We start from the raw sequence: 144,179 nt of genomic DNA, 5'->3' as shown, positions 1-144,179 counted from the left end.
CTGTGTAATCTGCTCATCAATTGCCTAATTACACTCTAATAGAGTGATTAGCAGATTGCACAGCTAATGTCTGCAATACCCAGTACCCAGCAGAGAGGAGTATGCATGTCTAAAAGGAAACCAAGGATGTGTTTTTTTAATATAATATAAGGGCTCAGAATAGAACATGGCTTCCTCCCAAAGGAAAACTAGAGAGAGAGTGGCAATGCTGAAGATGGAGGATCGGCTGAAATAGCATGACTAATCTGAATAAGGAAGAAGAGGAAAATGACAGAATCAGCCGGGTATTTACATTGTTACATAATTGGTAAGGTTGAATAAAGACACCAGTCCATCCAATTCAACCTGTGTGGGTGTGTATGTGCTCATAGATCATATCCCATATCCCTGTATATTGTGTGCACTAAGATGCCCATCTAAGAGTTTTTTGAAACTATCAATATTATCAATTATACTATCAATACTTATACTATTACTATACATAATATTGTGACATACTTATCTATTATACTATCAATACTTCCCGCTGGCAACCTATCAATAGTTTGTCTATTGACTCTGACTCTCTAAGACTAGAGTAATGAAAGAAATGTTGAGCGTACAGAAAGAGCAATTCATCTTAGAGCCAATGATGCAAAAAATACATTTGGGTTTATTGACACTTTACCTCATTTTTAAATCTGACAATCATTATTGGTATTTAATACTACAATTTATAACTATAATTAAATAATAATTCATGTTAAAAAAAAATTGTATGATCATTTATAAAAATGTATAAGAACTCACCCAAGACTTTTGACATGTGTGTGACCTCGCTGTCATAGAGGGAGTCGTTGACGTTGGTGACGTTGAGCCTCCCCCTGGTCTTGGAGTGATACAATATGGCAAAGGAACATTGTGAGACCCGGACCTTGAACTCCGAGGAGTTGTAGTTGGTGATAAAGAATGGAACCACCTTTCCTGTAGTTCTGAGCACGTCCGACAACCAGGTATAGTCCACCTCTGAGCTCCGGGAGAAGATTCCGATGACCAGAGACTGCACAGCCAGAGCGAATGGCGAGAAGAATGTGACATATCACTTAAAGGAGCACACCAACCAATGTTTATTTTTTTTTCCAGTTTTAAATAGAGTGTGGAAGGGTTAGAACCCCTGTCAGATTTTTATTTTCCCACTATGACTTTACTGGATAGATTCACCCACCATGTTAGTCTTGGTCACCCTTATCACCGTGAAAGAATTTTATGACAATCCAAAATGTTAAAGTTGTTACCATAACCGGAGGTAGGAGAAAGATGGGTGACAACTATATGAAGGAGGATTTCCCCTCAAATTAGGGCAATGTCCTCTTACTTTCTGCTGTTTTATAGGGATAGGAAGGGAATTTCCACGGTGGGTCACAGACAAAAACTGCCATTGGGTTTGTTATGACTATGCTAACCAAAGCTGGCTAGAGATAAACTGAAACGCAGCAAATTATTGAGAATGGCGCAGGCAGGGATAGAGTTAGTCTACAACATCATCATACACATCAATGTGCTGTGGGTGTGTAGGACTATACTAAAAAGTCCCTAGGTCCAAATAGATCCATGGAAGCTCCTCAGTAGGACTGAAATAATCTCAGAAATATTATTATTTTACAGGATTTATGGCGCCAACAATTTTGCTCAGCACCTTACAAAATAAAGGGAGACAATACAGCAACAATACAGTTCAATACAAGAGGGTTAGGAGGGACTGACCCTGGGAGCTTGCAATCTAAGAGGGAGGGGCTGGTGGTACAAAAGGTAATAACTGTGGATGATGAACTAGTAGAAGGAATAGAAGAATCCATTATTAGCTGAAGGCAGGATAGACTTCCCTGAAGAGTTAGGTTTTCAGAGATCGCCTAAAAGTGGGCAGAGTAAGCAATAGTCTGATAAATTGGGGAAGAGAGTTCCAGAGGATGGGGGAGGCTCTGGAGAAGTCCTGGAGAAGAGCATGGGAGGAAGAGACAAATATATAAAGGAAACAGCAGAGGACGCCAGGAAGCAGATGCCGCTGTTAGGAGCCGTGTAGGACACCAGAAACAAAACTGGAAGTCCTGGAGCCACCCTGCAGTGCATCAGTTGCATAGGACTCAAGATTGCACTTGGGAAGGCGGCAGTGTTGGGGGGCGGGGGGGGCTACATGTTTCAGAGTGTAACTGCTGAGGCTTGAAAAAGGAGCAGTTACAGTCTGGTCCTACGCAGCCCATGCACTCCAGGGTGGCTCCAGGATTTATGGTTTTGTTTCTGGTGTTCAAAACAGCTTCTGATAGCTGCATCTGCTTCCTGTCTCCTGAAGACACACTGAGGTTTAACCCCAAACCACACTGAGTGGATGACATGTTCTTATCCCTGTGCACCTTGTGAATTGCTCCTTGTTATTTATAATAAAGTCTATTCCTATATCCTGCACTTAGTTGGTGCCCTTTGCTGTTTCCCTTAAAGATAAACTGTATCTTCTTGACTGGACTTCCTTTATAATCCTCATTCTGCTCGAAGACGTACTATTCTCCATGTAGTGCACTCAGTTCATTTCTCATTTGTATTTGCCATGCGGTGTACTCACACTGCTCCTGGTGTCCAGCGGTAATAGGAAGATGCCAGTAATGGTGGATAATAAAACCAGAAAAACCTTCAGGATGAGATATAAGAGAACAGCATTATATTACTAGATAGTCCTCATGACAGAACACCCTGTACATGGCCAACAGGTCCTCACCAAGGGGAAGGTCGAGATGTAGAGATCTTCACCGATGATGTATTTTGGCAGTATTATCACACCGGACCCAAGTATTACCCACAGCAGGCGCGATGTCTACAATACAACAACGGTATAACTGTATCATTGACATTCCATTTCCTGGTGCATCAAAAAAAGACTAAACAAGGGGCAGTCTATCTCCTCCTACAATACTACAGCTTTTAATGCCATCCCTCAAGTCTGTGCTGCTTCTCCTTTAACTGTTCAATCCCAAATCAGGGGAGGGCTCAAACCTGCAATTGTTACTGAACCGCACCAAGGATAAATAAGGTTCCCTGCCCTGCCAGACAGAGCTGTGCCATTTGTCAGAGCTGTGTAAATCTCAGGACTGGATGACAAGAAATACAAATCCATTGGCAGGTTCAATAGGTCTTCTACACTCACTAACCACTTTATTAGGTCCACCTGTTCAATTTATTGGTAACACAAACTGCTAATCAGCCAAGCATCTTCTACAATTTATGCTGGATCTCAAATGGTGACCTTTGAACTTGATATTCATTTTCGGGAAGAGGGCAAAGTCCGCAGGAGCCAAATCTGGCAAGTAGGGTGGATGTGGAAATAAGATCATGTTCATTCTGGTGAGAAATTCACATATGAGGAGAGCTCGTTGATAGGGTACATTGTCCTTGTGGAGCATCCAATTTTGCACACCACAGATCCACTGAAGGTACTCCCTCAGATGCCTTAAAACCTGGCATCTGAGGATGGTCTGGCTCCTGAGGATGAATTCTCCATGCACAACGCCATGAATGTTGAGAAAGACAATGGGCATGCACTTGGTCGAGCTGTGTACCTGCCTTGCCTTTTTTGGTTGTGGAGATGTTGGGCTCTTCGATTGTGAAGACTGTTGCTTCATCTCAGGGTTGTACCCATACACCCGGGTTTCATCACTGGTAATGATCCTCTACATGAAGAATAGGTCATCTATGGCACACTGAGAGAGTTCTTAGCAGACTATGATGTGGTATTCCTTCTGCTCCTGGGTCGGCATCCTGGGGACGGACTTGGTAGTGACATGGGGCATGTTCAAATCACACCTGAGGATTGCCTGAACCGTTCTGTATGACACACCGACAATGGCAGCAAGGTTGTGGATTGTTCTCCAACCATCATCATGCACAAGTTGCCGAACCGTTTTGACATTTTCAGGGGTTGAGCTCATTGACGTTTATCCTGATCTCTTGTCTTCCAGTGATGTTCTTTCGGTTTTAAAGCAAACGTGCCACTCAAAACACCTCGAACGACCCATTGCAGCATCGCCATAATTGTGGTGACTCACGTCAAATGTCTCGGTGGCAGATTTGCCCAGTTTCACACAGAATTTCACTTTTGCTCTTTGTTCTAACTTTGTATTCACAAAGCGCCCTGCAACCATGTGCTGTACAGCCACTAAGGGGTTAAAGCAGGTGGTGAGGAAATGCTGCATCCCACACTAGCCCACTGCAACTGCATGCATTGTGTGCGGTAGCAGGGTTCTTGCAGAGTGGCCCAACTCACCTGAATTGTTCATGGTTGGTGGATGGTAGCACCCTGCGAAAGCCACAGGGGATACAGTGGGGCAAAAAAGTATTTAGTCAGCCACCAATTGTGCAAGTTCTCCCACTTACAAAGATGAGAGAGGCCTGTAATTGGCATCATAGGGAGACCTCAACTATGAGAGACAAAATGAGAAAACAAATCCAGACAATCACATTGGCTGATCTGGAAAGAATTTATTTGCAAATTATGGTGGAAAATAAGTATTTGGTCAATATCAAAGTTCATGTCAATACTTTGTTATATATCCTTTCTTGGCAATGACAGAGGTCAGACGTTTCCTGGAAGTCTTCACAAGGTTGGCACACACTGTTGCTGGGATGTTGGCCCATCCTCCAAGCAGATCCCCTCTAGAGCAGTGATGTTTTGGGGCTGTCGCTGGGCAACACGGATTTTCAACTCCCTCCAAAGGTTTTCTATGGGATTGAGATCTGGAGACTGGCTAGGCCACTCCAGGACCTTGAAATGCTTCTTACAAAGCCACTCCTTTGTTGCCCGGGTGGTATGTTTGGAATCATTGTCATGTTGGAAGACCCAGCCACGTTTCATCTTCAATGCCCTTGCTGATGGAAGGAGGTTTGCACTCACAATCTCACGATAAATGGCCCCATTCATTCTGTCCTGTACATGGATCAGTCGTCCTGGTCCCTTTGCGGAGAAACATCCCCAAAGCATGATGTTGCCACCCCCATGCTTCACAGTAGGTATGGTGTTCTTTGGATGCAACTCAGCATTCTCTCTCCTCCAAACACGACGAGTTGTGTTTCTACCAAACAGATCTATTTTGGTTTCATCTGATCATATGACATTCTCCCAATCCTCTTCTGGATCATCCAAATGCTCTCTAGCAAACATCAGACGGGCCGGGACATGTACTGGCTTAAGCCAGGGGACACGTCTGGCACTGCAGGATCTGAGTTCCTGGTGGCGTAGTGTGTTACTGATGGTAGCCTTTGTTACGTTGGTCTCAGCTCTCTGCAGGTCATTTACTAGGTCCCCCGTGTGGTCCTGGGATTTTTGCCCACCATTCTTGTGATCATTTTGACCCCACAGGGTGAGATCTTGCGTGGAGCCCCAGATCGAGGGAGATTATCAGTGGTCTTGTATGTCTTCCATTTTGTAAATATTGCTCCCACAGTTGATTTGTTCACACCAAGCTGCTTGCCTATTGCAGGTTCAGTCTTCCCAGCCTGGTGCAGGTCTACAATTTTGTTTCTGGTGTCCTTCGACAGCTCTTTGGTCTTCACCATAGTGGAGTTTGCTTTGGTCTTCACCATAGTGGAGTTTGCTTTGGTCTTCACCATAGTGGAGTTTGGAGTGTGACTGTTTGAGGTTGTGGACAGGTGTCTTTTATACTGATAACAAGTTCAAACAGGTGCCATTGATACAGGTAATGAGTGCAGGACAGAGGAGCCTCTTAAAGAAGAAGGTACAGGTCTGTGAGAGCCAGAAATCTTGCTTGTTTGTAGGTGATCAAATACTTATTTTCCACCATAATTTGCAAATAAATTCTTTCCAGATCAGCCAATGTGATTGTCTGGATTTGTTTTCTCATTTTGTCTCTCATAGTTGAGGTCTACCTATGATGCCAATTACAGGCCTCTCTCATCTTTTTAAGTGGTAGAACTTGCACAATTGGTGGCTGACTAAATACTTTTTTGCCCCACTGTATATAACTCCTCCTTCCACATTTACACCCTTGGCTGCTGCCTCTGCAGCTAAAGGGCGTAGGGACTGAGGATGGTAAAACATGGCTCAACTACAGGTTCTTTTGTCATATGAACAGGTCCTTGGTACGTAAAAGAAGCTTCCATAGCTTTCCAAATTCGTTTAAAGCCCATCGTATCTCAGAAAACCACCAAAATCCACACTAATGATTTGCCAACCATACTACGGCCGAAAGACAGCTACAGTGCGTCCGTCTAGTTCTGGGAGGGTGTTTATAGACCTCCTCCCAGAACCCCGCCCCCTCATGCGCAAGCCTGGGGAACACACTGGGCTTGCTCTGTAACCAATGTGTCACTAAACTCAATTTTTTTAACTTCAATTGTTCTAAATCCCAGATCCCAGTGAATGGCCAATCACAGTATCCCTGGTATTGAAAGGGTTAATTTTACTTTTCATTGGCTCCAATGCATTTCCCCCCACAGTATATGGCAGAAGACTGCAGAGAAAACTCGATTTTCACAGATAAACTCTCCATTTCGCTCACCCCTAGCCATGGATCAGCAGGATGATACCAGGGAGATGAGAGAGCCTTCTATTGTATGGGGGAAGGTTTTGTCGATTTCACACAATTTTTTGCTTCCCTGAATTCCGGATTCCCACCCAGAGAATATTGGTGCCACCACCATCCTGGAGACATACTCACACATCTGAAGATCATCAAACGGGACATCAGGGACCCTTTCAGGAGGATTGTAATTATCACAGAGAGCTGTGAGGAAGAGGAGATGTAGATTAGACATTCTGGAGGGATCACACCGACCAGCATCATGGCGACTCCTTTTGTTATCTTTAACCGCTTCTGAGCAGAAATACTGCTACAAGGCGGCACGGGTTCGCAAAATCATGTTCCGTTTTACTCTATGCTTTTATATGCAATTCTGTTTTATTCTATTCTTTTCAAAAATCGAATTTTGAAAGACAGTTATATTCTTTCCATTTTATTCCCTTCTATTCTATTTTTCTTCTATTCTTTTCTATTATATTCTTTTATTTTCTAATTTATTTTATTCTATTCTTTTATTTTCTATTCTATTATGTTTTATTCTATTCTTCTCAAAATTCAAATTTTGGAAGATGGCTATATTCATGCTATTCTATTCTATTCAAGTTGATTCTATTTTTTCTTTTCTATTATTTTCTATTCCTTTATTTTCTATTCTATTCTTTTCTATTTTTTTCTATTCCTTTATTTTCTATACTATTTTATTCCATTATTTTATTTTCTATTCTGTCTATACTCTTCTGTTTTACTCTATTATTTTCTATTATATTCTGTTGTATTATATTCTATTTAAATTTTAGAATACGGCTTTATTATTTCTAGTCTTTTTTATTTTTCTGTTCTTTTCTATTCATTTATTTTCTATTCTATTATTTTATATTCTATTCAAATCTATTCTTTTTTATTCTATTATTTTATATTCTATTTTTTCTATTCTATTCCATTCCATTCTGATCTATATTTCTATTCTTTTATTTTCTATTACATTCTTTTCTGTTTTACTCTATTCTTTTCGAAATTCGAATTTGGGAAAACAGCTATATTCATTCTATTCAAATCTATTTTATTTTTTTCTGATATATTATTTTCTATTCCTTTTATTTTCAATTCTATTCTTTTCTAACACTAATGCACATAGTCTTTAAAGAATCAGCAATAGTCGGCAATATGTTTATATTTAAAATTTGTTTTCAAATTAGATTTAATTTTTTAATTGAATTCAAATTCAATTTGGAGTTGGATTCGAATTTAGGACAACATTTTGTTTTGCTATTCCAGGTTTATTTCATTCGGAAACATCTAAATCTCTAAATAACGAAGCTGCACATGTCTAATGCTGATCATCAGATGATGCATGGGGGCATCTTTAATGACATCATTTATGGAATTTGGTGGATGTTTTTATTCCTTATTGCCATATTCCAGCGGAGGTGCCATTGTTTATAAGTGAACAGAAGGATAGCAAACAAACTGGGATTTTAAAGGCACCAGAAAACATCAGACAAAATTTAAAAATTAAATATCTATTATAATTCTTTCTAAAAGCACAGCGCATAAAAACAGAATAGAGACTGGCCATAGCCATGTATGAAAACCAGAGTGAAACACATGAGCCTAATAGTGCACATGAAAACCCGACACGTTTCAATTCTTGATACAAATCTTCTTTAGGGGGATGTACCATGATAGTTGCATGGGACCAATGGTTACATAATCGTCATACTTCCTGAGAGGGTTCAGGCTATTGCAGCACAAAGGTCACCATGGAGGCTCCCACTAATTTTAAGTGCAAAAAAGTATAAGGCTTTAGGGTCCATTCAAAGTAGATGACAGGAATGCTCCGTAGTATGAATATTCAGCCACAAATGAAAAAAAAATAGTTGGTGGCTGCCAAGATGAAAAAAAGAGAAGACAAGACATCTCCCCAGCAAAATGGGAACAACATATGGACACACCAATCACGTGACCAGTCTGTCAAAAATCAGCATGCAGCACTATGCGGCTCCATTTGTAATCAGATTTGGCTATATATAGTTTCCATTCTTTAGAACACAACCAATGTTCTATTTGTTGGCCATCACCAAAAGTTCATCTATCTCACTTGGCAAATCAATGACTTCTTGATGTTGCAGTGTGTGTTGAGCTGTTTGAGCTACAGATCTTCTTTTGCTCACAATTGTTTTAAAAGCCTACTGCTGGAAATATAATTTTAGATACTTACAGAATACAGGAGAGAGTTTTCACCAATAGAAAAGAAGATCCACAAAGAAAACAAGAATATGACGAGTACCTGCAGAATAAAACATACAGTTTATGTAAAAGATAGTGAATGTGTCCTCCATGTCCCTCCACCCCAAATGTCTCCCATGTCCCTCTATCCATCATGTCTCTTAGGCTCCTCTACCCCTCATGTCCCTTATGTTCCTTCACTCCTTATGTTTTCCCACCTCGCATGTCCCCCAAGTCCCTCCATCCACCATGTCTCTTATATTCCTTCATCGCTCATGTTCCTTATGTTACTTCACCTCTTATGTCTTTACACTTCGCAATCCCATGTCCCCCAAGTCCCTCCATCTATCATGTCTCTTAGGTTCCTCTACCCCTCCTGTTCCTTATGTTCCTTCACTCCTTTTGTCTCTCCACCTTGCATGTCCCACAAGTCCCTCCATCCACCATGTCTCTTATATTCCTTCATCGCTCATGCTCCTTATGTTACTTCACCCCTTATGTCTCTTCACCTTGTATGTCCCCCAAGTCCCTCCATCCCTCATGTCTCTTATGTTCCTCTACCACATATATCTCTTAGGTTCATCTACCCCTCTTATTCCTTAAGATCCTTCATCCCTTATGTCCCTCCACCTTGCATGCCCCCCATGTCCAACCCTCGGTCTTTTTAATGTTCTTCTACCCCTCATGTCCCTTACCTTCCTCCACCCTTTATGTCTCTCCACCTCAAATGTCCCCCATGTTCCTCCACTCCTCAGGTTTCTTATGTTCCTCTACCCCCATGACCCTTATGTTCCTCTACCCCTTATGTCTCTCCACCTCACATGTCCCTCATGTCCCTCCACCCCTCAGGTCTCTTATGTTCCTCTACTCTCCATGCCCCATAGGTTCCTCCACCCCTTATGTGTTTCCACCTCACATGTCCCTCCACCCTTCAGGTCTCTTATGTTCCTCTACCCCTTATGTCTTTCCACCTCACATGCCCTTTCCACCTTAAATCCCTCCATTTATCATGTCTCTTATGTTCCTCCACTCTACATGTCCCTTATGTTCCTTTACCTCTTATGTCTCTCCTCTCCACATGCCACCTATTTCACCGCATTTAATTTGCATGTGGGACACCCAACAAACAAGGTCATTTGGGAATGGGGGAATTAATTTAAGGAATGAATATGTATTAATTAAATATGTTAAAGCTAATATAGCCAATCTTCAGATATAACAAAAGAATAACAGAACTTCTGAAAATATGAATTGATTCCGAACAACGAATATACACTTTCCTGAAATAACGAATCGTTTCCAAAAGGAATCGTTCCAACATAACGATTATGATGAAACTAAATTATTTACTTATCAAATGGAATAGAAACAAAATTAATTTTTCTGTCATGAACATCTTTAACAAGAATTAAGGCAGCAGTGAAGTAGGGAAGAGCAAAAAATGTCAGCAAGAGTGCCTGCTGGGGCAATTTTATCTCACTTCCTGTGCTAAGGAAGACGCTGAACTTTTACGTAGTCTGATCCCTAATCCCATAGCTGCAAGTTGATTGTCTGGCACTATGCCTTTCCTGGGTGTAAATGTACAAACAGGTACTTACATAGTGACGTGGGATGGGCCCCAATTTAGCTAGAATGGAAATATAACAATAAAAAAGTCATAATGCAACTGAAGGAACAAAAGAAAACAGGAACAAAAACTGGAGCAGAAACATTGCAGTGTGTGTTTGTATATTATTATTATTATTATTATTATTATTATACAGGATTTATGGCGCCAACAGTTTGCTCAGGACTTTACAATATAACGGTAGACAATACAGCAACAATACAGATCAATACAAGAGGGTTAGGAGGGCCTGATCCTGGGAGCTTATAATCTAGGAGATTTGATATGTCTCTGTATTCATTCAAGCCTGACTACTATTATGAGTTCCTTTTCTCTCTCTCCCTCTTCTTCCATCTCTCTCCCTCTTCTTTCATCTCTCTCTCTCCCTCTTCTTCCATCTCTCTCTCTCCATTTTCTTCCCTCTCTCTCCCTCTTCTTCCCTCTCTCTTTCTCCCTCTCTTTTTCTCTTCTCCCCCCCCCTCTCTCTCTCTCCCTCTTGTTCCCTAGCTCTATATCTCCCCCTCTTCTTTCCTCTCTCTCCCTCTTCTTCCCTTTCTTTCCCTCTTCTCCCCTCTCTTTCCCTCTTCTTCCCCCCCTCTCTCTCTCCCTCTTCTTCCCTCTCTCTCTGCTTCTCTCTCCTCTCTCCCTCTCTCTCTATTTTTCCCTCTCTCTCCCTCTTCTTCCCTCTCTCTTTCTCCCTCTTATTTCCTCTCTTTCCCTCTTCTTCCCTCTCCCTATTTTCCACTTCTCCCCCCCCCCCCCTCTCTCTCTCTCTCCTCTCTCTTCCCTCTCTCTTTCTATTCTCTCTCTATTTGTCATCACTCTCCCCCCCCCTCTCTCTCTCTCTCTCTCTCTCTCTCTCTTTCTCCCTCCCTCCCTCTTCTTCCCTCTTCTCCCCTCTCTTTCCCTCTTCTCCCCCCCCCTCTCCCTCTTCTTCCCTCTCTCTCTTCTTCTCTCTCCTCTCTCCCTCTCTCTCTATTTTTCCCTCTCTCTCCCTCTTCTTCCCTCTCTCTTTCTCCCTCTTATTTCCTCTCTTTCCCTCTTCTTCCCTCTCCCTCTTTTCCACGTCTCCCCCCCCCCTCTCTCTCTCCTCACTCTTCCCTCTCTCTTTCTCTTCTCTCTCTATTTATCTTCACTCTTTCCCCCCCCCCTCTCTCTCTCTCTTTCTCCCTCCCTCCCTCTTCTTCCCTCTCTTTCCCTCTTCTTCCCCCTCTCTTTTCCTCTTCCTCACACTCTCTCTATTTCCATGACAAGTGTAGAATAGATGCCCTCCAACCCATCCCCAGGCCGTCCCCCCCAAACCCAAATATACAATAAAGGAACAGAACCAGATTTGGAGTCAAAATTACCATTGCAGACTTTTATTCACAAATAAATTAATTCACTTTAAATAATATAACAGTCCTTGAAATAGAAACAGAAATAAAGCTTGGTGGTGTTTGACGGCAACAAACACAACCTATATTCCCCGTGGAAAACCTTTTGCTTAAAGGATACGTTCACCTTTCATAACATGTTACATATTGCACACATATTCAAGTTGTAACATGTTATGATCAGACCGGCCTCCACTCCACTCCCCGCTTTGACATCTAACGGGGGATCTTCTCCCCCCACACAGCAGCCTCACACATTCACAGTCCTCTGTGAATGATAGACTAAGTCCTGAAAGCCTTAGCGGCTGTAGAGTGCAGTGGTAGTTCATTGAATCTTCCTGTCAGTGTATCTGCTTGCTCATATATCCCGTACATTTTATACTCCCCATACATCCTGTACATCTCATTCACCCCCTACACTCTGTACATCCTGTATATCCCATACATCCCGTACATCCCGTACATCTCATACACCCCGTACACCCCGTACACCCCGTACATCCCGTACATCCCATACACCCCGTACATCCTGTACATCCTGTACACCCTGCACATTCTGTACACCCCGTACATCTCATACATCCTGTACATCCTGTATGGGCGAGCAAATATACTGACAGGTCTGCAGTCTGCCCATTTAAAGACATTATGGCCACCAAAGAGCACATGTCAAGTTCTCCTGCTGAAGAACGGAGATAGAAGAGGTGGAGGAGCTTGAGAGGGTTGAAGAAAGTCTGGAGACAGAAAGAGTGACCAGAAGAAGAGGGAAGAAAGCCATCAACATGACTTTTGAGGAGATGATCGACATGGTTCCTATTCTCCAGAAGATTGTCGGGAGCAAGTCTACAAAAATATGATTATCACGTAAGATGCTGTTTTAGAGAAGGCCATATGGGAAGGCTGTCCAGAAGGTTTAGGAGGGTGTCTATGGGAAGGTTTGACCATTCTTCTAGAAGCACATTTGTGAGGTCAGGCACTGATGTCAGAAAGCCTGGCTCGCAGTCTCCACTTTAATTCATCCCAAAGGTGTTCTGTTGGGTTGAGGTCAGGACTCTGTGTGGGCCAGTCATGTTCCTCCACCCCAAACTCGCTCATTCATGTCTTTATGGAGCTTGCTTTGTGCACCGGTGTGCAATCATGTTGGAACAGGAAGGGGCCATCCCCAAACTCTTCCCACAAAGTTGGGAGCATGAAATTGTCCAAAATGTCTTGGTATGCTGACGACTTAAGAGTTCCCTTCACTGGAACTAGGGGGCCAAACCCAACCCCTGAAAAACAACCCCACACTATAATCCCCCCCAAACCAAACTTTACACTTGGCACAATGCAGTCAGGCAAGTACCATTCTCCTGGCAACCGCCAAACTCAGACATGTCCATCGGATTGCCAGACAGAGAAGCATGATTGGTCACTCCAGAGAACATGTCTACATTGCTCTGGAGTCCAGTGGTGGCATGCTTTAAACCACAGCAGCCACGCTTTGCATTGCACTTGGTGATGAAAGGCTTGGATGCAGTTGCTCGACCATGGAAACCCATTCCATGAAACTCTCTACGCACTGTTGTTGTGCTAATATGAAGGCCAAACCAAGTTTGGAGGTCTTTAGTTATTGACTTCTGCACACTATGCGCTGACCCCGCGGTCCTGTGACATGGCCTACCACTTGGTGGCCGAGTTGCTGTTGTTCCCAGTTGCTTCCATTTTGTTATAATCCCACTAACAGTTGAGCGTGGAATATTTAGTAGCCAGGAAATGTCACGGATGGACTTATTGCCCAGGTGACCACCTATCACGGGACCACACTTGGAGTCACTGAGGTCCTAAGAGCGACCCATGTATTGTAATGCACAAAAAACACAACATAACACCCAATTATTTGGTAAAATATAAAAGATGATGTTACACCGTGTAAATAGATACCAATCATATCACACGTTAAAATTGTGTATGCCCGTGGAACTTCGCCCAACTGTGGTACCTCACAATCTCCATAGGCAATGCCTTAAAAGCCTTTACAGGTTACCAGCTTAGAGTTACACAGGAGGTCTGGTGCTGGAATTATTGTTCCAATGTTCACGGTGATACCTCACATGTGTGGTTTCGACTGCCGTTTACATATGGATGTGGGGTTGCGACATGCATTCACCTTTGCGCATGAGCACGGTTGACGAAGGCACTTTAAATTTTTTTATTATTATTATTTATTTAATTGTTTTTATCAACTTTATTGCTATCACAAGGGATGAACAACATTCCTTGTGATAGCACGTGTCCTGTTCATGACAGGTCCTCTTTATGGAGAGGTATGGGGTCTATGAGACCTCAGATCTCTCCTCTGGCCTCAAAAGCATTGGATCCAACCAAGATAGGGAATGTTTCCCTTCACTTCCTCTCCTGCAACAGTAAAATGGCGGAAATCCCTAAAATGTGAAGGTAAATGCCGTCTAACCCTAGGTTCACATGTTTTCCGCAGCGTTTTGCAAAAACGCACAGGATTCCATTTAACACAATTTCCTATGGGATACGTTCACATGTCTGCGTTTTCACCCGTTGCTTTTTGTGTACTTTAGACTTCAATGGAAATGCTGCAGAAAAGCATGTAGTGCATTTTTGCTGTGTTTTTGATGCATTTTGCATTTTAATCTGCCTAGCAACAATAAAATAAATAATAATAAAAAATGCATCAAAAACATGTCAAAAATTATGTGCAAAAATGGATCAAATGCAAACTGCATAGGTGTGAACCTAGCCTTAGACAGTTGTTACCAGAACCTGTGTCACCATTGGGAGATTTATGCTTTCCTCCTGCAGTGGTGACAACTGTAAAATTTTGGATTTCCTATGACTTTCAGTGACAATGGTGACTTGGACAAATAAAGAGAGTGAATCTACCCAATGGGGACACAGAAACGGGCAGGAGTTTTACACTTCATCATCTTCATCCAAAACGTAAAAAAAAGACAGCTATACATGCAAGGTATGCAAGGTATCCGTGGGGCCGCATATATGCAGACCCGTCTTTGTGCTGGAAGTGCGCCGCACAGTGCGCTCCCAACACAAAGATCAGGCTCTTACCGAGAGCCCCAAGTCTGGCACTAACGATCGGGACTGGGGACTCCTGGTTCCAGGTCACCTGATCACTGTGATAGCGTCTGATTGGCCATCACAGTGATCAGTCTATCCCTGTTGTTTTTTCTCCTCTTAATGGAGAGATAGATACACTGTATATGTGTTTCCTTGCAGGAGAAAAAGATGTAAATAAACAGAAGGGTTATGGTTAGTGATAGGGTCAAGGTAAGGGTCAAAGATCAGGGTCAGTATATTTTGGATTGGATTTTAAAAAACTATTTTTTAATTATTATCAGTGTCAGTTAGTGTCAGTGTCAGTGTGTTTTAGGTAGGATAAAAATACCAAAATGGCCGCTATTGTTTCTGGGCCGCAGTATAGATACTAATAACAAATAGCATACACACAGGTGGTATCACTGCGGGTGTCAGGAACAGGAGAATTTATTTTGGGTTGTTCTATGATGGTAAGACTGTCCATAGGGCGCACTGGGCATTTGCCAGGTGGGCCGGGGCCACAAAATCCGGGGCCTGTTAATGATCAGGCCGCACAGTTGGAGGTAAGCGGCGACCACGGTCCAACCAGGTCTATCACGGAGTGCGGCCACTGCTCACCATGTCTGTGTCTCCTCTCCCGGCTCTCCCTCCTCACCAACTATATCATTCTATCAGCAGGGCAGAAAGACGTGGACAGGGACACACACAGGAAGGGGAGGGGGAGGGTCAGGCTCTGCGTTCTCTCGATCTGACTCCCCCTTTACTAACCCATGTCAAAGTTGAAAAATTTTGTTCAGGCATTAATATTTGCTTTCCTCTCCGTCACTAAGGGGTTAAAGTGGAGTTTTACATGACATATAAAAATGAGTGAGCAGGCAGTTTTTTTTGTATTGCAGAAGAGACATACTATTTTTCGATTGCAATAAAAAAGTTTTACCTGCCTGTTTATCCAAAAAAGTACAGTACACGGCGCATGCGTGGGAGTTATATCACATTGGCACGGCCACTCAAGATGGCTGAGGATCCCTAACCCAGAAGAAGACCAGGTGAAGGCATCAGCACCAGCATGGGAGCTCACTGACATCTTTTCACTGATGGGGGAGGAGAGTAAAGCTCCACTTTAAGACCTGCTGATATCCATTGAAAGGCAACTTTCACAACTGTGCCCACTTTCTGCATAAATGAGTATATTTGTGGATTTTTAGTACCTTGTTCTGGTTCATGGCTGATCTTAGGCTGATCAATGCGTTGTGGAACCCTTAACGTACCCCTTTGGATCAGGTCAATTATCGGCCGCACTTTCTCTCTCAGTTTTTGCTTGTTTTGCTTCTCTGTTTTGGTGAACAGGAAAATGTCACGAGTCTTGTTCTTAAGGGTGGGCTGACTGTTCAGGATTCTTTGCTTTACTTCCTCACTGCTGTCCTCCAGATCATCAATGACTGTTATGACTTTATTTTGTCCTGTAATACAAAGGGAAGGGGTCAGGTCTATCATTTATCTACAGTGCCTTGAAATGTATGCACCCCCTTTGATATGCTCCACATTTGGTCATGTTACAACCAAAACCGTCAATGTATTTTATTGGGATTGGATGTGATGGACCAACACATAACACACAGTAACACATAATTGTGAAGTGGAAGGAAAATGAGAAATGGTTTTCAACATTTTTTACAAATAAATCTGTGAAAAGTGTGGCGGCATTTGTATTCAGCCCCACCCTCCCCCAGAGTCAATACTTTGTAGAACCCCCTTTCACTGCAATTCCAGCTGCAAGTCTTTTTGGGGATGTCTCTCCCAGCTTTGCACATCTAGAGAGGGACATTTCTGCCCATTGTTTGCAGAATCACTCAAGCTCTGTCAGATTGGATGGAGAGCCTCCCTGAACAGCAATTTTCAGGTCTGGCCACAGATTCTCCATTGGATTTAGGTCTGGACTGTGACTGGGCCATTATCACACATGAATATACTTTGATCTAAACCATTCCATTGTAGCTCTAGCTGGATGTTTCGGGTCGTTGTCCTGCTAGAAGGTGAACCTCCGCCCCGGTCTCAAGTCTTTAGCACACTCTAACAGGTTTTCTTCTAAAATTGCCTTGTATTTGGCTCCATCCATCTTCCCATCAACTCTGACCAGCCTCCCTGTCCCTGCCAAAGAAAAGCATCCCCATAACATGATGCTGCCACCACCACGTTTCATGGTGGGGATGGTGTGCTCAGAGTAATGTGCATTGTTAGTTTTCCACCACACATAGTGTTTTGCTTTTAGGCCAAAAAGTTCAATTTTGTTCTCATCTGACTAGAGCCCCTTCTTCCACATGTTTGCTGTGTCCCCCACATGGCTTCTCACAAACTGAAAATGGGACTTCTTATGGCTTTCTTGCAACAATGGCTTTCTTCTTGCCACTCTTCCATAAAGCCCAGATTTGTGGAGTGCACGACTAATAGTTGCCCTAAGGACAGACTCTCCCACCTGAGCTGTGGATCTCTGCAGCTCTTCCAGAGTTCCCATGGGCTTCCTGGCTGCTTCTCTGATGAATGCTCTCTTCTCCTGTCAGTTTAGGTGGACGGCCATGTCTTGGTAGGTTGGCAATTCTGGCATACTCTTTCCATTTTCAGATGATGAGTTGAACAGTGCTCTGTGAGATGTTCAGAGCTTGGGATATTTTTTAAATCCTTACCCTGCATTAAATGTCTCAACAACTTTATCCCTGACCTGTCTGGTGTGTTCCTTGGCCTTCATGATGCTGTTTGTTCACTAATGTTCTCTAACAAACCTCTGAGGGCTTCACAGAACAGCTGGATTTATACAGAGATTAAATTACACACAAGTGGACTCTGTTTACTAGTTAGATAACTTCTGAAGGCAATGGGTCCTCTAGATTTTAGTTAGGGGTATCAGCGTAAAGGCTGCTGAATACAAATGCACACCACATTTTCAGATATTTATTTGTAAAACATTTTGAAAACCAGTTATCTTTTTCCTTCCATTGCACAATTATGTGCCACTTTGTGTTGGTCTATCACAAAAAGTCCCAATAAAATACATTTACATTATTGGTTGTAACATGACAATATGTGGAAATTTCAAGGGGGATAATTTGTGTAAGGGACCGCCCGGCGGTACTACTAGCACTCCACTGAATAGGCGTCCCCAGCGCACGGAGTCTAAGTCCCAGGGTGCTTGTTCACCAGGGCCCCTGATGGTGGGGATGGACTTGGAGCTCCCTGAGACCAGGTCGCGACTACCGGGTGCGTCCGTCAGTGGTAGTAGTATGCGCAAGGGGCTCCCACGGGGAAGAGTCTGATGTGAGGAGGTCAGAAGACCCCACTGCACGGGATGGATGGATGAGCAGGGTCAGACGAGCCGGGTCGGTAACAGAGAGGGCGGCAAGGTACAAGGCAGCGGGCATAGAATGGTCGGGTCACACGCCAGGTCAGCAACAGCAGGTCAAATCCAATAGGGGGCATTCAGGAGAGAGGTCAGGCAAAGCAAGGGCCAGAACAGGCGAAAACAGCAAGGTCAGGTACAATCCGGGTCAATAACTTACAGGGTACAGGTTCACAGGATTCAGAATGCAGGAAAGACCAGAAGGCACTGAATGACAGCTCAGGGCCGTTTAAATATCCCGCCCTGCGCTGCCATTGGTGCCCAGCGGGCGGCCGCGGCTTCTACTGCGCATGCGCGAACTCGAACGCCGCGGCCGGCCCGGAACCAGTGCTCGAGTCCCTGCGCCGGGCGGCATACTGCGCCTGCGCCGGGACCAACGCGGCGGGGATCGAGGGGATCCCTGACATTGCCCCCCCCTACGGGCAACCTCCGGATGCCCACCCGATCTCTCCACCACGGGTGATCGCGAAAGAACCTCCGGACAAGTCTGGGTGCATGGACATTATGGGCTGGTTCCCAAGAATTGTCCTCAGGACCATAGCCCTTCCATTTGATAAGGAATTGGGTCTGGCCTCCCCTCCTTCGACACTTCAGGATTGTTTCAACCTCAAATTCTTCTTCTCCTTCGACCGTTACCGCTTCCGGGGGTCTAGATTCCCGGTCAGGGAAGGCATCTGGGACCACAGGCTTCAGAAGGGACACATGAAAGACCGGGTGGATCTTGAGCGTGTCAGGGAGGGCGAGTTCATAGGCTACTTCGTTAACCATCCGTTTAATGCAGAAGGGGCCTATAAATTTGGGTCCCAATTTCTTTGACGGGCAAAGCATCTTCAGATTGGACGTCGCCAGCCAAACCTTCTCCCCAGGCCGCAATACCAGATCTCCTCTCTGTTTCCTGTTGAATGCTTTCCTGTAGTCTTCCTGGGCCCGACTGATGGCCACTTGAAGCTTCTTATTGTTCGCAGCGAAGAACGTTACCACATCTTGTGTTGCTGGTACTGGGCATTCCGACACCAAATCCGGGAGGAAGACTGGGTGAAAGCCATAGTTGGCGAAGAACGGGGACTGCCCTGTTGCTGAGTGGCGGGCGTTGTTATACGCAAATTCCGCTAAAGGAAGAAGTGGCAGCCAGTCATCTTGAGTAAACGAGGTATAGCATCTTAAATATTGCTCTAAGGTCTGATTGGTCCTTTCGGTTTGACCGTTAGTTTGAGGGTGGAACGCAGAAGAGAGAGATAATTTGATGTCCAGGGCTTTGCACAGTGCTCTCCAGAATCTGGACGTGAACTGGACCCCTCGGTCCTAGACAATGTCTTCGGGGACCCCATGCAACCTGACTACCTCACGAATGAAGACTCGCGCGGTCTCGGCCGCCGAGGGGGTCTTCTTCAACGGGATGAAGTGGGCCATCTTGGACAAGCGGTCCACGACTACCAGGATTGCCGTGTGGTCTCGGGATGGCGGAAGCTCGACTATAAAGTCCAGTGAGATCTTTTGCCAAGGCCGTTCAGGAATAGGTAAGGGTCGCAGCAGACCCCAAACCTTGTTTCTTGAGGGCTTGTTCTTCTGGCAGGTGACACAGGACCTGACATAGCCCTTACAATCTTTAGCCATGTCTGGCCACCAGAATGAGCGTCGGAGAAGTTCCAGGGTCTTTTCTGGGCCAAAGTGCCCCGCCATTGGGTGGTCGTGGCAATGCCCCAAGACCAGGGTTCGAGCTTCTTCCGGCACCACAATTCTTCTTCCCTCCATAGGAGTCCCCCCTTGTTCTGGAGCGGCCCTCCGCCTGGGGTAGAGAAGTTTGTGGATGCCTCCATTAGCCTGGAACGAAGGTCCGACTGAAGGACCAAGAAGTTACCCGAGGACAGGATGGTGTCAGGTACTGGGGTCTCCTTGGCGTCTTCGTACATCCGTGATAACGCATCCGGCTTAGTGTTCTTTGATCCCGGCCGGTACGTAATATGGAAGTTGAATCTTGAAAAGAATAGTGCCCATCTCGCCTGTCGCGGGCGTAGACGCTTGGCAGTTCTCAGATACTCTAAGTTCTTATGGTCAGTAAATATTAAGATGGGGTGCACCGCACCTTCCAGCAGGTACCTCCATTCCTCTAACGCCGTTTTGATCGCTAGTAGCTCACGGTCACCGATATCATAGTTCCTCTCCGCTGGGGTCAGCTTCCGTGAGAAGAACGCTACCGGGTGGAGCAGTTCCTTGGTGCCTTTTTGTTGGGAGAGGATGGAGCCTACCGCATTCTCCGATGCATCTACCTCCAAGATGTAGGGCAGAGCGGCGTCTGGGTGACCCAAAATGGGTGCCGAAGTGAACAGCTTCTTTAAGGCTTCGAAAGCTCCCTGCGCTTCTGGTGTCCATCTGAATCGGGTTCCCAGCTTGGTTAGCTGAGTAATGGGGGAGACCAGACCCGAGAAGTTCTTGATGAACTTCCGGTAAAAATTTGCAAAGCCGATGAATCGCTGGACGCCTTTCCTGTCTGTGGGTTCAGGCCAATCCAGTATTGCAGCGACCTTCTGGGGATCCATCGCGACCCCCGCGGTGGAGATAATCAGGCCCAAGAAGGCAATGCTGGATTGTTCAAAACAACATTTTTCTGCCTTGGCGTACAACCCATGCTGCCGCAACCGCCCCAATACTTTTGCTACATGTATTCTGTGTTCCCCCAGAGACGGGGAAAAAATCAGAATGTCGTCTAAATAAACGATCACAAAGACATCCAGAAAGTCCCTAAAAATATCATTTACAAAATGTTGAAACGTGGCCGGAGCATTACACAACCCGAACGGCATGACCAGATATTCAAAATGACCGAAGCGGGTGCGGAAGGCCGTCTTCCACTCGTCCCCCTCCCTTATGCAAATCAAGTTGTACGCCCCCCTCAGATCCAGCTTGGTAAAAACTACTGCTGACTTTAAACTTTGGAACAGCTCAGGTACTAACGGTAGTGGGTAACGTTTTTTTATCGTGACCCTGTTCAATTCCCTGTAATCGATACATGGCCTTAAGGTTTTGTCCTTCTTTTCAACAAAGAAGATTCCCGCCCCCGCCGGTGAAGTGGAGTGGCGGATGAACCCCTTCTGGAGGCTGTCCTCGATATATTCCTTTAGGGCCCCCAATTCGGGCTCTGAAAGGGGGAAGATTCGCCCAAAAGGAATTTCTGAGCCGGGTAACAGGTCAATGGGGCAGTCATAAGGGCGGTGGGGGGGTAGAGTATCAGCTCCCCGTTTGCTGAACACATCTAGAAACCCATGGTAGGCTGCAGGGATTACTTGTTTTAATTCAGCTTCCCCCTCAGAGCACAGGAGGATTTGGGGGGTCCCCGGGCCCGAAGTGCGGCAGTATATCCGACAGTATGGGGAAGGGAACGTGATTACTCCGGTCTCCCAGTCAATCTGGGGGTTATGGGCCCGTAACCATGGGAGCCCCAGAATGACTGGGAAGAGGGGTGAAGCTATAGCATCCAGGCGGAGGAGTTCCTGGTGCTGGCCGGCAATGACAGTGGTGATGGAGGGGGTTTCCTGGTTCACTACCCCCGATTTTATTCGGGAACCGTCGGCCAAATAAATATTGAACCCCTTCTGTTTCAATTGAAGGGGAATACCCTGCTGGTGAGCAAAATTAATATCCACGAAGCAGCTGCATGCCCCAGAGTCAATTATGGCCGATACTTCCACGGTCCTTTCTGGAAGCTGAAAGGAAAGGGGCACCACTAAGTATTGGGATGGACCAACATTGCCAAGGGATAAGGGAGAAGAGGTGCACTTACTCAGTTTCTGCGGGCAGGAACGCGCCATATGACCAGCTTCTCCACAATAGAGGCACAGGTTCTGGGATCGTCTGCGCAGATGTTCCTCTGGGGATAGTTTAGGCCGTGCCAGGCCGAGCTGCATGGGTTCGGGGTTGTCTCCAGGTGGCCGGTTTTGGATGACTGGCCTAAGTGTTTGACTGGGACCCTGAAATGATCCCCAGGGATTTCCGTGACCCTGGCCGGACCTCTCAAACCTGCGTTCCCGCAGTCTACGGTCAATTTTAATGGTCAGTGCTATTAGGTCCTCTAAAGTCTCAGGTACCTCCACCCGGGCGAGCTCGTCTTTCAGGCCGTCTGATAGGCCAACACGGAACTGATGCAGGAGTGCGAACTCGTTCCAGCGAGTATCCCCCATCCACCGCCTAAATTCAGATGCGTACTCCTCCGCCGCTCGGCGGCCTTGCCGGAGTGTGTACAGAGTAGCTTCAGCAGAAGCTGCCCGCTGCGGGTCATCATAAAGGATGGCCATAGCATCAAAAAAACTGTCAACCGAACCAAGGTGAGGGTCATTTTTTCCCCGTAACCGATGGGCCCAGTCTTGGGGTTCACCCTGCAGGAGGGATATGACGAACCCCACCTTCACGGATTCAGTCACGAAGGTTCGGGGTTGTAGCTCAAAATAGAGGAGGCAGGACTCGCGGAATGATCTGAACCGAGTGCGGTCCCCGTGGAAACGTTCTGGTAAGGGTACTCGGGGGTCGGCCGCCGGGAGTGGTGCGGATGCCCCAGACACCAGCACAGGGGCTGCTACAGCTGGAGGTGTGGGGACCGCGGCCTGTGGGGCAGGAACGGATATAGTGCAGGCCTGGAATTGAGTTTCAATCTGCTGACATCTATCCTGCAGGGCCGATACGGCCTGTGTCAAATTGGATAGGTGCCTGCAGATCTCCTCCAGCGGCGAGGGACCTCCTCTAGACTCAGTCATGGCCTTCTGGTACTGTAAGGGACCGCCCGGCGGTACTACTAGCACTCCACTGAATAGGCGTCCCCAGCGCACGGAGTCTAAGTCCCAGGGTGCTTGTTCACCAGGGCCCCTGATGGTGGGGATGGACTTGGAGCTCCCTGAGACCAGGTCGCGACTACCGGGTGCGTCCGTCAGTGGTAGTAGTATGCGCAAGGGGCTCCCACGGGGAAGAGTCTGATGTGAGGAGGTCAGAAGACCCCACTGCACGGGATGGATGGATGGATGAGCAGGGTCAGACGGGCCGGGTCGGTAACAGAGAGGGCGGCAAGGTACAAGGCAGCGGGCATAGAATGGTCGGGTCACACGCCAGGTCAGCAACAGCAGGTCAAATCCAATAGGGGGCATTCAGGAGAGAGGTCAGGCAAAGCAAGGGTCAGAACAGGCGAAAACAGCAAGGTCAGGTACAATCCGGGTCAATAACTTACAGGGTACAGGTTCACAGGATTCAGAATGCAGGAAAGACCAGAAGGCACTGAATGACAGCTCAGGGCCGTTTAAATATCCCGCCCTGCGCTGCCATTGGTGCCCAGCGGGCGGCCGCGGCTTCTACTGCGCATGCGCGAACTCGAACGCCGCGGCCGGCCCGGAACCAGTGCTCGAGTCCCTGCGCCGGGCGGCATACTGCGCCTGCGCCGGGACCAACGCGGCGGGGATCGAGGGGATCCCTGACAATTTGTTTGTAGAGGCACTGTAATTCCATACTGACCACAATACATATACAGCATGAAGGGACATCCTTCTTTCTGCCTCATTGTAGGTCAGTGTTGGTCAATGCAACTGAATTGCACATTTGTGGCTTATCATCACAATGAATAGTGGGAGGCCTATGTATCCAGCACCATTGAGTACATATCCTGGCTATGTGATGAATAGTGGGGGCAGGGGCGGACTGATAACTCATGGGGCCCCCGGGCAATAGGGGATCATGGGGCTCCTGTGTCCTTGCCCAAACTCAAAAAATCCTATGAAAAACTTACCAGGGGCATCTCATGGGGCCTCCTACTGACCCTGGGCCCTCGGGCAGTGCCCGAATTTCCAAATGGTCAGTCCGCCCCTGGTGGGGGGCCTATGTAGCCAGCACCATTGAGTGCACATCCTGGTTATGTCATGAATAGTGGGGGGGCTATGTAGCCAGTACCGTTGAGTGCATATCCTGGCTATGTGATGAATAGTGGGGGGCCTATGTAGACAGCACCGTTGAGTGCACATCCTGGCTATGTGATGAATGGTGGGGGGCCTATGTAGACAGCACCGCTGAGTGCATATCCTGGCTATGTGATGAATAGTGGGAGGCCTATGTAGACAGCACCATTGAGTGCACATCCTGGCTATGTGAGCAAGGTGACACCAAGACAAGGGAGGATTGAAAATCCTTGACCTTGACCAAGTGGCCTTTTCATGGTAGAAACACACTTCTGTGAGATAAATAAAGTTTGCCTTGGTGCCATGGTGCATCATAAACAATTTATATATTTATTTTCTTTTATAGAATAACACTTTTGCTTTTATGTTTCTCTTTTCATTCTATTTGTTGATCTCCTCCCTCTGTCACCCACTTTTCCACCTGCACTCACTGTAATGTCATCTGCACATCATTCCTCTTGGCTGACTTTCTAACTGATGGCAAGTTTGGTCCATGCCTGTGCAACGTGTATCTGGACAACAGCTTGTAGTCTCCACCAGAGGAGCATGTGATGGGGTGACAGTATAGAACCAGAATTTGGATATAGTGATCACCCCACAACTGGAAGTGCACAAAGCGCTTACCGGTAGTATTATTTTATAAAAGGTACGGACTTAAAAATATTGAAAACAATTTTTGGAATTGAAATTTGGACCACTGGTGTTACAAGTTCAACGCTCACAAACACTTTACAAAAGCACCTCATGTTTTTTTGTAAACGTGCGTGACCCCCCTTGGGTCAGGAAGCTGGAAGTTTCTGCCGCACTTAGCATTTTTTTTTACACTACAATGCTGCCACGTCTATGGGTTCTGTACCTATCAATTGCATTGTGCCCCACGATAAATGCTTAGTAGTCCCTGTTCAGGCTAACAAAGTCCAATTAATTGAATGCCGCTGACTAGTGAGGGTGATGGCTGGGGAAAGGTTTGTCTGGACCCAAAGCACACTGTAGAAATATGGAGAGATAGTCCTGCCACTGCACACCGTGCTCGATCCAAATGATTAGCAGGTAAAAGCAACCTCGGCTCAATTCCTCCTAGCCATGCTCCCCACGTGTTTCGCCCCTCTCCTGGGACTTAATCATGGAGGTGTACGGTGGCCAGGTGTATGGTGACCAGGCTATACCTTCCCATTTCTATCAGTTGCATTGTTACAGTTGTATGAGGTGGTTTGGGACATTTTAGGAGAGGAAAAACTGCCTCCAAAATATCCTGTTTGCTAACTGCGGAGACTAACCCTAACATTGTAAATCTTATATGGGATTTCAGTGATTAGGTTTAGAAGGGATCAAAAGACTGTCGGACAGTTTAGGCCTGAAGATGGCTTTTTGACTTACCAAGTTTGTCAGACAGCAGGTCTATCTCGTCATCGTAGAGGGAATCGGTGACATCGGTGATATTAATTCGGCCTCTGTTTTTGCTGTGATACAATACGGCGAATTGGCATTGGTTGAGGGATTTTATCAGGTCATAGCGATTGTTATTAGATATGTAGAATGGAAGAACCTTACAGCATTCGTTTAGCTGGTCCATTAACCAGGAATAGTCAGATTCAGCAGACCTGGAGAATATTCCAACGTTTTGTGTCATTCTTAGATGTTCTAGGAAACACAAGTCTGCGTAAAAAAAAAATAGAAAAATACCAACTGAGTTTGTAATATAAATTGGCCATTTTCTGTTTTCCTGACCTCTTTCTAAGGTGCCTTCGGAAAACCTCAAGCTTTTTTACCAAGCAGGACATCAGAAAATAAAATGGAACTTAGGGCAAGTGGGCAAAATCGAATTCTGGGCAAAAATTACAATTATGATGTGTCCCCCAGTAGTGTTATAACTTGTCGATCCTGCCAGCTGATTTGTTATTTTTCAATTTTCGGTAATAGAGTGACAATGCTGTCAGTCTGCCTTTCTCCCTGTAGATAGGGTAGTGTTAGGGGGGCGTGTAGTTTTAAAATCCAACTTGGGGCACCAAGCGAGGCCTCCCCATAATGCAAAGCCTTTTCTATGCTCCCACAGCCTTCCTTCATGATATGTGACTGGTCCCCAGCTACCTCCTCTATAAATCTGGCATTGTACATATACAGCCTTTCCTTTACCCTAGAAATAATATGCATTTGACCCCTGCATTGCAAGGGTGATGGGGGGAGGGCATGCAGGGGTGGGATTTTTTTGGTAAGTCCCAGAGTTCAACTTTAAATTGGTTATGCTACTTTATTCCCTTAACAAAATCATATGAACAATATATATGAGACCTATTTACCTAATAGCCAACAGTATCATTTTAAAAGCACACATGGAACACATAGCTGAATGACAGCTCCCTGAGCTGTCATTGGCTATATACAGGAAGGGGCCGGGATGGTGGTGACATCATCAACCAGATATGGACATGGCCAGTCACCGTAATTGGGCAATGAGTTCAGTGCCATTCCTGCCCCTATGTTTAACATGGACAGGATTCCTGGTCACATCATTGGTTCCTAGGAACGGGGCAACACCCGCGGCATTCTTAGGAACCAATGATAGTGGGAAACTGTTATATATAGAAGGTGGTAGAAATATTGCTTCTACATATGATGCTCAGCTCCCACAGCACATGGATCCAAACAGACAGTAGTATCAGCGTTCATCTGAACATCCAAAGATTGGTCTGAACCTAGCTTCAGACCAAACTGTCATCTCATCCCTAATCCCAGCCTATGTTGTATACATCAAACTGAAAGCAAAAGAGAAGAGATGGCATTTAGGGAACCCAACACAGTCCAAATAACAAAATCTATTCACTTTTATTGGTAACATAATAAAAACGATCTATTGTATATTGTTGTATCTGCTTTATTAAGTATCTGTTGTATATGATCATATCTGCTTTATAATGTATCTGTTGTACTGTATATTGTTGTATCTACTTTATAATGTATCTGCTGTATATTTTTGTATCTTTTTTATAATGTATCTGTTGTAAATTGTTGTATCTTCTTTATAATGTATCTGTTGTAAATTGTTGTATCTTCTTTATAATGTATCTGTTGTAAATTGTTGTATCTTCTTTATAATGTATCTGTTGTAAATTGTATCTTCTTTATCATATATCTGTTGTGTATTGTTGTATCTTCTTTATAAAGTTTCTATCGTATATTGTAGTATCTGCTTTATTATGTATCTGCTGAATATGAACATATCTGCTTTATAATGTATCTGTTGTACTGTATATTGTTGTATCTTCTTTATAATGTATCTGTTGTGTATTGTTGTATCTTCTTTATAATGTATCTGTTGTGCTGTATATTGTTGTATCTTCTTTATAATGTATCTGTTGTGCTGTATATTGTTGTATCTTCTTTATAATGTATCTGTTGTACTGTATATTGTTGTATCTTCTTTATAATGTATCTGTTGTGTATTGTTGTATCTTCTTTATAATGTATCTGTTGTAAATTGTATCTTTTTTATAATCTATCTGTTGTGTATTGTTGTATCTTCTTTATAATGTATCTGTTGTAAATTGTATCTTCTTTATCATATATCTGTTGTGTATTGTTGTATCTTCTTTATAAAGTTTCTATTGTATATTGTTGTATCTGCTTTATTATGTATCTGCTGAATATGATCATATCTGCTTTATAATGTATCTGTTGTACTGTATATTGTTGTATCTTCTTTATAATGTATCTGTTGTGCTGTATATTGTTGTATCTTCTTTATAATGTATCTGTTGTGTATTGTTGTATCTTCTTTATAAAGTATCTGTTGTATTGTATTGTTGTACCTTGTTTTGGCTTCATGCACACTGTATTCTATTGATGCCTTTTCTACTACAGGAGTTTAGCAGCAGCTAACACATTTTTGCATGTATGTTAATGACGTTTATGCGCATTTATGTGCATTCCTGTGCCTAGAGTTATCACACTCTATTGACCAGAATTCTGGCAGAGTTGAATGCATTACCAATAGAGCGCACATAAACGCACCTAGCATTAAAGTGTGTTTATGCGTATCTATGCCCATTACGTATGTTTAGGCACTTTTGAGCAATTTTTTATGTTCAAAAGCTCTTCTCCTGAATGAAACTTTGGTAAGTTTTTTTTCTTCTGCCCCTACCACTAAACTCCCCAAAATGTGCATTGACACATAGGATAACATGGAGGGGTGTTTTGAGGCAGAAACATTTCAAAAGTCTGTAAAAGCAGCATTTTGAGCTCAAGTGTGCAAGAAGTCTTATAATGACTCTCATGTATATTGTTGTATTTTCTTTATCATGTATCTGACGCATATTGTTGTATCTGATGTATAATGTATCTTTTGTATTTTCTTGCATCTGATGTATATTGTTGTATCTGTTGTATGATGATGTATCTTTTGTTTCCTCCCAGACTCCCCCCACCTGTCTCTCTTCCTCTTTCTATCTGATTTTGTATCTATTGTATGATGACCTTTCTGTTTTATATCGTTGTATCTGTTTTATAATGTATGTGTTGTATATTATTGTACCTGTTGTATATTGTTGTAGTTTATTTACAGTTTATCTGATGCATATTGTTGTATCTGTTGCATAATAATGTATCTGTATAATTATTATTATTTATTATAGGTACTTATATAGCGCCGTCAATTTATGCAGCACTTTACATATACTGTACACTGCTCCAAAAAATGAAAGGAACACTTTGAATCAGATCTCAATGGGGACAAATCTCCTGCTGGATCTCTATACTGACATGGACGGGGTGATGTGTGAGGAATGTAAGGACGTCCCATCGTTTGATGGAAATAAAATTATCGATCTACAGAGGACTGAATTCAAAGACGCCCCGAAAATCAAAGTGAAAAAATGATGCAGCAGGCGAGTCCATTTTGGTGAAATGTCATTGCAGCAACTCAGAATGGTCTTCATTATGTATGGCCCCCACGTGCTTGTATGCATGCCTGACAACATCGGGGGAGGCTCCTAATGAGACCACAAATGGTGTCCTGGGGAATTTCCTCCCAGATCTGGTCCAGGGCATCACTGAGCTCTTGGACAGTCTGAGGTGCAACCTCTTGGTGGTGCATGGACCGAAACATGACATCCCAGAGGTGTTCTATTGGATTTAGGTCAGGTGAGTGTGGGGGCCATTCAATTGTATCAATTCCTTCATCCTCCAGGAACTGCCTGCATATTCTCCTCACATGAGGCCGGGCATTGTAGTGCACCAGGAGAAACCCAGGACCCACCGCACCAGGAGGAACCCAGGACCCACTGCACCAGGAGGAACCCAGGACCCACTGCACCAGGAGGAACCCAGGACCCACCGCACCAGGAGGAACCAAGGACCCACTGCACTAGGAGGAACCCAGGACCCACTGCACCAGCGTAGGGTCTGACAATGGGTCCAAGGATTTCATCCCAATGCTTAACCTCCCTAGCGGTCTGATTATTTCAGATTTTTTGTGCTGAAAGCGGTACATTTTTTTGCATGGAAATATGTAGTTTTTTTATTGTCGGCCTGTAATATTTAGGAATAACTCACTGAAATCTGTCTGAACAAGAATCTAGTAAACATCCCGGGGAGGATAAAATTTGAAACACAAAATCATAAATTATAATTTAATAAATAATCATAAAAAATAATAATATAATAATAATAAATTTAATTCAATAATATAATCAAACCGAAAACACTGAAATGTGAAATAGAGCGCCAAGTTCGCACATCGCTGAGCAAAGTCGCAGAATCGTTTTCAGTGTCTGATGAGGAATTTCCCCCACGAATCATTATCACTCAATTCTGCAAGTGGTTCTGATTTACTATCGCTGTTCTCTAGCCGCTCTAAAACCGCGTCTGACCTAAAGGGACGCTTTTTGGACGCCATGGACGTTTCTCAGTTTCCAGGCAGAAAGAGCAGACAAAACGCAGGCAGGGCGCCGGACAAAGCACTCGGGACAAAATGTATGTGAAATGGGTTGAAACAGCAATGTTTTACTATGAAAAATGTGTTTAGAAAAAAATGACATTTTTTTACATTTTCAAATTTCCCGACGTCACAGGGACTGGAACACAGAAGCCGGATGCCGGCATCGGCCGGAGGAGATGGCCGGGGACGCTGCAGGGGACACATCGTGGGAGCGAAGGACAAGGTAAGTGCTGCAGGGAATCCCTATGCAGCGCCGCATGGTAAGCCTGAGTGTAGCTCGGGGTTACCGCTTTTGGTACTGACATTTTACCCCGAGCTACACTCGGGAATACCGTTAGGGAGGTTAATGGCAGTCAGGGTGCCATTGTCTAGCCTGTAGAGGTCTGTGTGTCCCTCCATGGATATGCCTCCCCAGACCATCACTGACCCACCACCAAAACGGTCATGCTGAACCATGTTACAGGCAGCAGAACGTTCTCCACGGCTTCTCCAGACCCTTTCACATCTGTCACATGTGCTCAGGGTGAACCTGCTCTCATCTGTGAAAAGCACAGGGCGCCAGTGGTGGACCTGCCAATTCTGGTGTTCAATGGCAAATGCCAATTGAGCTCTGTGGTGTCGGGCAGTGAGCACAGGGCCCACTAGAGGATGTTGGGCCTTCAGGCCACCCTCATGAAGTCTGTTTCTGATTGTTTGGTCAGAGACATTCACACCAGTGGCCTGCTGGAGGTCATTTTGTAGGGCTATGGCAATGCTCATCCTGTTCCTCCTTGCACAAAGGAGCAGATACCGGTCCTGCTGATGGGTTAAGGACCTTCTACGGCCCTGTCCAGCTTTCCTAGAGGAACTGCCTGTCTCCTGGAATCTCCTCCATGCTCTTGAGACTGTGCTGGGGGACACAGCAAACCTTCTGGCAATGGCACAAATTGATGTGCATCCTGGAGGAGTTGGACTGCCTGTGTAACCTCTGTGGGGTCCAGGTACAGTCAGAAAAGATGAGTAGGGAAAAAAATGTCAGTGGCCCCCACCTGTAAAACAATTCCTGTTTTGGGGGTCATCTCACTGTTGCCCATCTAGTCCACCTGTTGTTCATTTCATTAACACCAAAGCATCTGAAATTGATTAACAACCCCCTCTGCTACTTACCTGACCAGATCAATATCCCAGGAGTTCCATTGACTTGATGCTAGACTCTGATTACAAAGTATCCCTTTTGTTTTTTTTGAGCAGTGTATATCGTACATTCACATCAGTCCCTAACCCTCAAGGGGCGTACAATCTCAGCTCCCTAACTCACATTCATACATACACATACTAGGGACAATTCAGACAGGAGCCAATTAACCTACCAGCATGTTTTTGGAGTGTGGGAGGAAACACAGGCACAGAGAGAACATGCAAACTCCAGGCAGGTGGTGCTGTGGTTGGGATTTGAACCAATGACCCGTGTACTGCCAGGTGGAAGTGCTGACCACTTAGCCAATGTATAATAATATATCTCTTGTTCCCTCCCAGACTCCCCCACCTGTCTCTCCTCTTCCTATCTGTCTTGTATCTGTTGTATAATAATATTTCTGTTGCAGATCGTTGTATAATATTGTGTCTGTTGCATATTGTTGTACCTGTTGTATGAAGATATATCTGTTTCCTCCCAGCCTGTTTCTTTGCGTCTCCCTGTCTGATCTGTTATCTTACCCCTCCCCCACCCCTGTTACCCCTTTGCAGGATCTCTGAACTTACTGTGAATGTTGGGGTTCCGTCTTCTCCTGATAACAAAAGAAAAGATTCTGGTGAAAGTGAAACTAACTGCAAGAGGAGGAGGAGGAAGAGAGGGAGGGAGGACATGCCGTATAAAGAGCATACCACAATGTGAATATTTAACTCTTACAGACGACCGTGTGTTTAGCGCGCATTCAGGCATTTTTTGAGTGTTTTTGCACATTCTTTTATGGGGGCTAGGAAAATGCACAAAAATGCATGTTACACTATTTTTCAGGCACTTCCAGTGAGGTCTATTGGGGCCAAAACATGTCACTTTGCCCCAAAGGAGCTCATGTACTTTTTCGGGCATATTCAAGGGCATATTTAAATATAAAAAAAAAATCTTCGGGGTAGATTTATTGAAACTGGAGCTGTCAGAATCTGGTGCAGCTGTACATGGGAGCCAATCAGCTTCCATCTTCAACATGTTCAATTCATTTCAGGTACTTATATAGCACTGTCAGTTTACGCAGCGCTTCACATATATATTATACTGTACAGTCACATCAGTCCCTAACCCTCAAGGGGTGTACAATCTAAGGTCCCTAACTCACATTCATACATACACATACTAGGGACAATTTAGACAGGAGCCAATTAACCTATCAGCATGTCTTTGGAGTGTGGGAGGAAACTGGAGTATCTGGAGAAAACCCACACAGACACAGTGAGAACATACAAACTCCAGGCAGGTGGTGCTGTGGTTGGGATTTAAACCAATGACCTTAGCACTGCCAGGCAGAAGTGCTAACCATTCAGCCATTGTGCTGACCAATGAAGCTTTGACTGTAAAACCTGGAAGCTGATTGGTTTCCATGCAGAGCTGAACCAGATTTTGTCCCACTGAAGTTTTAGTAAATCAACTCCATAGCATTGAGTGCGACTTTCAAGAATGTTGTAAAATGAATATTAGTAAATAAGGTGAAGCAAAGTTACCACATGTCAAGAACATTTTAAAAAAAGAGAAAGAAAATAAAAAAAATAGATTTTTGCTGGAACATGATTGGTTGAGTGAAATCAGCTTTACCCTATTCTCTAGGTTCAGGGAGCAGTCCCAAGTAATCAGCCTCTACTCATTTAGGACTCATTAAGGACCAGTTCCCACCAGACGCGGTGCTGGAAACCTGCATTCTGTGCGCTTCTTTCCTTTACCGCATTCAAAATGCACTGCAGTTGCGATCTGCATCAGGTGCCAATATTAAGTTAATGACACCCCAAATGCAGTCCTTCCTAAAGCGGTGCTGGACGCTGCACCTGCCCCTCCTGAAACAGTGCTGGACGCTGCACCTGCCCCTCCTGAAACAGTGCTGGACGCTGCACCTGCCCCTCCTGAAACTGTGCTGGACGCTGCACGTGTCCCTCCTGAAACTGTGCTGGACGCTGCACCTGCCCCCCCTGAAACAAGGCTGGACGCTGAACCTGTCCCTTCTGAAACAGTGCTGGACGCTGCACCTGCCCCTCCTGAAACTGTGCTGGACGCTGCACGTGTCCCTCCTGAAACTGTGCTGGACGCTGCACCTGTCCCTCCTGAAACTGTGCTGGATGCTGCACCTGTCGCTCTTGAAGTGGGCTGGACACTGAACCTGTCCCTCCTGAAGTGGGGCTGGACACTGCACCTGTCCCTCCTGAAACGGGGCTGGACACTGCACCTGTCCCTCCTGAAACGGGGCTGGACACTGAACCTGTCCCTCCTGAAGCGGGGCTGGACACTGCACCTGTCCCTCCAGAAGTGGGGCCGGACATTGCACCTGTCCCTCCAGAAGTGGGGCCGGACATTGCACCTGTCCCTCCAGAAGTGGGGCTGGATGTTGCACCTGTCCCTCCTGAAGTGGACTGGACACTGCACCTGTCCCTCCTGAAGTGGGGCTGGATGCTGCACCTGTCCCTCCTGGGTGCACTAAAGCATGGGGGGGACGTACTGCAGCTAGACGGCTCTCCCAGCTCTCTTCCTACTCATAGCCTCAAACACAGCTGCAGGATCCATTGGCTTCCACTGTTGTTAATGACAGCCAGTAAGGAGGGAGTGGGGGCAGGGTCGAACCACATCTGTGTGTCTTCTATGGAGCCAGCTCAGGAGAGAGCACACACAAGTTCCCCCATAGCAAGTGAACCTGTCCCTCCTGAAGCGTGGCCGGACGCTGCACCTGTACCACCTGAAGCAGTGCTGGACACTGAACCTGTCCCTCCTGAAGCGGGGCTGAACACTGCACCTGTCCCTCCTAAAGTGGGTCTGGACTCTGCACCTGTCTCTCCTGAAGCGAGGCTGGACACTGCACCTGTCCCTCCTAAAGTGGGGCTGGATGCTGCACCTGTCCCTCCTGAAGTGGGTGTGGAGGCTGCACCTGTCCCTCCTGAAGTGGGTGTGGAGGCTGCACCTGTCCCTCCTGAAGTGGGTGTGGAGGCTGCACCTGTCCCTCCTGAAGCGGGGCCGGACATTGCACCTGTCCCTCCTGAAACTGCGCCGGACATTGCACCTGTCCCTCCTAAAGCGGGGCTGGACGCTGCGCCTGTCCCTCCTAAAGCGGGGCTGGGCGCTGCACCTGTCCCTCCTGAAGCGAGGCTGGATGCTGCACCTGTCCCTCCTGAAGCGAGGCTGGACACTGCACCTGTCCCTCCTGAAGTGGGGCTGGATGCTGCACCTTTCTCTCCTGAAGTGGGTGTGGACGCTGCACCTGTCCCTCCTGAAGTGGGTGTGGATGCTGCACCTGTCCCTCCTGAAGTGGGGCTAGACACTGCACCTGTCCCTCCTGAAGTGGGTGTGGAGGCTGCACCTGTCCCTCCTGAAGTGGGTGTGGAGGCTGCACCTGTCCCTCCTGAAACGGGGCCGGACATTGCACCTGTCCCTCCTGAAGCGAGGCCAGACATTGCACCTGTCCCTCCTGAAGTGGGGTCGGATGTTGCACCTGTCCCTCCTGAAGTGGGGCTGGACGCTGCGCCTGTCCCTCCTGCAGCGTGGCCGGACGCTGCACCTGTCCCTCCTGAAGTGGGCTAGACACTGCACCTGTCCCTCCTGATGTGGGGCTGGATGCTGCACCTGTCCATCCCGAAGCAGGGCTGGACACTGCACCTGTCCCTCCTGAAGTGGGGCTGGACGCTACACCTGTCCCTCCTGAAGTGGGGCTGGATGCTGCACCTGTCCCTCCTGAAGTGGAGATGGATGCTGCACCTGTCCTTCCTGGGTGCACTAAAGCATGGGGAGGGACATACTGCAGCTAGACAGCTCTCACAGCTCTCTTCCTACTCATAGCCTCAAACACAGCTGCAGGATCCATTGGCTTCCACTGTTGTTAATGACAGCCAATAAGGAGGGAGCGGGGGCAGGGTCGAACCACATCTGTGTGTCTTCTATGGAGCCAGCTCAGGAGAGAGCACACACAAGTTCCCCCATAGCAAGTGGTTTGCTATGGGGGCACTTGGTGGGGAGCCATAAGCACCAGCAGGGGACCTGAGAACAGGAGGATAGGGCCTGCTCTGTGCAAAACCATTAAACAGAGCAGATGAGTATAAGTGCTTATAAGTATTACCTCTGTTCCCCTTTTAACTGTAATAAAACTAACAATGTATGTAGATAGAATGAAAGGAAATTCATGAGATGCTGAGAGATTTTAAAATGATACATTGTGTAAATCTCTCTACAAAAGGATGTTGCTGGATTGTTTACTTCCCCTCATTGTATAATATGGGATGAAGCTTTATAGAATTGCAGACACTGCTTAGAATAAATGCATCCTATTATATAAAGAACAGGCCTATTGTGGACACCTTGAATGAAGGAGAAACACACACTTGTGGTTGTACCTTTGTTTTTTGTGTTGTAAAAGTGAAACTCCAGGCACCCAAAATACTTTAAATATATATTTATTTTAGCCACTAAGGGTTTAAATCCACTTTGTGTGTACAAATGTCTTTGTAAACTCAGATATCACCTTGTAAAAATAGCAGTGACATCATGACTGTGCTGTACATAGTCTGTGCAGAAGGCAGCACTGTTGGAGCGACCCAGCAGGCCCCACCTATTGCTGACTGCCTGAAGAAAACTACAGGAGGAGGCAGAGATAAGAACAATCATCTGAAAATTGAACATCATAAAATAAAAATAGCCTAAGAACATTCAATCTTGAGAGTTAACATTCACCATTAGAAAATATAGCCAGGACACTGTAGGCTGTGAATATTCGACCAGTGGGAGACCTCTGCACTGTGTATAGTTTATGGATCCTCCTGTGCAAAAGGCTGAATGAATCTCCATCTGCACTGTGAGTCATATTAGCACTGCTATTTGTGACAGCTTCCTCCTGGTTGTTAGGGAACTGGCACCTGCCAGTGTCCTAACAACTAGTGACTCATTCGCACTTTGCAAATTCAGCCAGGGATTGTAAGCTCTAACAAGCAGTGCCCTCTGTATCCTCTTGTACCAAATTGTATTGTAACTGTCTACCTTCATTTTGTAAAGCGCTGCGCAAACTGTTGGCGCTATATAAATCCTGTATAATAAAATAATAATAAATTGCTGATGGAAAGGTGAATATGTACAAACAGTGGGGATAACATAAACTAAAAAAATGCATCTCCCCTTTAGATTCATACTAAACCCTTTAGGTCTGATATCGATTTTAAGAGCCACCTCACGAAAAAACAAGGTGTAGAATTCCACCCTAAATTCCATAGCAGGCCTTTCCAGTCTGGAATAGAGTTTAAAGTGGTATACCATCCAAAAAAAACAAGAAAAAAGTATAGGTTTCCCCCAAATTATTGTTATTATTCAAGATTTATATAGCGCCAATAGTTTGCCCAGCACTTTACAACATGAGGGCAGACAGTACAGTTACAATACAATTCAATACAAGAGGAATCAGCTCATTAGAGCTTACAATCTAAAAGGGAGGACCTGTATCCAAGCTTGCAGCCTGGGTGGCCAGGAAAGGGGGAGCAGAACAAGTGTGTACCCCCCTCCCTCAATATGGGGGCTACCTTGCCGGGGGTGAGTCCAAAACAAAACACCTTGACCCTAAATTGATGAGGACAAGGGCTTCTTCCCCAACATCCTGGCCCCGTGTTTGTAGTGATTTGCAGGCAGGGGGCTTTTAGGTATTTTCAAACTTCTTCTAAAATTAAGGGGACCCTCAGATACCAACCCCCAAGTCAATTAAAAGGAATGCTTCCAAAGAGCATGGCAGCAAGTGTATATTGGTGTGAACCAATCCTTGATGAGAGGGGCATAGGACCTAGATGCAGGAACCTCAGCTGAAAGTTTAAAGCTAGCCATAGATGGATCAAAATTTGGTTCAGCAGGGAATGGCTGAATTTTAATCCATGTGTGGTCGTCCCTGCTTGACAAAAGTCAAACGCTAGATTCTCATCTCTGCTCCAGACAAAATCAAAATATGTAGGAGAGAAAGTATTCCATAAGCTGCACATCTCTGCAAATCCAGTGTGAATGGATGTAACATTCTCAGCCCAGGCTCCAGCCAGGCCATGCCCCTAAAACTTTTGTCATTCAGTGGCTGCAGCCAATCAGCAGCAGCTGTTGATCAGTGTGTTCTGACAGCAAAGACTCCTGTTTTCAGAATACAATGTCCAGATGGAGAGTATTTCTCCATCTGCTGCACTTGCTTAGATGGAGGAATCTGGGTGACCGAAAGCCAATGACCCATCTATGGTCAACTATACATGGGTCACCCACCATGGATTGGCACCATAGGGGACTTTGCTTTTTGCTAGTAGCTAAGATCTTCAGGATATACCTGGATTGAAACTCCTCATGAGTTGGGCTTGTTTCATAGATCATTTTCTGATTCGATCTATATCCTAAAGGAACCATGGAAATGATAAGACTTCACACAGATTACATTGATTTTTATAGTTAAATTAGGGGAAGTTCTCATTACACAATGACTGCCATTTAAACAGTCATTCGCTCTGGCTGTTCACATCACCATGCAAGAAAATGTTGTAAAACACAGTTATTTTTTATTATACATCTTCAATCTGCTTTGTGTCATATACAAAAATAAACTCACAAGCGGAATATATAAGTTATTCCCTTTATAGAGCAGCGTAGGAAAAAAAAAAAAAAGGTCTGGGAAGAGAGGGAATATTATTTGGGAGTGGGGAGGGGGGTGGAATCATGGATATAAGCCCTTGTGGATTAATAAATGATATAATAATAACAAAATAAGCCCTTGTGGACACATTGTGGGATAGGGAGGATTGATTAATTCAGGGTGTACTATGATAAAGTGGAGCTCTTGGCGGGAGGGAGAGAAAAATCAAATGGGGAAGGGAAGGGATGGGAAGGGAAAGCAAGGGAAAGAGAAGGGGAAAGGGAAAGGAAGGGAGACAGATCAGTATATTAGGTGTATATAGGCCCTTTTAAAGCACCAAGAGTCAGAGGAAGCCATCACCCAGGACTTCATCATTGGTTTTACACCAGAGTGGATTCTGGAGTCTGCTCCTGTTCTGGCCTCTTATACGATGCTCATATTGTCCTCTTCACTGCCTCCAGTATTAGGGTGCTGCCTAGAAAAAGAGTTGTGAAGTTAAAGTATTAAGGACATCAGCATTGTATCTCTACCAGCACACAAAAGAAGAGAACCTGTCAAACATGGTGAAGACACTAAACAGTACACCCTGTGTTGGAAGCTCAGATAGTTTAGGACGGCATTTGTCAGAGGAGCCTTGACCTGACAGACCCGGCTGAGTGGTTTGAAGTGTATTTGCAGATCCTTGGAATAAAAACCTCCGTCACTGTTCATAAAGTGTAAGTAGGTTTTCTCTGCTGATTAGCTGGACTGAGTGCTGGAGAATATTTATATTGCTTGGTGGATTGTCCTGCTCATGTTCCCCTTTCCTGTACTGGTTCTAAATGTAATCTGAGATCCTCCCTTTGGCAGATCTGAAAACATCTGAATATTGGCAAAGCTTTTCCACTCTATTAGATAGATGAGTTCACTTGCAGGTAAAGGTATTGATTGCACACTTTACCTGTTAATACAAAGATCCCCAACATGCTTTCCAGCAGAATAAATACATACATACATACCAGTACATACATACATACATACCAGTACATACATACATACAAACATACATATATACCAGTACATACATACATACCAGTATATACATACATACCAGTACATATATACATACATATACACCAGTACATACATACATACATACCAGTACATACATACATACATACATACATACCAGTACATACATACATACCAGTACATACATACATACAAACAGAAAAAGTAGCTCTTTTAAATGCCCAGGTTAAAAACATAAAAATAGAGCACCAACATCACTTCCGGTCCGCTTCCTGATGCATTCTAATCCGGAACATAAACTGCGGCTCAGGGAATAGCTCCAGATCATTTGGACGCCCTCTTGGAGAGACCCAGGGAAGCTGTATGCTCGGTGAGAAGATCGAAGTTTCTGGGTACCTTATAGTGTTATTTGATAACCTGATTACATATAGTTATTTTTATACAGGCTGTCTGCTTGTGTTTCTCCTTGCAGGCTCAGGCGTCTATATCGGTTCCCTATACATCTTATGAGGACTTATGAAACTTTCTTTGGGAGTCCAAATTCTTATATGTCTGCTCTGAATGGTACATTTAATGGTAAGCTCTGTTTGTACTCTGGGGCAGGGGGTATAGCCCTGGCCATGTAGATCTGTGAGGACAAATGATTTTTTTCTTATTTAATGGGTTTATTTTGGAATACCTTCTCCTATTTCCAGTGACATACATGCACCAGACACGCCACCCCCCCCCCCACCCCCGGTTTCCTGTGTGTCTCCCATTCTCTTTTATCATACGAGATGGATATCTTTTTTGGAATATTAGCAGATAAATATGAATCTTATTGAACTTTAATACATTTGTAAAGGTATGGAAGTGATATCATGTATACTATATACTTGAATATACAGTATATGCATTGTCACACATTGGGGAACTGGAGAAAGTACAGAGAAGAGCAACCAAACTGATACGAGGCATGGAGGAGATCAGCTATGAGGAGAGATTAGAGGAACTAAATGTATTCTCTCTTGAGAAGAGGACATTAAGGGGGATATGATCTCCATGTATAATACATAAGGGGGGGGGATATGATCTCCATGTATAATACATAAGGGGGATATGATCTCCATGTATAATACATAAGGGGGGATATGATTTCCATGTATAATACATAAGGGGGGATATGATCTCCATGTATAATACATAAGGGGGATATGATCTCCATGTATAATACATAAGGGGGGATATGATCACCATGTATAATACATATGGGGGGATATGATCTCCATGTATAATACATAAGGGGGGGATATGATCTCCATGTATAATACATAAGGGGGGGATATGATCTCCATCTATAATACATGAGGGGGATATGATCTCAATGTATAATACATAAGGGGGGATATGACCTCCATGCAAATACATAAGGGGGGGGATATGATCTCCATGTATAATACATAAGGGGGGATATGATCTCCATGTATAATACATAAGGGGTGATATGATCTCCATGTATAATACATAAGGGGGATATGATCTCCATGTATAATACATAAGGGGGGATATGATCTCCATGTATAATACATAAGGGGGGGATATGATCTCCATGTATAATACATAAGGGGGGGATATGATCTCCATGTATAATACATAAGGGGGGATATGATCTCCATGTATAATACATAAGGGGGGATATGATCTCCAGGTATAATACATAAGGGGGGATATGATCTCCAGGTATAATACATAAGGGGGGATATGATCTCCATGTATAATACATAAGGGGGGATATGATCTCCATGTATAATACATAAGGGGGGATATGATCTCCATGTATAATACATAAGGGGGGATATGATCTCCATGTATAATACATAAGGGGGGATATGATCTCCATGTATAATACATAAGGGGGATATGATCTCCATGTATAATACATCAGTGGTTCATATAGTGAACTCGGTGTAGTTATTCCCCCTGAGGTCATCACAGAGGACAAGGGGGCGCTCTGTGCGTCTGGTAGAAAATAAATGTAATCTCCAAACACGGAAAGGTTTCTTCACAGTAAGAGCTGTGAGAATGTGGAATAGACTCCCTCAAGAGTTGGTTGTGGCCAGCTCAGTGGATTGCTATAGGAAAGTCCTGGATTCTTTCTTGGATACACAGAATATAACTGGATATAACATTTATAGGTAAATTTGATCCAGGGAACATCCGACTGCCTCTCTGAGGATCAGGAAATAATTTTTCCCCTGCAGGAGCAAATTGGATCGTGCTTTGCTGGGTTTTTGCCTTCCTCTGGATCAACTGTGGGTGTAGGATTATAACTATTTTGTTTGTGGTTGAACTGGATGGAATTTTGTCTTTTTTCAGCCAGACTAACTATGTAACTTTGTATAGATATGTGGGAATTTGCATATGCATGTGGTAACACACATGTGATTGAATGTTAGTAGTCGTATATACATACATATATATTTATTAAGGGTTGAGATTTTCAACTATCTCATTGATTATAAACATTATAATAGGTGGTTGGATATTTAAACAACTGTATTATTAGTTATATGTAATTACTGGTGTTAGGGTACAAAAGATCTTGTATAGGTTTGTGCATAATGTTTAATATGTAATAATTTGAGACCATTATAGTGACTTATCTATTGGTGTAGATCTGAGGTCCTGGGGAAGTTGGTTTCTCATGAAACGCATCAACCTGAAATCAATAGTCTCCAGGGACTTTACAATCCAAGTCACCATTGTTCATACAATCCACTGGTGTCTTTTCTTGGTGTTTTTAAAGATTTTGTTTGTTATATTTGTAATGTATAAAAATGACAGTGTATACATTTTTAAAGATAGTTGCTTTTGTTTGTTTTATCCACTGGCGATATATTTGAAGTCCCTTCTAAATAAACAGTTTTAGTAGTAATTTTTACAGGGATGACGTTCTCCAATGGGAGGTTGTACTATATCACTCACTTTCCCATTTACATTTATTACAGGACACCATAAGAGATCACATCAATAATTGGTAAACCTCAAATATATAATCTCTGCAAAACAGCCAGCAGGGCTGGAAAGTTCACTTATTACTTGTGCCATCATTTTGCCCCTTTTATGGTGATTTACTTACACTCGTGGTTTTTTATGCGTACAGCAATGAGGAAACCAACTGCGCAATAAAAAAGACCTTTTATATGAGAAAGATAAAAAAGAGAAATTGTTACTGAGAGAATGAAAAGTATATTTAATAAATGACGCAGAGATATCCCACACTTACATATTGCACGACTGGCTGATACCAATTCACATCCAATAATTCCAACACCATCACCAACAGAAGAGCGAGGAGGCCTGTCTTTGAGAAGTCCTGAAAGACAATTGTTATTCATTTTATTATTTTTTTTTCTCAATATTGATATATGTTTTCATTTGGATCTAAAGATTTTCTTCTTGTAACAACTGATAAACTCTCTCACTAACACCAGTTCTACCATTTGATACGATAGACCTTGTCTATCCGAGTCTTCAAAGTAAAGACTGTCCATATTGCCTCAGAGCGGCCAATGAGAGTAAACTTTACTGGGAAATTAAAGCTTGAATCCAATTGGCTGTCGTGGGGAAAAACAGTAATTTCTAACTTCAGAGGCCCCTCCCCTAATCCCCTCCCTAGCGCTGACTTTAAAGAGCAGCTCAGCTGATTGAGATGTGTTTGTTGAACCCAAGAGATGACACTGAGAATAATATGGAGGTTGCCAACACCGATCTCCTAGATGCGTGACTGTCGGGTTTACCCGTTGGTCTTACCTTTTTCATGAATCCATTTGCAGATAAAGAGTTCTGATTCACTGCCTACAGACTTGTTCCATGCCAGCAGCACCAGATACAGCTTTTTTCTCCAAGGGGTTCAAAGGGGGAAGGGTGCCACACTACAAGCCATAAGCCAGGAAGTAACGTCCATTTTATTGACCATGTCCAATAGTGTTCCCTTCAGGATGCCCTTCCTAATTATTTTAAGATGTTGCCAACCGTGCTGTTATGGGGTGACACCTACAGTATCTCCTAATTGTGATCCTGCATTGTCACCCTGTCACATGCTCCTCTGGTGAAAACTAAAAGTGGCCAAACTAGTACAAATTGCCCAAGGAAGCTAGGCTATAGTAATGCTGTGCAGCTGAAACTGTGGCGAGTGCATGTAGACAGGAAGTGGCTGAAGGAGGTTGGAGGAGATCAGATACAAAGATGGGAAAAGGGATGAATAAAAAAGGTGAAAAACGGATGTTACGTGGAAAAAAATCTCCGTATTGGTTTAAGATACATGGTGCACAGAGAAAATGACCTTTTATTCAGGTTTACATCTACTTTAACTCTGTAGCTTTACTGATTTCAAGCAGGGCTGGGAGAAGGTCATCTACAGACCAGGGTGAAGGTGCTAGATTGTTAAATGCCCCCCCCCCCAGATGTATGAGCCCCCCCCCACCTTTTTCCTAGCTTGAATCCACTCTCTCCAGTCCAAATCTAATAAAAAATCTCCCTCCTAGCACAATCCTCAATCCTAGCACAACCCCCCCCCCATTTCCCCTCGAAATCCTCAGTCCTAGCACAAATCCCCCCGATCGTCCCTAGTAGCACAAATCCCCCTCCCCCCCAAAAAAAGAATAAATTAACTACAATTATGTACATCCAATCTGACTGTATATGTTCAATACACTCGATTCTGGTCATTCGGGAACAATTTATATTATTATATTTACTCACCAATCTGGAGGGATGCCGGAAGTCAGAGAGCAGCAATGAACCACCAATATTAGATAATATCAAGGTAGCGCCCTATACACAGAGAAACAAAACAATATATTTACATTGTATCAGTATGGGTTTATTTACTGTATATACAATATTTATTGTATTTAAAGGGCTACCATGCCTAGAAGTGAAAACTCTGCATCTGGTGGATGATAAAGAAGTAGTCCAGGATCTTACATCTCTTGATGACTCTGGCAGGGAGATATCTCCATTTAAAGTGGTACTAAAGTTTTTGCTTTTAAAAAAAATTAATAAACGTCATACTTACCTGCTCTGTGTAATAGTTTTCTACAGAGCAGCTCTGATCCTTTTCTTTTTGGGTCCACCTGGCTCCACTCCTGGCTCCTCCCCCTTGACCAGTGCCCCCAATAGCAAGCAACTTGCTATTGGGGCACTGGTGCGTGCTTGCTCTCAAGCCAAGCTCTATGCGCCCATAATACACATAGAGCTATGGCTCGGCCCCATCCCCTGCTTTCTTCTCATTGGCTCACTGGCTGTGATTGACAGCAATGGGAGCCAATGGCTACCACTGCTGTCTTAGCCAATGAGAAGCCATGGTTCTTGTGCAGATCGCTGAACTGAGAGGGGGCGCAGCTGAGTATTAGGGAGGGCTGCTGCATACAGGTTTTTTACCTTCCTGCATAGAATGCAATGTCATACAAAGACATGGCAGAAAATTGTGCTATTCCATCCTTTCAGTAACAGTTTGGTGAAGACCCTTTTCTGTTCCAGGTGACTGTACTTCTGTGTACAAAGCCAGCTCCATAAAGACATGGTGTGACCAACCCCACTGAGACCTTTGGAAGGAATTGGAATGCTGATTGTGAGCCAGGTCTTCATATCCAACATCAGCACATGACCTCAAAAATGGACACACATTCCCAAAGACACCCTCCAAAATCTGGCGTAAAGTCTTCCCAGAAGAATGGAGACTGGTAAAGATTTAAGATGCAAAGGGAGGCAATTCCATATTAAAGGCCAAGCTCATAGAGGTATGATGGTCAGGTCAGGGGTCAACTGACTCATGGCCATCCTGTGTATATTTTTTCCTTTAGAGGAGAGTAGTGGACAAAACTGCTAAGATTAGTAACACAGAAATGGATTTGATACAGTGTAAGCAGATTTCTGATTGGTTGCTGTCAGTTCAGTACTTTGGAACCATGGAACTGTATGAACCCAGCTGTGTAGCAGATACAAAACTGAAACATTTACTCACGTGATAAACAGTGATGTAATAACGAATCCATGGCACATACAGGATGAGAATCCCTACCTGTAGAATAGGAAACAAAATTACATTACATTACATTGAGTTTATATAGCGCCAAAGGGTTTGCTCAGCGCTGTACAATAGAGGGGGGGACAATACATGAAACAGTAGAGCAACTACAAACAGCAGGCGAGGGGTTAGAGGGCCCTACTGTTTCGAGCTTACAATCTAGGAGGGAGGGGGTAGTGGTACAGGAGGAAGTGGCTGTGGGGGATGGAGTGGTAGGAGGAATGAAGGAGAGCGACAGTTAGGTGAGGGTGGGGTAGGCTTCCCTGAAGAGGTGGGTTTTCAGGGAGCAAAATTAATTGAAAAATGGACATGGAGAGAAAGATGTCCAAGATGCCCCTTTTCAGGAAATCTCTACATATTGAGTTACTCCACCCAAAATGGTTGTTTGATTCAATTAAATCAGGACAAGGCATGAGCTTTCCAGCACCACTGGAGTCTAATCTCTCCCTAACCTCAGGACAGAGCTGTAACAAACCGAACCCTCTGTAGTCCCATGATAGCAGTCATTGAAGATCACCCTGTTTCGGATGGATTAGATCCTAATAGACTGTACCTAGTACAACAATGAAAGTGGAGTTGCCTTGTCTACCATGGTAAAAAAAAACATAGGAAACTGAAAGATGATCCACAATATGGGAATATTAATCAAGAACACTCTGAAAAATACACAATATAATCTGGCCTATAGACTCGCTCTGTACGTACTCACCACATCTGCTATACTTACCACATCTAATATCAGATAACTGGATGACGCTGAAGAAGGAAAACAAAATGTATATTTTTAGAAATCTCCTTACATACCATTTACATTGGACTTACTACAATGAAAAAAAAAGTATCATGTAAAGTTTGGTGTGTTTTTTGAAGTTTGCCATTGATCCGGGTCATTGTATAACTGGTGGTGGTCGTTGACACATTGATCTGTAATGTTGAAGATGATTTGTAGCTTCTCCAAGCCACTTTCTCTGAGGACGATACCCCAGCACGTATGTCCACATAAATAGCACAGACACCCTTATCCAATCACCATGGGTTGTGTCAAAGCAGATGTTGGTTGTCCAAGAATATGATGGCAGGTATGGAAGTTTATGAAATCACCTTGTTATGATTACATAAACAGATTACCATGGAGCCAGGAAGTCTGTGTTAACCTACCCACAAGGACCAGTATCTGTTCTTTTACCCTCACGATCCCCTTAAACTCAAACTGGGGTTTATTAAAACTCTGCAACACTGAGATAGTCATAATAAAGACAGGCTCTAAAGACAAAAAAACGCAAACATCACAGGAGCTCTGAAAGATTATTGCTATATGGATTGGGCTTTCATCCACAAAGTCAAGCAAACACACTGGACCATTGGAGAGAGGGGAAAAGCAAAACACATTGGTTAATACAGTCATCCCGTATGTAGCTGGAGTTTCAGAAAAACACAGATCTTTACAAACATCTCATCCTTACATCCTTCAAGCCCAACAATACTCTGAGAGAGAAGCTTGTACATCCAAAAGACCCAACACCCAAACACAAGGGAAATAACCTGGTGTATGCAGTGCTGGTAGCAAAGAATATAAAGACTTGAACATTGGAGAGACAAAACAATACCCCAATGAAAAAATGAAATGACCCAAAGTAGAAGAGCAACTTCTAAGGGTCAAACCTTATCAGTCTTCCTACAGCTTAAGGAAATGGAACATTCTTTTAAAAGCATGTTGGGTGGGTGTGTAAAGATGAAAAAACAAAATGGAGTCAGACCATCATATCATCTATATACACATATACTGTATATTCAAAGATATATTCAATGTTCCTCTTGTATAACTGTTTTGTTCTTGTTTTTCTGCTCTTTAATTATTTTGGTATTATATAACCTTTGTACCATACCTTGTTGTTGTTGTTGGGACAGATGTGGTTTCTATTTTCCGAGAAATGATATTATTATTATTATTATTATTATACAGTATTTATAAAGCGCCAATAGTTCGCTCAGCGCTGTACATTACAAAGGGGGACAGAACATGTGACAGAACAATACCAATACAATGCAAAACATGAGGGGATTGAGGGCCCTGCTCTTTCGAGCTTATAATCTAGGAGGGAGGGGATGGTGGCACAGGAGGAGATAGCTGTGGGGGATGGAGTGGTAGGCAGAGTGGAGGAGGTTGGCAAGTTAGCAGGGGGTGGGGTAGGCTTCCCTGAAGAGATGGGTTTTCAGGGTGCGCCTAAAGGAGAGGAGGGTAGGTGATAATCTGATGGGTTGGGGCAGGGAGTTCCAGAGGATGGGTGACACCCTGGAGAAGTCCTGGAGGTGGGCATGGGAGGAGGAGACCAGGGAACTAGAGAGAAGGAGGTCTTGTGAGGAGCGGAGTGTGTGTGTTGGGCGGTACTTGGATATTAGGTCAGTGATGTAGTTCGGGGCAGTATGGTGGACGGCTTTGTACGTCAGTGTTAGGATTTTGAATTTGATCCGTTGCGCAATCGGAAGCCAGTGGAGGGATTGGCAGAGGGGGTGGCGGAGATGGAGAGATATGGCTGGACAATCATGATCATTTCTCAGAAATCACTATTTTATTATCCCTTGGCCCCCTTTTGTGTAATTATAGTTTGAGTAATTATGACAAGTAACCTTTATCTTGTCCAAGAGGTCAGAGTGATCCAAGTTTGTGCTGAGACAACCAGGTAGGAATTTCTTGTGATTTGATGTTATGCCCGTCATAGGAAATCATTGTGTAAGAATGATATAAAAAGGCTTTTCCATGTAATTATTGTTATCACATTGTTCTGCATGCATTGTGATCCAATGTACATTATAAGTTCTTCAGTAAACTTATAACAGATGAATGCAACTGAATTGGAGTTGATGTCCTTCATTCAAAAGGTATACTTAACAGGTGCAGCATGGTGGCAGGAAACACAGAGTTCCAGATTGCCAAAAACAACATATTGCAGAACATGTAAAACAGTACAAGAACATCTGACCAGGACACTTACAACAGTCCAGAGTAGAGAGAAGTGTAGTAGTGTATAGTCCTGAGCTAAAGACAACATCTGACAAGGAGAACGGAATGTGACTTGCATGGCCCAAGATGGCTGCCAAGGTCAACCCAGTGTCTCCCGGCTTCCTCCTCCAGCTGCATAGCCATTACGGACAAATGCCACCTGCTATAGAGACTGTAGACTCTACCTACCTACAAGCAGCGAGGTGCACATTTTGGAATGAGAGAAAACTGGTTCGCAATCACAATAGTTAGGGACCTTTGGCACCACCTGTCTCCCACATATAGTATTTTAACATTTTTTACCCTGACATTATGGCAACAATTCACACCATTAACCATGTAAATTGAATGATTAACACCTGCTACAGACTCCAGGGCACAATAGGATGGGATCATGTAATTATAGCCAGCTGATATTGTGATGGATTTGGTAAAATGCCTATTTCGTTTCCTATTGAATATATATATATACGCTATTTCTATAAGTTTTATAAATATTTACTTTTATACTTTAATACATATGTTGTGTGAATATTTTCTGCCTGCTGGGCTTTGTGGTACTATAAGAAATCCTTGCTTAAGAAATGTCTGCTCACACACACTGCCCCCCTCCCACCGTGTGATTTGGGAAACAAAAGAATGTTTTTCTTCTCTATAAGATAAGACGGAAGAAGATCACACCTATACCATGACGGAGATTGTTTTTGTGTGGAAATGACCAATCAAAGACTAATATAATGCTTATGCTGTTGTCACATGACTCTCGCATCATTCTGCATATATAAGGTCACTTTCTCATTCACATCTCACATCTCATTATTCATAGACTGAAGTTGTGTGTCAGCGTGAGTCTCTTCCAATGTGCGCACATTCCAAAGCTAGCGTCATAAATTAGGACAGGAACAGATAAGCACCGGACAATTTTAGTCCTTCGACTAAAACAATATTATACACATTCCATGGTGATTGGATTATTTTGACTGAGCTAGACAGGTGGCTACAAATGTTGGGACATGTTTCTGGAACACATTAGAGCTGAAGAGGTTGTATAGAAACGACACCAACATTACAGAACAAGTCCAGTTGAATGTGACCAGCTACTACTGGCTAAGGTTTGGTGTTCATGATACACAAATGAGGCTGAAGAGCATTCCCTTTATGGCAATAGCTGGAATCTGACCTTCCAGTATTCATTGGTAACATGACCAGAGCCAAGGCATAGATCATATAGCCTATACTGGAGGATCTACAATGTAGAGCTAGCCAGTTGTTAGCTCTTCCTGAATAGCCAGATGGGTCAGATTTTGAGATTCAAGATTTCTTGAGCCTAAGGCATCTCAATGCCACTCAGCAGAACATCAGACCTCATTGTGCAGTGAGTTTGAGAAGAGTTATGAGTAGAATGTAGCTCCGAATTGGTGCTGGCTTTAGGGACCAGGAAATAGACATTAAACATGGTCCTAGTTTAACACCTTGGGATTGATCACATGCTGCTGTGGTGTTCGACTTTAGTAGATTAACATTTTTCCAACCTTCTTGTAAGCCTTAGATAATGTTTCTAAGAGTTCTTCCTGTGCAACCCATTTCTGGAAATCAGTACCCGAAGGCCCATCAAGACTAGAGCCTTGACATAGGCGACATTGCTGGGTGCCAACAGATATTACATGATTCCCATATTGACAGAAATATTAAAGTACAGTATATTCAGAAAAAATTAGTCTATTATGCTACATTTTACAACACAACATTCAGTCCTCAGGACTAGTCTGCTGGTGGAACTGTAGAAATAAATGGGACCCTTGTGAGGTGACCTACAAACGTTTACATATATGTTATATCAAGGTTCAAGCCAGAGACCCTCCACTACCATTCGCCATAGCCTTCAGCACATTCTCATGTTTCCCAACCTCAGCGCTGGAGGATTCCTCAGACCTACCCCGAGTGAGTGTATTCAGGATGGGTTTCAACTTCTCTTTGATCCGTTCCTTATTCTCTTTCTCCTCCCTGGTGAAGAGATAGAGGTCTCTGGTCTGGTTAAGGATGGTCGGCTGGCTTTGGAAAATGCTGTTTTTTGCCCAATCGCTGCTGTCGTCCACATCATCCACCACAACCAGAACCTTCTCCTTACCTGTGTGATGAAATAAAAATGTCATGAGATGTCAAAGATCACAGCAGTGACTTCTGCAAAAGATTTTGGAAAGAGTAGGAGAAAATGAAATTTAAAGATGAAGTCCAGGCAGAAAAAACTCAATAAAATACTGAACCATCCCCATTATCAGGAATCAAACACAATTGTGTTGCAATAATGCGAAATAAAATCTTCTAAAGTTCTTTTTTTTTTTAGCTTTCAGTGATGTAAAAAATAAAAAACCTCATAACATTTTCTAAGCTCAGATAACCTTTTTTGCCTACTTTTATCTTGAGGTTATGTGATGTGTCCCATGTGCCTCCACCACTCACAACACAATAGTGATGCAGAGATCAGCTTCAGTGTGTGATAAAGCTTGGCAGCCAAGCATTATGAGAAAGAACACATACCTGTCATTCCTTTATATCAGTGGTCTCCAAACTGTGGCCTCTGATTGCCTTTATCCAGCCCTTGGTCCATTTTTCCTTCCGCTGATACAAGAAATTATTCCTCCCACTGACACCAATGGGACAATATCCCTGCTACTGACATCAACAATGGGATACCATTCCTCCCACTGACACCAACAATGGGACATAATTCCTGCTACTGTCATCAACAATGGGGCACTATTTCTCCCATTGACGCCAATGATGGGGCACTATTCCTCCCATTGACACCAATGATGAGACACTATTCCTCCCACTGACATCAATGATGGGGCACTATTCCTCCCACTGACACCAATGATGGGGCACTATTCCTCCCACTGATACCAATGATGGGGCACTATTCCTCCCACTGACACCAATGATGAGACACTATTCCTCCCACTGACATCAATGATGGAGTACTATTCCTTCCACTGACATCAATGATGGGGCACTATTCCTTCCACTGACATCAATGATGGGGCACTATTCCTCCCACTGATACCAATGATGGGGCACTATTCCTCCCACTGACACCAATGATGGGGCACTATTCCTCCCACTGATACCAACGATGGAGCACTATTCCTCCCACTGATACCAATGATGGGGCACTATTCCTCCCACTGACACCAATGATGGGGCACTATTCCTCCCACTGACACCAATGATGGGGCACTATTCCTCCCACTGACACCAATGATGGGGCACTATTCCTCCCACTGACACCAATGATGGGGCACTATTCCTCCCACTGACACCAATGATGGGGCACTATTCCTCCCACTGACACCAATGATAGGGCACTATTACTCCCACTGATAACAATGATGGGGCACTATTTCTCCCTTTGATGCCAATGATGGGGAACTATTTATCCCGCTGACACAAGTGAAGGCACATTATTCCTCCTCCTAATACTCAAGATGCAATGTTTACTCCCACTGATGCTCGGACAATTTCTATTTACAATGGCCACAGTCTGGCCCCCCTAAAGTCTGGAGGACAATAAACTGGCCTTTGTTTAGAAAGTCTGGAGACCCCTGCTTTATATGCACATGGCCCTTCTTGCTGTGCACTGAGTGCTACTGGCTTAATTTGGCTGTGTAATCTGCTCATCAATTGCCTAATTACACTCTAATAGAGTGATTAGCAGATTGCACAGCTAATGTCTGCAATACCCAGTACCCAGCAGGGAGGAGCATGCATATCTAACAGGAAACCGAGGATGTGTTTTTTTTTTTAAATAATGTAAGGGCTCAGAATAGAACATGGCTTCCTCCCAAAGGAAAACTAGAGAGAGAGTGGCAATGCTAAAGATGGAGGATCGGATGATATAGCATGACCAATCCGAATAAGGAAGAAGGGGAAAATGACAGAATCAGCCGGGTATTTACATAATTACATAGTAGGTAAGGTTGAATAAAGACTCCAGTCCATCCAATTCAACCTGTGTGGGTGTGTATGTGCTCATAGATCATATCCCATATCCCTGTATATTGTGTGCACTAAGATGCCCATCTAAGAGTTTTTTGAAACTATCAATATTATCTATTATACTATCAATACTTATACTATTACTATACATAATATTGTGACATACTTATCAATTATACTATCAATACTTATACTATTACTATACATAATATTGTGACATACTTATCAATTATACTATCGATACTTCCCGCTGGCAACCTATCAATAGTTTGTCTATTGACTCTGACTCTCTAAGACTAGAGTAATGAAAGAAATGTTGAGCGTACAGAAAGAGCAATTCATTTTAAAGCCAATGATGCAAAAAATAAATTTGGGTTTATTGACACTTTACCTCATTTTTAAATCGGACAATCATTATTGGTATTTAATACTACAATTTATAACTATAATTAAATAATAATTCATGTTAAAAAAAAATTGTATGATCATTTATAAAAATGTATAAGAACTCACCCAAGGCTTTTGACATGTGTGTGACCTCGTTGTCATAGAGGGAGTCGGTGACGTCGGTGATGCTGAGCCTCCCCCTGGTCTTGGAGTGATACAATATGGCAAAGGAACATTGTGAGACCCGGACCCTGAACTCCGAGGAGTTGTAGTTGGTGATGAAGAATGGAACCACCTTTCCTGTAGTTCTGAGCACGTCCGACAGCCAGGTATACTCTGAGCACCGGGAGAAGATTCCGATGACCGGAGGCTGCACAGCCAGAGTGAATGGCGAGAAGAATGTTACATATCACTTAAAGGAGCACACCAAACAATGTTTATTTTTTTCAGTTTCAAATAGAGTGTGGAAGGGTTAGAACCCCAATCAGATTTTTATTTTCCCACTATGACTTTACTGGGTAGATTCACCCACCATGTTAGTCTTGGTGACCCTTATCACCGTGAAAGAATTTTATGACAATCCAAAATTTTAAAGTTGTTACCATAACCGGAGGTAGGAGAAAGATGGGTGAAAACTATATAAAGGATGATTTCCCCTCAAATTAGGGCAATGTCCTCTTACTTTCTGCTGTGTTATAGGGATAGGAAGGGAATTTCCACGGTGGGTCACAGACAAAAACTGCCATTGGGTTTGTTATGACTATGCTAACCAAAGCTGGCTAGAGATAAACTGAAACGCAGCAAATTATTGAGAATGGTGCAGGCAGGGATAGAGTTAGGCTACAACATCATCATACACATGAATGCGTTGTGGGTGTGTAGGACTATACTAAAAAGTCCATAGGTCCAAATAGATCCATGGCAGCTCCTCGGTGGGACTGAAATAATCTCAGAAATATTATTATTTTACAGGATTTATGGCGCCAACAGGTTTACTCAGCACCTTACAAAATAAAGGGAGACAATACAGCACCAATACAGTTCAATACAAGAGGGTTAGGAGGGACTGACCCTGGGAGCTTTCAATCTAAGAGTCAGGGGCTGGTGGTACAAAAGGTAATAACTGTGGATGATGAACTAGTAGAAGGAATAGAAGAATCCATTATTGGCTGAAGGCAGGATAGACTTCCCTGAAGAGTTAGGTTTTCAGAGATCGCCTAAAAGTGGGCAGAGTAAGCAATAGTCTGATAAATTGGGGAAGAGAGTTCCAGAGGATGGGGGAGGCTCTGGAGAAGTCCTGGAGAAGAGCATGGGAGGAAGAGACAAATATATAAAGGAAACAGCAGAGGACGCCAGGAAGCAGATGCCGCTGTTAGGAGCCGTGTAGGACACCAGAAACAAAACTGGAAGTCCTGGAGCCACCATGCAGTGCATCAGTTGCATAGGACTCAAGATTGCACTTGGGAAGGCGGCAGTGTTGGGGGGCGGGGGGGGGGCTACATGTTTCAGAGTGTAACTGCTGAGGCTTGAAAAAGGAGCAGTTACAGTCTGGTCCTACGCAGCCCATGCACTCCAGGGTGGCTCCAGGATTTATGGTTTTGTTTCTGGTGTTCAAAACAGCTTCTGATAGCTGCATCTGCTTCCTGTCTCCTGAAGACACACTGAGGTTTAACCCCAAACCACACTGAGTGGATGACATGTTCTTATCCCTGTGCATCTTGTGAATTGCTCCTTGTTATTTATAATAAAGTCTATTCCTATATCCTGCACTTAGTTGGTGCCCTTTGCTGTTTCCCTTAAAGATAAACTGTATCTTCTTGACTGGACTTCCTTTATAATCCTCATTCTGCTCGAAGACGTACTATTCTCCATGTAGTGCACTCAGTTCATTTCTCATTTGTATTTGCCATGCGGTGTACTCACACTGCTCCTGGTGTCCAGCGGTAATAGGAAGATGCCAGTAATGGTGGATAATAAAACCAGAAAAACCTTCAGGATGAGATATAAGAGAACAGCATTATATTACTAGATAGTCCTCATGACAGAACACCCTGTACATGGCCAACAGGTCCTCACCAAGGGGAACGTCGAGATGTAGAGATCTTCACCGATGATGTATTTTGGCAGTATTATCACACCGGACCCAAGTATTACCCACAGCAGGCGCGATGTCTACAATACAACAATGGTATAACTGTATCATTGACATTCCATTTCCTGGTGCATCAAAAAAAGACTAAACAAGGGGCAGTCTATCTCCTCCTACAATACTACGGCTTTTAATGCCATCCCTCAAGTCTGTGCTGCTTCTCCTTTAACTGTTCAATCCCAAATCAGGGGAGGGCTCAAACCTGCAATTGTTACTGAACCGCACCAAGGATAAATAAGGTTCCCTGCCCTGCCAGACAGAGCTGTGCCATTTGTCAGAGCTGTATAAATCTCAGGACTGGATGACAAGAAATACAAATCCATTGGCAGGTTCAATAGGTCTTCTACACTCACTAACCACTTTATTAGGTCCACCTGTTCAATTTCTTGGTAACACAAACTGCTAATCAGCCAAGCATCTTCTACAATTTATGCTGGATCTCAAATGGTGACCTTTGAACTTGATATTCATTTTCGGGAAGAGGGCAAAGTCCGCAGGAGCCAAATCTGGCAAGTAGGGTGGATGTGGAAATAAGATCATGTTCATTCTGGTGAGAAATTCACATATGAGGAGAGCTCGTTGATAGGGTACATTGTCCTTGTGGAGCATCCAATTTTGCACACCACAGATCCACTGAAGGTCCTCCCTCAGACGCCTTAAAACCTGTCAGTAGAACTCTCTATTGATGGTCTGGCTCCTGAGGATGAATTCTCCATGCACAACGCCATGAATGTTGAGAAAGACAATGGGCATGCACTTGGTCGAGCTGTGTACCTGCCTTGCCTTTTTCGGTTGTGGAGATGTTGGGCTCTTCGATTGTGAAGACTGTTGCTTCATCTCAGGGTTGTACCCATACACCCAGGTTTCATCACTGGTAATGATCCTCTACATGAAGAATAGGTCATCTATGGCACACTGAGAGAGTTCTTAGCAGACTTTGATGTGGTATTCCTTCTGCTCCTGGGTCGGCATCCTGGGGACGGACTTGGTAGTGACATGGGGCATGTTCAAATCACACCTGAGGATTGCCTGAACCGTTCTGTATGACACACCGACAATGGCAGCAAGGTTGTGGATTGTTCTCCAACCATCATCATGCACAAGTTGCCGAACCGTTTTGACATTTTCAGGGGTTGAGCTCATTGAAGTTCTTCCTGATCTCTTGTCTTCCAGTGATGTTCTTTCAGTTTTAAAGCAAACGTGCCACTCAAAACACCTCGAACGACCCATTGCAGCATCGCCATAATTGTGGTGACTCACGTCAAATGTCTCGGTGGCAGATTTGCCCAGTTTCACACAGAATTTCACTTTTGCTCTTTGTTCTAACTTTGTATTCACAAAGCGCCCTGCAACCATGTGCTGTACAGCCACCAAGGGGTTAAAGCAGGTGGTGAGGAAATGCTGCATCCCACACTAGCCCGCTGCAACTGCATGCATTGTGTGCGGTAGCAGGGTGGTTGCAGAGTGGCCCAACTCACCTGAATTGTTCATGGTTGGTGGATGGTAGCACCCTGCGAAAGCCACAGGGGATACAGTGGGGCAAAAAAGTATTTAGTCAGCCACCAATTGTGCAAGTTCTCCCACTTACAAAGATGAGAGAGGCCTGTAATTGGCATCATAGGGAGACCTCAACTATGAGAGACAAAATGAGAAAACAAATCCAGACAATCACATTGGCTGATCTGGAAAGAATTTATTTGCAAATTATGGTGGAAAATAAGTATTTGATCACCTACAAACAAGCAAGATTTCTGGCTCTCACAGACCTGCACCTTCTTCTTTAAGAGGCTCCTCTGTCCTGCACTCATTACCTGTATCAATGGCACCTGTTTGAACTTGTTCGTTTGAACCTGTATCAATGGCACCTGTTTGAACTCTCCTCCACTGCCACCACCGACCAAGATCCTCCTCCAGGAGGAGGATCTTGGTCGGTGGTGGCAGTGGAGGAGAGTATTATCTGGCAAAGTTCGGTGTATGAGGGGAGTAATTGGAGTGGTACTTACTACCTGGAGGAGGATCATGGTCGGTGGAGGCAGTGGAGGAGATTAACATCTGACAGAGATATATATAAAAAGCTCTGTGACCCGCAAGGGTCGAATGTGGAAGGTGAGGGGGCATTTCTGCTATTGAGGGGAGTCACGTCAAGATTTTCACGAAGAGCACTATTGCAGCATGGAGTGACATTATTTGAACACTTTGCCATTATTTTGCACAGTGTGGCATCACCACTTTAATTTATTTCAATAATCAATGTATTTCACCTTTTGCACAGTTTAAGAGATATTAGTTATCACTATATCACCAGGGATATATATTCTTTATATATATGAGGATATTGCACTAGTTTTCTATGTATTACTTATCAGTATTATTTGCATAACCTAAGAGGTATTATTTGTGTATTGTTATATCACTAGGGATTTAATATTTATATATGGGGATATTGCACTAGGTTTGATTATTTAAGTTGAGCGTTGCACAATTGGTGGCTGACTAAATACTTTTTTGCCCCACTGTATATAACTCCTCCTTCCACATTTACACCCTTGGCTGCTGCCTCTGCAGCTAAAGGGCGTAGGGACTGAGGATGGTAAAACATGGCTCAACTACAGGTTCTTTTGTCATATGAACAGGTCTTTGGTACGTAAAAGAAGCTTCCATAGCTTTCCAAATTCGTTTAAAGCCCATCGTATCTCAGAAAACCACCAAAATCCACACTAATGATTTGTCAACCATACTACGGCCGAAAGACAGCTACAGTGCGTCCGTCTAGTTCTGGGAGGGTGTTTATAGACCTCCTCCCAGAACCCCGCCCCCTCATGCGCAAGCCTGGGGAACACACTGGGCTTGCTCTGTAACCAATGTGTCACTAAACTCAATTTTTTTAACTTCAATTGTTCTAAATCCCAGATCCCAGTGAACGGCCAATCACAGTATCCCTGGTATTGAAAGGGTTAATTTTACTTTTCATTGGCTCCAATGCATTTCCCCCCACAGTATATGGCAGAAGACTGCAGAGAAAACTCGATTTTCACAGATAAACTCTCCATTTCGCTCACCCCTAGCCATGGATCAGCAGGATGATACCAGGGAGATGAGAGAGCCTTCTATTGTATGGGGGAAGGTTTTGTCGATTTCACACAATTTTTTGCTTCCCTGAATTCCGGATTCCCACCCAGAGAATATTGGTCCCACCACCATCCTGGAGACATACTCACACATCTGAAGATCATCAAACGGGACATCAGGGACCCTTTCAGGAGGATTGTAATTATCACAGAGAGCTGTGAGGAAGAGGAGATGTAGATTAGACATTCTGGAGGGATCACACCGACCAGCATCATGGTGACTCCTTTTGTTATCTTTAACCGCTTCTGAGCAGAAATACTGCTACAAGGTGGCACGGGTTCGCAAAATCATGTTCCGTTTTACTCTATGCTTTTATATGCAATTCTGTTTTATTCTATTCTTTTCAAAAATCGAATTTTGAAAGACAGTTATATTCTTTCCATTTTATTCCCTTCTATTATATTTCACTTCTTTTCTATTATATTCTTTTATTTTCTAATTTATTTTATTCTATTATTTTATTTCTATTCTATTATGTTTTATTCTATTCTTCTCAAAATTCAAATTTTGGAAGATGGCTATATTCATGCTATTCTATTCTATTCAAGTTGATTCTATTTTTTCTTTTCTATTTTTTTCTATTCCTTTATTTTCTATACTATTTTATTCCATTATTTTATTTTCTATTCTGTCTATTCTCTTCTGTTTTACTCTATTATTTTCTATTATATTCTGTTGTATTATATTCTATTTAAATTTTAGAATACGGCTTTATTATTTCTAGTCTTTTTTTTCTGTTCTTTTCTATTCATTTATTTTCTATTATTTTATATTCTATTCAAATCTATTCTTTTTTATTCTATTATTTTATATTCTATGTTTTCTATTCTATTCCATTCCATTCTGATCTATATTTCTATTCTTTTATTTTCTATTATATTCTTTTCTGTTTTACTCTATTCTTTTCGAAATTCGAATTTGGGAAAACAGCTATATTCATTCTATTCTATTCAAATCTATTTTATTTTTTTCTGATATATTATTTTCTATTCCTTTTATTTTCAATTCTATTCTTTTCTAACACTAATGCACATAGTCTTTAAAGAATCAGCAATAGTCAGCAATATGTTTATATTTAAATTTGTTTTCAAATTAGATTTAATTTTTTAATTGAATTCAAATTCAATTTGGAGTTGGATTTGAATTTAGGACAACATTTTGTTTTGCTATTCCAGGTTTATTTCATTCGGAAACATCTAAATCTCTAAATAACGAAGCTGCACATGTCTAATGCTGATCATCAGATGATGCATGGGGGCATCTTTAATGACAACATTTATGGAATTTGGTGGATGTTTTTATTCCTTATTGCCATATTCCAGCGGAGGTGTCATTGGTTATAAGTGAACAGAAGGATAGCAAACAAACTGGGATTTTAAAGGCACCAGAAAACATCAGACAAAATTTAAAAATTAAACATCTATTATAATTCTTTCTAAAAACACAGCGCATAAAAACAGAATAGAGACTGGTCCATAGCCATGTATGAAAACCAGAGTGAAACACATGAGCCTAATAGTGCATATGAAAACCCCGACACGTTTCAATTCTTGATACAAATCTTCTTCAGGGGGATGTACCATGATAGTTGCATGGGACCAATGGTTACATAATCGTCATACTTCCTGAGAGGGTTCAGGCTATTGCAGCACAAAGGTCACCATGGAGGTTCCCACTAATTTTAAGTGCAAAAAAGTATAAGGCTTTAGGGTCCGTTCAAAGTAGATGACAGGAATGCTCCGTAGTATGAATATTCAGCCACAAATGAAAAAAAAATAGTTGGTGGCTGCCAAGATGAAAAAAAGAGAAGACAAGACATCTCCCCAGCAAAATGGGAACAACATATGGACACACCAATCACGTGACCAGTCTGTCAAAAATCAGCATGCAGCACTATGCGGCTCCATTTGTAATCAGATTTGGCTATATATAGTTTCCATTCTTTAGAACACAACCAATGTTCTATTTGTTGGCCATCACCAACAGTTCATCTATATCACTTGGCAAATCAATGACTTCTTGATGTTGCAGTGTGTGTTGAGCTGTTTGAGCTACAGATCTTCTTTTGCTCACAATTGTTTTAAAAGCCTACTGCTGGAAATATAATTTTAGATACTTACAGAATACAGGAGAGAGTTTTCACCAATAGAAAAGAAGATCCACAAAGAAAACAAGAATATGACGGGTACCTGCAGAATAAAACATACAGTTTATGTAAAAGATAGTGAATGTGTCCTCCATGTCCCTCCACCCCAAATGTCTCCCATGTCCCTCTATCCATCATGTCTCTTAGGCTCCTCTACCCCTCATGTCCCTTATGTTCCTTCACTCCTTATGTTTTCCCACCTCGCATGTCCCCCAAGTCCCTCCATCCACCATGTCTCTTATATTCCTTCATCGCTCATGTTCCTTATGTTACTTCACCTCTTATGTCTTTACACTTCGCAATCCCATGTCCCCCAAGTCCCTCCATCTATCATGTCTCTTAGGTTCCTCTACCCCTCCTGTTCCTTATGTTCCTTCACTCCTTTTGTCTCTCCACCTTGCATGTCCCACAAGTCCCTCCATCCACCATGTCTCTTATATTCCTTCATCGCTCATGCTCCTTATGTTACTTCACCCCTTATGTCTCTTCACCTTGTATGTCCCCCAAGTCCCTCCATCCCTCATGTCTCTTATGTTCCTCTACCACATATATCTCTTAGGTTCATCTACCCCTCTTATTCCTTAAGATCCTTCATCCCTTATGTCCCTCCACCTTGCATGCCCCCCATGTCCAACCCTCGGTCTTTTTAATGTTCTTCTACCCCTCATGTCCCTTACCTTCCTCCACCCTTTATGTCTCTCCACCTCAAATGTCCCCCATGTTCCTCCACTCCTCAGGTTTCTTATGTTCCTCTACCCCCATGACCCTTATGTTCCTCTACCCCTTATGTCTCTCCATATCACATGTCCCTCATGTCCCTCCACCCCTCAGGTCTCTTATGTTCCTCTACTCTCCATGCCCCATAGGTTCCTCCACTCCTTATGTGTTTCCACCTCACATGTCCCTCCACCCTTCAGGTCTCTTATGTTCCTCTACCCCTTATGTCTTTCCACCTCACATGCCCTTTCCACCTTAAATCCCTCCATTTATCATGTCTCTTATGTTCCTCCACTCTACATGTCCCTTATGTTCCTTCACCTCTTATGTCTCTCCTCTCCACATGCCACCTATTTCACCGCATTTAATTTGCATGTGGGACACCCAACAAACAAGGTCATTTGGGAATGGGGGAATTAATTTAAGGAATGAATATGTATTAATTAAATATGTTAAAGCTAATATAGCCAATCTTCAGATATAACAAAAGAATAACAGAACTTCTGAAAATATGAATTGATTCCGAACAACGAATATACACTTTCCTGAAATAACGAATCGTTTCCAAAAGGAATCGTTCCAACATAACGATTATGATGAAGCTAAATTATTTACTTATCAAATGGAATAGAAACAAAATTAATTTTTCTGTCATGAACATCTTTAACAAGAATTAAGGCAGCAGTGAAGTAGGGAAGAGCAAAAAATGTCAGCAAGAGTGCCTGCTGGGGCAATTTTATCTCACTTCCTGTGCTAAGGAAGACGCTGAACTTTTACGTAGTCTGATCCCTAATCCCATAGCTGCAAGTTGATTGTCTGGCACTATGCCTTTCCTGGGTGTAAATGTACAAACAGGTACTTACATAGTGACGTGGGATGGGCCCCAATTTAGCTAGAATGGAAATATAACAATAAAATAGTCATAATGCAACTGAAGGAACAAAAGAAAACAGGAACAAAAACTGGAGCAGAAACATTGCAGTGTGTGTTTGTATATTATTATTATTATTATTATTATTATTATACAGGATTTATGGCGCCAACAGTTTGCTCAGGACTTTACAATATAACGGTAGACAATACAGCAACAATACAGATCAATACAAGAGGGTTAGGAGGGCCTGATCCTGGGAGCTTATAATCTAGGAGATTTGATATGTCTCTGTATTCATTCAAGCCTGACTACTATTATGAGTTCCTTTTCTCTCTCTCCCTCTTCTTCCATCTCTCTCCCTCTTCTTTCATCTCTCTCTCTCCCTCTTCTTCCATCTCTCTCTCTCCATTTTCTTCCCTCTCTCTCCCTCTTCTTCCCTCTCTCTTTCTCCCTCTCTTTTTCTCTTCTCCCCCCCCCCTCTCTCTCTCTCCCTCTTGTTCCCTAGCTCTATATCTCCCCCTCTTCTTTCCTCTCTCTCCCTCTTCTTCCCTTTCTTTCCCTCTTCTCCCCTCTCTTTCCCTCTTCTTCCCCCCCTCTCTCTCTCCCTCTTCTTCCCTCTCTCTCTGCTTCTCTCTCCTCTCTCCCTCTCTCTCTATTTTTCCCTCTCTCTCCCTCTTCTTCCCTCTCTCTTTCTCCCTCTTATTTCCTCTCTTTCCCTCTTCTTCCCTCTCCCTATTTTCCACTTCTCCCCCCCCCTCTCTCTCTCTCTCCTCTCTCTTCCCTCTCTCTTTCTATTCTCTCTCTATTTGTCATCACTCTCCCCCCCCCTCTCTCTCTCTCTCTCTCTCTCTCTCTCTTTCTCCCTCCCTCCCTCTTCTTCCCTCTTCTCCCCTCTCTTTCCCTCTTCTCCCCCCCCCCTCTCCCTCTTCTTCCCTCTCTCTCTTCTTCTCTCTCCTCTCTCCCTCTCTCTCTATTTTTCCCTCTCTCTCCCTCTTCTTCCCTCTCTCTTTCTCCCTCTTATTTCCTCTCTTTCCCTCTTCTTCCCTCTCCCTCTTTTCCACGTCTCCCCCCCCCCTCTCTCTCTCCTCACTCTTCCCTCTCTCTTTCTCTTCTCTCTCTATTTATCTTCACTCTTTCCCCCCCCCTCTCTCTCTCTCTTTCTCCCTCCCTCCCTCTTCTTCCCTCTCTTTCCCTCTTCTTCCCCCTCTCTTTTCCTCTTCCTCACACTCTCTCTATTTCCATGACAAGTGTAGAATAGATGCCCTCCAACCCATCCCCAGGCCGTCCCCCCCAAACCCAAATATACAATAAAGGAACAGAACCAGATTTGGAGTCAAAATTACCATTGCAGACTTTTATTCACAAATAAATTAATTCACTTTAAATAATATAACAGTCCTTGAAATAGAAACAGAAATAAAGCTTGGTGGTGTTTGACGGCAACAAACACAACCTATATTCCCCGTGGAAAACCTTTTGCTTAAAGGATACGTTCACCTTTCATAACATGTTACATATTGCACACATATTCAAGTTGTAACATGTTATGATCAGACCGGCCTCCACTCCACTCCCCGCTTTGACATCTAACGGGGGATCTTCTCCCCCCACACAGCAGCCTCACACATTCACAGTCCTCTGTGAATGATAGACTAAGTCCTGAAAGCCTTAGCGGCTGTAGAGTGCAGTGGTAGTTCATTGAATCTTCCTGTCAGTGTATCTGCTTGCTCATATATCCCGTACATTTTATACTCCCCATACATCCTGTACATCTCATTCACCCCCTACACTCTGTACATCCTGTATATCCCATACATCCCGTACATCCCGTACATCTCATACACCCCGTACACCCCGTACACCCCGTACATCCCGTACATCCCATACAGCCCGTACATCCTGTACATCCTGTACACCCTGCACATTCTGTACACCCCGTACATCCCATACATCCTGTACATCCTGTATGGGCGAGCAAATATACTGACAGGTCTGCAGTCTGCCCATTTAAAGACATTATGGCCACCAAAGAGCACATGTCAAGTTCTCCTGCTGAAGAACGGAGATAGAAGAGGTGGAGGAGCTTGAGAGGGTTGAAGAAAGTCTGGAGACAGAAAGAGTGACCAGAAGAAGAGGGAAGAAAGCCATCAACATGACTTTTGAGGAGATGATCGACATGGTTCCTATTCTCCAGAAGATTGTCGGGAGCAAGTCTACAAAAATATGATTATCACGTAAGATGCTGTTTTAGAGAAGGCCATATGGGAAGGCTGTCCAGAAGGTTTAGGAGGGTGTCTATGGGAAGGTTTGACCATTCTTTTAGAAGCACATTTGTGAGGTCAGGCACTGATGTCAGACAAGAAAGCCTGGCTCGCAGTCTCCACTTTAATTCATCCCAAAGGTGTTCTGTTGGGTTGAGGTCAGGACTCTGTGCGGGCCAGTCATGTTCCTCCACCCCAAACTCGCTCATTCATGTCTTTATGGACCTTGCTTTGAGCACTGGTGTGCAATCATGTTGGAACAGGAAGGGGCCATCCCCAAACTCTTCCCACAAAGTTGGGAGCATTAAATTGTCCAAAATGTCTTGGTATGCTGACGACTTAAGAGTTCCCTTCACTGGAACTAGGGGGCCAAACCCAACCCCTGAAAAACAACCCCACACTATAATCCCCCCTAAACCAAACTTTACACTTGGCACAATGCAGTCAGGCAAGTACCATTCTCCTGGCAACCGCCAAACTCAGACATGTCCATCAGATTGCCAGACAGAGAAGCATGATTGGTCACTCCAGAGAACATGTCTACATTGCTCTGGAGTCCAGTGGTGGCATGCTTTAAACCACAGCAGCCACGCTTTGCATTGCACTTGGTGATGAAAGACTTGGATGCAGTTGCTCGACCATGGAAACCCATTCCATGAAACTCTCTACGCACTGTTGTTGTGCTAATGTGAAGGCCAAACCAAGTTTGGAGGTCTTTAGTTATTGACTTCTGCACACTATGCGCTGACCCCGCCATGTCATGTGACGTGGCCTACCACTTGGTGGCTGAGTGGCTGTTGTTCCCAGTGGCTTCCACTTTGTTATAATCCCACTAACAGTTGAGCGTGGAATATTTAGTAGCCAGGAAATGTCACGGATGGACTTATTGCCCAGGTGGCCACCTATCATGGGACCACGCTTGGAGTCACTGAGCTCCTGAGAGCGACCCATGTATTGTAATGCACAAAAAACACAACATAACACCCAATTATTTGGTAAAATATAAAAGATGATGTTACACCGTGTAAATAGATACCAAACATATCACACGTTAAAATGGAACTTCGCCCAACTGTGGTACCTCACAATCTCCATAGGCAATGCCTTAAAAGCCTTTACAGGTTACCAGCTTAGAGTTACACAGGAGGTGTGGTGATGGAATTATTGTTCCAATGTTCACGGTGATACCTCACATGTGTGGTTTCGACTGCTGTTTACATATGCATGCGGGATTGCGACATGCATTCACCTTTGCGCATGAGCATGGGAGATGAAGGCACTTTAAATTTTTTTATTATTATTATTTATTTAATTGGTTTTATCAACTTTATTGCTATCACCACAAGGGATGAACAACATTCCTTGTGATAGCATGTGTCCTGTTCATGACAGGTCCTCTTTATGGAGAGATATGGGGTCTTTGAGACCTCAGATCTCTCCTCTGGCCTCAAAAGCATCGGATCCAACCAAGATAGGGAATGTTTCCCTTCACTTCCTCTCCTGCAACAGTAAAATGGTGGAAATCCCTAAAATGTGACGGTAAATGCCGTCTAACCCTAGGTTGACGACATGTTTTCCGCAGCGTTTTGCAAAAACGCACAGGATTCCATTTAACACGATTTCCTATGGGATACGTTCACATGTCTGCGTTTTCACCCGTTGCTTTTTGTGTACTTTAGACTTCAATGGAAATGCTGCAGAAAAGCATGTAGTGCATTTTTGCTGTGTTTTTTGCATTTTAATCTGCCTAGCAACAATAAAATAAATAATAATAAAAAATGCATCAGAAATGATGTGCAAAAATGGATCAAATGCAAACTGCATAGGTGTGAACCTTGCTTTAGACAGTTGTTACCAGAACGTGTCACCATTGGGAGATTTATGCTTTCCTTCTGCAGTGGTGACAACTGTAAAATTTTGGATTTCCTACGACTTTCTGACTCAGTGACAATGGTGACTTGGACAAATAAAGAGAGTGAATCTACCCAATGGGGACACAGAAACGGGCAGGAGTTTTACACTTCATCATCTTCACTTAAAACGTAAAAAAAGACAGCTATACATGCAAGGTATCCGTGGGGCGGTCCCGTCTTTGTGCTGGAAGTGCGCCGCACAGTGCGCTCCCAACAAAAAGATCAGGCTCTTACCGAGAACCCCAAGTCTGGCACTAACGATCGGGACTGGGGACTCCTGGTTCCAGGTCACCTGATTACAGTGATAGCGTCTGATTGGCCATCACAGTGATCAGTCTATCCCTGTTGTTTTTTCTCCTCTTAAGATACACTGTATATGTCTTTCCTTGCAGGAGAGAAAGATGTAAATAAACAGAAGTGTTATGGTTAGTGATAGGGTCAAGGTAAGGGTCAAAGATCAGGGTCAGTATATTCTGGAGAGGATTTTAAAAAGCAATTTTTTAATTATTATCAGTGTCAGTTAGTGTCAGTGTGTTTTAGGTAGGATAAAAATACCAAAATGGCCGCTATTGTTTCTGGGCCTCAGTATAGATGCTAATAACAAATAGCATACACACATGTGGTATCACTGCGGGTGTCAGGAACAGGAGAATTTATTTTGGGTTGTTCTATGATGGTAAGACTGTCCGTAGGGCGCACTGGGCATTTGCCAGGTGGGCCAGGGCCACCAAATCCGGGGCCTGTTAATGATCAGGCCGCACAGTTGGAGGTAAGCGGCGACCACGGTCCGACCAGGTCTATCACAGAGTGCGGCCACTGCTCACCATGTCTGTGTCTCCTCTCCCAGCTCTCCCTCCTCACCAACTATATCATTCTATCAGCAGAGCAGGGGGCAGAAAGACATGGACAGGGACACACACAGGAAGGGGAGGGGGAGGATCAGGCTCTGCGTTCTCTCGATCTGACTCCCCCTTTACTAACCCATGTCAAAGTTGAAAAATTGTGTTCAGGCATTAATATTTGCTTTCCTCTCCGTCACTAAGGGGTTAAAGTGGAGTTTTACATGACATATAAAAATGAGTGAGCAGGCAGTTTTTTTTGTATTGCAGAACAGACATACTATTTTTCGATTGCAATAAAAAAGTTTTACCTGCCTGTTTATCCAAAAAAGTACAGTACACGGCGCATGCGTGGGAGTTATATCACATTGGCACGGCCACCCAAGATGACTGAGGATCCCTAACCCAGAAGAAGACCAGGTGAAGGCATCAGCACCAGCATGGGAGCTCACTGACATCTTTTCACTGATGGGGGAGGAGAGTAAAGCTCCACTTTAAGACCTGCTGATATCCATTGAAAGGCAACTTTCACAACTGTGCCCACTTTCTGCATAAATGAGTATATTTGTGGATTTTTAGTACCTTGTTCTGGTTCATGGCTGATCTTAGGCTGATCAATGCGTTGTGGAACCCTTAACGTACCCCTTTGGATCAGGTCAATTATCGGCCGCACTTTCTCTCTCAGTTTTTGCTTGTTTTGCTTCTCTGTTTTGGTGAACAGGAAAATGTCACGAGTCTTGTTCTTAAGGGTGGGCTGACTGCTCAGGATTCTTTGCTTTACTTCCTCACTGCTGTCCTCCAGATCATCAATGACTGTTATGACTTTATTTTGTCCTGTAATACGAAGGGAAGGGGTCAGGTCTATCATTTATCTACAGTGCCTTGAAATGTATGCGCCCCCTTTGAAATGCTCCACATTTGGTCATGTTACAACCAAAACCGTCAATGTATTTTATTGGGATTTGATGTGATGGACCAAAACATAACACACAGTAACACATAATTGTGAAGTGGAAGGAAAATGAGAAATGGTTTTCAACATTTTTTACAAATAAATCTGTGAAAAGTGTGGCGGCATTTGTATTCAGCCCCACCCTCCCCCGGAGTCAATACTTTGTAGAACCCCCTTTCACTGCAATTCCAGCTGCAAGTCTTTTTGGGGATGTCTCTCCCAGATTTGCACATCTAGAGAGGGACATTTCTGCCCATTGTTTGCAGAATCACTCAAGCTCTGTCAGATTGGATGGAGAGCCTCCCTGAACAGCAATTTTCAGGTCTGGCCACAGATTCTCCATTGGATTTAGGTCTGGACTGTGACTGGGCCATTATCACACATGAATATACTTTGATCTAAACCATTCCATTGTAGCTCTGGCTGGATGTTTTGGGTCGTTGCCCTGCTCGAAGGTGAACCTCCGCCCCAGTCTCAAGTCTTTTGCAGACTCTAACAGGTTTTCTTCTAAAATTGCCTTGTATTTGGCTCCATCCATCTTCCCATCAACTCTGACCAGCCTCCCTGTCCCTGCCAAAGAAAAGCATCCCCATAACATGATGCTGCCACCACCATGTTTCATGGTGGGGATGGTCTGCTCAGAGTAATGTGCATTGTTAGTTTTCCACCACACATAGTGTTTTGCTTTTAGGCCAAAAAGTTCAATTTTGTTCTCATCTGACTAGAGCCCCTTCTTCCACATGTTTGCTGTGTCCCCCACATGGCTTCTCACAAACTGAAAATGGGACTTCTTATGGCTTTCTTGCAACAATGGCTTTCTTCTTGCCACTCTTCCATAAAGCCCAGATTTGTGGAGTGCACTACTAATAGTTGCCCTAAGGACAGACTCTCCCACCTGAGCTGTGGATCTCTGCAGCTCTTCCAGAGTTCCCATGGGCTTCCTGGCTGCTTCTCTGATGAATGCTATCTTCTCCTGTCAGTTTAGGTGGACGGCCATGTCTTGGTAGGTTGGCAATTCTGGCATACTCTTTCCATTTTCAGATGATGAGTTGAACAGTGCTCTGTGAGATGTTCAGAGCTTGGGATATTTTTTAAATCCTTACCCTGCATTAAATGTCTCAACAACTTTATCCCTGACCTGTCTGGTGTGTTCCTTGGCCTTCATGATGCTGTTTGTTCACTAATGTTCTCTAACAAACCTCTGAGGGCTTCACAGAACAGCTGGATTTATACAGAGATTAAATTACACACAAGTGGACTCTGTTTACTAGTTAGATAACTTCTGAAGGCAATGGGTCCTCTAGATTTTAGTTAGGGGTATCAGCGTAAAGGCTGCTGAATACAAATGCACACCACATTTTCAGATATTTATTTGTAAAACATTTTGAAAACCAGTTATCTTTTTCCTTCCATTGCACAATTATGTGCCACTTTGTGTTGGTCTATCACAAAAAGTCCCAATAAAATACATTTACATTATTGGTTGTAACATGACAATATGTGGAAATTTCAAGGGGGATAATTTGTTTGTAGAGGCACTGTAATTCCATACTGACCACAATACATATACAGCATGAAGGGACATCCTTCTTTCTGCCTCATTGTAGGTCAGTGTTGGTCAATGCCACTGAATTGCACATTTGTGGCTTATCATCACAATGAATAGTGGGAGGCCTATGTATCCAGCACCATTGAGTACATATCCTGGCTATGTGATGAATAGTGGGGGCAGGGGCGGACTGATAACTCATGGGGCCCCCGGGCAATAGGGGATCATGGGGCTCCTGTGTCCTTGCCCAAACTCAAAAAATCCTATGAAAAACTTACCAGGGGCATCTCATGGGGCCTCCTACTGACCCTGGGCCCTCGGGCAGTGCCCGAATTTCCAAATGGTCAGTCCGCCCCTGGTGGGGGGCCTATGTAGCCAGCACCATTGAGTGCACATCCTGGTTATGTCATGAATAGTGGGGGGGCTATGTAGCCAGTACCGTTGAGTGCATATCCTGGCTATGTGATGAATAGTGGGGGGCCTATGTAGACAGCACCGTTGAGTGCATATCCTGGCTATGTGATTTAAATCAAGGAATGCGCTAAAACCACAAACTATTCCTAATTTAGTGTAGAAACATTAGTGCAAAAGATATATATATCTATTATCAATTAATATCAAAAAATATCAAAATTATGTGCAAAACATAAGTAATTTAAATAATTAAATTTGTGAATATAAAAAAAAAAAAAAAAAATGTCCAATTCTGAATTTCTTCAAATGTCCAAACAAATCCTTTCCAAATTCAGGTGCTCTCAAAGAAATTGTGCCAAAATCCACCACCAATCCTGGCTATGTGATGAATAGTGGGGGGCCTATGTAGCCAGCACCATTGAGTGCATATCCTGGCTATGTGAGCAAGGTGACACCAAGATATGGGAGGATTGAAAATCCTTGACCTTGACCAAGTGGCCTTTTCATGGTAGAAACACACTTCTGTGAGATAAATAAAGTTTGCCTTGGTGCCATGGTGCATCATAAACAATTTATATATTTATTTTCTTTTATAGAATAACACTTTTGCTTTTATGTTTCTCTTTTCATTCTATTTGTTGATCTCCTCCCTCTGTCACCCACTTTTCCACCTGCACTCACTGTAATGTCATCTGCACATCATTCCTCTTGGCTGACTTTCTAACTGATGACAAGTTTGGTCCATGCCTATGCAACGTGTATCGGGACAACAGCTTGTAGTCTCCACCAGAGGAGCATGTGATGGGGTGACAGTATAGAACCAGAATTTGGATATAGTGATCACCCCACAACTGGAAGTGCACAAAGCGCTTACCGGTAGTATTATTTTATAAAAGGTACGGACTTAAAAATATTGAAAACAATTTTTGGAATTGAAATTTGGACCACTGGTGTTACATGTTCAACGCTCACAAACACTTTAAAAAAGCACCTCATGTTTTTTTGTAAATGTGCGTGACCAACCTTGGGTCAGGAAGCTGGAAGTTTCTGCGGCACTTAGCATTTTTTTTTACACTACAATGCTGCCATATCTATGGGTTCTGTACCTATCAATTGCATTGTGACCCACGATAAATGCTTAGTAGTCCCTGTTCAGGCTAACAAAGTCCAATTAATTGAATGCCGCTGACTAGTGAGGGTGATGGCTGGGGAAAGGTTTGTCTGGACCCAAAGCACACTGTAGAAATATGGAGAGATAGTCCTGCCACTGCACACCGTGCTCGATCCAAATGATTAGCAGGTAAAAGCAACCTCAGCTCGATTCCTCCTAGCCATGCTCCCCACGTGTTTCGCCCCTCTCCTGGGACTTAATCATGGAGGTGTACGGTGGCCAGGTGTATGGTGACCAGGCTATATCTTCCTATTTCTATCAGTTGCATTGTTACTGTTGTATGAGGTGGTTTGGGACATTTTAGGGGAGGAAAAACTGCCTCCAAGAGTCCTGTTTGCTAACTGCGGAGACTAACCCTAACATTTTAAATTTTATATGGGATTTCAGTGATTAGGTTTAGAAGGGATCAAAAGACTGCCGGACAGTTTAGGCCTGAAGATGGCTTTTTGACTTACCAAGTTTGTCAGACAGCAGGTCTATCTCGTCATCGTAGAGGGAATCGGTGACATCGGTGATATTAATTCGGCCTCTGTTTTTGCTGTGATACAATACGGCGAATTGCCATTGGTTGAGGGATTTTATCAGGTCATAGCGATTGTAATTAGATATGTAGAATGGAAGAACCTTACAGCATTCGTTTAGCTGGTCCATTAACCAGGCATAGTCAGATTCATCGGACCTGGAGAATATTCCAACGTTTTGTGTCATTCTTAGATGTTCTAGGAAACACAAGTCTGTGTAAAAAAAAATAGAAAAATACCAAGTGAGTTATTATATAAATTGGCCATTTTCTGTTTTCCTGACCTCTTTCTAAGGTGCCTTCGGAAGACCCCAAGCTTTTTACCCAGCAGGACATCAGAAAATAAAATGGAACTTGGGGCAAGTGGGCAAAATGGAATTCTGGGCAAAAAGTAAAATTATAATTATGATGTGTCCCCCAGTAGTGTTATAACTTGTCGATCCTGCCAGCCGATTTGTTATTTTTCAATTTCCGGTAATAGAGTGACAATGCTGTCAGTCTGCCTTTCTCCCTGTGGAAAGGGTAGTGTTAGGGGGGCGTGTATTTTTAAAATCCAACTTGGGGCACCATGCGAGGCCTCCCCACAATGCAAAGCCTTTTTTATGCTCCCGCAGCCTTCCTTCATGATGTGTGACTGGTCCCCAGCTACCTCCTCTATAAATCTGGCATTGTACATATACAGCCTTTCCTTTACCCTAGAAATAACATGCGTTTGACCCCTGCAACACAAGAGTGATGGGGGGGCATGCAAGGCTATTTTTTTTGTAAGTCCCAGAGTTCAACTTTAAATTGGTTATGCTACTTTATTTTCTTAACAAAATCATATGAACAATATATATGAGAACTATTTACCTAATAGCCAACAGTATCATTTATTATAGGTACTTATATAGCGCCGTCAATTTGCGCAGCACTTTACATATACACGGCTCAAAAAAATTAAAGGAAGACTTTGAAAACCCATCAGATCTTAATGGGGAGAAATCTCCTGTTGGATCTCTATACTGACATGGACGGGGTGATGTGTTAGGAACGTAAGGACGCCCCATCGTTTGATGGAAATGAAAATGATCGACCTACAGAGGACTGAATTCAAAGACACCCCGAAAATCAAAGTGAAAAAATGATGCAGCAGGCAAGTCCATTTTGCTGAAATGTCATTGCAGCAACTCCGAATGGCCCTCAGTAGTTTGTGTGGCCCCCACGTGCTTGTATGCATGTCTGACAACGTTGGGGGAGGCTCCTAATGAGACAAAGGATGGTTTCCTGGGGTATTTCCTCCCAGATCTGGACAGTCTGAGGTGCACTGAGCTCCTGAACAGTCTGAGGTGCAACCTGGCAGAGTCGGATGGACCGAAACATGACATCCCAGAGGAGTTCTATTGGATTTAGGTCAGATGAGCATGGGGGCCATTCAATGGTATCAATTCCTTCATCCTTCAGGAACTGCCAGCATACTCTCGCCACATGAGGCCGGGCATTGTAGTGCACCAGGAGGAACCCAGGACCCACTGCACCAGCATAGGGTCTGACAATGGGTCCAAGGATTTCATCCCTGTACCTAATGGCAGTCAGGGTGCCATTGTCTAGCCTGTAGAGGTCTGTGTGCCCCTCGATGGATATGTCCCCCCAGACCATCACTGACCCACCACCAAAACGGTCATGCTGAACAATGTTACAGGCAGCAGAACATTCTCCACGGCTTCTCCAGACCCTTTCATGTCTGTCACATGTGCTCAGGGGGAACCTGCTCTCATCTGTGAAAAGCACAGGGTGCCAGTGGTGGACCTGCCAATTCTGGTGTTAAATGGCAAATGCCAATCCAGCTCTATGGTGCTGGGCAGTGAGCACAGGGCCCACTAGAGGATGTCGGGCCCTCAGGCCACCCTCATGAAGTCTGTTTCTGATTGTTTGGTCAGAGACATTCACACCAGTGGCCTGCTGGAGGTCATTTTGTAGGGTTCTGGCAGGGCTCATCCTGTTCCTCCTTGCACAAAGGAGCAGATAGCAGTTCTGCTGATGGGTTAAGGACCTTTTACGGCCCTGTCCAGCTCTCCTAGAGTAACTGCCTGTCTCCTGGAATCTCCTCCATGCTCTAGAGGCTGTGCTGGGAGACACAGCAAACCTTCTGGCAACGGCACACATTGATGTGCCATCCTGGAGGAGTTGGACTGCCTGTGCAACCTCTGTAGGGTCCAGGTGCAGTCAGAAAAGATGAGTAGGGACAAAAATGTCAGTGGCCCCCACCTGTAAAACAATTCCTGTTTTGGGGGTCATCTCACTGTTGCCCATCTAGTCCACCTGTTGTTCATTTCATTAACACCAAAGCACCTGAAATTGATTAACAACCCCCTCTGCTACTTACCTGACCAGATCAATATCCCAGGAGTGTCATGGACTTGATGCTAGACTCTGATTACAAAGTATGCTTTTTGTTTTTTTGAGCCGTGTATATCGTATAATACATAACAAAGTGAGCGCTACTATTGAGGAAGTAAAAATAAGCAGCTAATAGCACTAGAGGAGATCACAACCGCCTCTGGTATACGTAAATAAATGAAGTGCAGCGCTAAAAAACACAACAAGCAGAAAGTTTGATCTAAAAAGTTCGATCTATAAATACGTTATCAAATGTTCGTAAACATTGCAATCGGCATAAAAGCATAGTAGACACAGCTATGAGGGATCCGGAAGAAATGTGCAGGTGCTCAGGGTGCAGCAATAAATAATTTATGTAATAAAAGAAATACTCAGATGCATAAATATAAGAAAGGAAATATATCCTTATATAAAATAACCATTACTAATTCATTAAAAAATATATTCATAAAATAAGGAATAGAATAGCATAAAATGAATAGGATAGCTTAAAATTCTGTAAACTCAATATAAAAGCCCATATTCGTCAGTCCTAATTGTACAGTCAATAAAACCATAAAATAAATGAAAAAAGAGTCGATCAGCTTATTGGTGGGTATGCAAGATGCTAATTATTAGCTATAAAGCAATTAACATCGATCTCAATATTGTGTCCCCTGGGGTGTAGGGTATCCAATTCATAGACCCATTTTGTTTCTGCTTGTGATACGGCTCTGGTTTTATTCATGCCTCTCCAATGTGGTGATATCACATCAATTCCCACAAGGGTAAAACCCTGTCAGTTCGTCAAAAAATTCGGTGCCAGTCGGGGGGTTCACTACGTTAGGTGCTATTTGATGCCTGATTGCTGTCGCTTTCCGGAAAATAATCTCCGGTTTGTCAGGCAAGATTTTAGACAGTATGGGATCCAGTTTCAATAAGTTCCAATTTTTCTTTATAATATACCAGAAGATTTCTATACAGTTGATATAGTGGATAAGGAAACTGAGGACCTAAAAGGCCTATTCCTACAACTTAAAAATCTTGCCACAAGTGAAATTAAAACATTGTGGGATATTTATATCCTGAATAAATATATTAAAGAACAGATGGTCCCCAGATCATTGCGCTGGGATGTACGCCCAGACGCAGAAGACACGAATAGTCACTTGGAATGGTTCCAGTTCTTTAACCACTTCCTGTCCGGACACTTTTACCCCCTTCCTGTCCAGGGCAATTTTCAGCTTTCAGCGCTATCACACTTTGAATGACAATTGCGCGGTCATGCAACACTGTACCCATATGAATTTTTTACCATTTTTTTGAGACAGATAAAGCTTTATTTCGGTGGTATTTATTCACCGCTGGGATTTTTATTTTTTTTACTATGTAAATGAAAAAGTCCAAAAATTTTGAAAAAAAGTGTTTTTTTTAATAAAATTTGCAAATAAATAATATTTCATCATAAATCTTGGCCAAAATTTATTCCGTTATTTTTTTAGTAAAAAAAAAAAATCCAAATTAGTTTATAACCAAAAAATATAATTTTTAAACATTTTTTTTTACATTTTTATTTTATTATTTTTATATTATTATTTTTTTTTTTTTTTACATAATGTCACCCTAGCAGTACAGTGTCACCATGGTGACACTGTACTACTTGTGGGGGGTAATGAAGATTTTTTTTTTTTTTTTTACACTGATTGTTTTACACCCATATAGGGTGTAAAAGCAATCATTTCTCTTTCTCTCTGTCTGCATTCTTGCAGTCATTGAGAAATACTGAGTGAGCTGTGATTGGTCACAGCTTGTCACATGGTACAAGGCTGTTGTGAACCATGTGACCTCTGTGATCATTCACAGATTTGACACGTAGTAAGCAATGATGTCACAAGTGACATCTTGCTTACTACTTTACATGTGATCACTGATTCACCAATCAGTGATCACATGATCGGGACCTCGTACAGAGGTCCCGTCCGACGATCAGTGTTTCACTGTGTCCGGAGGACACAGCGGGCACCGGATCGCGGTGGTGCACACTCCCTGGGAGCGCGCACAGCTAGAAAAGGCGGGTGCCGTTTAGGAACGGCAACCCGCCCCTGGAGTGCCACCGCCCTGCCGTTTATAAACAGCAGGCGGACGGCAAGAGGTTAATAATGCTGGACTAGATCTGCTAAAATTCTTCATTATCAGGAAGAAGAAAAAACTTACACATCTAGATAATGAGATTAATCTCATAAGAGATAAATTGACCCCATTTAAGGATAAGGATAGCTATAATATAGAATCAAATAAACTCAAAATACATTTGGAGGGGATAGAAAAGGAACAAAGGATAAAGAAAAAAGAAAAAGTTCCGTAGGGATTTTAAGGATTATTCAGACCAAGAGGTTTTTATCTGGCAGAAACAGAAAGACCCTGCTTTACCAAAAACCCCTATCATCAACACTTCCAAAACTAATTTTAAAAAACCCAATTCTAAGCCTTCTAACTTGTATAATAAGGAGCAATATTCCAATAGATTCCAACCTCTACGGGACAATATTGGCTCCAGAGAGTTATATAGACATCCTAATGCCCATACTAATTATGCAAGGGATAGGATCCCCACTGATTACTATACCCCTCCGAGAAACACTAATTGGTCAACAATTTTGACCGACCTAACCAGTACTATCATTCTGACTATAATTCTGCCAACCCAACCCCACGGAAATTTAAAGACAATAGAGGAAATAAACACCCCCTTCCTAATAACCCTCCTCAAAAGAGGTAACAAATTAACCCCCAAAGCAATTAGCAGAATCATCGTAAGAATCCTCAAAATCCTGCCCCCAAAAACTCATATCAACCTCAATATCCCAAACAGCCTTTTTTAGAGGAGGGCCACTCAAGAAAAAGGAGAGGTACGGGAGAGGAAAGAGAAGGGGAAGAAGGGCGTATAGACACCTCAAAAAAGAGGAAAATGTAGTAGGCAAGGGTATCTTTAATTTGAGTGATACGCATCTAATTGATAATGAACTACGCCTCCTTGATAAAGGACTCAAATACGCACCTGCAAAGAAATTGAATACATTTTAACACATATATTGATGTGCATAAATTTGCCAGACAATTGTCTTTAAAACGATACTTTCTTAATAATCCAATTACAAGTAATGCTATTTCTAATGGTTTTGTGCATTCGAACCTACGGAATGCATCTACCTATAATCCACCACCTCAAGCACATTCTTGTGTTAATCTCTTCAGGGATAAGGTCCTAAAAGATCTTAGAAGTATCCCTGTTAGGGATTCATATAAAGGAGCAGGTGACAGTGTGGCAATCAAGTCTTTACTTGAAAGAAAGGATCTGGTTGTCAGACCAGCTGATAAGGGAGGGGGTGTGGTGGTCCTCAACAAGGCCCAATACATCACTGAGGTTAATAACATCGTGAGTGACAGCACTACATATAGGCCTTTACCACGTGATCCAATGTTAGGTTATAAGAAGGAGCTTAAGAAGATCATCACTAAAGGTTATGATCTGAATATCTTAACCATTAGCCGCCTGGCCAATGGCCGTTTGGCGGCTTCAAAAGTGTCTCTTCATTCCGGGAGCACGCCATTTGGCGTGCTCCCGCACATGCGCCGTTTGCGCTATTGCAGAGCGGCGCAGCAGTGCAATCTGTCATCGGCCGTGCACCTCGGACACGGCCGATGACAGATCCGAGTACCGGCTCCCGTTGCAGGTACCATGTGACCTGCTGTGACCAATCACAGCAGGTCACATGACAGTTGTATACAATGGATGGCTTCATTCATGATGCCATCCATTGTATACTAGTGCCTAGCTGTGAATGGTCACAGCTAATCACATGCACATGTCATGTGATTAGCTGTGACCAAATCACAGCTAATCACAAAAAAAAAAAAAAAAAAAAAAAAAAGCTGAATGAATCGATTTCATTCAGCTAAATGCTTGCTTATAGCAAAGTAATTCTTTGCTATAAGCAAATTGTGTAAAAAAAAAAAAAAAATACTGATCACTTCCCCAAAGTAGTACAATGTTACTATGGTAACATTGTACTATTTTGGTCATAGTAAAATATGAAAAAAAATCTTAAAAAAAATAAAAAAAATGTAATAAAAAATTAAATATAATAAAAAAATAAAAAAAAATTAAAAAAAATATATATATATTTTTTTTCATACTGTCACCAGTCAGTGTCCCTGTTCACCGCCATGCCAGTTATATGATGACGCTGTACTGCACTGGTGACAGTATGTAAAAAAAAAAATAGTGAAAATAATTTTTTTCATTTTTTCATTTTCGGAAACATTATGACAAAAAAATACAACTTCAAAAAACTCGCCATTCCTCTTATGAAGTACGTTGGACTGTCTACTCTGCAAAAAGGGGTCATTTGGGGATATCTGTACTATTCTGACATTCTTGGACCTCAAGAAATTAGATTGGCCGTCAGTACTTCAGGATTGATCAATATTCAGATCTATACCATAGTTTGTAAACTCTATAACTTTCCTACAAACTAAATAATACATCCTAATTTGGGTTATTTTCACCAAAGACATGTAGCAGAATACATCTCGGCCTAAATTTATGAAGAACAATTATTTATTTGTAAACTTTTATAACAGAAACAAAGAAAAATGTGTTTTTTTTTCAAAATTTTTGGTCTTTTTTTGTTAATTTAGCAAAAAATTAAAAACCCAGCGTCGATTAAATACCACCAAAAGAAAGCTCTAGTTGTGTGAAGAAAATGATAAAATTTTAGTTTGGGTACAATGTTGTATGACCGCGCAATTGTCATTCAAAGTGTGAGAGCGCTGAAACGTGAAAAATGGCCTGGGCAGGAAGGGGGAAAATTGCACGGTATTGAAACGGTTAAACAAGAAAGAGAAAGCTTTCTTGTGCCCTTCAGCACCTAAATTGCCTATATTATACATCTTGCCCAAGATACATAAGGACCCAGACCATCCACCGGGCCGTCCGATTATTAGTGGGATCGGATCCCTCAGCTCCAAGATAGGGGAATATATAGATTACTATCTCCAACCGTTGGTGGTGCAAACCCCATCTTACCTTCGTGACACGAAGCAGGTGTTAAATATTTGTAGCATTTTAAGCACATCACCTAATACTTACCTGGTTACCGCTGACGTAGCCTCTCTTTATACTAACATCGACCACGTTGATGGTATGGAGGCTGTGGATTTCTATCTCACTAATTATAGCACTTTACCCGTGGCACAAAAACACTTTCTCTTGGAGTTACTTGAATTTGCAATGGACCACAATTACTTCTGGTTTGACCAGTCATATTACTTGCAGATTAACCTCCTTGGCGGTTTTCCCGAGTGTAGCTCGGGGTAGAATTTCTATACCAAGAACGGTAACCCCGAGCTACACTCGGGCTTACCATGCAGCGTTCTCTGGGGGTCCCTGCAGCACTTACCTTGTCCTTCGCTCCCACGATGGGTCCCCTGCAGCATTTCTGTCCATCTCCTCCGGCGGATGCCGGCATCTGGCTTCTGTGTTCCGGTCCCTGTGACGTCGGAACGTTCGGGCGGCGGAACCGGTGGGAAATTTGAAATTTTTAAAAAATGAAATTTTTGCTGTCATTGCTTTTTCACTGCATTTCACATACATTTTGTCCCCACTGCTTTGTCCTGCGCCCTGCCTGCATTTTGTCTGTTCTTTCTGCCTGGAAACTTAGAAAAGTCCATGGCGGCCAAAAAGCATCCCTTTACGTCAAAAGCAGTTTTAGAACAGCGATAGTAAATCAGAACCACTTGCAGAATTGAGTGATAATGATTTGTGGGGAAATTCGTCATCAGACACTGAAAACGATTTTGCGACTTTGCTCAGCGATGTGCGAATTTGCCTCTGTATTTCAAATTTCAGTGTTTTTGGTTTGATTATATTATTGAATTAAATTTATTATTATTATATTATTATTTTTTATGATTATTTATTAAATTATAATTTATGATTTCGTGTTTCAAGTTTTATCATATCCGGAATGTTTAATAGACTCTTTTTCGGATAGATTTCAGTGAGTTATTCCTAAAAATTACAGCCTACAATAAAAAACGACATATTTCCATGCAAAAAAATGGTACCGCTTTCAGCACAAAATTCCTGACATAATCATACCGCCAGGGAGGTTAAGGGGGTTGCAATGGGGGCCAAGTTTGCCCCCAGTCTAGCGAACCTCTTTATGTCTCGATGTGAAGAGGATCTTATTTACGCTAGAGACTGGCCGAAACTAGTCATGTATAAGAGGTACATTGACGATATTATTCTCCTCTGGAATAGGGAGAAGGAATCTCTGGTTAACTTTTTCACTAACCTTAATAACAATAAGCTCAATATCAGTCTCACGTCAGTCCGAAATTTTTAGATCTTACACTTATTAATTTTAATGGCAAAATTGTAACAAAATCGTTTTTTAAAAGTACAGAAATAGCTACATTCCAACCAGTAGCTGTCATCACCCTAACTGGTTGAGTAACATTCTGAAAGGACAGTTCATGCGTATCCGACGCAACTGTACAGATATGGATACTTACTTTGATCAAGCTATGATACTGAAGAAAAGGTTCCTGGAAAAGGGCTACAAGGAGGATATTCTGGATAACACTATACAGATGATTGCCCAATGTGACAGAAATGCTATGCTATCTAATAAACCCAGACCAATAGAATCAAGGGTCTGCCCCTTTGTCACAACATTTTCCACACAGTTTAGACAGATTGGGGGAATTTTAAAGAAAGATTGGAACTTATTGAAACTGGATCCCATACTGTCTAAAATCTTGCCTGACAAACCAGAGATTATTTTCCGGAAAGCGACAGCAATCAGGCATCAAATAGCACCTAACGTAGTGAACCCCCCGACTGGCACCACATTTTTTGACGAACTGAAAGGGTTTTACCCTTGTAATAAATGTATTATCTGTAAATATATCGGTATTAGGAAATGCAGAATCAACAACTTTGAATCTTTCACAACCGGGAAAACATACATCATCAACCGGTTTATTTCATGTAACAGTAAATTTGTGGTGTATCTCTTCCAATGTCCATGCTATAAACAGTATGTGGGGCGCACGACTAGACGACTTTGTGACCGGTTAAGAGAACATGTAGCCAACATCAAGAAGGGCTACAGAGAGCATTCACTCTCTAATCATTATAGAAAGCTCCACAATAATGACCCCTCCTCCCTTAAGTTTGTGGGAATTGATGTGATATCACCACATTGGAGAGGCATGAATAAAACCAGAGCCGTATCACAAGCAGAAACAAAATGGGTCTTTGAATTGGATACCCTACACCCCAGGGGACACAATATTGAGATCGATGTTAATTGCTTTATAGCTAATAATTAGCATCTTGCATACCCACCAATAAGCTGATCGACTCTTTTTTCATTTATTTTATGGTTTTATTGACTGTACAATTAGGACTGACGAATATGGGCTTTTATATTGAGTTTACGGAATTTTAAGCTATCCTATTCATTTTATGCTATTCTATTCCTTATTTTATGAATATATTTTTTAATGAATTAGTAATGGTTATTTTATATAAGGATATATTTCCTTTCTTATATTTATGCATCTGAGTATTTCTTTTATTACATAAATTATTTATTGCTGCACAATGAGCACCTGCACATGCCATGGATAAATTAGTGTCACTTCCCCCACAAATTCACCAATCCTGGTGATAAATTACTGAATAGGGGGATTTGCTATTATTATTACCTCCCTGGGACTGAGAGCCACTATTTGTGGCACACAAGCGTTTTTGTATACGCTTGGATGGCTGTGCATAGATATACCTCAGCTATCGTTTTTATCTCCTTGGCAAAGAAATGGTGTCTCTAAATGCAGATAATCCGGTCCTTTTCGATAGCGGTGGGGAATTTTGTATATTAGTAATTATCCCCGTTCTTTGACCGGCCGCTAATATAACTGTACATAATAATGTTATTATTATTATTATTGTTTTTTGCTACATTTTATGTAATATTTTAAACGAAATTGGAGACCTGTGCACCCGGAGCACCTTTTTATGCCGTGGGTATGTTAGTATTATTCCCCTTACCAATCACCACTTTGGTGCTGAACTATCTGGGAAGAGGTTTGTGGTTATAATATCCTGATGTGAATTGGAGTTATTACTTTAATCAACTCCCTTGGGATCATGAGCCACTCTCTCTGGCTCAAATGCGCCTTTCAGTGTGCTCTGTCAGCGATGTGTAATGCGCCTCGGCTGACAGTTCTGTGTATCCACGGTAAAATGGCGCCTTGACGTGCGCGCATGCGCAGTTGCCTAGTCTTTCCGAAAATGGCGGCGAGTTAGTGTGCATGCGCGACTCCCGTTTTTTATTATTTAACCATTTCAATACCGTGCAATTTTACACCTTCCTGCCCAGGACATTTTTCAGGTTTCAGCGCTCTCACACTTTGAATGACAATTGCGCGGTCATACAACATTGTACCCAAACTAAAATTTTATCATTTTCTTCACACAACTAGAGCTTTCTTTTGGTGGTATTTAATCACCGCTGGGGTTTTTATTTTTTGCTAAATTAACAAAAAAAGACCAAAAATTTTGAAAAAAAACACGTTTTTCTTTGTTTCTGTTATAAAAGTTTACAAATAAATAATTGTTCTTCATAAATTTAGTCCGAGATGTATTCTGCTACATGTCTTTGGTGAAAATAACACAAATTAGGATGTATTATTTAGTTTGTAGGAAAGTTATAGAGTTCACAAACTATGGTATAGATCTGAATATTGATCAATCCTGAAGTACTGACAGCCAATCTAATTTCCTGAGGGCCAAGAATGTCAGAATAGTACAGATATCCCCCAAATGACCCCTTTTTGCAGAGTAGACAGTCCGACGTACTTTATAAGAGGAATGGCGAGTTTTTTGAAGTTGTATTTTTTTGTCATAATTTTTCGGAAAATAAAAAAATGTAAAAAATTATTTTCACTATTTTTTTTTTTTACATAATGTCACCAGTGCAGTACAGCGTCATCATATAACTGGCATGGCGGTGAACAGGGACACTGACTGGTGACAGTATGAAAAAAAAAATATATATATATATTTTTAATTTTTTTTATTTTTTTATTATTTTTAATTTTTTATTACAATTTTTTTAATTTTTTTTAAAGTTTTTTTTCCATATTGTACTATGACCAAAGTAGTACAATGTTACCATAGTAACATTGTACTACTTTGGGGAAGTGATCAGTATTTTTTTTTTTTTTTTTACACAATTTGCTTAAAGCAAAGAATTACTTTGCTATAAGCAAGCATTTACCTGAATGACATCGATTCATTCAGGTTTTTTTTTTTGGGCTTAGCTGTGATTTGGTCACAGCTAATCACATGACATGTGCATGTGATTAGCTGTGACCATTCACAGCTAGGCAGTAGTATACAATGGATGGCATGAATGAAGCCATCCATTGTATACAACTGTCATGTGACCTGCTGTGATTGGTCACAGCAGGTCACATGGTACCAGCAACGAGGTCGGTACTCAGATCTGTCATCGGCCGTGTCCGAGGTACACGGCCGGTGACAGATCGCGCCGCTGCGAGGCTCCGCATTAGCGCAAACTGCGCATGTGCGGATGCACGCCAATGCCGCAGCACTTCTGAAGCCGCCAAACGGCCATTGGCCGGGCGGCTAATGGTTAAGCATTTGGCTTCTGTCACAGAGCTGTCAGTATCCCCCCTTAGCACGAAAGGCCTCAGGAGGAACTGACAGCCTGTGACGCCCCATTGCCGCTCAGACCACGAGGAGGTCTGGCGGCCACCTGATTTCTCGGTCAGTAATACACTTTCCTTCATTCTGTGTTTTCTGGCACTTGCCAGCACCATTACTGACCTGCCCTGTACTGAATTTTTTATTAATAAAATACTTGACATACTACACCATGGGTACTCTCCCACTTTTTGCCCCTCATTGAGGGGTCAGCAGACACAGCTACATACTACATCCAGAGGAGGGAATCCTTCACCTGGAGGGAACCTTTGCCCGGCTGACTCATCCTGATCCTAAGGAGGCCCTGTAAGTCCAGCAGATCGGTTGATGACATCCCTTCCTGAGGGAGAACGACATCTGTGGGATTTAATAAACACATGCGCATTTCCTATGCGCGCTCGGTGAGTGCGCATTTCTGCCATTTCTTCCGGATCCCTCATAGCTGTGTCTACTATGCTTTCATACCGATTGCAATGTTTACGAACATTTGATAACGTATTTATAGATCGAACTTTTTAGATCAAACTTTCTGCTTGTTGTGTTTTTTAGCGCTGCACTTTATTTATTAGTGTATATCGTATATTCACATCAGTCCCTAACCCTCAAGGAGCGTACAAGTCCCATATATACATACACATACAAGGGACAATTCAGATAGGAGACAATTAACCTACCAGCATGTCTTTGGAGTGTGGGAGGAAACACAGGCACAGGGAGAACATGCAAACTCCAGGCAGGTGATGCTGTGGTTGAACCAATGACCCTAGCAGGGGCGGACTGACCATTTGGAAACTCGGGCACTGCCTGAAGGCCCAGGGTCAGTAGGGGGGCCCCATAAGATGCCCCTGGTACCTTTTTCATAGGCTTTGTATCTGTTGTATAATAATATATCTCTTGTTCCCTCCCAGACTCCCCCACCTGTCTCTCCTCTTCCTATCTGATCTGGTATCTGTTGTATAATAATATTTCTGTTGCAGATTGTTGTATAATATTGTGTCTGTTGCATATTGTTGTACCTGTTGTATGAAGATATATCTGTTGTTTCCTCCCAGCCTGTTTCTTTACGTCTCCCTGTCTGATCTGTTATCTTACCCCCCCCGTTACCCCTTTGCAGGATCTCTGAACTTACTGTGAATGTTGGGGTCCCGTCTTCTCCTGATAATAAAAGAAAAGATTCTGGTGAAAGTGAAACTAACTGCAAGAGGAGGAGGAGGAAGAGAGGGAGGGAGGACATGCTGTATAAAGAGCATACCACAATGAGAATATTTACCTCTCACAGACGACCGTGTGTTTAGCGCGCATTCAGGCATTTTTGAGTGTTTTTGCACATTCTTCTTCTTTTTGGGCTAGGAAAGCCAGTTACCAGGCAAGAAAATGCACAAAAATGCATGTTACACTATTTTTCAGGCACTTTCAGTGAGGTCTACTGGGGCCAAAACATGTCACTTTGCCCCAAAGGAGCTCATGTACTTTTTCGGGCATATTCAAGGGCATATTTAAATATTAAAAAAAGGAAATCTTCGGGGTAGATTTATTGAAACTGGAGCTGTCTGAATCTGGTGCAGCTGTACATGGGAGCCAATCAGCTTCCATCTTCAACTTATTTATTTATTTCAGGAACTTATATAGCGCTATCAATTTACGCAGCGCTTCACATATATATATTGTACATTCACATCAGTCCCTAACCCTCAAGGGGCGTACAATCTATGGTCCCTAACTCACATTCATACATACACATACTAGGGACAATTTAAACAGGAGCCATTAACCTATCAGCATGTCTCTGGAGTGTGGGAGGAAACCAGGGTACCTGGAGAAAACCCACACAGGCACGGGGAGAACATACAAACTCCAGGCAGGTGGTGCTGTGGTTGGGATTTGAACCAATGATCTTAGTAGTGCCAGGTGGAAGTGCTAACCATTCAGCCACTGTGCTGCCCAATGAAGATTGACGGTATAACCTGGAAGCTGATTGGTTTCCATGCAGAGCTGCACTAGATTTTGTCCCACTGAAGTTTTAGTAAATCAACTCCATAGCATTGAGTGCGACTTTCAAGAATGTTGCAGCATGAATATTAGTAAATAAGGTGAAGCAAAGTTCACTTTGTATACTCAACCATGTGTGAGGAAAATTAAAAAAAAAAGAGAAAGAAAACAAAAAAAATAGATTTTTGCTGGAAAATGATTGGTTGAGTGAAATCAGCTTTACTCTATTCTCTAGGTTCAGGGAGCAGTCCCAAGTAATCAGCCTCTACTCATTTAGGACTCATTAAGGGCCAGTTCCCACCAGACGCGGTGCTGGAAACCTGCATTCTGTGCGCTTTTTCCTTTACTGCATTCAAAATGCACTGCCAGTTGTGATCTGCATCAGGTGCCAATATTAAGTTAATGACACCCCAAATGCAGTCCTTCCTAAAGCGGTGCTGGACGCTGCACCTGCCCCTCCTGAAGCGGTGCTGGATGCTGCGCCTGTCCCTCCTGAAGTGGGCTGGACGCTGCACCTGTCCCTCCTGAAGCGGGACTGGACGCTGCACCTGCCCCTCCTGAAACGGGACTGGACGCTGCACCTGTCCCTCCTGAAGTGGGGCTGGATGCTACACCTGTCCCTCCTAAAGCGGGGCCGGACTGCACCTGTCCCTCCTGAAGTGGGACTGGACGCTGCACCTGTCCCTCCTGAAGCGGGACTGGACGCTGCACCTGTCCCTCCTGAAGTGGGGCTGGATGCTGCACCTGTCCCTCCTGAAGCAGTGCTGGATGCTGCACCTGTCCCTCTTGAAGCAGTGCTGGATGCTGCACCTGTCCCTCCTGAAGCGGGACTGGACGCTGCACCTGTCCCTCCTGAAGCGGGACTGGACGCTGCACCTGTCCCTCCTGAAGTGGGACTGGATGCTACACCTGTCCCTCCTAAAGCAGGGCTGGATGCTGCACCTGTCCCTCCTGAAGCAGTGCTGGATGCTGCACCTGTCCCTCCTGAAGTGGGGCTGGATGCTGCACCTGTCCCTCCTGAAGCAGTGCTGGATGCTGCACCTGTCCCTCCTGAAGCAGTGCTGGATGCTGCACCTGTCCCTCCTGAAGCAGTGCTGGATGCTGCACCTGTCCCTCTTGATGCAGTGCTGGATGCTGCACCTGTCCCTCCTGAAGTGGGGCTGGATGCTGCACCTGTCCCTCCTGAAGCAGTGCTGGATGCTGCACCTGTCCCTCCTGAAGCAGTGCTGGATGCTGCACCTGTCCCTCCTGGGTGCACTAAAGCATGGGGAGGGACGTACTGCAGCTAGACGGCCCTGTGTGCAGTAATGATGGGAAGTTCATACTACTCATTGTCAGTATATTTTTGGACTCACAGAATGTTGCTGACATTTGGATAGTCAACATCATCAAAGTGAATCTAAAGCCAAAACATTTTTTATATTTTACATGCAGTGAGGAAGAATTAACAACCTCTGCCATGGCTTTATTGCTGTTCCCCCAAGGTAAAGGCATCATCTCTGTGTGTCTTGGTGTTGTCACTGAGACAGAAACTGATGGAAATCTGAATATTCTGAGTTTTCACCAGAACAGAAAGTGAAGAGATATTTTCCATCAGGAATAATTGTGTGACAGAAAATTCCCCTCAATGCTGAAACATCACTTTCTCTTTTGTCTACATGGCAGAAATTGGATTAAAGTGATTTTTAAGCCAAAAGGTTTTTTTTTTAACTTCATTTCATTCTATGGATCAAGGTAAAAAAAACCTTCTGCATGCAGCTCCCTCCCCAGCCACCATTATACTTACCTAAGCCTGATCTGAATATAACATTCTGTATGAGAGCAGCGGCTCTCCCAGCTCTCTCTCTACTCATAGCTGCAAACACAGCTGCAGGAGCCATTGGCTTCCACTGTTGTTAATGACAGCCAGTAAGGAGGGAGTGGGGGCAGGGTCGAACCACCTCTGTGTGTCTTCTATGGAGCCAGCTCAGGAGAGAGCACAAGTGGTTTGCTATGGGGGCACTTGGTGGGGAGCCAAAAGCACCAGCAGGGGACCTGAGAACAGGAGGATTGGGGCTGCTCTGTGCAAAACCATTACACAGAGCAGGTAAGTATAAGTGCTTATAAGTATTACCTCTGTTCCCCTTTTAACTGTAATAAAACTAAATTCATCCTATTATATAAAGAACAGGCCTAATGTGGACACCTTGAATGAAGGAGAAACACACACTTGTGGTTGTACCTTTTTTTTTTTTTTTTTTTTGTAAAAGCGGGTGTAGCTCTTCAGATGGACCTATTACAATTTACCTCTGCCATAAAAGAATTGTAATCTTAACAGGCAATTTTGAGATGCTGAGCTATGTGGAAGATCCTCACATTTAACACATTGCTCTAAGATGTCCAAGGAGTATTAACCACTGCATAAAAGCATTTTAAGACCTCTTAAAATGTAAGAGGTCCATCAAAAGAGCTCCACCTGCCCCTTGCCTAGGTGAGTATGATAGCTCCTCCACTCCTCAAACCTCCTGGGATATGCACCTACCACATACCGGGAGCCATCAGTTTTAATACAGCGGCTAAAAAAGAGTGGGTGGCCTGACTTTATTTTTTGAAGAAAACTCCGCTTAAAAGGATTATGGAGTATGCATAGAAGGAGTATGGAGTATGCATAGAAGGAGTATGGAGTATGCATAGAAGGAGTATGGAGTATACAGGTTTGCTTTACCCAGATTACATCAAGGAGATTTATCCATAAGGCTGTGATGACATCTTAAAGATCTCCTCTTTGGAGTGCGTTCTTTGGAATTGTATCATACCCTGGTGATTTTTAAGGCGTGATTATTAATTCAATTTGGTAATGGTATTTACTCCTTACACAATAGAAGTGTGCACAGATATTGACACTTGTTGTTTGATGTTTGTTTTTGCACTGATTCACTGTCACAGTTGACACATTAACTCACTTTTTCACTGTCAGTGGTCATGTGTGTTTTTTACACAGTGTATTGTTTATATATTGGTTTATCAAGGATAACGCACTATGTAAATTTTCTTTTTTTGAGGTTTACTTTGTTCATGGGAGTCACTTGGAAGGCTCAAACACCAGGATTTTTTTGGAATTACCACTTTATAACCTTATAATTTTTGAAGGACACAAGTATATGATTTTATACACTGATTTGAATTTGGCGATTATTGTTTATTATGGAGACTTTTTGATATTTTATTTTTTGATTCTTTATTTATTTTTCATGATTTGGGGAATTGTATATGGTATAGGTAGCATATGTTAAGTAAGTCACAACTTGTAAAAATAGCAGTGACATCATGACAGTGCTGCACATACTCTGTGCAGAAGGCAGCACTGTTGGAGCGACCCAGCAGGCCCCACCTAATTCTGACTGCCTGCAGAAAACTACAGGAGGCAGAGATAAGAACAGTCATCTAAAAATTGAAGATCCTAAGAGAAAAATAGCCTAAGAACATTCAATCTTGAGAGTTAACATTCACCATTAGAAAAAATAGCCTGGACGCTGTAGGCTATGAATATTCGACCAGCGGGAGACCACTGCACTGTGTATAGTTTATGGACTCTCCTGTGCAAAAGGCTGAATGAATCTCCAGCTGCACTGTGAGTAATATTAGCACTGCTAATTGTGACAGTTTCCTGCTGGTTGTTAGGGAGCTGGCACCTGCCAGTGTCCTAACAACTAGTGACTCATTCGCACTTTGCAAATTCAGCCAGGGATTGTAAGCTCTAACAGGCAGGGCCCTCTGTTTCCTCTTGTACCAAATTGTATTGTAACTGTCTACCTTCATTTTGTAAAGCGCTGCACAAACTGTTGGCGATATATAAATCCTGTTTAATAAAATAATAATAAATTGCTGATGGAAAGGTGAATATGTACACACAGTGGGGAAATTGTAAACCAAAAAAATGCATCCCCCCTTTAGGTTCATACTAGACCCTTTAGGTCTGATGTGGATTTTAAGAGCCACCTCATGAAAAGACAAGGTGTGGAGTCCACCCCAAATTCCATACCAGGCCTTTCCAGTCTGAAATAGATTTAAAAGTGGTATACCATGCAAAAATAAAACCAAGAAAAAAGTGTAGGCTTCCCCGAAATTATTGTTATTATTCAAGATTTATACAGCGCCAAAAGTTTGCCCAGCACTTTACAACATGAGGGCAGACAATACAGTTACAATACAATTCAATACAAGAGGAATCAGGGGGCTCTGCTCATTAGAGCTTACAATCTAAAAGAAAGGACCCATATCCAAGCTTGCAGCCTGGGTGGCCAGGAAAGGGGGAGCATAACAAGGGTGTACCCCCCTCCCTCCTGAACCACATCAGGCCATATGCCCTCAATATAGGGGCTACCTTGCCAGGGGCGAGTCCCATGCAAAACACCTTGACTCTAAATTGGTGAGGACAAGGGCTTCTTCCCCAACATCCTGGCCCGGTGTTTGTAGTGATTTGCAGGCAGGGGCTTTTCGGTATTTTCAAACTTCAACTAAAATTAAGGGGACCACCAGATACCAACCCCCAGGTCAATTAAAAGGAATGCATCCAAAGAGCATGGCAGCAAGTGTATGTTGGTGTGAACCAATCCTTGATGAGAGTGACATTGGACCTAGATGCAGGAGCCTCAGCTGAAAGTTTAAATCTAGCCATAGATGGATAAAAATTTGTCCAGTTCAGCAGGTAATGGCTGAATTTTAATCCATGTGTGGCTGTCCCTGTTTGACAAAAGTCAAATGCTGGATTCTCCTCTCTACTCCAGATGTCAAAATATGTAGGAGAGAAAGTATTCCATAAGCTGCACATCTCTGAAAATCCACTGTGAATGGATGTAACATTCTCAGCTCAGGCTCCAGCCAGGCCACGCCCCCAAAACTTTTGTCAATCAGTGGCTGCCGCCAATCAGCAGCAGCTGTTGATCAGTGTGTTCTGACAGCAAAGACTACTGTTGTCAGAATACAATGTCCAGGCGGGGAGGATTTCTCCATCTGCTTCACTTGCTTGGATAGAAGAATCTGTTAATTTTTTTTCATTCAGCCCGCTGGCTGAACAAAAGCCAATGACCCATCTATGGTCAACTTTACATAGGTCAGCCACCATGGATTGGCACCATAGGGGACTTTGCTTGTTGCTAGTAGCTAAGTCTAGATCTTCAGGATATACCTGGATTAAAGTTCCTCACGGGCTGGGCTTGTTTCATCGATCATTTCCTGATTCAATCTATATCCTGAAGGAACCATGGAAATGATAAGACTTCACACAGTTTACATTGATTTTTATAGCTAAATTAGGGGACGTTCTCATTACACAAATTAAACAGTCATTCGCTCTGGCTGTTCACATAACCATGCAAGAAAATGTGGTAAATCACAGTTATTTTTTATTATGAAAAATCAATCTGCTTTGTGTCATATACAAAAATAAACTCACAAGCGGAATGTATAAGTTATTCCCTTTATAGAGCAACGTAGAAAAAAAATCACAAGGCCAGGGAAGAGAGGGTATATTATTTGGCAGTGGGGGAGGGGAGGGGGAATCATGGATATAAGCCCTTGTGGACACATTGTGGGATAGGGAGGATAGATTAATTCAGGCTGTACTTGGACAAAGTGGAGCTCTTGGTGGGAGGGAGAGAAAAATAAAATGGGGAAGGGAAGGGATGGGAAGGGAAAGCAAGGGAAAGAGAGGGGGAAAGGGAAAGGAAGGGAGACAGATCAATATATTAGGTGTATATTGGTCCTTTTAAAGCACCATGCTTCAGAGAAAGCCATCACCCAGGACTTCATCATTGGTTTTACACCAGAGTGGATTCTGGAGTCTGCGCCTGTTCTGGCCTCTTATACCATGCTCATATTGTCCTCTTCACTGCCTCCAGTATTGGGAAGCTGCCAAGAAAAAAAAGTTGTGAAGTTAAAATACTAAGGACATCAGCATTGTATCTCTACCAGCACACAAAAGAAGAGAACCTGTCAAACATGGTGAAGACACTAAACAGTACACCCTGTGTTGGAAGCTCAGATAGTTTAGGACGGCATTTTTCAGAGGAGCCTTGACCTGACAGACCCGGCTGAGTGGTTTGAAGTGTATTTGCAGATCCTTGGAATAAAAACCTCCGTCACTGTTCATAAAGTGTAAGTAGGTTTTCTCTGCTGATTAGCTGGACTGAGTGCTGGAGAATTTGTGTATTGCTTGGTGGATTATCCTACTCATGTGCCCCTTTCCTGTGCTGGTTCTAAATGTAATCTGAGATCCTCCCTTTGGCAGATCTGAAAACATCTGAATATTGGCAAAGCTTTTCCACTCTATTAGATAGATGAGTTCACTTGCAGGTAAAGGTATTGATTGCACACCTTACCTGTTAATACAAAGATCCCCAACATGCTTTCCAGCAGAATAAATACATACATACATATATACCAGTACATACATACATACATATATACCAGTACATACATACATACCAGTACATACATACATACATACATATATACCAGTACATACATACATACATATATACCAGTACATACTGTGGTGGTTTATGTAATAATTTATTCTAAATATGTAGGGCGGTGTCCTCTCCCTTAAACAAAATATCGCAGTGCCTCCACCCGTTAAAATACGGCAAATATTTAATGAACCAATAATTTGGACAGCTTAATAATTTGATCACCACTTAATAATTTACCTTGAGTCCTTTTTACCAGTATGATTCGTACCAAATACACAAAATTTGCCTTTTGATAAATAAATACATTTATTTATGTACAAAATGTATATATATTAATACAAACGCAAAAAACTGGTGATGAATATATACTCGTACACACAATCAAAAATATAATATGCTAATCTTGATATAGGATCATACAATATATGATTTCAATTTAAAGGGAAAATATCAAATTTTGAGGGATTATTTCTCATTTTTCGTGGCCATAGAAAAATAAGAAAGTATCTCTGATAATTTGCACCACACAACACCACAAATTAGTTAGTATGTAATATATAACCTCAATACAATATTCAAACAGTTATGTTAATGATAATTTAGAGGACCTTAATACATTCCTAACAATAAAATGTTATAAGTGTTTAGAAAATTGGAAATATCAAAGAAAATTACAATATTCTAGCACAGTCTCACCACTCCCAGAATTTAACTGAGCATCAGCGTCTCTGGTGGAAATCTCTTCCTTCAAAATGGCAGCTGGAAGTCCTCAGCAAAATGGCCGCAGGTAGCAAGTGAGGTATAGTGCAGTATATAGTAGCAACAGGGTAGATAAGAGATAGTTTAGAAGTTACAGCAGTCTTAGAAGCTGTTGCAGAAGTTTTAGCAGATCAGAAGATTGGAAGCTTGGAGGAAATTCAGAATCTTGGAAGAAAATCAGATCAGATTCAGATGGATGAATCGATGGCTTCTTGATTGATGGAATGATGGATTCATGGATCCCTGGATTTTTGAGGTGTCTGGTCTTTTAAACCATCTAAGACCTTTGTTTCGAGGGACCTCCCAACAGGCTTGTTGATTGGCCGGTTGAGAAGTGTGCGCACCTAGAGATATTCCTCACCTGTCCACTGGGGACAGTCCGGTATCACAAATGAATTGGTGGTCTTAATGATGACTCATCCTTTGATAGAAACAAAATGTCTTTATGTATCAAATATATGCCCTATTCAAGTATAGTTGATTTCACTACTAACTCTTGGATAAGGACCATAGAAAGATGTAAATACATTTGGTTTCTCATTTTCCTGATATTTAAACTGTATTGGAATAGCTGATTTCTTTTTGGAAATATAAAATTTACCCCAATTCACAAATCATCTTCTTCTTCATCACTTTAAACTTAGCTGAGTGGGATGCAATACCAAACCTTATCGAATAGATTTCCCTTGATAAAAAGGTGTTGGTAATATGCTTTTTGATAATGTCTCAGTTCATGTATCCCAAACTCTTATTTTAAATGACCCAGGTTTCACCCTATACTGTGTATACAGTTCAAGGAAATGTGAGGAGAACCTCATCCATTGTTGGGTAAACAGACTGGACTGGAGTTAAACCTCAGTATTCAATAGCTATTGTGACATCTCAAGAAGTTTGTTTGGTCATCACACACTTTCCAAGCTTTTGGGAGAGATAAGACAATGAGGATTTCCTCTCACCATTGTCACTTTCAGACCTCCTATATGCTCACCTGCAGACATCCAAATAGTGGTGTTTGACTCTCATTGTCTCTTAGACCAGTTTCTTCCACTCATTGTGTGTGTGGTAACCTCTTGGAATCTCACTTGAAATTCACTCTAGAATGTTAACCCCTAACAGTCAGCTGGGATTCCCAAATTTGGGATAATATAAATTTTTTAATAAACAGTCCCAAAAGTCATTACAATACATACATACAAACAGTAAAAGTAGCTCTTTTAAATGCCCAGGTTCAAACATAAAAAATAGAGCACCAACATCACTTCTGATCTACTTCCTGATGCATTCTAAGCCGGAACACAAACTGGAGCTCAGGGAATAGCTCCAGATCATTTGGACGCCATCTTGGAGAGACCCAGGGAAGCTGTATGCTCGGTGAGAAGATCGAAGTTTCTAGTAACCTTACAGAGTTATTTGATAACCTGATTACATATACAGTAATACCTCGGTTTACAAAAGCCTCGGTTAACGTAATTTTCAGTTTACGAATGAAAATCCATTGAAAATAATGCCTCGGTTTACAAATTTTTTTTGCAATATGAAGTTTATATCGGTGCTGATTTTTAAATGCAATTTCTGGCTTTTTTTTCCCTTCACTATAGCTCACAGAATTAGCTGTCACTTTCCCCGGTGTTAACGGAGACTTTGTTTCTTTTAAGAAACTAAAAGGAGACATTGTTTTTTTAACTCAGGGAAATAAACTAAAAGAAAACTTTCCTTCTTTTAGCTGGGGGAAAGCTGACAGCTGAATTTCTGAGCTATAGTGAAGAAAAAAAAGAAGCCGTAATTACATTTAAAAAGCAGCACAATAAATAAAAAAATGGTGTGGGGTCCCCCCTCCCATCCATACCAAGATGTTCGGGTCTGGTATGGATTTTGAGGGGAACTCCCACAACAAAATGTAAACAAAAAATGCTGTTGGGGTCCCCCCCAAAATCCATACCAGACCCTTATCCGAGCATGCAGCCCGGCAGGTCAGGAAAGGGGGGGATGAGCGAGCCATACCAGGCCACATGCTCTCAACATGGGGGGGTGCTTTGGGGCAGAGGGGCTTGTTGATGGGGACAAGGACCTCTTCCCCACAACCCTGGCCAGTGGTTGTGGGGGTCTGTGGGCAGGGGGATTATTCGTATTTTAGTAGCATTTACTATTTTCTGACCTCCGGAACGGATTAATTGGTTTTCCATGCATTCCTATGGGAAACAGCGTTTTGGTTTACAAATTTTTTGCTATATGAAAAGTCCTGCAGAAGGAATTAAATTTGTAAACCGAGGCATGCCTGTAGCAATTTTAATACAGGCTGTCTGCTTGGTTTTCTCCTTGCAGGCTCAGGCATCTATATCGGTTCCCTATACATCTTATGAGGACTTATGAAACTTTCTTTGGGAGTCCAAATTCTTATATGTCTGCTCTGAATGGTACATTTAATGGTAAGTTCTGTTTGTATTCTGGGGCAGGGGGTACAGCCCTGGCCATGTAGATCTGTGAGGACAAATGATTTTTTTCTTATTTAACGGATTTATTTTGGAATCTTTTTTCCTATTTCCAGTGCTATACATGCACCAGGCACCCCCCGCCATCCCTCAGCTTGTTGCCCTCCTTCCCCATTTTTCCTGTGCGTCTCCCATTCTCTTTTATCATACGGGATGGATATCCATTATAGTGACTTATTTATTGGTGGAGATCTGAGGTCCTGAGGAAGTGGGTTTCCCATGAAACACGTCAACCTGAAATCAGTAGTCTCCAGGGACTTTACAATCCAAGTCACCATTGTTCATGCAATCTACGTGCATCTTTTCTTGGTGTTTTTAAAGATTTTGTTTGTTACATATATTTACAGGTGAAACTCGAAAAATTAGAATATGGTGCAAAAGTTCATTTATTTCAGTGCAGCAACTTAAAAGGTGAAACTAATATATGAGATAGACTCATTCCATGCAAAGCAAGATAGTTCAAGCCGTGATTTGTCATCATTGTGATGATTATGGCTTACAGCTCATGAAAACCCCAAATCCACAATCTCAGAAAATGAGAATATTCCATGCAATCAATAAAACAAGGATTGTACATAGAACAATATCGGACCTCTGAAAAGTAGAAGCTGCATATGTACTCAGTACTTGGTTTGGGCCCCTTTTGCAGCAATTACTGCCTCAATGCGGCGTGGCATGGAAGCTATCAGCCTGTGGCACTGCTGAGGTGTTATGGAAGACCAGGATGCTTCAATACCGGCCTTCAGCTCTTCTGCATTGTTCGGTCTCATGTCTCTCATCTTTCTCTTGGCAATGCCCCATAGATTCTCTATGGGGTTCAGGTCAGGCGAGTTTTCTGGCCAATCAAGCACAGTAATCCCACGGTCATTGAACCAGGTTTTGGTGCTTTTGGCAGTGTGGGCGGTGCCAAGTCCTGCTGGAAAATGAAGTCAGCATCCCCATAAAGCTCATCTGCGGAAGGAAGCATGAAGTGCTCCAAAATCTCCTGGTAGTTGGCTGCGGTGACCCTGGACTTCATGAAGCACAGTGGACCAACACCAGCAGATGACATGGCTCCCCAAATCAACACAGACTGTGGAAACTTCACACTGGACTTCAAGCATCTTGCAGTGTGTGCCTCTCCATTCTTCCTCCATACTCGGGGTCCTTGTGCCTCTCCATTCTTCCTCCATACTCGGGGTCCTTGGGCCTCTCCATTCTTCCTCCATACTCGGGGTCCTTGTGCCTCTCCATTCTTCCTCCATACTCAGGGTCCTTGGGCCTCTCCATTCTTCCTCCATACTCTGGGTCCTTGTGCCTCTCCATTCTTCCTCTATACTCGGGGTCCTTGTGCCTCTCCATTCTTCCTCCATACTCGGGGGCCTTGTGCCTCTCCATTCTTCCTCCATACTCAGGGTCCTTGGGCCTCTCCATTCTTCCTCCATACTCGGGGTCCTTGGTTTCCAAATGAGATGCAAAAGTTGCTCTCATCAGAAAAGGGGACTTTGGACCACTGAGCAACAGACCAGGTCTGTTTTTCTTTAGCCCAGGTAAGACGATTGTTGTTCAGGAGCGGCTTGACAAGAGGAATACGACATTTGAAGCCCATGCCCAGGATTCGTCTGTGTGTGGTGGCTCTTGATGCACTGACTCCATCCTCAGTCCACGCCTTGTGAAAGTCCCCAACACTTTTGAATGGCCTTTTCCTGACGATCCTCTCCAGGCTGCGGTCATCCCTGCTGCTTGTGCACCTTTTTCTTCCACACTTTTCCCTTCCACATAACTTTCTATTAATGTGCTTTGATACAGCACATTGGGAACATCCAACTTCTTTTGCAATTACCTTTTGAGGCTTTCCCTCCTTATGGAGGGCGTCAATGATGTTTTTCTGCTCAACTGTCAGGTCAGCAGTCTTTTCCATGATTGTGATTCCTGCTGAACCAGACTGAGAGACCATTTACAGGCTCAGGAACCCTTTGCAGGTGTTATGGCTGAATGAGCTGATTAGAGTGGGACACTTTGAGCCGAGAATATTCCACCTTTTCACAATATTCTCATTTTCTGAGATTGTGGATTTGGGGTTTTCATGAGCTGTAAGCCATAATCATCACAATGATGACAAATCACGGCTTGAACTATCTTGCTTTGCATGTAATGAGTCTCATATATTAGTTTCATCTTTTAAGTTGCTGCACTGAAATAAATGAAGTTTTGCACGATATTCTAATTTTTCGAGTTTCACCTGTAATGTATAAAAATTAAAATATCCAGTCTCTGCAAAACAGCCTGAATGGCTGGAAAGTTCACTTATTACTTGTGCCATCATTTTGCCCCTTTTATGGTGATTTACTTACACTCGTGGTTGTTGATAATAACAGCCCAGCATACAGGAATGGGGAAACCGACTGCGCAAAAAGTAAGACCTTTTATATGAGAAAGATAAAAAAGAGAAATTGTTACTGAGAGAAGGAAAAGTATATTTAATGAATGACACAGAGATATCCCACACTTACACATTTCTTGCCGGAGTGATACCAATACATAGCCAACAATTCCAACACCATCACCAACAGAAGAGCGAGGAGGCCTGTCTTTGAGGAGCCCTGAAAGAAAATTGTTATTCATTTTAATATTATTATTTTTTCTCAATATTGATATATTTTATTCATTTGGATCTAAAGATTTACTTCTTGTAACAACTGATAAAGCGTCTCACTAACACCAGTTCTACCATTTGATACGATAGACCTTGTCTATCCGAGTCTCCAAAGTAAAGACTGTCCATATTGCCTCAGAGCAGCCAATGAGAGTAAACTTTACTGGGAAATGAAAGCTTGAATCCAATTGGCTGTTGTGGGGAAAACCAGTAATTTCTAACTTCAGAGGCCCCTCCCTAATCCCCTCCCTAGCGCTGACTTTAAAGAGCAGCTTAGCTGATTGATGTGATTGTTGAACCCATGAGATGACACAGAATAATATGGAGGATGCCAACACTGATCTCCTAGATGCGTGACTGTCGGGTTTACCCGTTGGTCTTACCTTTTTCATGAATCCATTTGCAGATAAAGAGTTCTGATTCACTGCCTACATACTTGTTCTATGCCAGTTTTTCCCAAGGGGTTCATCAATGACTGCCTCCATGCTTCAGTCTGTACAGACTGGCTTTAAAGTTAACTTGGGCGCAATTACAGTCCTGCCTAAAAGTACACAAGGTGTCAATTATTCAATTTTTAGGAAGCATTGTCCGTGCTTGTGATTTTGTTTTATATTACTACTGGGGCCTGAATTTTCCTGACTTCATGACTAAGCCCTGCCCACTACCATGCTCATGTCCAATCAGTGGCCAATATGTGCATTCTCATTGGAGACTCAAATTGCAGATGGAGGAGCCTAGTCCTAAAATAAAAAAGCCAAGATGCAGTAACGCAGAGAAAGTAAATCAGAGAGGAGCACAGAAGAGGCTTTCCTGCATAATAAAGGTAATAAAGTCCATTTGTACTGTCTTTTCTTTGTTGGGTCTTTTACTTTTGAAATTTTAAAAATTAAACCCCAACTCTGGGCACTTAACTTGTGTGCTCCTCTGGAAGACGGCGCCCCCCCATGCTCTGACTGTGGACTTTCCCTCAGTGCCATTACTGCATTTGGTGTTGGTGATGTCAGGAGTTTAGACCGGTGAGTGTGAAATAGTAGAAGATCAGGTAAGTAGATCTTCTTTTCTATGTTCCCTAGACCTAAATGAGAAATTGACCCTTGCACTATGGGTGAAGCCCCACTTGGGTTCAAGCCAAGGTTTTACGGAATTGGGCTTTCAGTACAGAAAGTTAAGTATTAGGTTCAGTGGGGATTATCTCCCTCTTTGTTTATTTTTTGCCATTCAGCCCTCCGGCTGTTGGCACTATCAGACTCAACCTTTGGAATTTGCAGATAGTAACAATTGTTATAATGTGGACAAACCATTTTTTTTTAAAAGGCTTTTGCCTCTCAGTGCAGTAAATATCGGGATTTGTAACGAGCAGTAATTCATAGTCTGCATGGATACTGACCTGCAGAGCTCTCAGCCCTGAGGTAAAGTTACCTGGCTGACTCATACCCAGGCTGACTCATTCCAGGCTGCTGTCCTGCCTCTGAATAAAAACTTGTCTAGCTCCCCCTAGCTAAACCTGAGGGGTGCTACAGCTGTTTATTGTGATCATTTTATAAATATTTTCCTCCATTAACCTCCAATTTAGAATACTTTGACTTTGCAACTCCAGAGGAGCTATAAAACTATTCACACATCTTAACTAATATGTTCTACAGCAGGGGTGTCCAACCTTTTGACACTCCTGGGCCACATTGGAAGAAGAGGAATTGTATTGGCCCACATATAAAAAAACACTAACAATAAAGATAGCTGATGAGCAGAAAAAGTCAGGCAGATGATCGGATTCAAACTATGTGATGTGTGGTTAGGCTGTGTGTGTATACAGTGTGCCGGAATGAGAGATGGCCAGGCAGTAGGGTAGAGGGGGCTTTTGGGGGATGTGTAACTGAAATCTGGGGGGGTGCATCCCACCCCAGAAGCCCCCTAGATCCTGCCAAGCAGTACTCACTTGGCTGGAGCTAGCTAGCGGGAGTCCCTGCATGTGCTGATGGTGCTATTGCAAACCCGCCATCTCCAACAATCCTCCAGATGTGCCGGGACCCTGCTTGTCTGTGCCAGCCACCACCACAGGTGCTATGCCAAACACAGTATTCCCACCATCCCTCAAGATGTGCCTTGGCTGCATTCATAGCCACGAGTTTACAATTTTGTGTTGTTCCATATGCATAGAGCTCTTGTGTCACATGCGGCTCACTTCCTTTTTGACCCTGTGGATTCAATATGTAGCTAAGGCAATGAGATGTCCTTTCCATTGCTACCGATCAAGATTAATCAGTGTTCAAGCCAGCAACAGAGATCTTGCTGCATCTGGCTACAGAGGGAGACTGGAAGCCTTTCTATGTCTCCGGCTACTGGTGATTTGTTGCTAGTGAAAGAAATGCCTACCTGACTTCAGCCAACTTGGGATGGAGTACCATTTGTGAAAAATGTTAAGCTGCATAAGTGTCATCTAGTACTTTGGGGCACATTTATGCTGTCATTGGGTAATTTTATACATCATAGCTACATTAGGTGAAGTTAGATCCCTGATGGTTAGACTGGAGCTGTATAACAGCTCAGGTGCAATAGCCAGAGGGTTCAAATTCTGGTGAAGACTGAGAGGCTGTGCAGGCCAGCCCCTCTGGAATTTCCCCCTGCTCTAAGGCTTTCAGAGGAGGCCTTGGAGACAGTGGGTGGATTTGAAGAGTGGTTGGCTGCACCTTTGAGGGACCTCAGCAATTCCCCAACAGGAGGCTTGTCATGGGGCTGGACTCCCTTAAAAGGTGTTAGAGCCTGCTCAGTAGCAGCAGTTGGAGTGAGGGAGTGGTGGCAGGAGTGTGAAGAGCAGGAGCTGAAGTTAGGTGGAGAGAGAGGGAGAATGCTCAGGACTCACTGGTCCCGAGAGAAGATCACCTCTTTGGCAAGGGAGGAGCAGCCCAGATGATAGGCCTGGAAGCAGCAGCCATTCCACAAGCTGTGCAGGAGAGGATCTGAGTCAGTACACCTACATCCCCTGGGCATATAGGGGAAGGAGCAATCTGCAGGGAAACCAGATTGGCTCCCTTCTACTTATAGGAACAGGAGCCGGATCCCCTGGTCAGGAAGGAACGTTACCAGGCTGCTGGGTGAGGAGAAGTTCATCTGGGGACAAGAGTATTACAACTAGAGCTGCTGGCTAGAACTCCAACAGAGACTGTGCTTCAGGAAAGGAGAAGCTGTGAATAGTTCATGAAGTTAATTCATGAGTTCAGTACCCTTGGGCATCCTATACACCTCTTACCCATCCAAGTTTAATCCCCTCAATAAAAGAACAAAACCAACGCTCAATGTTTTATTTTTCTCTGAGGATGACTGCTGTGTGAAAAATGCTAACGGGCTGGCTGTGCAGTTTTATAGGAGGACCTAAATTCAACAGCAACCCCCAAGGGGGTAGTGCTACATTCCCATGGACCCATATTGGACTGTGATAAAGCATAATGTCTATATCTGTCCATGGCACCATTATTATACTGCACAGGGGCAAACCCTTCCTTCTTCATGCCCCGGGGCACACGTTTCGGACGGTCTATAGGATAGGTGAGCGGAGGCACAGTGCCAGACTGGGAATCACAAATATGCTATAAAGGAAAGAAAACAGTGGTGTTCCCTCAATATTATGTTAGTATAAACATGTTTAATCAGATCAACTAAAGAGAAGGTATAGATTTATTTAAAGTAGTTGTAAACCCAATCACTTATATCTCATGGAAGCTTTAATATAGTATTGTAGTTTCGAAAGTCATTTTTAATCCTATTAAATATGCAGTGTTTGATGAAATACTAATTGGTGGTTCTGCCATGAAGGTCTTTGATCGAGTATTCCTGTTAAATAGTTACCAAGTGTCTTGGATCTTTGGGGTCCTGGGGTTTTGGGCATTGTCCTTCAGCGTCCATATCCTGGAGGATGTACTAGAGGACTGCCACTGACACCATCCATGGGGCTTATTTTACTGCCACTTTCTCTTCTGTGTACTCCAAGGCCCTATTTTGTCTAAAATATAGCAAAGCAAAGGGGGAAGGGTGCCACACTACAAGCCATAAGCCAGGAAGTAACGTCCATTTTATTGACCATGTCCAATAGTGTTCCCTTCACGATGCCCTTCCTAATTATTTTAAAATGTTGCCAACCGTGCTGTTATGGGGTGACACCTACAGTATCTCCTAATTGTGATCCTGCATTGTCACCCTGTCACATGATCCTCTGGTGAAGACTAAAAGTGGCCAAACTAGTACAAATTGTGCAAAGAAGCTAGTCTATAGTAAGCCTGTGCAACTGAAACTGTGGCAAGTGCATGTAGATAGGAAGTGGCTGAAGGAGGCTGGAGGAGATCAGAAACAGAGATGGGAAAAGGGATGAATAAAAAAGATGAAAAACAGATGTTGCGAGGAAAAAAATCTCCGTATTGGTTTAAGATACATGGTGCACAGAGCAAATGACCTTTTGATCAGGTTTACATCTACTTTAACTCTGTAGCTTTACCGATTTCAAGCAGTGCTGGGAGAAGGTCATCTACAGACCAGGGCAAAGGTGCTAAATTGTTAAATGTCCCCCCCCACATGTATGAGCCCCCCCATTTTCCTAGCTTGAATCCTCTCTCTAAAGCACAAATCTCAAAAGAAAAAGCACAATCCTCAATCCTAACACATCCCCCCCAATTTACCCTCTTAGCACAAATACCCTCCAATCATCCCTAGTACCACAAACCCCCCCCCCCCCCCCCCAATAAAAAGCATAAATTAACTACAATTATGTACATCCCATGTGACTGTTTAATCTACTCAATTCTGGTAGTTTGGGAACAAGTTATATCATTATTATATTTACTCACCAAGCTGGAGGGAAGTAGGAAGTCAGAGAGCAGCAATGAACCAACAATATTAGATAATATCAAGATTTCACCCTATACACAGAGAAACAAAATGATATATTTACATTGTATCAATATGGATATATATATATATATATATATACAATATTTAGTTTATTTAAAGGGCTACCATGAAGTTAAAGAAGCCCAGGTTCTCACATCTCTTGATGACTCTGGCAGTGAGACATCTCCATCTAAAGTGGTAATAAGGTTTTGGCTTTTAAAAAAAAAATAACAACAATGTCATACTTACCTGCTCTGTGTAATGGTTTTGTACACAGCAGCTCTGATGCTCTTCTTTTTGGGTCCCCATGGCTCCACTCTTGGCTCCTCCCCCTTGACCAGTGCCCCCAATAGCAAACCACTTGCTATTGGGGCACTGGTGCCTGCTCACTCTTGAGCCCGGCTTTATGCATCCATAAGACAAATAGAGCTGCGGCTTGGCCCCATCCCCTGCTCTCTCCTCATTGGCTCACTGGCTGTGATTGACAGCAGTGGGAGCCAATGGCTGCTGTCTTAGCTAATCAGGAGAAGAAGTCAGCCATGGCTCTTGTGCAAATCGCTGAACCGAAAAGGGGCTCATGTGAGTATTAGGGAGGACTACTGCATACAGTTTTATTACCTTCCTGCATAGAATGCAGGAAGGAAAAAACTTTCTGCCTTTACAACCAGTTTAAGCTATTTTTTTTATATTGAGGATGTGGCCGAAGGAAAAGTAGACCATGGAAGAGACACCTCATTTCTGAGGGTCTGAGGGAAGTATGCAGATCCTCCTCCAAATTATTGAGTTCAGGGATTTCAGTGAAGAATACTGGTAATACTCCATCATACGAAGACATTGTAGACAATTGTGCTATTCCATCCTTGTGGTAACAGTTTGGTGAAGACTCTTTTCTGTTCCAGGTGGCTGTGCTTCTGTGTACAAATCCAGCTCCATAAAGACATGGTGTGACCAACCCTACTGACCTTTGGAAGGAATTAGAATGCTGATTGTGAGCCAGGTCTTCTCATGCAACATCAGCACCTGACCTCTCAAATGGGCCCAAATTCCCACAGGCACCCTCCGAAACCTGGCAGAAAGTCTTCCCAGAAGAGTGGAGACTGGTAAAGATGCAAAGGGAGGCAATTCCATATTAATGGCCATTGTTCTGAAATTAAAATGTCCAGCAAGTTCATAGAGGTATGATGGTCAGGTCAGGGGTCAACTCAATCATGGCTATCCTCTGTATATTTCTTTCTTCAGAGGAGAGTAGTGGACAAAACTGATGTGCTAAGATTAGTAACCCAGAAATTGATATAGTGTAAGCATATTTCTGATTGGTTGCTTTCAGTTCAGTACTTTGGAACCATGGAACTGTATGAACCCAGCTGTGTAGCAGATACAAAACTGAAACATTTACTCACGTGATAAACACTGATGTAATAATGAATCCATGGCACATACAGGATGAGAATCCCTACCTGTGGAATAGGAAACAAAATGAATTGAAAAATGGACATGGAGAGAAAGATGTCCAAGATGCCCCTTTTCAGGAAATCTATAGATATTGAGTTACTCCACCCAAAATGGATGTTTGAGTTAATTAAATCAGGACAAGGCATGAGCTTTCCAGCACCACTGGAGTCTAATCTCTCCCTAACCTCAGGACAGAGCTGTAACAAACCGAACCCTCTATAGTCCCATGATAGCAGTCATTGAAGATCACCCTGTTTCGGATGGATTAGCTCCAATGAAAGAGGCTGTAACTAGTACAAGAATGAAAGTGGAGTTGCTTTGTCTACCATGGTAAAAAAAAAAACCATAGGAAACTGAAAGACGATCCACAATATGGGAATATTAATCAAGAACACTCTGCAAAATACACAATATAATCTGGCCTATAGACTCACTCTGTACGTACTCACCACATCTGCTATACTTACCACATCTAAAATCAGATAACTGGATGACGCTGAAGAAGGAAAACAAAATGTATATTTTTAGAAATCTCCTTACATACCATTTACATTGGACTTACTACAATGAAAAACAAAGTATAATGTAAAGTTTGGTGTGTTCTTTGAAGTTTGTCATTGATCCGGGTCATTGTATGGTGTATGGCCATTGGTGGTGGTAGTTGACAAACAGCTGGAAAACAACAATCTTCCTGCACTTGGGGAGTAGCCCCAAAGGCATTAGTGGACTACAATCAGAACTTGGCCTTCATGGGTTGCACTTGCCATGCTGCCCTCACAAGACTGGGGAGGTCTAGAAGCACTGCAGTAATGATAAACAAACAGAGGGCGCACCGGCCTAGTGCATTATCCTTTAAAATCATAAATATAAAAAGGTAAGTGTCATACTCACAAAAGTCATAATGGTTCAAATGCATCTCATGAGTACAGCAAAAACAGTCCGCAAATGATCAAAGTGTACAGAAACAATGAAACATCTAAAGTTTGACGCATTTCGAGGACATGGCCTCTTCCTCAGAGCCTAGCTGTGAAATTTAATTGATTCCTGGCTCTGAGGAAGAGGCTAAGTCCTTGAAACGTGTCAGCCTTCAGATATTTCATCGTTTTTGAACACTGATGATTTGCGAAGTATTTGTGCTGTACTCATGTGCACCTTTATGACTTTTGTGAGTATAACACTTACCTTTTTACATTACATTTATGATTTTAAAGGATAATGCACTAGGCCGGTGCGCCCTCTGTTTGTTTATCATTACTACAGTGGTAGTTGACACATTGATCTGTAATGTTGAAGATGTTTTGTAGCTTCTCCAAGCCACTTCCTTTGTGGATGGTACCCCACCATTTATATCCACAGAAATAGCACAGACACCCTTATCCAATCATCATGGGTTGTGTCAAAGCAGATGTTGGTTGTCCAAGAAAATGATGGAAGGTATGGAAAATTATGAAATCACCTTGTTATGATTACATAAACCAATCACCAAGGAGCCAGGAAGTCTGTGTTAACCTACCCACAAGGACCAATATCTGTTCTTTTACCCTCACGACCCCCTGAAACTCAAACTGGAGTTTATTAAAACTCTGCAACACTGAGATAGTCATAATAAAGACAGGCTCTAAAGACAAAAAAAACGCAAACATCACAGGAGCTCTGAAAGATTCTGGCTACATGGATTGGGCTTTCATCCAATATCCACAAAGTCAAGCAAACTGTCAGGAATGGACTTGCCAGTAATGGTGGGACTCACCTGCCTTGTGGGCTGCAGTACCAGGGCTGGCCAGCGGGTGCTCTCAGCAATCAGACTCAACCCTGCAGCCAGCCAAACACCTGAAGCTGATTATGCAGGTGTATTTAAGGGATGGCCAGACCTGCAGTCTGGGCCTTGGTGTGTGTTTTTCCTGGGCCCTGTATCTTTTTACCTGCATCCCTGTCCCTGTTCCTGTCCCTGTCCCTGTCTGACTGATTCGTTGCTGACCCTGCCTGATCCGGACCTCTGCTGACCTCTCCTGTTTGATCCCTGGCTTGTGACCCCGACTATTCTCTGCCTGACCCCCTGTACCTACCTGCCCGTTAGTTGCTGTACACGGCTCGTGACCTGACTACTCTCTGCCTGCTCCTCCTGTTCCTACCTGCCCGATTGTAATTGACCCGGCCTGCCTGACGACGCTTGCATTGTATGTATTGTTATCTGTGGGTGGTTTGGTTCGTTTGCACTGTGTTATGTTTTAGTATTGCACTGCGTTTATGTATTGTTAGTATTAATAAATTATATTGTTATAACATATCTGAAGCCTGCGTTTCCCTGTGTCAGTTCACATACCTCTGGTCACACCCTGGAGCCCTGACACAAACACACTGAACCATTGCAGAGAGGGGAAAAGCAAAACACATGGGTTAAGACACTAATCCTGTATGTAGCTGGAGTTTCAGAACAACTCAGATGTTTACAAACATCTCATCCTTACGTCCGTCAAACCCAACAATACTCTGAGAGAGAAGCTTGCACATCCAAAAGACCCAACACCCAAACACAAGGGAAGTAACCTGGTGTATGCAGTGCTGGGTAGTAGAGAATATAAAGACTTGAACATTGGGGAGACAAAACAATCCCCAAAAAATTAAATGGCCCAAAGTAGAAGAGCAACTTCTAAGGGTCAAATCGTAGCAGTATTCCTACAGCTTAAGGAAATGGAACATTTTTTTAAAAGCATGTTGGGTGGGTGCAGCATGGCTGTAGTGAACACAGAGTTCCAGATTGCCAAAAACAATATATTGCAGAACATGTAAAACAGTACAATAAGATCTGACCAGGACACTTACAACAGTCCGGAGTAGAGAGAAGTGTAGTAGTACATAGTTAAATACAGAGCTAAAGACAGCATCTGACAAGGAGAGCAGGATGTGACTTGGCCGGTCCAACCAAAAGCGGATCTTTCTGAAGCTGCAGACATCAGTCCTACTCTTTCCTTACTCCTCCAGAACCTCTCCTTACTGCCAGTGCTGTTCCTGCCTGATGGGTCTCCGGTCCCTACACTAGCCACTCCAAAAATAAGTGCCAAAACCCGGAGGCAGGGACTTAAAAAGACTCTGCATGACCTAAGATGGCTGCCAGGGTCAACCCAGTTTCTCCCGGCTTCCTCCTCCAGCTGCATTACCGTTACGGACAAGTGCCACCTGCTATAGAGACTGTAGACTCTACCTACCTACAAGCAGCGAGGTGAACATTTTGGACTAAAAGACAACTGGTTCGCAATCACAATAGTTAGGGACCTTTGGCACCTCCTGTCTCTCACATATAGTATTTTAACATTTTTTACCCTGACATTATGGCAACAATTCACACCATTAACCATGTAAATTGAATGATTAACACCTGCTACAGACTCCAGGGCACAATGGGAGGGGATCATGTAATTATAGCCAGCTGATTTTATACACATTCCATGGTGATTGGATTATTTTGACTGAGCTAGACAGGTGGCTACAAATGTTGGGACGTGTTTCTGGAGCAAATTAGAACTGAAGAGGTTGTATATAAATGACTCCAACATTACAGAACAAGTCCAGTTGAATGTGACCAGCTACTACTGGCTAAGGTTTGGTGTTCATGATAAACAAATAAGGCCGAAGAGCATTCCCTTTACCGCAATAGCTGGAATCTGACCTTCCAGTATTCATTGGTAACATGACCAGAGCCAAGGCATGGATCATATAGTCTATACTGGAATAATGACAATGTAGAGCTAGCCAGTTATTAGCTCTTCCTGAATAGCCAGATGGGTCAGATTTTGAGATTCAAGAGATTCAAGATTTCATGAGCCTAAAGCATCTCAATGCCACTCAGCAGAACATCAGACCTCATTGTGCAGTGAGTTTGAGAAGAGTTAAGAGTAGAATGTAGTTCCGAATTGGTGCTGGCTTTAGGGACCAGGAAATAGACACTAAACATGGTCCTAGTTTAACACCGTGAGATTGATCACATGCTGCTGTGGTGTTCGACTTTAGCAGATTAACATTTTTCTAACCTTCTTGTAAGCCCTAGATAATGTTTCTAAGAGTTCTTCTTGTGCAACCCATTTCTGGAAATCAGTACCCGAAGGCCCATCAAGACTAGAGCCTTGACATAGGCGACATTGCTGGGTGCCAACAGATATTACATGACTCCAATTTTGACAGAAATATTAAAGTATATTCAGAAAAAAACAGTCTATTATGCAACATTTTACAACACAACATTCAGTCCTCAGGACTAGTCTGCTGATGGAACTGTAAAAATAAATGGGACCCTTTGTGAGGTGACCTACAAACGTTTACATATATGTTATGTCTAGGTTCAAGCCAGAGACCCTCCAATACCATTTGCCATAGCCTTCAGCACATTCTCATGTTTCCCAATGTCAGCACTGGAGGATTCCTCAGACCTACCCCGAGTGAGTGTATTCAGGATGGGTTTCATCTTCTCTTTGATCCATTCCTTATTCTCTTTCTCCTCCCTGGTGAAGAGATAGAGGTCCCTGGTCTGGTTACGGATGGTCGGCTGGTAATGGAGAATGCTGGTCTTTGCCCTATCGCTGCTGTCGTCCACATCATCCACCACAACCAGAACCTTCTCCTTACCTGTGTGGTGGAATAAAAATGTCATGAGATGTCAATGATCACAGCAGTGACTTCTGCAAAAGATTTTGGAAAGGGTAGGAGAAAATTAAATATAAAGATGAAGTCCAGGCAGAAAAACTCTCAATAAAATACTGAATCATCCCCATTATCAAGAATCAAACACAATTGTGTTGCAATAATGTGAAATCAAATGTTCTAAAGTTTTTTTTTAACTTTAAGTGATGTAAAAAAAAAAAAATCTCATACCATTTTCTAAGCTCAGATAACCTTTTTTGCCTACTTTTATCTTGAGGTTATGTGATGTGTCCCATGTACCTCCACCACTCACAACACAATAGTGATGCAGAGATCAGCTTCAGTGTGTGATAAAGCATGGCAGCCGAGCATTATGAGAAAGAACACGTCATTCCTTTATATCAGTGCTCTCCAAACTGTAGACTCTTGATTGCCTTTATCCAGCCCTTGGGGCACTTTTCCTTCCAATAATACAAGAAATTATTCCTCCCACTGACAATAATGATGGGGCACTATTCCTCCCACTGACAATAATGATGGGGCACTATTCCTCCCACTGACACCAGTGATGGGGAACTATTCCTCCCACTGACACCAATGATGGGGAACTATTCCTCCCACTGACACCAATGATGGGGCACTATTCCTCCCACTGATACCAATGATGGGGAACTATTCCTCCCACTGACACCAGTGATGGAGAACTATTCCTCCCACTGACACCAATGATGGGACACTATTCCTCCCACTGACACCAGTGATGGGGAACTATTCCTCCCACTGACACCAGTGATGGAGAACTATTCCTCCCACTGACACCAATGATGGGGCACTATTCCTCCCACTGACACCAATGATGGGGCACTATTCCTCCCACTGACACCAATGATGGGGAACTATTCCTCCCACTGACACCAATGATGGGACACTATTCCTCCCACTGACACCAGTGATGGGGAACTATTCCTCCCACTGACACCAGTGATGGGGAACTATTCCTCCCACTGACACCAATGATGGGGCACTATTCCTCCCACTGACAATAATGATGGGGCACTATTCCTCCCACTGACACCAGTGATGGGGAACTATTCCTCCCACTGACACCAGTGATGGGGAACTATTTCTCCCACTGATACCAGTGAAGGCATATTATTTCTCCTCCTAATACCAAAGATGCAATGTTTACTCCCACTGATGCCCGGACAATTTCTATTTACAATGGCCACAGTCCAGCCCCTTTAAAGTCTGGAGGACAATAAACTGGCCCTTTGTTTAGAAAGTTTACTGACACTTTACCTAATTTTTAAATCGGACAATCATTATTGGTATTTAATACTACAATTTATAATTATAATTAAATAATAATTGATTTACATTAAAAATAAATAATTTTGTATGATCATTTATAAAAAATAAGAAATGTATAAGAACTCACCCAAGGCTTCTGACATGTGTGTGACCTCGTTGTCATAGAGGGAGTCGTTGACGTCGGTGATGTTGAGCCTCCCCCTGGTCCTGGAGTGATACAATATTGCAAAGGAACATTGTGAGACCCGGACCCTGAACTCCGAGGAGTTGTTGTTGGTGATGTAGAATGGAACCACCTTTCCTGTAGTTCTGAGCACGTCCGACAGCCAGGTATACTGCACCTCTAAGCTCCGGGAGAAGATTCCGATGACCGGAGACTGCACAGCCAGAGTGATTGGCGAGAAGAATGTGACATATCACTTAAAGGAGCACACCAAACAATGTTTATTTTTTTTTTTCAGTTTTAAAAAGAGTGTGGAAGGGTTAGAACCCCTGTCAGATTTTTATTTTCCCACTATGACTTTACTGGGTAGATTCACCCACCATGTTAGTCTTGGTGACCCTTATCACCGTGAAAGAATTTTCTGAAAATACAAAATTTTAAAGTTGTTACCATAACCGGAGGTAGGAGAAAATCTTCAATGGGCACAACATTTTTGGGTGACAACTATATGAAGGAGGATTTCCCCACAAATTAGGGCAATGTCCTCTGACTTTCTGCTGTGTTATAGGGATAGGAAGGACATTTCCACACTGGGACACAGACAAAATCTGCCATTGGGTTTGTTATTACTATGCTAACCAAAGCTGGCTACAGATAAACTGAAACACAGAGAATTATTGAGAATGGTGCAGGCAGGGATACATTAGGTGACAACATAATCAACATGTGAATGTGTTGTGGGTGTGTAGGACTATACTAAAAAGTCCATAGGTCCAAATAGATCCATGGCAGCTCCTCGGTGGGACTGTAGTAATCTCAGAAATATATAAATGAAACAGCAGAAGACGCCAACTAAGTGCAGTATATAGGAAAAGACATTATTAAAACTAACAAGTGGTGACTACAGGAAGCAGATGCCGCTGTTAGGAGCCGTGTAGGACACAAGGAAAAAAACTAGAAGTCCTGGAGCCACCCTGCAGTGCATCAGTTGCATAGGACTCAAGATTGCACTTTGGAAGGTGGCAGTGTTGGGGGGGAGGGGTGGCTACATGTTTCAGAGTGTAACTGCTGAGGCTTGAAAAAGGAGCAGTTACAGTCTGGTCCTACGCAGCCCATGCACTCCAGGGTGGCTCCAGGATTTATGGTTTCTGGTGTCCAAAACAGCTTCTGATGGCTGCATCTGCTTCCTGTCTCCTGAAGACACACTGAGGTTTAACCCCAAACCACAGTGAGTGGATGACATGCTCTTATCCCTGTGCATCTTGTGAATTGCTCCTTGTTATTTATAATAAAGTCTATTCCTATATCCTGCACTTAGTTGGCGCCCTTTGCTGTTTCCCTTAAAGATAAACTGTATCTTCTTGACTGGACTTCCTTTATAATCCTCATTCTGCTCGAAGACGTACTAATCTCCATGTAGTGCACTCAGTTCATTTCTCATTTGTATTTGCCATGCGGTGTACTCACACTGCTCCTGGTGTCCAGCGGTAATAGGAAGATGCCAGTAATGGTGGATAATGGAACCAGAAAAACCTTCAGAATGAGATATAAGAGAACAGCATTATATTAATAGATAGTCCTCATGACAGAACACCCCGTACATGGCCAACAGGTCCTCACCAAGGGGAAGGTCGAGATGTGGAGCTCTTCACCGATGATGTATATTTGCAGTATTATCACACCAGGCACAAGTATTACCCACAGCAGGCGCCATGTCTACAATACAACAATGGCATGACTGTATCATTGACATTCCATTTCCTGGTGCATGAAAAGACTAAACAAGGGGCAGTCTATCTCCTCCTACAATACTACGGCTTTTAATGCCATCCCTCAAGTCTGTGCTACTTCTTTAACCTCCCTGGCAGTATGATTATTTCCGATTTTTTGTGCTGAAAGCGGTACCATTTTTTTGCATGGAAATATGTAGTTTTTTATTGTAGGCCTGTAATTTTTAGGAATAACTCACTGAAATCTGTCCAAACAAGAGTCTAGTAAACATCCCGGGGAGGATAAAACTTGAAACACGAAATCATAAATTACAATTTAATAAATAATCATAAAAAATAATAATATAATAATAATACATTTAATTCAATAATATAATCAAACCAAAAACACTGAAATGTGAAATATAGCGCCAAGTTCGCACATCGCTGAGCAAAGTCGCAGAATCGTTTTCAGTGTCTGATGAGGAATTTCCCCCACAAATCATTATCACTCAATTCTGCAAGTGGTTCTGATTTACTATCGCTGTTCTCTAGCCGGTCTAAAACCGCGTCTGACCTAAAGTGACGCTTTTTGGACGCCGTGGACGTTTCTCAGTTTCCAGGCAGAAAGAACAGTAAAAATGCAGGCAGGGCGCCGGACAAAGCACTCGGGACAAAATGTATGTGAAATGGTTTGAAACAGCAATGTTTTACTATGTAATAATCATTTTTACAAAAATGACATTTTTTAAAAATTTCAAATTTCCCGCCGGTTCCGGCACCCGTACGTCCCGACATCACAGGGACCGGAACACGGAAGCCGGATGCCGGCATCGGCCGGAGGAGATGGCCGGGGACGCTGCAGGGGACACATCGTGAGAGCGAAGGACAAGGTAAGTGCTGCAGGGACTCCCTGAGCAACACCGCATGGTAAGCCCGAGTGTAGCTCAAGGTTACCGCTCTTGGTACTGAAATTTTACCCCGAGCTACACTCAGGAATACCGCTAGGGAGGTTAACTGTCCAATCCCAGGCTGGGGGAGGGCTCAAATCTGTAATTGTTACTGAACCGCACCAAGTATAAATAAGGTTCCCTGCCCTGCCAGACAGAGCTGTGCCATTTGACAGAGCTGTGTAAATCTCAGGACTGGATGAAAAGATATACAAATCCATTGGCAGGTTCAATAGGTCTTGTACACTCACTAACCACTTTATTAGGTCCACCTGATCAATCACTTGGTAACACAAACTGCTAATCAGCCAATCACATGGCAGCAACTCAATGCATTTAGATATCTAGATGTGGTGAAGACGACTAGCTGAAGTTCAAACTGAACATCAGAATGGAGATGAAAGGGGATCTAAGTGACTTTGAACGTGGCATGGTTGTTGGTGTCAGACAGGCTGGTCTGAGGATTTCAAAAACTGCTGATCTACTGGAATTTTCACGCACAACCATCTCTAGGAATTACAGAGAATGGTCTGAAAAAGAGAAAATATCCAGTAAGTGACAGTTGTGTGGAGGAAAATGCCTGGTTGAGGTCAGAGGTCAGAGAAAATAGTAATAAAGTGCAGCGCTAAATAAATATATCAATATATAAAAGCAAAAGTCCCAATATAACTCAATATGCAGTAGGTGCTATGAATAGTGCCAGTGAATGTATCCTTCTTTTATGGTGCTCCAAGCAAACGGTAAAAATATGCGCTTACCAGAAGCGCATAGATAATGCGCATTAATATATCCAAAACGCAGGAGCATCAAGGTGGCGATGTATGCATATGGGGCATCCGTCTCCTATAGGGAAGGTCTGCAGCAACTGGGTGATGTCTGTTCCAGAGGACTCCTTTAAGGATCAGTAGGGTCAGCCACCTGATTACAGGATTTCCCCTTCTCTGGATGGTGAAGAACTTCCCAGGGTCTGCATACTTAAAGGCTCCATAAAGGAGTCATAAGAAAAATGCCAATAACAAAATATTGCCAAAAGTAATCAATTTATTAAATGCAAGAATTCCAATAAAATGTCCAATAAAAAGGTACACTGACCAATAGTTATGATGGCCGCTGGACCAGCATATGGCTCTGGCAGCTAAACGTCACAATGTGTTGATTCCTTAGGCCTTTCGTGTGACCGTACGTCTTCAGGAATATCAACACTGATTTGTATGTGTTAACTGTGCTTTACATAGGCTGGGCGCTTGTATTTTCGCGCCACCGCCATTTTGCCGGTGATTGGCTATTGTACATGCGTGAGCGCATCGGCACCATTTTTCCATGGATCTTTTTCATGTAAGCTGGGTAAATGTATCCAGCTACAGGAAAGGCTAATGTCTAACGCCCAGGAACCGGCTAAAACCGGAGAATGAATGACATAATGATGCAGTACTGCTATTTATGTTTAGAGTGGTAATTAAGTGATACTTCCATCAATAATGAGTATTACACCAACGGTAACACTGTTCAACAAATTTTTATTTTTTGCCAGTTTTGGAAACAAAAGGATCCATTTCTTAATGAATTTCACATTCTGAGTTCAAATATAACAATGAAATGTGTCAATTGGCTCTAGTTTTTCTGTAAACGGAAAGTTTTCTACTATAGGCGTAATGACTACATAATGCACAATAATTATATAGATAGATGTCTTTCCACAAATATAAAGCAAGTGATATTGACTACATAACAAAGCCTAAATGGCATAATATATTGCATAGGATTACCAAGAAAAATTATAGCCATAAGCTAAGTTGAATCATTTTAATACTTAGGATTCTCACTAGTTTTGTCTTCAGTTTGTGTCGGTTTTGCTTCTCTTGGCTTTTCTCTTGTATTCGAGGAAAGGGCTATCTCTTACAACTGCACGTGACTACACGCTTCAGGTTCTTCCTCACTTGACTCAACCACGAAGGATTCTGGTGCTTTAGGAATTGGTAGCCCCTCTCCATGAGGAACTGGACGTATTGCCGATGGAATATTTGGATAGTGCACAGATAACTTTTTCTTCTTATTTAGCCCTTTTACAATTGGAGGCGTCATACAAAAGTAACAATTACTAACATGATCTGTTGGCTCTCTCCAAATCATTGGCACAGCGAAAGGCATAGATGCCTTTTTTCCATTCAACCATTGCTCCAGTGCCGTCCCACAAGAATTGCAGCATATATGTGGTGCCCAGCTCTTGTCCTGGTCTCCTATCTTGCAGCCAAAATACAAGTTGTAGGCTTTCTTAATCATTCCTGTTATCCTCCTTTTTTGTGAGATAAAAGTTATTTCACCGCAGATATAGCAGAAATTATCTGCTTTATTCACACAAGTTCGAGGCATTACTGAGTAGCCTATATAAGCATAAAACGAAATGTAAAGACGAACTCCAATCAGCTACAGATACTGCAGCTTTTATGCAGTGAAGTGATGCAATTAAAGGCTAATATTGCATCATCTCAGTATACATGACATTTTCTATTGGTCACCAGTATCAATTGCGCAATATGCAGCTGAAGTTGCATCATAATTTTGAATGGCTTACGTCATTAGATGGGTGAATATATCATGGAAACTAGAGCCAATCAACATTTTTTAGGGTCATTTTCGTTTTCAGCACCCCAAAATTATGTAAGATTAGCTAATTTTATGCCCAAAACTTTTTACCTGTTGAACAGTGAATTATTCCTGGTGTATGGTTCCTGGCTATTTGTCATCGGTAGTCTTATATTCCATTATAAAGATGTTGTGTAATAATAGATAAATAATAAAATGTATATTCTAAAATTATATAAAATGGAGCTAGCTTGTTAGAAAAGGGGGGTAAAAGATCCATATAAGATGAACGCCAGTCTCTATAAACTCTAAAAACATATTAAATCTACTATATATAATATCAGCAATAAAATTATAATAGTTATAATCCAATCTTGTCAAGATAGATCAGAGTAAATATGATAAAAGTATAATTAGCTAAATAAGGAATCCATGAAAAGAACGCCAGTTGCTATAAGCACTAAAACTTATTGAATCCACTATATGTAATATCAGCAATAAAAATGATAATATTGATCCTGTCTAGCTAAGACAGACCAGAATAGACATGAATACAGCTGAACAGTAACAAAATAATAAATGATAGGTATAATCCTTATTAAGAACACATAAAACCCCCATAAATTCTAAAATAGTCCATATAAAGCACACACATATAATAGAATTGTGCGCACATAAAGATATAAGATATAGAAACAAAAATCATAAAAATCATAAAAATGTAAAAAAACAGTGATTAGGATAAGAATGTAAACTGTAAAAGAACATGAGCATATTGTCAGGGTAAAATTAGCTATTATCAATAAAACAATTGAGATCAACCTCTATATTGTGGCCCATGGGATAGAAGGTGCTCAATTCGTAAACCCACTTGGTCTCCAGTTGAGAGACTGCTCGTCTCCTGTGGGTCCCTATCCAAGGAACATTCTCTATCTAAGCACTTTAGACTTCATCACAACAGAGACCCCACACTCCTTAGATTTGTAAGGATCGATATAGTGACCCCACATTGGAAAGGGACCCACAGGAGATGAACAGTCTCTCAACTGGAGACCAAGTGGGTTTACAAATGCTAAACAAGTGTTCGTTTAGCAGTTGCATATGCAGGGTAGACACAAGCGGGTGCAATGTGCTTCTGGCAAAGATAAATTTGCTTAGCAAAGTACAAAAGAAACGAATCGATCCAAGTTCAGACAGAAAACAGAACATTTCTTTCACTTTCCACTGAGGGCAAAAAAAAAAATAACGTAAATAATTATAATTGTAAGGACAAGTCACTATCTTAATACTATACATCCTTTTTTTTAGTCTTTTTAGAATTTACATCTTATACGAGGTGGTATCAGAATGTTTGGAGACTCACTCTGTGTACAAGAAAGTACTTTATTTATCTACTTTTACATGTTATCACCTTCAGAATAGCCCCCTTGCACAGCAACACAGCGCTCCCAGCGTTCCTGCCACTTCTGGAATGTGTCCAAGAAAGCCTTCTTTTCAACGTGTGTCAAGCATCTTCTATAATTTAAGCTGGATCTCAAAAGGCAACCTTTGAACTTGATTTTCATCTTTGGGAAGAGGGCAAAGTCTGCAGGAGCCAAATCTGGCGAGTAGGGTGGGTGTGGAAGTAAGATCATGTTAATTCTGGTGAGAAATTCACATACAGTATGAGGAGAGCTCATTGATAGTGTGCATTGTTGTTGTGGAGCATCTAGTTTTTTTGCACACCACAGATCCACTGAATGTCCTCCCTCAGATGCCTTAAAATCAGTCAGTAGAGCTCTCTATTGATGGTCTGGCCCCTGGGGATGAATTCTCCATGAACAAAAAGACAATAGGCATGCACTTGGTCGAGCTGTGCACTTGAGACCTGCCTCCATTTTTTCAGTTGTGGAGATGTTGGGCTCTTCCGTTGTGAAGACTGTTACTTCATCTCAGGGTTGTACCCATACACCCAGGCTTTGTCACTGGTAATGATCCTCTACATGAAGGATAGGTCATCCATGGCACACTGAGTTCTTAGCAGACTTTGATGTGGTATTCCTTCTGCTCTTGGGTCAGCATCCTGGGGATGAACTTGACAGTAACACGGAGCATGTTCAAATGACAATGACAGCAAGGTTGTGGATTGTTCTCCAACCATCATCATGCACAAGTTGCTGAGCCAATTTGACATTTTCGGGGGTTGAGCTCATTGAAGTTCTTCCTGATCTCTTGTCTTCCATTGATGTTCTTCCACTTTTGAAGCACACGTGCCACTCAAAACACCTCGAATGACCCATTGCAGCATCGCCATAAACTTGGTGAATCACGTCAAATGTCTCTGTGGCAGACTTGCCCAGTTTCACACAGAATTTCACTTTTGCTCTTTGTTTTAACTCTGTATTCACAAAGCGCCCTGCAACCATGTGCTGTACAGCCACCAAGGGGTTAAAGCAGGTGGTGAAGAGACGTTGCATCCCACACTAGCCCGCTGCAACTGCATGCATTGTGTGCGGTAGCTGGGTGGTTGAAGAGTGGCCCAACTCACTTGAATTGTTCATGGTTGGTGGATGGTAGCACCCTGCGAAAGCCACAGGGGATATATAACTCCTCCTTCCACATTTACACCCTTGGGTGCTGCCTCTGCAGCTAAAGGGCGTAGGGACTGAGGATGGTAAAATCCGGCTCAACCACAGGTTTTTTTGTCATATGAACAGGTCCTTGGTACGTAAAAGAAGCTTCCATAGCTTTCCAAAGTCGTGTAAAGCCCATTGTATCTTAGAAAACCACCAAAATCCACACTAATGATTTGCAACCATACTACGGCCGAAAGACAGCTACAGTGCAACCGTCTAGTTCTGGGAGGGTGTTTATAGACCTCCTCCCAGAACCCCGCCCTCCCCACGCATGCCTGGGGAACACACTGGGCGTGCTCTGTGACCAATGTGTCACTAAACTCATTTTTTTTAACTTCAATTGTTCTAAAATATCAAGTGTCTTGTTCACAGATTGCGGTGAATGGCCAATCACAGTGTCCTTTTACCATGTGATCAGCTGTGTCCAATCACAGCTGATCACATGTAAATAAATGCAGTTATTGGCTTTTCCTTTGCTCAGCGCTGTCACTGTGTGACAATCCTGTGACAGCACACATTTACACTGATTATCAGTGCAGCCCCATCAGTGCCAATAAGTGCCCATCAGTGCAGCTTATTATTTTCCATCAGTGCAGCTTATCAGTGCCCGGCTGTGCCGTCTCATCAGCACAAATCAGTGCCGCTTCATCAGTGCATTCTCATCAGTGTCCATCAGTGCTGCCTCATAAGTGCCCATCAGTGCAGCCTCATCAGTACCCATCTGTGATGTCTCATCAGCACACATCTATGACACCTCATCAGTGCCCATCAGTGCAGCCTCATCAGTGCCCATCTGTGCAGCCTCATCAGCGCCCATCAGTGCAGCCTCATCAGTACCCATCAGTACAGCCTCATCAGTGCCCATCTGTGCAGCCTCATCAGCACTCATCAGTGAAGCCTCGTTAGCTCCCATCAGTGCGGCCTCATCAGTGCCAATCAGCACACATCAGTGCAACCTCATCAGTGCATTCTCATCAGTGTCACCTCATAAGCGCCCATCAGTGCAGCCTCATCAGTACCCATCTGTGCAGTCTCATCAGCACACATCTGTGACTCCTCATCAGTGCCCATCAGTGCAGCCTCATCAGTGCCCATCAGTGCAGCCTCATCAGTACCCATCAGTGAAGCCTCATCAGTGCCCATCTGTGCAGCCTCTTTAGCTCCCATCAGTGCAACCTCATCAGCGCCCATCAGTGCAGCCTCATCAGAGCCCATCAGTGCAGCCTCATCAGTACCCATCAGTACAGCCTCATCAGTGCCCATCAGTATAGCCTCATCCGCGCAGATCAGTGAAGAAGAAAAATTACTTATTTGCAAAGTTTTAAAACAGAAACTACGAAAAGCATTGTTTTTTTTTAACTTTTGGACTTTTTTTGTTTGTTTAGCAAAAAATTAACCCCCCCCCCGGTGTTGTTGATTACATACCACCAAAAGAAAGCTCTTTGTCTTAACAAATTATACAAATATCACATGGATACAGTGTTGCATGACCGCACAATTGTCATTCATGGTGCAACAGCACTTAAAGCTGAAATTGGCCTGGGCAGGAAGGGGGGGGGGAGGAGTGCCTGGTATTGAAGGGGTTAATTTTACTTTTCATTGGCTCCAATGCATTTCCCCCACAGTATATGGCAGAAGACTGCAGAGAAAACTCGATTTTCACAGATAAACTCTCTATTTCGCTCACCCCTAGCCATGGATAGGCAGGATGATACCAGGGAGATGAGTGAGCCTTCTATTGTATGGGGGAATGTTTTGGCAATTTCTCACAATTTATTGCTTCTTTGAATTCCGGATTCCCACCGGGGGGCATATTGGTCCCACCACCATCCTGGAGACATACTCACACATCTGAAGATCACCCAATAGGACAGCAGGGACCCTTTCAGGAGAATTGTAATTATCACAGAGAGCTGTGAGGAAGAGGAGAGATGTAGATTAGACATTCTGAGGGATCACACCGACCAGCATCATGACGACTCCTTCTGTCATGTTTAACCGCTTCTGCGCAGAAATACTGCTACAAGGCAGCACAGGTTCGCAAAATCATGTTCCGTTTTACTCTATTCTTTTCTATGCGATTCTGTTTTATTCTATTCTATTTTTTTCAAGACTCCAATTTCAAAAGACAGCTAGATTCTTTCCATTTTATTCTCTTCTATTCTATTTTTCTTCTGTTCTTTTCTATTATATTCTTTTATTTTCTATTTTATTCTATTCTTTTATTTTCTATTCTATTCTGTTTTATTCTATTCTTTTCAAAATTTAAATTTTGGAAGATGACTATATTCATGCTATTCTAGTCTATTCAAGTTGATTCTATTTTTTTCTTTTCTATTATTTTCTATTCCTTTATTCTCTATTCTACTCTTTTCTATTTTTTTTTTCTATTCCTATATTTGCGCTGCTATTTTATTCCATTATTTTATTTTCTATTCTGTCTATTCTCTTCTGTTTTACTCTATTCTTTTCTATTATATTCTGTTGTATTATATTCCAATTTTGGAAGATGGCTATATTCTTTCTAGTCTCTTTTATTTTTCTGTTCTTTTCTATTCATTTATTTTCTATTCTATTCAAATCTATTCTTTTTTATTCTATTCTTTTATATTCTATTTTTTTCTATTATATTCCATTCCATTCTGTTCTATTTTATTCTATTCTTTTATTGTATATTATATTCTTTTCTGTTTTACTCTATTCTTTTCGAAATTCGAATTTGGGAAGACAGCTATGTTCATTCTATTCTATTCAAATCTATTCTATGTTTTTCTGATATATTATTTTCTATTCCTTTATTTTCTCTTCTATTCTTTTATTTTCAATTCTATTCTTTTCTAACACTAATGCACATAGTCTTTAAAGAATCTGCAATAGTCGGCAATATGTATATATTTAAATTTTTTTTCAAATTAGATTAAATTTTTTAGTGGAATTCAAATTCAATTTCGAGTTGGACTCGAATTTAGGACAAAATTTTGTTTTGTTATTCTGGGTTTGCTTAAATGTGTTACTATTTTAATTCGGATGCATCCAAATCTCTGACTAACGAAGCTGCTCATGTCTAATGCTGATCACCAGACGATGCATGGGGGCATCTTTAATGACAGCATTTATAGAATTTGGTGGATGTTTTTATTCCTTATTGCCATATTCCAGCGGAGGTGCCATTGGTTATAAGTGAACAGAAGGATAGCAAACAAACTGGGATTTTAAAGGCACCAGAAAACATCAGACTAAATTTTAAATTAAGCATCTATTATAATTAAAAAAAAAAAACACAGCGCATAAAAACAGACTAGAGACTGGTCCATAGCCATGTATGAAAACCAGAGTGAAACATATGAGCCTAATAGTGCACATGAAAACCCCAACATGGTTCAATTCTTGACGCAAATCTTCATCAGGGGGATGTACCACGGTGGTTCCATAGGACCAATGGTTACATAATCGTCATACTTCCTGAGAGGGTTCAGGCTATTGGAGCACAAAGGTCACCATGGAGGTTCCCACTAATTTTAAATCCCAAAGAATATAAGGCTTCAGGGTCTGCTTAAAGTAGATGACAGGAATGCTCCGTAGTATGAATATTCAGCCACAAATGAAAAAAAAAATAGTTGGTGGCTGCCAAGATTCAAAAAAAAAAAAAAGGACAAGACATCTTCCCCGCAAAATGGGAACAACATATGGGCACACCAATCACGTGACCAGTCTGTCCAAAATCAGCATGCAGCACTATGCGGCACCATTTGTAATCAGATTTGGCTATATATAGTTTCCATTCTTTAGAATACAACCAATGTTCTATTTGTTGGCCATCACTAGAGATGAGCGAATTTTTCAAAAATTCGATTCGCCTGATTCGCCGAATTTTCCGAAAAAATTCGATTCGATTCGAATTTATTCGCCGCGAATTTTACTTATAAAAAGGGTTTCTAGGCTTCAGAGAGCCTTTATATTAGTGCAGAACACTGTACCTTTAATTTAAATGTCCTTGGAGTCTGCTGGGGAAGAGAAATAATACTGTCAGTCAGTATGACATGCAGATGAGTGCCGTCGATCTTAGAATCACCGCACACTTCACTCATTTGGGCAGTCACGGGGCCAAAGAAGAAGAAGGAGAAGAAGAAGAAGAAGAAGAATGAAAAGAATGAAAAGAAGAAGAAGAAGAAGAATGAAAAGAATGAAAAGAAGAAGAGGAAGAAGAAGAATGAAAAGAATGAAAAGAATGAGAAGAAGAAGAAGAAGAATGAAAAGAAGAAGAAGAAGAATGAAAAGAATGAAAAGAAGAATGAAAAGAAGAATGAAAATAAGAAGAAGAATGAAAAGAAGAATGAAAAGAATGAAAAGAAGAATGAAAATAAGAAGAAGAATGAAAAGAAGAATGAAAAGAATGAAAAGAAGAATGAAAAGAAGAAGAATGAAAAGAAGAATGAAAAGAATGAAAAGAAAAATGAAAATAAGAAGAAGAATGAAAAGAAGAATGAAAAGAATGAAAAGAAGAATGAAAAGAATGAAAAGAAGAATGAAAATAAGAAGAAGAATGAAAAGAAGAATGAAAAGAATGAAAAGAAGAATGAAAAGAAGAAGAAGAATGAAAAGAAGAAGAAGAATGAAAAGAAGAATGAAAAGAATGAAAAGAAGAATGAAAATAGGAAGAAGAATGAAAAGAAGAATGAAAAGAATGAAAAGAAGAAGAATGAAAAGAAGAATGAAAAGAATGAAAAGAAGAATGAAAAGAATGACAAGAAGAATGAAAAGAAGAATGAAAAGAATGAAAAGAAGAATGAAAATAAGAAGAAGAATGAAAAGAAGAATGAAAAGAATGAAAAGAAGAATGAAAAGAATGAAAAGAAGAATGAAAATAGGTAGAAGAAGAATGAAAATAAGAATAATTCCAGTAAAGCAAAAAGTGTTTCTGCAGAGTTCCTCTATTTCTGACAGTTCTCTGACAGTTCTTTCACATTTACAGCGATTGAAACATTGTATCTATTTGTTTCCTAATAAAAACATCTGTATCCTAAATGGAAACAAATAGATACAATGTTTCAACCGCTGGAAATGTGAAAGAACTGTCAGACAGCTGTCAGAAATAGCGGAGCTCTCTGCAGGGACATTTTTGCTGGCTGTAGAAGGGATGAAAACGGCCGATCAGGAAAAATTCGATTCGACCATCCGAAGTCGGCAAAAATTCGGATTCGCCGCGAATCGAATTTTTCCTGAAATTCGAAACGAATTCCACTTCGCCTGATTCGATTCGCTCATCTCTAGCCATCACCAACAGTTCATCTATCTCACTTGGCAGATCAATGACTTCTTTACGTTGCAGTGTGTGTTGAGCTCTTTGAGCTACAGATCTTCTTTTGCTCACAATTGTTTTAAAAGGCTACTGCTGAAAATATAATTTTTTAGATACTTACAGTATACAGGAAAGAGTTTTCACCAATAGAAAAGAAGATCCACAAAGGAAACAATAATATGACGGGTACCTGCATAATAAAACATACAGTTTATGTAAAAGATAGTGAACATGTCCCCCATGTCCCTCCACCCCAAATGTCCCCCATGTCCCTCCACCCCAAATGTCCCCCATGTCCCTCTATCCATCATGTTTCTTAGGTTCCTCTACCCCTCATGTCCATTATGTTCCTTCACTCATGTTTCTCCAAATTGCATGTCCCACAAATCCCTCCATCCACCATGTCTCTTCTATTCCTTCATCACTCATGTTCCTTATGTTACTTATTTACACTTCGCAATCCCATGTCCCCCAAGTCCCCCCATCTATTATGTCTCTTATGTTCCTCTACCCCTCATGGCTCTTAAGTTCCTCTACCCCTCCTGTTCTTTATGTTCCTTCACCCTTTTTGTCTCTCCACCTGGCATGTCCCCCAAGTCCCTCCTTCCATCATGTCTCTTATATTCCTCTACCCCACATGTCTCTTAGGTTCCTCTACCCCTTATATTCCTTAAGTTCCTTCACCCCTTATGTCTCTCCACCTTGCATGTCCCCCATGTCCAACCACCCCTCAGGTTCCTCTACCCCTCATGACCCTTATGTTCCTCTACCCCTTATGTCTCTCCACCTCACATGTCCCCCATGTCCCTCCACCCCTCAGGTCTCTTATGTTCCTCTACTCTCCATGCCCCTTAGGTCCCCCCCCCCCCTTATGTGTTTCCACCTCACATGTCCCCCATGTTCCTCCACCCTTTAGGTCTCTTATGTTCCTCTACCCTTTATGACTTTTCACCTCACATGCCCCCACATCCCTTCATTTATCATGTCTCTTATGTTCCTCCACCCTACTTGTCCCTTATGTTCCTCCACCTCTTATGTCTCTCCTCTCCACATGCCACCTCTTTCACCGCATTTAATTTGTATATGCGACACCCAACAAACAAGGTCAGTTGGGAATGGGGGAATGAATTTAATGAATGAATACGAATTAATTAAATATGTTAAAGCTAATATAGCCAATCTTCAAATATAACAAAAGAATAACAGAACTTCTGAAAATATGAATTGATTCGGAACAACGAATATATACTCTCCCGAAATAACAAATTGTTTCCAAAATGAATCGTTCCAACATAACGATTATGAAGAAAGTTAATTATTTACTTATCAAATGAAATAGAAGCAAAATAATTTTTTCTGTCATGAACATCTTTAACAAGAACTAAGTAGGGAAGAGCAAAAAATGTCAGCCAGACTGCCTGCTGGGGTAATTTTATCTCACTTCCTGTGCTAAGGAAGATGTTGAACTTTTAAGTAGAATGATCCCTAATCCCATAGCTGCAAGTCGATTGTCTGGCACTATGCCTTTCCTGGGTGTAAACGTACAAACAGGTACTTACATAGAGAAGTGGGATGGGCAACTGAAGGGACAAAATAAGAAAACAGGAACAAAAACTGGGGCAGGAACATTGCAGTGTGTGTTTGCATATGTTATGCCTCTGTATTCATTCAAGCCTGACTACAATTATGAGTTCCTTTTCTCTCTCTTCTCTTCTTCCATCCCTCTCTCCCTCTCTTTCTCCCTCTTCTTCCATTCCTCTCTCCCTCTTCTTCCCTTTCTTTCTCCCTCTTCTTCCATCTCTGGCTCTCCCTATTCTTCCATCTCTCTCTCTCCCTCTTCTTCCCTCTCTCTTTCTCTCTCTCTCTCTCCAACTTCTTCCCTCTTTTCCCCTCTTCTCCCCTCTTCTTCCCTCTCTTTCCCTCTTCTTCCCTCTCTCTCTCCCTCTTCTTCCCTCTCTCTTTCTCCCTCTCTTTCCCTCTTCTTCCCTCTCTCTCCCTCTTGTTCCCTATCTCTCTCTCTTCTCCCCTCTTCTCCCCCCCCTCTCTCTCTTCTTCCCTCTCTTTCTCTCTTGTTCCCTCTCTCTCTCTCCTCCTCCTTCTTCGTCTCCTTCTTCTTCTTCTTCTTCTTCTTCTTCTATCTCTCTTTCTCCCTCTTCTTTCCTCTCTCTCTTTCTCCCTCTACTTCCCTCTCTCTCCCTCTTCTTCCCTCTCTTTCCCTTTTCTTCCTTCTCTTTCCCTCTTCTTCCCTCTCTTTCCCTCTTCTTCCCTCTCTTTCCCTCTTCTTCCCTCTCTTTCCCTCCTTCTTCCCCCTCTCTCTCTCTCCCTCTTCTTCCCTCCGTCTTCTTCCCTCTCTCTTTTCCTCTTCCTCACACTCTCTCTCTTTCCATGACAAGTGTAGAATAGATGCCCTCCAACCTTAACCCCAAGCCTGCTAGGCCACCCCCCCCCCCCAACCCAAATATACAATAAAGGAACAGAACCAGATTTGGCGTAAAAATTGCCATTGCAGCCTTTTATTCACAAATAAATTAATTAACTTTAAATAACATAACATTCCTTGAAATAGAAACAGAAACAAAGCTTGGTGGTCTTTGACGGCAACAAACACAACCTATATTCCCCATGGAAAACCTTTTGCTTAGAGGATAAGTTCACCTTTCATAACATGTTACATATTACACCCATATTCAGGTTGTAACATGTTATGATCAGACTGGCCTCCACTCCCCGCTTTTACATCTAACGGGGTATCTTCTCCCCCAACACGGCCGCCTCACTCATTCACAGTCCTCTGTGAATGATAGACTAAGTCCCGAAAGCCTTAGCGGCTGTGGAGTGCAGTGGTAGTTCATTGAATCTCCCTGTCAGTATATCTGCTTGCTCATATATCCCGTACATCTCATACACCCCATACATCCCGTACATCCCATACACCCCATACACCCCGTACATCCCGTACACCCCGTACACCCCGTACATCTCATATACCCCCTACACTCTGTACATCCTGTATATCCCATACATCCCATACATCCCATACATCCTGTACATCCCGTACATCCCATGCATCCCTAACATCCTGTACATCCCGTACATCCCATACACCCCATACATCCTGTACATCCCGTACATCCCATAAATCCCTAACATCCTGTACATTCCGTACATCCCATACACACCTTACACCCCATACATCCTGTACATCCCATACGGGTGAGCAAATACACTGACAGGTCTGCAGCCTCTAAGTCTGGAAACAAGAAGAGTGACCAGAAGAAGAGGGAAGAAAGCCATCAACATGACTTTTGAGGAGATGGTCGACATGGTTGCTATTCTCTAGAAGAAGGATTATGATTGTCGGGAGCAAGTCTATAAAAATAATAACATCTCGTAAGATGCTGTTTTAGAGAAGGCCATATGCGTGCTAAGAAAACACCATTGAGTTCATTGTACAAAAGACCAATTGCAGCTATAACAGCTTCAACTCTTCTGGGAAGGCCGTCCACAAGGTTTAGGAGGGTGTCTATGGGAAGGTTGGACCATTCTTCCAGAAGCACATTTGTCAGGTCAGGCACTGATGTCGGGGGAGGAGGCCTGGCTCACAGACTCTGCTTTAATTCATCCCAAAGGTGTTCTATGGGGTTGAGGTCAGGACTCTGTGCAGACCAGTCAAGTACCTCTACCCCAAACTCGCTCATCCATGTCTTTAAGAATTCCCTTCACTGGAACTAGGGGGCCAAGCCCAACCCCTGAAATACTCCCCAACACCATAATCCCCCCTCCACTAAACTTTACACTTGGCACAATGCAGTCAGGCAAGTACCGTTCTCCTGGCAACCGCCAAACCCAAACACATCCATCAGATTGCCAGATAGAAAAGCGTGATTGGTCACTCCAGAGAACACGTCTACATTGCTCTAGAGTCCAGTGGCGGTGTGCTTTACACCACGGCATCCGACGCTTTGCATTGCACTTGGTGATGAAAGGCTTGGATGCAGCTGCTCGGTCATGGAAACCCATTCCATGAAGCTCTCTACGCACTGTTTTGCTAATCTGAAGGCCACACCAAGTTTGGAGGTCTTTAGCTATTGACTCTGCAGACAGTTGGCGACTTCTGCGCACTGTGCGCTTCAGCATGCGCTGACCCCGCCCTGTCATGTGACGTGGCCTACCACTTGGTGGCTGAGTTGCTGTTGTTCCCAGTTGCTTCCACTTTGTTATAATCCCACTAACAGTTGAACGTGGAATATTTAGTAGCCAGGAAATGTCACGGATGGACTTATTGCCCAGGTGGCCACCTATCACGGGACCACGCTTGGAGTCACTGAGCTCCTGAGAGCGACCCATTCTTTCACCAATGTTTGTAGAAGCAGTCTGCATGCCTAGGGGCTTGATTGTATACACCTGTGTCCATGGAGGGGATTGGAACACCTGAATCACATGATTTCGAGGGCGGACCCAATACTTTGGCAATATACTGTATTGTATATTGCGCTGCAATTGAACAAATGCTCAGTTATTGCAGGAATGTACAGTTTAGTAGACTGCACTGCTATTGTACAAATGTACAAGAAAAGTTTATTTTTCTAAAGAAAATGTTCATATTTTCATATAGAAACATTGTCTACCCTGTCATATATGACAGAATAAAAAAAAAAGAAAAATCATGTTTTTTGTTTGGCACAATAAATATGTGCTTGTTCAGCATAAGGTGGTGTTGAGTGTCGTCATATATATATTTATTCACAATGTGACACTGTGCTCTGTATTCAGCAGACTTGCTGTTTTTTCTGCCATTTCTGATTTTATATATGAGGTCCATTAATCATACACAGACGTGTGTTTGCGCCACTTTTCTTGCAGACATATTGACACCTCATGTACCGAGCAGACTTGCTGCAGCCTGCTTTTTTAATTTATTTTTTTCCTGTAATTTCTGTTTTTTTGTAAATGAGTAGCTCAATATCATTTCCTGCTAGTATATGAAAAATAGTTTTTACAGATGCTATTTTTTGTTTTCCTTCTGGGTCATGCGCAGCTGTATGTCAATTAATACAATTCCCCCATTAATGATATGAAATTTGGACAGTTTTCTGAAAAAAAAAAAACAATGTGTCTGTCACTTTCTGATGCAGTATGAAAATTGCATGTCGCAAATACCGCACTAACGATCCGAAAAACGAACAATTTCACTTTCGACGTGTATTGTCGTTCGGAATTTGCGTCATGTCTGGTCTGCCTAAGAGAGAGGAGTCCTGAGACATACAGCTGGAATATCACTTAAAGCAGAGTTCCCGCCATCTTTGTGTTTATTAAAAGTCAGCTGCTACAAAAACTGTAACTACTGACTGTTAATAAACACACACTGACCTGTCCCAGGGTCCAGCGATGTGCTCACCAACGCCATCCCTTGTCTCCTTCTGTCCTCCACAGTGCCGACATCTCAACTGTGCGCACCAGGCTGTGACAGCGTGGTGTCCACTGCGCATGCGTGGGTAGTGCTGCGCATCCTGATTGGTCCAGCAGTCTTCTAGGACCTGTGAAAGTTCCCAGGACACTACGGGAGGAAGGAGGGGGCCAGACTTCCTGCTCACTTTGCGCTGCGGATTTTCAAAAGCAATTATTTTTGGAAAAAATACACTATAACGTATTGTAATGCACAAAGAAACACAACATAACACCCAATTATATGGTAAAATATAAAAGATGATGTTACGCCGTGTACATAGATACCAAACATATCTGTATCACACGTTAAAATTGTGTTTGCCCGTAGAATTTCGCACAACTGTGATACCTCAAAACAGGGGTGGCTAACCTGTGGCTCTCCAGCTGTTGTGGAACTACATTTCCCATGAGGCATTGCAAAGATGGGAAGTTACTGACTTGCAGAGGCATGATGGAACTTGTAGTCCTGCAGCAGCTGGAGAGCCGCAGGTTGGCCACCCCTGCCTCAAAATCTCCATAAGCAATGCCTTCAAAGCTTTTACAGGTTACCAGCTTATAGTTACACAGGAGGTCTGGTGCTGGAATTATTGTTCCAATGTTCGCAGTGATACCTCACATGTGTGGTTTCGGCTTCCGTTTACATATGCATGCAGGATTGAGGCATGCATTCACCTTTGTGCATGAGCATGGGAGACGGAGGCACTTAAATTTTTTTAATTATTATTTATTGAATTGTTTTTATCAACTTTATTGCTATCACAAGGGATGAACAACATTCCTTGTTATAGCATGGGCCATGACAGGTCCTCTTTATGGAGAGATCTGGGGTCTATGAGACCTCAGATCTCTCCTCTGGCCTCCAAAGCATCTGATCCAACCAAGACAGGGAATGTTCCCCTTCACTTCCTCTCCTGCAACAGGAAAATGGAGGAAATCCCTAAAATGTGAAGGCAAATGCCATCTAACCCTAGGTTCACGTTTTCCGCAGCATTTTGCAGAAACACACAGGATTCCATTTAACACGATTTCCTATGGGATACGTTCACATGTCCGCGTTTTCACCCAGTGTGTTTTGCGTTCTTTAGACTTCAATGGAAATGCTACAGAAAAGCATGGAGTGCATTTTTGCTGTGTTTTTATGTAGTTTGCGTTTTGTATTTTAATCTGCCTAGCAACAATAAAATTAATAATGAAAAACGCATCAAAAACGCGTAAAAAATGATGTGCAAAAATGGATCAAATGCAAACTGCATAGGTGTGAACCTAGCCTTAGACAGTTGTTACCAGAACAGGTGTCACCATTGGAAGATTTATGCTTTCCTTCTGCAGTGGTGACAATTGTAAAATTTTGGATTTCCTATGACTTTCTGACTCAGTGACAATGGTGACTTGGACAAATAAAGAGAGTGAATCTACCCAATGGGGACACAGAAACGGCAGGAGTTTTACACTTCATCATCTTCATCCAAAACATAAAAAAAAGACAGCTATACATGCAAGGTATCCGTGGGGCCGCATATATGCGGTCCTGTCTTTGTGGTGGAATTGCACCGCACAGTGCGCTCCCAGCACAGAGATCAGGCTCTTACCGAGAGCCCCAAGTCTGGCACTAACGATCGGGACTGGGGCCTCCTGGTCCAGGTCACCTGATCACTGTGATAGCGTCTAATTGGCCATCACAGTGATCAGTCTACCCCTGTTTTTTCTCCTCTTAATAGAGAGAAAGATACACTGTTTTTTAATTATTATCAGTGTCAGTTAGTGTCAGTGTCAGTGTGTTTTAGGTAGGATAAAAAGTACCAAAATGTCCACTATTGTTTCTGGGCCTCAGTACAGATACTAACAACAAGTATCATACACACAGGTGATATCACTGCGGGTGTCAGGAACAGGAGAATTTATTTTGGGTTGTTCCCAGATGGTAAGTTGGCCTGGACTGTCCATAGGGCACGCTGGGCATTTGCCTGGTGGGCCGGGGCCACCCAATCCGGGGCCTGTTAATGACCAGGTCTCACAGTGGGAGGTAAATGGCGACCGCGGTCCAACCACAGAGTGCGGCCACTGCTCACCAAGTCTGTGTCTCCTCTCCCGGCTCTCCCTCCTCACCAACCATATCATATACTAACCCATGCCAAGTTGAAAAATTGTGTTCAGGCATTAATATTTGCTTTACCCTCCATCACTAAGGGGTCAAAGTGGAGTTTTACATAAGATATAAAAATGAGTCAGCAAGACTATTTTTCGATTGCAATAAAAAATTTTTACCTGCCTGTTTATCTGAAAAAGTACACTACACGGCACATGCATGGGAGTTATATCACATTGGCACAGCCACTCAAGATGGCTGAGGATCCCTAACCCAGAAGAAGACCAGGTGAAGGCATCAGCACCAGCATGGGAGCTCACTGACATCTTGTCACTGAAGGGAAGGAGAGCAAAGCTCCACTTTAAGACCCGCTGATATCAATTGAAAGGCAACTTTCACAACTGTGCCCACTTTCTGCATAAATGAGTATATTTGTGGATTTTTAGTACCTTGTTCTGTTTCATGGCTGATCTTAGGCTGATCAATGTGTAGTGGAACCCTTAACGGTACGTTTGGATCAGGTCAATTATCGGCCGCACTTTCTCTCTCAGTTTTTGCTTGTTTTGCTTCTCTGTTTTGGTGAACAGGAAAATGTCACGAGTCTTGTTCTGAAGGGTGGGCTGACTGCTCCGGATTCTTCGCTTTGCTTCCTCACTGCTGTCCTCCAGATCATCAATGACTGTTATGACTTTATTTTGTCCTGTAATACGAAGGGAAGGGGTCAGGTCTATCATTTATCTACAGTGCCTTGAAATGTATGCACCCCTTTTGAAATGCTCCACATTTGGTCATGTTACAACCAAAACCGTCAATGTATTTTATTGGGATTGGATGTGATGGAGCAACACATAACACACACAGGGGCGGAATGACAACTCATGGGGCCCCCGGGCAATAGGGGATCGTGGGGCCCCTGTGTCCTTGCCCAAACTCAAAAAAGCCTATGAAAAACGTACCAGGGGCATCTCATGGGGCCCCCTACTGACCCCGGGCTCTCGGGCAATGCCCGAGTTTCCAAATGGTCAGTCCACCCCTGAACACACAGTAACACATAATTGTGAAGTGGAAGGAAAATCAGAAATGGTTTCAACATTTTTTACAAATAAATCTTTGAAAAGTGTGGGGGCATTTGTATTCGCCCCCCGGAGTCAATACTTTGTAGAACCCACTTTCACTGCAATTCCAGCTGCAAGTCTTTTTGGGGATGTCTCTCCCAGCTTTGCACATCTAGAGAGGGACATTTCTGCCCATTGGTTGCAGAATCACTCAAGCTCTGTCAGATTGGATGGAGAGCCTCCCTGAACAGCAATTTTCAAGTCTTACCACAGATTCTCCATTGGATTTGGGTCTGGATTATGACTGGGCCATCATCACAAATGAATATACTTTGATCTAAACCATTCCATCGTAGCTCTGGCTGGATGTTTTGGGTCCTTGTCCTGCTAGAAGGTGAACCTCCGCCCCGATCTCAAGTCTTTTGCAGACTCTAACAGGTTTTCTTCTAAGGTTGCCTTGTATTTGGCTCCATCCATCTTCCCATCAACTCTGACCAACTTCCCTGCCTCTGCCAAAGAAAAGCATCCCCACAACATGATGCTGCCACTGCCATGCTTCACGGTGGGGATGGTGGGCTCAGGGTAATGTGCAGTGTTAGTTTTCCACCACACATAGCATTTTGCTTTTAGGCCAAACGTTCCATTTTGGTCTCCTCTGACCAGAGCCCCTTCTTCCACATGTTTGCTGTGTCCCCCACATGGCTTCTCACAAACTGAAAATGGGACTTCTTATTGCTTTCTTGCAACAATAGCTTGACACTCTTCTATAAAGGTCAGATTTGTGGAGTGCACGACTAATAGTTGCCCTAAGGACAGATTCTCCCACCTGAGCTGTGGATCTCTGCAGCTCTTCCAGAGTTCCCATGGGCCTCTTGGCTGCTTCTCTGGTGAATGCTCTCCTTGCCCGGCCGGTCAGTTTAGGTGGACGGTCATGTCTTTGTAGTTTTGCAATTCTGGCATACTCTTTCCATTTTCAGATGATGGATTGAACACAGTGCTCCGTGAGATGTTCAGAGCTTGGGATATTTTTTATATCCTTACCCTGCTTTAAACGTCTCAACAACTTTATCCCTGACCTGTCTGGTGTGTTCCCTGGCCTTCATGTTGCTGTTTGTTCACTAATGTTCTCTAACAAACCTCTGAGGGCTTCACAGAACAGCTGGATTTATACGGAGATTAAATTATACACAAGTGGACTCTATTTACTAGTTAGATAACTTCTGAAGGCAATGGGTCCTCTAGATTTTAGTTAGAGGTATCAGCGTAAAGGCTGCTGAATACAAATGCACACCACATTTTTCAGATATTTATTTGTAAAACATTTTGAAAACCAGTTATCTTTTTCCTTCCATTTCACAATTATGTACCACTTTGTGTTGGTCTATCACAAAAAGTCCCAATAAAATACATTTACATTATTGGTTGTAACTAGAGATGAGCGAAGTATTCAAAAATTTGATTCGGCTGATTCGGCGAATTCCAGGAAGAAATTTGATTCGATGCAAATTTTTTCGCTACGAAGATGACTTATAAAAAGGGTTTCTAGGCTTCAGAGAGCCTTTAAATTAGTGCAGAACACTGTACCTTTAATTTAAATGCCCTTGGAGATGAGGAAGGAGAAGGAGAAGGAGAAGGAGAAGGAGAAGGATGAGAAGAAGGAGAAGGAGAAGGATGAGAAGAAGGAGAAGGATGAGAAGAAGGAGAAGGAGAAGGATGAGAAGAAGGAGAAGGATGAGAAGAAGGAGAAGGAGAAGGATGAGAAGAAGGAGAAGGAGAAGGATGAGAAGAAGGAGAAGGAGAAGGATGAGAAGAAGGAGAAGGAGAAGGATGAGAAGAAGGAGAAGGAGAAGGATGAGAAGATGGAGAAGGAGAAGGATGAGAAGAAGGAGAAGGAGAAGGATGAGAAGAAGGAGAAGGAGAAGGATGAGAAGAAGGAGAAGGAGAAGGATGAGAAGAAGGAGAAGGATGAGAAGAAGGAGAAGGAGAAGGATGAGAAGAAGGAGAAGGATGAGAAGAAGGAGAAGGATGAGAAGAAGGATGAGAAGAAGGAGAAGGATGAGAAGAAGGATGAGAAGAAGGAGAAGGATGAGAAGAAGGAGAAGGAGAAGGATGAGAAGAAGGAGAAGGATGAGAAGAAGGAGAAGGATGAGAAGAAGGAGAAGGAGAAGCAGAAGGAGAAGGATGAGAAGAAGGAAAAGGAGAAGGATGAGAAGATGGAGAAGGAGAAGGATGAGAAGAAGGAGAAGGAGAAGGATGAGAAGAAGGAGAAGGAGAAGGATGAGAAGAAGGAGAAGGATGAGAAGAAGGAGAAGGATGAGAAGAAGGATGAGAAGAAGGATGAGAAGAAGGATGAGAAGAAGGAGAAGGATGAGAAGAAGGAGAAGGAGAAGGATGAGAAGAAGGAGAAGGATGAGAAGAAGGAGAAGGATGAGAAGAAGGATGAGAAGAAGGATGAGAAGAAGGAGAAGGATGAGAAGAAGGACAGTTCTGTGACAGTTTCTGTCTATTTCTGACGGTTCTGGGACATTCACTCCATACAGCGGTTTCAACCGCTGTATGGAGGGAATGTCATAGAACTGTCAGAAATAGACTATTTCTGACAGTTCTGGGACATTCACTCCATACAGCGGTTGAAACATTGTATCTATTTGTTTCCATAAATGGATCCATTTATGGAAACAAATAGATACAATGTTTCAACCGCTGTATGGAGTGAGTGTCCCAGAACTGTCAGAAATAGACTATTTCTGACAGTTCTGGGACATTCACTCCATACAGCGGTTTCAACCACTGTATGGAGGGAATGTCATAGAACTGTCAGAAATAGACTATTTCTGACAGTTCTGGGACACTCACTCCATACAGCGGTTGAAACATTGTATCTATTTGTTTCCATAAATGGATCCATTTATGGAAACAAATAGATACAATGTTTCAACCGCTGTATGGAGTGAGTGTCCCAGAACTGTCAGAAATAGTCTATTTCTGACAGTTCTATGACATTCCCTCCATACAGCGGTTGAAACCGCTGTATGGAGTGAATGTCCCAGAACTGTCAGAAATAGTCTATTTCTGACAGTTCTGGGACACTCACTCCATACAGCGGTTGAAACATTGTATCTATTTTTTTCCATAAATGACATTCTGCAAATACACTTAGAGGAGCGCTGCAGATACACTTTTTGCCGGCTTGGAATTAATCTTATTTTCATCCTACTTCTTCTTCATCCTCATCCTCAGAAGAAGAGGATGAGGATGAAGAAGAAGTAGGATGAAAATAAGAATAATTCCAAGCCGGCAAAAAGTGTATCTGCAGAGCTTCTCTAAGTGTATCTGCAGAATGTCATTTATGGAAAAAAATAGATACAATGTTTCAACCGCTGTATGGAGTGAATGTCCCAGAACTGTCAGAAATAGTCTATTTCTGTCAAGGTCCTACCTTTTCCCTGAGGTTATGTTACTGCATGTGCTGGCGTCCATCTTGGATTCTGCTGTGCATGATGGGAGTCCTTTTATGCCTTCAGGTTTCTGTGGTCCATCCTCCAGAGGGGTGTGGCTGATGACATATAAGCCTGTGGCCCGCACATGCTCTTTGCACTTGTGTCTTGTGTCCTTGTGTTGCTGTTACTCTGTTCTGACTCTCGTGACTCTTCTGGTATCTGATTCGGCTTGTCTTGACTATTCTTTGTATTCTCCTTTGATCTGACCCTCTGTTGCTGAACCCGGCTCGTGACCTGTGATTCTCGTCTGCTGTCCTGTACTGTTTTGTCCTGTTGTTGTTGACCCGGCTTGTCTGACTACTCTTTTGTCTCTTCCACCAGCTACACGCCATTGGCGGCGGCCATTACTGCAGCTGAGGTGTCTCGGGGGCCGCGACCTGGTTCCTGGCTGCGTCAAGTCCATCCCCACCATCAGGGGCCCTGGTGAAGGGCAGCCTGGGACTTAGACTCCGCGCCCTGAGGGACTTTGGTCTGTGGGTGGTGGTTGTCGTCAGCCAGTGCGTTACATTGTTAGGCCTGCCTGTCCGTTCCTCAGCTCCTGCCCTGACATTACACAAGTGCCATGAACCCTGACGGTGCAGGCACGCCTTCGCTCCCAATGCTAGTCGCCAGACTCGATCAACAGGATCACCTGTTGGATCAGTTCGCTCAGGCGTTGCAAACTCTGCTTGCACGCACTGCACACCTTGCTCCTGGTGCTATTAGGCCGGTAGTCGCCCCGGTGGTCTCTCCCGCTGCTTCTCCGCCTATTGCGTCCACCACCTCGACGGCTGCATCAGCGGCGCCCAGAGGTATGACTGGTTCTGCCCCTCTTCCACAGCGCTTTGGGGGTGAGCCGAGTCAGTGTCGTGGGTTCCTCAACCAGGTGGGTATTTATTTTGAATTAATACCCCACGCCTTTCCGTCTGAGAGGTCAAAGGTGGGGTTCCTCATCTCACTACTCTCAGACAAGGCCTTGGCCTGGGCAAATCCCTTATGGGAGAGGAACGACCCGGTGATTCAAGATTTTTCTGGTTTTGTCGATGCCTTCCGTAGGGTATTCGACGTACCGGCTCGTTCCTCCTCGGCGGCCAAGCTGCTCATGACTATGCATCAGGGTTCACGGACCGTGGCCGAGTACGCTATAGAGTTTCGTACCCTGGCGGCAGAGGTCGGTTGGAACAATGAGGCTCTGGTGGCTGCGTTTTCCCATGGTCTTTCTGACTCATTGAAGGACGAGATTGCAGCTAAGGAACTGCCTGTGGTGTTGGAGGAGCTCATCTCTTTCCTGATCCTGATTGACACCAGGCTCAGGGAGAGGCCTTCACTCAAGGAACGCCTGCGGAGGCCTTCCAATCGACTGGCACCTGCGTTTTCTGTCCCACCCATTCCTCCCTCTCCTCCCACGCCTTCTGGGGATAGCTTGTCTGGTGGGGAACCCATGCAGCTGGGGTTTGCTCGCCTTTCCGAGGGGGAGCGGGCCGCTCGGCGTCGGGAGGGTCGCTGCCTGTACTGTGGCCTCGGTGGGCACTTTCGTCAGTCTTGTCCGGTCCGTCCGGGAAACGCTCGCACCTGAGATCATGTCGGGGACAGATCTTGGGTGGAGTTTCCTCGTCCCCGGCGTTCCGCAAGGATAAGCCACTGATCACCGTGGTCCTTTCTTGGACGGGGGGCTCGGTGACGGCCCAGGCGTTGGTAGACTCTGGGGCCGGTGGGTTGTTCTTGGACAGCTCGTTTGCTGCGCAGCACTCCATTCCCCTGCAGGCTCGTGCTGCCCCATTGGTTCTCGAAGCAATAGATGGCAGGCCCCTGCAGCCGCCGCAGGTTACCCATGAGACCCTGCCAATAGAGGTAGCCATTGGGGCTGTTCACAGGGAGTTGGCCTGTTTTCAGGTGATTTCTTCCCCACACTATTCGGTGGTTTTGGGGTATCCCTGGCTCCAGAGGCACAATCCAACCTTCAATTGGCAAACAGCCGAGATTCTCTCCTGGTCTCCACAGTGTGGGGCCGGGTGCATCCGGGGGCCGGTTAAGGTATTGTGTGCCTCCTCGGACTCTGCGTTGCCCACCGACTATGGGGAATACCGGGACGTGTTCGATAAGGTACGCGCTGGTACCTTACCACCGCATCGTCCTTACGACTGCGCCATATCCTTGCAACCCGGGGCCACTCCTCCACGTGGCAGGGTGTACCCTCTCTCGGTTGCGGAGAATAAGGCCATGGAGGAGTACGTGGTGGATGCGCTTTCCCGGGGGCACATTCGTAAGTCTACTTCCCCTGCAGGAGCGGGGTTTTTTTTTGTAAAGAAGAAAGGTGGGGAATTGAGGCCCTGCATCGATTATAGGGGTCTCAATCGGATTACCATTAAAAATGCATATCCAATTCCTTTGATTTCTGAGTTATTCGACCGCCTTAAGGGAGCAACGGTCTTTACCAAACTCGACCTTAGGGCGGCGTACAACCTCGTACGGATCAGACAGGGGGATGAGTGGAAGACCGCGTTTAACACCAGAACTGGGCACTACGAATACCTGGTGATACCCTTCGGATTGTGTAACGCGCCCGCGGTCTTTCAGGAATTCATAAACGATGTCCTTCGTGATTTGTTGCAGCAATGCGTAGTGGTTTACCTGGATGACATCTTGGTTTACTCTACCTCCATGGAGTCCCATGTCCAGGATGTTAAGCAGGTGCTGCAACGATTGCGTGAGAACGGACTCTTTTGTAAACTCGAGAAGTGCGAGTTCCATCGATCCCAGGTTGCCTTTTTGGGCTACATAATTTCCGCGGAGGGATTTTCCATGGACCCTCAGAAGGTTGCGGCAGTTCTGCAGTGGCCTCGTCCCAATGGTCTTCGGCCCATTCAGCGCTTTCTGGGTTTTGCCAACTACTATCGGAAGTTCATCAGGAACTTCTCCACATTGGCAAAGCCTCTCTCTGACCTAACCAAGAAGGGGAGTAACCCTCACGAGTGGCCATCCGAGGCCATCAGAGCTTTCGAGGCTCTGAAAGCTGCCTTTGCTTCGGCTCCGATTCTTTCGCATCCCAATCCTGGGTTGCCCTTCGTCCTCGAAGTTGATGCTTCCGAGACGGGAGTAGGGGCTCTCCTGTCTCAGCGTCGGTCGCCCGATGGACCCCTACTTCCCTGCGGGTTCTACTCCAGGAAGCTTTCCTCGGCTGAGTGCAACTACCAGATTGGAGATCGGGAGTTGTTGGTCATCATTCTGGCTCTCAAGGAATGGAGGCACCTGCTCGAGGGTTCCGCGGTTCCGGTCCTCATTCTTACCGATCACAAGAACCTGACTTATCTTTCGGAGGCCAAGAGATTGACACCCCGCCAGGCCAGATGGGCTCTGTTCTTGTCACGCTTCAACTATGTGGTTTCATATTTGCCTGGTTCCAAGAATGTCAGGGCTGATGCGTTATCACGGCAATACTCTGAGTTGTCCAGGGAGGACTCTGAGCCAATCTCACTTATACCTCCAGATCAGATCCTGGCTGCCATTCGCACCAGTCTGACCTCTCCCCTTGGGGAGCAGATTTTGGCGGCTCAAACTGATGCTCCTCCCGGGAGGCCGGAGGGTAGATGTTTCGTACCCGAGGGATTGCGCACCCGCCTGCTGCGTACCTACCATAACGCCAAAACTGCCGGGCATCCAGGGAAGAACCAGCTGTGTTGGGTCGTCTCTCGCTTATTCTGGTGGCCAACCCTCCGTGCCGACATTGCCTCTTATGTAGCGGCATGTTCGATCTGTGCCCAGAATAAGTCTCCACGGCATCTCCCTTTGGGTCTTCTGCAACCCATTCCCAATGGGGAGCGTCCTTGGTCACATCTAGGGATGGACTTTATTGTAGACCTCCCGGTGTCTCGGGGTCATACGGTCATCCTCATGATCGTCGATCGGTTTTCCAAGATGTGCCATTGCATTCCACTCAAGAAATTACCCACAGCGCAAGAACTGGCCACGGTCTTTTCCAGGGAGATTTTTCGCCTGCATGGGTTACCTAAGGTGATTGTCTCAGACCGCGGGAGTCAGTTCGTGTCCAGATTCTGGCGTGCCTTCTGCTCCCAGTTGGGTATTAGTCTCTCCTTTTCATCAGCCTACCACCCGCAGTCCAATGGGGCTGCGGAGCGTTCCAATCAGGCCTTAGAACAATTCCTTCGGTGTTATATTTCAGACCATCAGGACGATTGGGCCGATCTCCTGCCGTGGGCAGAGTTTGCCAGGAACTCGGCGGTCAACTCCTCCACCGGGATGTCTCCCTTCATGGCCAACTATGGGTTTCAACCCGCGGTATTACCTGAGAGGTTCTCACCACAGGACATTCCGGCTGTGGAGAACCATCTTGCTGCCCTGCGTTCTTCTTGGGGGCAGATCCAGAGGGCCTTGAGGGACTCAGCTCAGCGCCAGAAGTTCCAGGCTGATCGCAGACGGTTGCCCGCTCCTTCATACCAGGTCGGCGATCGGGTGTGGTTGTCTACTCGCAACCTCAATCTTCGGGTGCCCACACCAAAACTGGCTCCCCGTTTTGTCGGTCCTTTCCGCATTCTCCGCAAAGTGAATCCGGTGGCCTATGCCCTTGCCCTTCCGTCTGGGATGCGGATCTCCAATATCTTTCATGTTTCCCTGTTGAAACCTCTGATCTGCAATCGCTTCACTACCTCTCTTCCTCGGCCCCGTCCTGTCCGGGTTGACGGTCATGAGGAGTTTGAGGTGAGCCGGATCCTGGACTCTCGATTGGTGCGCGGTCGATTACAGTTCCTGGTTCATTGGCGTGGGTATGGTCCCGAGGAGCGTTCCTGGGTTCCTTCCGCGGATGTCCATGCTCCTGCCCTCCTCCGCGCTTTTCATACCCGCTTTCCTCAGAAACCTTTTGTTGAGCCGCGGAGGGGGAGGGGCCCTTGAGGGGGAGGTACTGTCAAGGTCCTACCTTTTCCCTGAGGTTATGTTACTGCATGTGCTGGCGTCCATCTTGGATTCTGCTGTGCATGATGGGAGTCCTTTTATGCCTTCAGGTTTCTGTGGTCCATCCTCCAGAGGGGTGTGGCTGATGACATATAAGCCTGTGGCCCGCACATGCTCTTTGCACTTGTGTCTTGTGTCCTTGTGTTGCTGTTACTCTGTTCTGACTCTCGTGACTCTTCTGGTATCTGATTCGGCTTGTCTTGACTATTCTTTGTATTCTCCTTTGATCTGACCCTCTGTTGCTGAACCCGGCTCGTGACCTGTGATTCTCGTCTGCTGTCCTGTACTGTTTTGTCCTGTTGTTGTTGACCCGGCTTGTCTGACTACTCTTTTGTCTCTTCCACCAGCTACACGCCATTGGCGGCGGCCATTACTGCAGCTGAGGTGTCTCGGGGGCCGCGACCTGGTTCCTGGCTGCGTCAAGTCCATCCCCACCATCAGGGGCCCTGGTGAAGGGCAGCCTGGGACTTAGACTCCGCGCCCTGAGGGACTTTGGTCTGTGGGTGGTGGTTGTCGTCAGCCAGTGCGTTACATTGTTAGGCCTGCCTGTCCGTTCCTCAGCTCCTGCCCTGACAATTTCTGACAGTTCTGGGACACTCACTCCATACAGCGGTTGAAACATTGTATCTATTTGTTTCCATAAATGACATTCTGCAAATACACTTAGAGGAGCTCTGCAGATACACTTTTTGCCGGCTTGGAATTAATCTTATTTTCATCCTACTTCTTCTTCTTCTTCTTCTTCTTCTTCATCCTCATCCTCATCCTCTTCTTCTTCTGAGGATGAGGATGAGGATGAAGAAGAAGAAGAAGAAGTAGGATGAAAATAAGAATTCCAAACCGGCAAAAAGTGTATGTGCAGAGTTCCTCTATTTCTGACAGTTCTCTGACAGCTCCTTCACATGTACAGCGGTTGAAACATCTGTATCCTAAATGGAAACTAATAGATACAATGTTTCAACCGCTGTACATGTGAAGGAACTGTCTTAGAAATGTCAGAAATAGCGGAGCTCTCTGCAGGGACACTTTTGCCGGCTGATCGGGAAAATTTCGATTCGCGCACCCGAAGTAGGCAAAATTTCGGATTCGCCGCGAATCGAAAATTTTCTGAAATTCGTATCGAATTCCGGTTCACCTGGTTCGATTCGCTCATCTCTAGTTGTAACATGACAATATGTGGAAAATTTCAAGGGGGATAATTTGTTTGTAGAGGCACTGTAATTCCATACTGACCACAATACATATACAGCATGAAGGGACATTCTTCTTTCTGGCGCAATGTAGGTCAGTGTTGGTCAATGCCACTGAATTGCACATTTGTGGCTTATCATCACAATGAATAGTGGGGGGGGGCTATGTAGCCAGCACCATTGAGTGCATATCCTGGCTATGTGATGAATAGTGGGGGGCCTATGTATCCAGCACCATTGAGTGCATATCCTGGCTATGTGCTGAATAGTGAGGGGCCAATGTAGCCAGCACCATTGAGTGCATATCCTGGCTATGTGATGAATATTGGGGGGCCTATGTAGCCAGCACCATTGAGTACATATCATGGCTATGTGATGAATAGTGGGGGGCCTATGTAGCCAACACCATTGAGTGCATATCCTGGCTATGTGATGAATAGTGGGGGGGCTATGTACCCAGCACCATTGAGTGCATATCCTAGCTATGTGATGAATAGTGGGGGGCCTATGTAGTTAGCACCATTGAGTGCATATCCTGGCTATGTGATGAATAGTGGGGGGGCTATGTAGCCAACACCATTGAGTGCATATCCTGGCTATGTGATGAATAGTGGGGGGCCTATGTAGTTAGCACCATTGAGTGCATATCCTGGCTATGTGATGAATAGTGGGGGGGCTATGTAGCCAGCACCACTGAGTGCATATCCTGGCTATCTGATGAATAGTGTGGGGGGGGGGGGGCTATGTAGCCAGCACCACTGAGTGCATATCCTGGCTATGTGATGAATAATGGCGGGCCTATGTAGCCAGCACCATTGAGTGCATATCCTGGCTATGTGATGAATAGTGTGTGGGGGGGGGGTCTATGTAGCCAGCATCATTGAGTACATATCCTGGCTATGTCATGAATAGTGGGGGGCCTATGTAGACAGCACCATTGAGTGCATATCCTGGCTATGTGATGAATATTGGGGGGCCTAAGCAGCCAGCACCGTTGGGTGCATATCCTGGCTATGTGATGAATAGTGGGGGGCCTATGTAGCCAGCACCATTGAGTGCATATCCTGGCTATGTGATGAATAGTGTGGGGGGGGGTTATGTAGCTAGCACCATTGAGTGCATATCCTGGCTATGTGATGAATAGTGGGGGGGGGGTATGTAGCTAGCACCATTGAGTGCATATCCTGGCTATGTGATGAATATTGGGGGGCCTATGTAGACAGCACCATTGAGTGCATATCCTGACTATGTGAGCAAGGTGACACCAAGATATGGGAGGATTGAGAATCCTTGACCTTGACCATGTGACCTTTTCATGGTAGAAACACACTTCTGTGAGATAAAGTTTGCCATGGTGCATCATAAACAATTTATATATTTATTTTCTTTTATAGAATACCACTTATAGAATACCTTTCTTTTTCTCTTTTCATTCTATTTGTTGATCTCCTCCTCCCTCTGTCACCCACTTTTCCACCTGCACTCACTGTAATGTCATCTGCACATCATTCCTCCTGGCTGACTTTCTAACTGATGGCAAGTTTGGTCCATGCCTGTGCAACGTGTATCGGGACAACAGCTTGTAGTCTCCACCAGAGGAGCATGTGATGGGGTGACAGTATAGAACCAGAATTTGGATATAGTGATCACCCCACAACTGGAAGTGCCTGCACAAAGCGCTTACCGGTAGTATTATTTTATAAAAGTTACGGACTTAAAAATATTGAAAAACGTTTTGGAATTGAAATTTGGACCACTGGTGTTACATGTTCAACACTCACAAACACTTTAAAAAAGCACCTCATCTTTTTTTGTAAATGTGCGTGACCCCCCTTGGGTCAGGAAGTTGGAAGTTTCACTTAGCATTTTTTTTTTACACTACAATGCTGCCATATCTATGGGTTCTGTACCTATCAATTGCATTGTGACCCACGATAAATGCTTAGTAGTCCCTGTTCAGGCTAACAAAGTCCAATTAATTGAATGCCGCTGACTAGTGAGGGTGTAGGCTGGGGAAAGGTTTGTCTGGACCCAAAGCACGCTGTAGAAATAGGGAGAGATAATCCTGCCACTGCACACCTCGCTCGATCCAAGTGGTTAGCAGGTAAAAGCAACCTCGACTCAATTCCTCCTTGCCATGCTCCCCACGTGTTTCGCCCCTCTCCTGGGACTTAATCATGAAGGTGTACGGTAGCCAAGTGTATGGTGACCAGGCTATATCTTCCTATTTCTATCAGTTGCATTGTTACTGAATGCTGTCAGTCTGCCTTTCTCCCTGTGGACAGGGTAGTGTTAGGGGGCATGTAGTTTTAAAATCCAACTTGGGGCACCATGCGAGGCCTCACCACAATACAAAGCCTTTTCTATGCTCCCGCAGCCTTCCTTCATGACGTGTGACTGGTTCCCAACTACCTCCTCTATAAATCTGGCATTGTACATATACAGCCTTTTCCTTTACCCTAGAAATAACATGCATTTGACCCCTGCATTGCAAGGGTGATGGGGGGAGGGGGCAGAGTTCAACTTTAAATTGGTTATGCTACTTTATTCCCTTAACAAAATCATGTGAACAATATATATGAGAACTATTTACCTAATTGTCAACAGTATCATTTTAAAAGCACACATGGAACACATAGCTGAATGACAGCTCCCTGAGCTGTCATTGGCTATATACAGGAAGGGGCCGGGATGGTGGTGACATCATCAACCAGATATGGACATGGCCAGTCACCGTATTTGGGCAATGAGTTCAGTGCCATTCCTGCCCCTATGTTTAACAGGGACAGGATTCCTGGTGACATCATTGGTTCCTAGGAACGGGGCAACACCTACGGCATTCTTAGGAACCAATGATAGTGGGAAATTGTTATATATAGAAGTGGTAAA

The 144,179-nt window shown here is 43.4% G+C and overlaps 3 protein-coding genes across 4 annotated transcripts in view; all 3 read right to left on the bottom strand.

Moving 5' to 3' along the window:
- LOC149451951 (uncharacterized) overlaps nucleotides 1–31,882 on the bottom strand; it is a 52,077-nt gene extending 20,195 nt beyond the window's left edge. The window contains exons 1-9 of the mRNA XM_089689907.1: nucleotides 31,822–31,882; nucleotides 25,527–25,805; nucleotides 16,040–16,291; nucleotides 10,385–10,413; nucleotides 8,779–8,847; nucleotides 6,699–6,764; nucleotides 2,747–2,842; nucleotides 2,594–2,659; nucleotides 790–1,039 (exon numbers count right to left, since the gene is read on the bottom strand). Of these exons, the coding sequence (XP_089546033.1) occupies nucleotides 790–1,039; nucleotides 2,594–2,659; nucleotides 2,747–2,842; nucleotides 6,699–6,764; nucleotides 8,779–8,847; nucleotides 10,385–10,413; nucleotides 16,040–16,291; nucleotides 25,527–25,779 (1,081 nt within the window). The 5' untranslated portion in view covers nucleotides 25,780–25,805; nucleotides 31,822–31,882. The remainder of the gene's footprint in view (nucleotides 1–789; nucleotides 1,040–2,593; nucleotides 2,660–2,746; nucleotides 2,843–6,698; nucleotides 6,765–8,778; nucleotides 8,848–10,384; nucleotides 10,414–16,039; nucleotides 16,292–25,526; nucleotides 25,806–31,821) is intronic.
- Nucleotides 31,883–37,790: 5,908 nt separating this feature from the next.
- LOC149451950 (uncharacterized) lies at nucleotides 37,791–84,338 on the bottom strand. Of its 2 annotated transcripts, none has more exons than XM_089689905.1 (16): nucleotides 84,275–84,338; nucleotides 70,921–71,199; nucleotides 66,962–67,213; nucleotides 61,356–61,384; nucleotides 59,750–59,818; nucleotides 57,719–57,784; nucleotides 54,428–54,523; nucleotides 54,275–54,340; nucleotides 52,478–52,721; nucleotides 49,905–50,096; nucleotides 45,695–45,723; nucleotides 44,905–44,961; nucleotides 43,641–43,712; nucleotides 42,163–42,252; nucleotides 42,016–42,072; nucleotides 37,791–38,361 (listed from the first exon to the last, which is right to left on the bottom strand). In XM_089689905.1, exons 2-15 carry the CDS (start codon nucleotides 71,171–71,173, stop codon nucleotides 42,028–42,030), a joined length of 1,560 nt encoding a protein of 519 aa, XP_089546031.1. In that variant the 5' UTR covers nucleotides 71,174–71,199; nucleotides 84,275–84,338; the 3' UTR covers nucleotides 37,791–38,361; nucleotides 42,016–42,027. The 2 variants fall into 2 exon arrangements, with proteins under 2 accessions (XP_089546031.1, XP_089546032.1); XM_089689906.1 differs by having other exon boundaries at nucleotides 37,791–38,357.
- A 6,158-nt stretch (nucleotides 84,339–90,496) lies between these two features.
- On the bottom strand, nucleotides 90,497–143,729 carry LOC149451949 (uncharacterized). Its single transcript, XM_089689871.1, has 12 exons — nucleotides 143,636–143,729; nucleotides 131,138–131,298; nucleotides 111,529–111,624; nucleotides 111,376–111,441; nucleotides 109,873–110,122; nucleotides 108,228–108,419; nucleotides 104,267–104,295; nucleotides 103,748–103,804; nucleotides 102,305–102,376; nucleotides 97,327–97,416; nucleotides 97,168–97,236; nucleotides 90,497–91,023 (listed from the first exon to the last, which is right to left on the bottom strand). Exons 1-12 carry the CDS (start codon nucleotides 143,727–143,729, stop codon nucleotides 90,976–90,978), a joined length of 1,224 nt encoding a protein of 407 aa, XP_089545997.1. The 3' UTR covers nucleotides 90,497–90,975.
- Between the last annotated feature and the right edge of the window lie 450 nt (nucleotides 143,730–144,179).

Source organism: Staurois parvus, unplaced genomic scaffold (genome assembly GCF_062004578.1).
Source record: "Staurois parvus isolate SC_StPar_1 unplaced genomic scaffold, SC_StPar_1.0 ptg000503l, whole genome shotgun sequence".
Classification (NCBI taxonomy): Eukaryota; Metazoa; Chordata; class Amphibia; order Anura; family Ranidae; genus Staurois; species Staurois parvus.
Note: the sequence above shows the minus strand (reverse complement) of the source record. Positions and strands in the feature narration are given on the sequence as shown.

What these genes read in the sequence shown, in the direction of transcription:
- LOC149451950 (XM_089689905.1), bottom strand. Translation starts at nt 71,173, where the DNA reads ATGACACAAAACGTTGGAATATTCTCCAGGTCCGATGAATCTGACTAT. An exon ending in CAGCCATGAACCAGAACAAG is followed by an intron (nt 61,385 to 66,961) that starts GTACTAAAAATC and finishes TTTCCATTCTAG; the next exon opens with CTAAATTGGGGCCCATCCCA. An exon ending in GTTTGATGATCTTCAGATGT is followed by an intron (nt 54,524 to 57,718) that starts GTGAGTATGTCT and finishes GTTGTATTGTAG; the next exon opens with ACATCGCGCCTGCTGTGGGT.
- LOC149451949 (XM_089689871.1), bottom strand. Translation starts at nt 143,729, where the DNA reads ATGTACAATGCCAGATTTATAGAGGAGGTAGTTGGGAACCAGTCACAC. An exon ending in AGCAAAAACTGAGAGAGAAA is followed by an intron (nt 111,625 to 131,137) that starts GTGCGGCCGATA and finishes GTTGTATTGTAG; the next exon opens with ACATGGCGCCTGCTGTGGGT. An exon ending in ATTACATCAGTGTTTATCAC is followed by an intron (nt 102,377 to 103,747) that starts GTGAGTAAATGT and finishes CTCTGTGTATAG; the next exon opens with GGTGAAATCTTGATATTATC.